The sequence below is a fragment of the Rhinatrema bivittatum genome, chromosome 14 (genome assembly GCF_901001135.1).
Source record: "Rhinatrema bivittatum chromosome 14, aRhiBiv1.1, whole genome shotgun sequence".
Lineage (NCBI taxonomy): Eukaryota > Metazoa > Chordata > Amphibia > Gymnophiona > Rhinatrematidae > Rhinatrema > Rhinatrema bivittatum.
The window spans coordinates 37970406-38114584 of NC_042628.1; the positions used below are offsets into that span (position 1 = coordinate 37970406).

Genomic DNA, 144179 nt, shown 5'->3' on the forward strand with positions numbered 1-144179 from the left:
TCTGACCTTCTCAATCACCCCCCCCTCCATTCATCCGTCTGATCCCCTTTTACATTTCCCAGCTTTCACCCCCCCTTCAGTCCTTTTTGCATCCAGCCAGTTGATTCTTTCAGCCCCAAGCCCTCCTTTTAACCCCCCCAACTGATCCTGTCATCTCCTATTCCCCCCCTCACTCTCATACCCTGTCCCATCTCCTCCTAGCCTCAACCACTCTTCTCTCACATTCCCCCAGCTGATCCCCTCTCACTCAGCGCCTCTCGTCCATTCTCTAATCAATCTTCTTTCATGCCCCTCTTACCCTCCACAGCCAATCTACCCCTTAAACCCCCCCCTACATCCGATTCCCCCCTTTGAAACAGCCCTTTTATTAAGCACGCTGGCTCGCAGGCCCCCCTGCCTTTCACTATTGAGATGGCTGCTCCTGGCGCCTGAAGACGCAGCCAGTTGAAGCACGTGTGACCCCCGCTGAAGGCGACCCCCACTTTGGGAAGCACTACTCTAGAAGCCCAAGCAAGGCAACTCTGCTCTTCTGAGCAGCTGAAATCAAAGGCAGGTCCCATCGCATGGTGGTACACAGTGCCATACAACGCTCATCTCTGTCTCATTGAGCAGCACAAGGATTGCTCATTTAACATCAGCTCCTGAGCTCAATCATTACATGAAGCCTTTAGCTGATCTCATCAAAAGAGTTAAGATTTTATCTATATGTGGATCCTGTCCAACTGTGCAATAAACACAGAGCCTGATGTTTCCAGACCAGTAGTTATATTAAATCAGTGCAGAGATTAAACATTGGATGTCTTTAAATAAACTTGTACTGAATCTGTCAAATACTGAAATACCTTATGAAGGTAAGGAAGGTCCCAGGTAGTGTAGACCAGGGGTTCCCAAACCTGTCCTGGAGGACCCCCAGCCAGTTGGTTTCCAGCACAACTCTCTCATGCATATTTATTGTAGATATTCCTGAAAACCCAACTGGCTGGGGGTCCTCCAGGACAGGTCTAGATCCTCCCACTGTATTAAATGTGTTTACTGTCCCACGCACTATCCAGGTCCAAAGTGTAGGGGGCATGGTGGGGACAACTGACTCTAGGCTGAATATGGAGGCCAATATTAAAGAGATTATAAGGCCTGCCTTTTTCAAAACACCCTCATATTAATCAGTTGTGTAACCTCTTTTGTACACCAGATTTAATAGTATTAGTACTGGTCATCACAAGATTTGATTATTTAATTCTCGGCACTCGTCTCTCCTTAAAAGGTTACAAGTTGCAGATTATTCAGAATGTATCGGCTCTCCTTCGCGCTGGGACTGGACTGAGGGACACCTCCCATATTAAAAGAGTTCCACCGACTACCAGTTTGCTCCCACATTGAAACTGCTTTCAAAGCTATAAAACCAGGGTGAGCCCATTACATCCCACCCCATTCTTGAATGTCAGTCAGCGAGGTACTCCTTACAATTAATGAAGGCTGGGAATATGGCCCTTTCCTCAATTCCATCACTTTGAAATACGATGACAGAAGAACTTAGCCTAATTAAAGATGAAGGGGTTTTAGACAGCAACTAAAACCTTTGCTATTTATCCACCCATATAATTTTAACATCCTTAACTAAGTTTTAGGATTTGGAAATCAAGCAATTTTAGTCTGTTCCAGCTGTCTATGGCTTAGTTTTGCACTTCAGGTTTTTGTTTTATTGCTCCCTGGCTTTAGGATGTGTTTTTTGCTGGTATTCTGGTTATGATTAAATTGTGATGTTTTCATTTGCTTTATTAAGGATTTGTGATGGTTTGTATGTTTTACAATGATATGCTATTTTAATGGTTGTATTATCCTAAATTTGCATGCATTTGCTTTGATTAGTCAAATGTTCATGAAATATATTTTTTTTGTAACCTTTGTTGAAACTCACCACATGGACACATGTGAAAAGATGCAGGCCACATAAATCTTACGCCATGTACAAATGCCAGGAACAACAAAATAGTGTGAATAATACTTTACTAAGGTTACAGTCACAAGACAAGAACAGCTCACATTCGGACACACAACAATCATGTTTCAGGGACAAGTAAGCATCACTAATTCTTCACAGCTGCCATATGAGCTCCGACTGGAGACAACTGGGCTCAGTTTGAGAAAAAATGAAATGTTTCAAGAGAAGGCTTGGACCTGTTCTTCATTCTTCCTCCCCTCCTTGCTTTTGGAGATATGAACCGTAGCAGCAGAGACATTTCTAGTAGACATATTGCACAGTGTGCCCAGGGGAATCGTGACGCCATAAAGATATAAAAATGTTGAAGTTTTCCCCCAGCAAAATGAAGACAACTCCTCTCATCCCAAAAATCAAAACTAAATGCATACATAAGTTAGATGTACTATTTTTGTATTTGTTCAAGTTCTAATTTCCTTTCATTTCCGTGCCAAGATGAGTTTTCACTGATCTGCAAAGTGCTTCGATACACAAGGGCCCAGACTAAATTATGTGTACCACCCCAGAATACACTCATCAAGGTGTTTAGCTGTAGGCGTGAGTTGTTCACATACACGCCAGTAGCAAAGCATGACAGAGGCTACTGGTGGTACTCTCATCAACAGTATGGGACATGTTTCGTATCCAACGCTGTGGATCTGATGCAGGCTATGACTTTATCCGATTGCCCTAAAGTGATTAAGGGCAGCAGATAGGTACATAATCTAACTAAGCCATCGGCCATTTTGTAAAACGTTAACATAGGAAATGTCCTTGCAAGTAAACGTCCAAAATGCAACTTAAGGAATTTTCTCTAAAGCAAAGCCATGGCCTTTCCTCTTCTCCCCCCCCCACCCCCCCCCAAAATGACCAGTGCCTTGAGTTGCGCCAAGGCACTTCTGGGCTGCTCACACCTGCAGATGAACTCAGGACCCTACTGACTACAGCACACAGTTGCCGTGCCGCAGAGGTATACAGCTCACAAGTGGCAGTCATCTTATGTCAACCTTCTTCTCTTGGCCCCCAGTATAACCAGCTTAGTAACACATGGCCACACCATGATTCTTGTGTGTTACCAGTATTGGGACAAACAATAAGTTCATAGTTTCCAACTGAATCCCATATTGCATAGATTTTTATTTATTTTTTTTTAAAAGAGAACTATATGAGGCTTTGGCATGCAGGGATTTTGCAGCTGAGTTCTGCTATGGTGGTTCATATGTGGCTCAAGTGCAACAGTATTCTTGCATAGCACACAATGTGTGTGTGTGTGTGTGTGTGTGTGTGTGTGTGTGTGTGTGTGGGGGGGGGGAATTCTAATCTCTCAATCAATCCTCCTACTGCTCCTGCTATGAACATATTAACTATATGCAGATAAATCAGGCAGAAAAAGCACAAATCAAGTCACATCAAATATTCTCCTACAGGATGATACCAAAAGAACAGAGAAGCTGTAATATGGCCATGGTGGCAGCAAGCTACTGACCGATCAACTGAAGCACATTGCTAATTTAAACTTACGGGCCAGTCTTATTACTTTAAAAGTTCTTTTCTAATGCTTTCAACCTCTTGACAAATCGGTTTTCATTTTGCATAAAGCTAACTGTGGACACAGGTGTATCGGGAGTGGATAATAATCTCTTCTTTGCAGGAGAAAAAAGCAAAGTGGAAGCCACTGGAATGAAAGGTCATGAACTCCAGCTCTAGAGTAAAGAGCTTGCCATAAAGGAGGTCCTTATTAGCTGTGTTCAGAGATGGTGAGGGTTGGGGGTGGTGCAGTTTTTACAAACTCTGTAGACCTTGACCAGGGGATCACAACCTTCCCTTTCTGTAGTCTTTAATGCTCTTGGAAGATACCCACACTGATCTCCTCTCGTCCAGGGCTTTCTGCATTGGATTGGAGGGCTGCATTTAGCATACGGTTAGAGACCTGTGCATTCCGGTTATGGTTGCCGGCATCTTTACTTTGCTCTTTTTCCTTAGGAAGGAATCCAGGAACATTTCTACTGTAAGACTAGGCTGATCCAAAAGGGAAAGTAATGCACCAACCCCACACGAAGTCTGTGAAGATGTCATCGGCTCTCGTGACGTGACTTGGGGGGATGGGAGCTTTGTCCAACAGGTGGACTAAGTGTGATTAAAGAGATGAGGAGCTAAAACCAATCTTAGTCTTTAAATATTGGTGCCCTTTAAGAAGGGAAAGCTTCCACTCGCATCAGAGGGCAGTTAGGGTTAATAGATGCAAGTTGCACTCTAAAAGCACCTTAAATGGTACTGAAAGGCATCTTGCGTAATCTGCTAGGTCACATCTCCCTTGTGCGTAACAGCACACTTAAACGTCCCCCACCTCCCAATCTTCTGGTTTACAGAGAGGTGCTACTGCACTACAGATTCTGACAGTCCTGCCCACAACAGCTCGAGACTGATGGATATCTGGGAACTCCCAGCACCAGATCCATTATCTACATTGGCAGTGCCAGCAGGATGGATTATACTGCATAACTGCTGAAAAACAAAAGCATAAAAAGACATCAATATAAAGCCAAAAGCTATAACTATTTCATTCAATTATATGAATGAAGTGTGCCATTCATCTCTTCCAAAATGTGAACATTGGTCCAGAACCGCTGGGGTGAATTCAGGTTCCCCCCCAGTCTCTTGTCACGGATCCGTTACACATAGCCTCCAGGATTTTCTACTAGAGCCCTTTGCATGTATTGAGCCTCTGGGACCATCTTCCTGCCCTTTGTTGGTGGCTTTCACAGAGAGCTCAAAGGGTGGACTTGGGGCAGTGCACTCCTGCTACCCCGAGTAGCTCAAAGAACTGTGGAATTCAGCCCAAAACTTCCACTCTGTGGTACTGCTCTAGATCAGCGATTCCCAAACCTGTCCTGGAGGAACGCCAGCCCCAGTGAATATGCAGGAGAGAAAATTTGCATGCTATGAAGGTAATACATGCAATCTCCCTTATACATATTCATTGCACGTATCCTGAAAAAAACACGACAGACTGGAGTTCCTCCAGGACAGGTTTGGGAACCACAGATCTAGAGCAGTACCACAGAGTTGCCAGACTCATCCATTCTTCTTTATTGTGGCAACTGCAGTCTAGCTCCTGAAGAAAAAAAAATTTAAAGCATTGCTGCTTTTTGTTACAAACACAAATTAGTGAGGACAGGTCCTAAAATCCTAAAATGCACAGCTGCATCTCTCTACTGCTCCCTTCTCCCACCTCAGGTCCAACAAAAGGCATAAAATATTTCCGAGGATGACAAATTAAACCCTTTTGGACCAGAATTTCACTGACTGGCAACCCGTGGCCATCCCAGTTCTTCTCCTTCCCTAGCCCCACGCACGGATAATAAAAGCACAATGCACTGCCAAGAAAAAGCGAGATGAGCTGGAAGGTGATGGAGGGGAGAGAGAAGTAGGGAGCTGTAATCTGGATAGGTGAGCAGGAAGTCGAAAAGGCCAGAGGAGGCCTTGTCGCTTTGAAGAGATTCCCAGTTCAGCCATTTGTTTGCCAGGACCCGGAGTTAGCAGATATTAACGATTTCACAGAGCGTGCCCTGCTTGGGATCTGATAGCAGCATCACAAACCTTTCCCCCCCCTCCCTCATTCAGTTCCCCTTTTTAAAATGTCATTCTTGAGGAAATGCTTTATAAGCTCTCTACTTCGCCGCTTCCACCTTCACAAACCTCAGCAGATCAAAGCACTGCGCCACACACTCACGCATACAAAATATATGGAAACTGTGTTAGCCGGAACGTGGGCCCAGGCAGCTATGGCTATATTTAATAAAAAAAAAAAAAACCAAACCCCAACTCAAAACACGGTTACAGAAGCAGCAAAGCAAAGCTTGCTCAGAGGAAGAAGGCTGGACGTGGCCACAAAGCAAGCAACTTAGTATTTTGAAAAAAAACCCCACAAAAACCCCTTTAGATCGTGTTTCTTTACAGCATCAGAACTAAGTTACTTAAAAGCTCTGCTTAGCAAACCAGGATCCCGGAGTCCTCATTTCTAGGCAGGATCAGGACTGCTCTGCGTAATCCTGCGATCTATGAAATTCTGCCCCTTCCTTTCAGAGGTGCTGCGAGGTGATGCCGCGGGACAGAAATGCTGGTTTAGGCGGGCTCAAGCAAGAGCCTAACTAAGACTATACATCTGCTGCCTTCGCCCAGAGACCACTGCCGCCACACAAAAAATCCATCAATGCACAGAAGCCAACCCCACCAGGAGCATAGGGGCAAAGCGCGCAAGACTTTATCCTTCAGCAAGGGGCACCGGCGAGGAAGCGGCCGGCTCAAAGTCCCCCTCGTCCATACGTTCTTTCTAACCAAAAGAGGAGGGGGGGTTGGCTCAGCTAAAGTTAAACTTCTTACCACCGGATCCTAATGAGGCTGTGCTCAGTAAGTTCAGAACCATAGTGACAATTTCTCATTTCCATATTTAGGAAGAAAAATGGAAGGAACACTACTTAAAAAAAACAAAAACCAAACAAAAAAACCAAAAACAAACAAAAAAAACCCACAACAACTTTTAGTGCAATAAAACAAACATGCCCATGAGGAAAGAAGCTGAACTCCTCCTCTTCTTCACAGAGCAAGGCTTCTGATACCAGGCATCAGGCAGGAAAACTAACACTGGAGCGGAGCCTGCCTTAGCCCCTTCTTCATGGGAGGAGAGCGCACAGGGGGATGGATCCAGCTGAGCACACACTAGCACCTCAGGTTCCCCCAAGGGCGAAACACCGAGAGAAAAAAAAAAGCTTCACATTGTGCTCTTGTAAGCCTTAGAACTGTACCACACAATTCCTCTGGAGCTGAAAGCCTTCCTCCTTTCAGGTTTTGCAGGCAAAGAGCAAGGCTTTATTTTAAGGGGATGCTGGTGTGTTTTATTCTTTTCTGTTCTTCTTAACAGCATATTTAGCCCTGCAGCTCGGGAACCAAGTTGCAGGAAGATTTGTGCCAGCCTGGGCTGCAAGGGCCTTCAGTCACCTAATACTACTACGGTGTTGCTAGGCAAAAAAAAAAAAAAAGTCTCTTATTAGCACCTTGCTTTGCTTTTAGCTGTCCACTCAAAAGACTCGTGATATGCTGCAGGTTTTACAGCGCCTGCTTGGTCAGTCACAGACCAGGAGAGAAAAAGATCCGTGGGAGCCCCAACCGTGACGCCTGCGCCCCGTTTCAAGCCACTCCACACCTCAGCGGCTACATCTGCAGATGTAGCCGCTGAGGCGTGGAGTGGCTTATTATTTACAGAAGGCGTGGAGTAGCTGTTATTTACAGAAAGACAATATTCAGAACATTATAAACCCCGTCTCCCTCCTTCCCCCCCCCAAAAAAAATCCTACGGTAACTTGGAAATCGAAAGCAGAATGATCTGATAATTCTCATCAGGATGAGCCTTTCCCTAAACCTTGCATGGGAAACAGATTTCATGATAATACAAAAAGTATAGCTTTTCAGAATTGCATGGTCCCAAATCTCTGTGCAGAGACAAACATCACCTTGGGAAGAAAGGGTTAGAGACACCAGGCCGCCATGGCAATCGGATCAAAATTCACATTTCGAAGCAGCCAGTCAGAACCGTCGCAGCGTTCTGACTCTTGCACATGGGTCGAGTTGGGTGCCTCGGAAACCCGGGCGGCACGGAGGGAACAGACAGCCATGAACTCTGTTTGCAGGGGGGGCTCCTCCTCAGAGGCTCATGGCATCCTTGAAGCCCCACACCTCCACGGTGGAGATCTGAAAGGTTTCGGAGCACAGCGGCAGATTATTGAAGGTGTTGCAGTGACTGGTTCTCCCGTAGTTCAGGTCGGCATCAAGGTACAGAGCCTGGCCGTCGCCGCCACCTGTGGCAAGAACAAGGAACCTGCGGTCATTTCATTTTTGCCCTTTGACCTGGCAATTTCCAGCCGATTTAGGACCAGAGCTGGGATTTGCCACTACAAGCCTTCCCTTTGGAGCTACTGGGTTTTTTTTTCAATTATATCCTCTCCCAATATACTTAAGTCTATTCAGAGCAGTGAAAGTCCTGGGCTGGGAGACCATGCTCCATGGGCTTCTTCCAGAACCCTACAACATGGGCCCTGAATCCGGCCACCAGGTGTCTCTGTTTAAGCCATGGCCATGAATCCTCATCCCCATCCCACACAGGGGCTGTGAATGCCGCCACTGCAGCATCTTTAGCTGACCTGGGGAGTGGAAGACTCGGGGACCCAACAGGGGATGTTCTGCATGGCTGTGCATGGCATGGCTACTGAGCCACTGGATCAGTTTATTGCAGTTTATTTTTATCTTCAGTTCTGTCATGAGAGAAAGAGTGCATGTCCCCTACCTAATTTCTCTGAAACAGCTTCAGTTAGGGGTCTCAAACTCTGAGGGTGCCGAAGGCCTTATATGCAGGGATGCGACCTTCCTAGTTTAGACGGATGGGATGCAATGGCAAATAAATGCGTGCATGGGAAGCTATGTGGAGACATATTTATTTATTTATTTAAAAATATTTCTATACCGTCTTTTCAAACTAGTTTGATAAAGACGGTTTACAAGTATCAATTATATATAGAACTAGACCTTTAGAAACTGTTGATTTCTCGCTATCTCGATACCATCTGAACTCACGCCCATGAAAGTATCCACAGTGGGTGCAGTCCTCACCCTGAATCAGTAGCCCGAGATACTGGCACAAAGGAGGAAAGCTCCCACTGGGTACTCTCACAAGCAGAAATGACTCCAGATCATGGGGGTTCGGTTTGAAGGTATTGACTCAAATCACCAAGCTTGCTGGCTCTTGCGAGAAATTATTTATTTGTTACTTTCTATGGAATGAGGATATCCTGGAACAGATACTACTCATTTATCATAACGCAGGACCTGCTTGATGACCGTTCCATAGTACAATGCTTATTTGTTCTTTCCATGCCGGAGCTTCCAGACCAGTTGGGAACGTCCCCAACCCCCTCACTTCCACTGCTGACAGGGGGAGGTGAGGTTGAAGGTACCATGAGTGCCAAAGCTTATCCTTCATTATACCCCAACTCTCCTCCCTCTAAACCCAGTCATCGCAGCCACAGTCTGGAGCTCCCTCCAGAACCTCGTAAGTGCAACTCCAAATCTCACCTACAGGTGTCCCCATCGAGCAACTGCTGACAACTCCTTCCTCTTCTCTGCCCCCACCTCCCAAGTACAATAATTTTAGGTAAAGAGAAGCTGAGCTCAAAGCCAACATCCAGAAAGATTTTCAGGACTTCCTGTGGAGCTGCTGCTACTGCCACCTGACAAATCTCTCCCAGGGAATGGTGGGAAAGTTAAGCAAAGGGTGGAAGCGTTGTAAGGGACCAGTGTTCCCGCAATGGGGACGTGCCCTGTTCCTGGGTCACCTCCCTGCTTTGCCTTCACCATGTCTATCCCTTTGTCTCTGTCCATTCGTATGCATGGATACATGACGGACTGACATCGTGTTGCCAACAGGCATGTAATCCTTCCAACAGAGATGCCTAAGAACTAGCTCAAAATCAAATCAGTTATAATATAAACTAAAATTTAGCATATATTTAGCAAACCTTTACAACTGCGGCTTCCAGGGCTAAGGGGCCTTCTTTAACCTCAGAGTTCGCATCCCTAGTCCTTTGCTCTTCTCACCGGAGGTAACAACGCTACCCAAAACAAGTTGATTTGATTTTCTTTAAACTAATTTTGTTTTTGGCAAGTCAACTTATAACTTTCAGTATACTTTCTAAAAACTAAGCCAAATCAAGCTTTCAAAATAAACTATTTCAAGAAAGAAGGGGGTTGTAATAAAATTCTAGATCAGAAGAGTAAGGTGGGGGTTTTTTTGTGTTTGTTCTTAAATATTTAGTAACATGTTTTAGCACAGGGGCCTGCTGCGATCCTTATGCTGTGTACTGACTTTGGAGGATGGGGCCCAGGGAAAGAGGCTTGGACTCACCTATGATGACGCAGTCGCCGCTGCCTGCCATGAACATAGAAGCCGTTTTGGAAGGCAGGTTGAAGTGTCGGGTAGCCAGGAAAGGAGAGAGACGGTCCGAGGGGTCACTGCTGGACTTCCCGTCACTGGGAAAGGAGGGGCATTGCTGGCAGCTTCAGTGCCGGCCATCCTGGCCAGTTCTGGGTGCTTGATCACAACCCATTCGTAGCGCTCCACTTCTGGCTGCAGCTGTGCAAGAAGAAATCAAGAACGTTGCAAAGTAGGTGGCTAAAAAGCATTCACTGCACACACACAAGAACGAATGCTGCCCTTCTAAACAGGCAGGTTCTCATCTCATTCAACCTGGCAGCAGAACATGAGAACGCAGCACTCGTCTGCTCAATGAGTGTGTTTGATCAAAACAAACCATACACTCCAGAGTTATATATGAAATTAAATCTGTGAAATGTAGAAAAAGGACAAGATTTTTACACTTTACCAATAGCCTTTTTTTTTTACTAAACTATGTTACCGGACTATAATGGCGCTTCCTATAGATAGTATTAACATATATTTTCCAAAGATGTATATATGTGCCTCACTGTAAACCATTGTGATGGTAAACTACTTAACGACAGTATAGAAATGATTTTAAACAAACAAACAAACCAGGCAGGTCACTTTAACCCGACAAATTTATCAAAAGGGAAAATGCAATTGTCCAAGCCTCCAATTATCCAGAATACACAGAAGAATGAAGCCTGCAGCTGGATGGCACAGCCCGTGGATTTAAGCTGATCTCTTCTAGAAGATGAGAAAGCTCTGGCATGTCAGATGTGGATGTTGCTCCCAAGAAAAAAAAAAAAAAGCTGATGGCAAACACACACACACACACACACATACTCTGCAGGAGCAATGACTTCTGACAGAAGAGACCACATGGAAAGGTTGGAGGTAGCAGACAAGTAAATAAAAGCTGTCTCCATTCAGTTTTCCCACTAAGCAGGGGGATCTAAGGCTGCCCGGTACAACCATCAAGAGCACATAACATGGAGAAAGGGATGGAGGGCGCGAGGTCGGTAGTGGGGCAAGGGGGAATAAGAATTACTAACATATAATCCGGAGGGTCTTCTGATCTAACCAAGCAAGGCTGCCCCTTTTCCTTGCCACTGTAATCTCTTACCCTGAACACAAAGCATTCTCCAGTGCCAAAGAAGCTCAGTTTGTTGCCACAGCGCTTGCGTTCACTCCAGTCTGTTGACAGGAAAGCTCCACAGACCTGTAACAGAATTAACCATGGCATTTACCCCATTATCAGTTACTCTATAAAGCTCCCTAATACCACTATATGCTCATTATATCTCCCCTCTGGCCCTTATTTTCTTCTGGATAAAATCAGGAAGTCCTCACATGTTAAGACCTGTGACAACAATGCGGGCAGGCTCAAACAGGCAGATTAGGTGACCCAACTAGGCCTTTTCTGCTATTTTCTTCTGTTTCCATGAGCTCTATAACATAGGGGCCAATATTCAGTGTAATTTGCATGTCTGGCCATACTCGGCTGCTAGCACTTATCTGGGTACCTTTTTATGCAGCCTAAAAAGTTAGCGGGACAAGTCATGAGAAGAGCATTTCTAGGCTGAGTCAGCTACTTGGCTTAACTTAGCCAGATAAATACCAATATACCATGCTATCTGGATAAACTTGGCTAGCTAACACTTGGGATAGCTGGGGATATTCTGTGTCATGGACGTGTTGCTGAATATCCGAGCAGAGTTAGCCAGATACGTTTTATCCGGCTAATTTATTCATTTCCCACGCTGTTGAATATCGGGCTCATAAAGCCTGATTTAAAGGTACCTTAAACAGCTAAATATAGGTTCCTAAAATTATTGCAGGTACCAGGACCACCAAAAACTGAGACACCTCATTTAGGGCCCATTGTTGAAAATCAGAGCTGAGCACCTAAGGTTCATTCTCCTGTCCTGGCCCCACCTACTTTTTAAGCACCTTATGATTTAAGGCCCCTAAATTTAGGAGCTGAGCCCAGGAAAATGTTTAAATTCCAAAGTCTGGGCGCTTAGGGCTTTTGAATATTGGGCTCATAGGTTCTCTTAAACATATACATAACTTTAGCGCAAAATGCAGGCCACTGTCTCTCTTCAGCCAGCCAATGAGCAGTTAGTTCCTTAAAAAGCTGAACAAATAAGTCTGTTTAACAACAACAACAACAAAAAAAAAGCTAACAAGTGTAGTCAAACTACGTTGAGTACAGGGGTAATTTTCAAAATAGTCCAGGTGCAAAATGCATGGTTACTGTGCGCCTATGGAGGTTTCAAAAAGGAAACGTTTGCCCATACTCTGCCTCTAAAAATTGCTGGGTGTGCAAACTTCCCATTTGCACCTGCTTTTTCTGTGCATGAAACACGCAGAGATTTGAAAAAAAATGCTAAAATTTTCCTTCCCTGCCCTAACCCACCTCCCTCAGGAACTACCTGATGTGGCCAGAAACACGTGTTGTGGAACCCCACGCGTAATTTTAGATACTTTAAAGGGTGGGCAGTTTTCTGACAGCTCTTTTATCCAGGTAAATTGGTACTTCGTTAATTTAACAATTCTGTCATCTTATACTCTATGCTCTGAAAGGCCATATAGGGTCAGACCAAAGTCCATCAAGCCCAGCATCCAGACTCAGAGTGGCCAATCTGAGCCACAAGTACCAGGCAGATCCCAAAAATGAAGATAGGCAGGAAGCCCTCGCACTTGAATCACAAATAGTTCCTGAAAACCACAGCTTAAGTCAAAACTGATTTTCCCATAGGAAACAATGTTATATATAGGGATTGGTTCCGGCACCAAGAATGTGACGCCACTTTTACCTAAAAAGATAAAATGTTATTGTTGAACTCTCTGGGCATGCATGTGTGTGTGTCTGTGTAAATATAGTAGGACATGCAAAAGATGGAGGTCCATCTCCGCCATCCCACACAACAATGACCTGCTGACAGCTCTTCCATTCTGAGCTTGGGGGCAAAAGCCAATAAATATTCACCAACCCTCCCAACTCTACTTTGAGGTAGCAGCAGCAAGAGTAGAGAAGGAAAAAAAATAATACCCTGAACCCAAAGTCTAAAGTGGAAAAAAGACCTGAGCTGCCATGGCTCCTCTTTCAAGCTTGCCTGGCTCAGGAGAGGAAGGATCATCTACTCGCTTTCTCTCTAAATAGGTCGGGTGTGGACAATACTGACATCAGTGCCCAGCACCACACTCAGCGTTAGAAGATGAAATGGCTGCTGGAGGTCTGCAGAAAATTCAGCAAAGACATAACTGCAGAATGCCACAAGTCTAGCGACGTTAACTTTGAGGACTTTCTGCATTTCTTGTTGCTAATCCACAGGGATAAGCAATAGCTTTCTCAAGTCTACCTACTTAAGGATGGTTTATGGACTTCTCCGCCAGGAATCTGTCCACAATTTGTTTTAAATCTGCTGGTTGTTAGTGTCATGAAGCGTACCCTTGATTTAGTACCATTTTGAAGACGTATATAGAGGAAAATTAGTTCTTACCTGTCAATTTTCGTTCCTGTAGTACCACGGATCAGTCCAGACCATGGGTTGAGCCTCCTGTCCAGCAGATGGAGACAGACCAAAACTGAAAGGGTATATCAGGACAGAGCCTACCCTGCAGCCCTTCAGTATAACCATTGTCAAAGCAGATAAGAATAAAGATAACCAGTAAAAGATCAAGCAACAAGAGAACTCATAAAACTAAACAATTGCAAACCTTGAATGGACTGTGTATATGAGCGCTCTTGCATATCCATTGTCATCAAAACAGATGCTTCCGGTGCCTTTAAGGATAATCACTAATGAAAAACTTCTAGTAACCTGCAAAAAAAGGCTTCGAGTGGATGGAAGAAAATACAGGGAAGGGCATCTGGACTGATCCATGGTACTACAGGAACAAAAATTAAGTAAGAACTAATTTTCCTTTCCCTGTACATACCCAGATCAGTCCAGACCGTGGGATGTACCAAAGCTTCCCTACAAAGGGTGAGACAGACAGTCCCGCTCAAAGCACCTGCCGACCGAAGGAACCAAATACTGGTGCCTGTACATCAAGGCAGTATTGTCGAGCAAAGGGTTGCAGAGATTTCCACGTAGCAGCCCTGCATATTTCCTGCAGAGAGACTGATTGACTCTCCTCCCAGGAAGTAGCCTGAGAACGCAAGGAATGAGCCTTCAGGCCCTCCGGAACTACTTGGCCTTGGCAGATACAGGCAGACGAGATCGCCTCCTTCAACCACTGAGCGATCATAGTCTTAGAAGCTTGGTTGCCCCTATTTGGACCACTCCACAGGACAAAATGTTGATCAGAGACCCAGAAATCATTGGTAAACTGAAGGTAAAGCAGTAAAATGCGTTTTACATTAAGGCGGCGAAGATCACTCCCAACTGAACCCGCTATATCCTCAGGAGAGAATGCGAGAAGCTCCACAGACTGACATGGAAGGAAGAAATAACCTTCGGCAAGAAAAAAGGTATATAGTCTTGAGAGAAACTCCCGAATCAGAAAACCGCAGAAAAGGCTCCTGACAGGACAATGCTTGAATCTCCAACACCCTTCTGGCAGAGCAGATAGAAACCAGGAAGACTGTCTTGAGCATCAAATCCTTAAGGGTAGCCCGATGGAGAGGTTCGAAAGGTGCCTCACAAAGAGCCCGAAGGACTAAGTTAAGACTCCACAAAGGACAAGTGGACCGGATGGGTGGCTTTAAATGCTTGGCTCCCTTTAGGAAACTGACAACATCCGGGTGAGCCGCTACCGCGTAAACATCAATGTTGCCTAAGAGGGAGCCAAAAGTGGACACGTGGACGCGCAACGAGCTGAAGGAGAAACCCTTGGCCCTTCTGGAGGAAGGAAAGAATCATGGAAACCGGAGCTGAACGAGCTGAGAAACCCAATTCCGCACATTTTCGAAAACTTTCCAAACGCGGACATAAGCCAGTGAAGTACACGGCTTATGTCCGTGAACCACGGTCTGCGGGGACACTAAGCTACGAGGATGACCGGACCACTGTGAAGTTCTATTCTTCTGAGAACCTTTCCCACTAGATGCCAAGGAGGGAAAACGTACAGAAGGACGTCGCAGGGCCAGGGAAGTACTAGTGCATCTACTCCTTCCAAGCAGTGTTCCCTCCAGTGGCTGAAGAACCTGGGAGCCTTGGCACTATTCAGTGTTGCCATCAGGTCCAGGTGAGGAGGACCCCACCTGTTGACAATCAGAACCATCGCTCCGTCTGACAACTCCCACTCGCCCGGATCGAGATGCTAGCGACAAAAAAAAAAAAAAAAATCAAATCAAATCAGCTTGAACATTCTCCTGGCCCCCTATGTGTGAAGCTACTAGGTGCTCCAGGTGGTGCTCCGCCCAGGTGAAGAGCTTGCTGGCTTCCAGGGCCACCAAGCAACTCTTGGTGCCCTCCCTGTCGATTGATATACATCACCGTAGTGGAGTTGTCCGAGAGCACGCACAACGCCTTGCGGCAAATCAGTGGGAGGAAGACAGAGCCAGATGGACCGCCTAGGCCTTCAGGCGATTGATGTGCCAGCGGGATTGTTCTGGGGACCAGTATTCCCTGTGTAGCTCGAGTCTGGCAGACTGCTCCCCACCCAGATAGGCTGGCATCTGTTGTGATTACAATCCACTGTGGAGTCTGAGGAGAGAGTCCTTTCAGAAGGTGCTTTAAGCAATAGTCACCATTGTATGTCGGCAATGGTAGAGTTGCCCGAAACTGCTCAGACACCGGCTTCCATTGGGATAGCAAAGCTTTCTGTAATGGTCGCCTATGCGCAAAAGCCCAGGGGACCAGGTCGATAGTGGAAGCCATGGTCCCGAGAACTTTGAGGTAGTCCCATGCCGTAGGAAGTGGCATCGAAAGGAGATGTCGGACCTGGTCCATCAGCTTGAATGCTCGCGCGTCCGGTAGGAATACCTTGCCGACCCGGGTATCGAAGCGAGCCCCCAGAAATTCCAGGACCTGGGAAGGGTGCAGATTGTTCTTGGGAAAGTTGACTATCCAGCCCAAGGAGGTGAGAAGAGCAAGGACGCGGTCGACTGCCAGCTTGCATAGAGTTTCCGACTTGGCCCGCACGAGCCAATTGTCAGACTGCGGCCGCCGCCGCCACCACCACCACCACCTTGGTAAATGTGTGCGGTGCTGTGGCTAGACCGAAAGGCAGAGCCCTGAACTGAAAATGCTGGCCCCAAGATGTGGAATCGGAGATACTTCTGATGCTCACGTGGATTGGTATGTGTAAGTAAGCCTCCGTCAAGAGAGGCCAGATACTCTCTGGAGCGAACAGCTGCTATTAACGCCCTCAGGGTTTCCATTCGAAAATGGGTCACTGAGGGCTCGGTTGACTCTCCCGAGGTCCAAAATAGGGCGGAAGGAACCATCCTTTTTCGGCACCACGAAGTAGATTGAATACTAGGTGCCTTGTTCGTCCACTGGGACTGGGACTATGGCCCCCAGCCGCTGGAGCTTGGCGAGAGTCTGGCATATGGCAGCTCGCTTCTGGTGTCCGCAAAGAGAGATTATGTACAGATCCGGCAGGTCTCGAGCAAACTCTAAAGCAGGGGTGGGCAAGTCCAGTCCTCGAGGGCTGCAAACCAGTCGGGTTTTCAGGATACCCCTAATGAATATGCATGAAATAGATTTGCATACAACTGAGGCAGTGTGTATGCAAGGTCTCTCATGCATATTCATTAAGGATATCCTGAAAACCCGACTGGATTGCAGCCCTCGAGGACCGGAATTGCCCACCCCTGCTCTAAAGGGTAACCTTTCTCTATTATCTTGAGGACCCACTGGTCAGATGTGATCTTGGCCCATTCCTCGAAAAACAGGGAGAGATGACCACCTAAGCTTGGAACAGAGGAATGGGCCAGCCGAAACTCATTGAGAGGCGGGCTTTGCAGTGGAATGTTGTGGATTACCATCTCGGAAGGCATGACGGCTGCGAAAGGACTGAGATCTGGAGGGAGTCCCTGTAGAGAAAGACCCTCACCCCCAAATATTATACCTTCGCTGGCCCCAGAAGCGGGAACGTGTAGAGAAAAAGGTCCTCGACTGTTGTTTCGGGCGGTCCTCAGGCAGATTATGGACCTTGTTCTCACCCAAGGATTTAATAAGCTGTTCCAGGTCCTCGCCAAAAAGCAACTTACCCTTGAAAGGAAGAGTGCCCAACTGCGACTTGGAAGAGTCCGCCAACCAACTGCGCAGCCAGAGAAGTCGTCTGGCCGACACCATCGCTTTTGCCTGGATGCGGAGTAAGTCGTAAAGAGCATCTGCCCCATACTCTATAGCGCCTTCCAACCTTTTGGCCTGCTCCTCCTCTGCAATTGTTAAGGCTTGCCCGCTGCATGAGACTGTTGCAGATCGTCGCCCGAACTACCAAGGCCAAGACCTCGAAGATGAGAGAGAGAATTTGAGCTTGCAGTCCTGGACATCTTTTAGGGCCATGGCTCCCACCACCGGGATAGTGGTGTGCTTAGTGACCGCTGACACAGAAGAATCCACCTTGGGCATTTTCGGCATTTCCAGGCAATCCTCAGGGAGAGGATAGAGCTTGTCCATAGCCCTCCCCACTCGAAGCCCCGACTCGGGAGCTTCCCATTCCCGGAGAAGCATCAGCTTGTGCATGGGATGGAAAGGAAAAGTGCGCGGAAGAGCCCCGAGTCCCGCCAGGTCCTGGTCCACGGGAACTGGCATCGTGGCCATGAGTGCATCCACTGAAGGACTCTCAATACCCAGCTCCTGGATAATAAAGGGGATGAGTGGCTCCACCTCTTCTCTCTGAAATAAGCGGAGAACTCAAGGATCATCCCCTTCAAGGGGGGGGGGTGTCCCTGACAAATCCCTATCAGGATCCAGGTCTGGAGCCGGTTAATCTGGAGGGGAGGGACCCCAGGGACCACCCGTATCCTAACGGACCCTGTGCATCCGGCACTGCGGGAGCGGGCGGGGAGGTCCTTCTCCTCCTCCTGCAAACTAGCCAAAAAGATTTGTGCATTAATTGCACAAATTCCGATGAAAAACGTGGCCTAGATTTCCCGGGAAGGGAGGGAGGGGGGTCAGTACCCTCATCCGGAGACCGTATGGGGCGAAACATTAAAATCATGTCCCTCTGCCTCCTGCAGCCCCGAAACGGGAGCTGCTGAGATTCCCAAAATGGCTGCCTTCCCGCGGTTTGCCGACCCGGGAACGGCCTGGCCCGGCCATGTGTCGGGAGGACCTACCCCGGGTTGCAGGCTTAATCGTTGCCGAGGAGGGGCCTTCCTCCCCCGGGAGGCACCCCGAACAGAGGCCTTCGCGAGAGAGCCGCAAAACAGGTTCTCCGCAGGCCAGACAAAGATTTGATCACGGCATGAGGCTAGAAGAGCCGCGAGGAAGGGAGAAAAAAAAACTGAGCTGTGCTGCCTTAAAGGAGCGGGTGCAGAAGAATGAACCCTGCTTGTTCTGTTTCTGTAAAAAATCAGCTGCAAAGAGATAGTGCCACACCAACTAAATCTTTTTCTCTGATTTTGTTTTTTTATTTTATTATTTTTAAATTTTATTTTTTTAAATGCAGGGGAATTATCGTCCCTGCTGGCACAGCGGGGGAATGGAGCATCCCAGGAGAGAGCGCAGCTATATAGGTGGAGTGACTGGACCACCAGTATTGCCCCAAAACAAGGTTCACTGGGAAAGGAGCCTAGGCTGCATCACACAAGGGGCAAGCCCCCCTAGGCTCCTCAAGAGCGAGGAGACAGCGCTGTCTCCTGAAAAAAAAAAACAAAAAACAGAGTCCGTCCAAACTTTCACAAACTGTCTTTTTTTTTTTTTACTTTAAGGTAACAAGAATACTTGCTTGATCCCGACAGACAGAGAAAAAGGATCCCCACAGGCTAGGAACCACAGGGTGAGCCTGCCTGCATTTGCTGGAGACAGACAAATACTGAAGGGCTGCAGGGTATGCTCTGTCCTGATACAGGATACCCTTTCAGTTTTGGTCTGTCTCCATCTGCTGGATAGGAGGCTCAACCCACGGTCTGGACTGATCCGGGTACGTATAGGGAACCATCCTCTATTTATGCCTTCTTCTCTATATCATCATAAACTCCTACCATATCCCCTCTTAACTGCCGGTTTGCCAAGCTGTAGAGCCCTAACCTGTTTAGAACTCTGGCACGGCTTACTCTCACTTACCTCACCCGCTGTTGTTCTGATCACCAACAGAGTAGGTTCATGTCCCTCGCAGTGCATATAAAATCTGTAGAAAATAAAAATTTAAAAAACGGTATGGAAATTTTGCTACAACTTGCACACCTCCTGTAATTTTAGCTGTAGCATGCCACACCTGACATATGGGTGCTTTTACCTTTCTAGAAAGGGCCAACATACTGGTGATCAAGTGCACAGGAACGCTGCTAGTAGTGGGACACTCAGCTATTAAAAAATATCCCTCCGTATTTGGTCCTTGAACTGTCAATATATTTTTTTCCCCACTAAGAAAGGTAATGGGTAGGTGCAGAGTTTCTTCCTCCCACAGATTAGGTACAAAACAGAGCTGAAGGAAGCCAGAACACATTGTAGGGTAGGAAAAATAAAAACCCAACTTGCGATTAGGTATATACCATGGAGCAAATCACCCAGTGGGCCCTGCAGACATGGCTTCCTGGCATCTTCTCTCCATTACAGTCTCAAGGAGGCTTCAACAAAACTTTAGAAGGAGAAACTAAGACACTGCACAGCCTAAAGATGCCACTGACTAAGGAGAAATGGGACAGGACAGTCTATTGGAAACATTTCGGAAATTAAGTCACAAAACGTTGTGAACGTTTATGGTTTAGTTTTGAAGGGCTTCCTGGTATGTCTGTGTAGTTTATGGTGCTTCGAATTTAATCGGTTGATGCGTCTGCTGCACTATTTGAGACTATTTTATCGGCTTCTTTGACCAATGATCTCAAAGTGGTGTTGGGAGATTTCAACTCGCATGTTGAAGATTCACTAGCACAAAATGCCTGCGGTTTTATGGACAGTAGGACCACTCAGTTCCCTGACTCCCCACGAGGGACAGACTTTAGAGTTGATTTTTTTCTTCACTCCATGTCGCTCAAAGACGTGAACTGCTGAACATTAGGGATGCACCTGGAGTGAAAGTCTCCTGCTACATTGTATGTTAATCTGTTGAGGCAGGCAACTTTTATCATGCATCAGTTCAAAAGGGTGCTCAGCACTAACCAACTTCGATTTTTTTTTTCCAGAAAACTTTGACCCACCCCTTGTGCCAAGTGTATGCACATGGAATAGGGAGATTGAAAACTAGATATATTTGCGATCTGTAAAATCTTTTCAGGTCGTCCTTCATGGTTTGCAGATGATCTGAGTCTTTAAAAACAGAAAGGACAAACTGGAACACATCTGAACTACAGGGTCTTGAAAAAAAGTCTTCACACACTTGTACATTTTTCACATTCTACTGTCCAAAAAAATACAAAGCAAAATGCATTGAAGTTGTTTAAACTGATCTACACAATGTACTCTACAGTTTCATATACAACAATTCTACAAGTATTTTCAAAATAAGAACACCACAACCTAAAATAAGTCTTGATTGTATAAGTCTTCACATCACCTGTACCCAGTCACAGAGGAGTGGATTCAAATAATCCTGGATGAAGAATCAAGCTGTTCCACTACTGACTTCTGAAACTGACTTCACCATGACAGCAAAGCTCCTCCTGCTGTTACCCAAGCTCATCTCTTTGTCCACGACTGGACCAATTCTACTAATTGGTTGCTATCGTGCCTATATCAGGTTCTCAACTTATGTATGCATTATATGCTTAACAGTATATCTTGGCATTGTACTGCTTATGCCTCTTATTACTAATTTATTCTCATCTTAATTCCTTCATAGATAATTGTACCCTCACTTTACCTACTTACGAGAATAATGTGCATCAATATTTCTACCTAACATCTCCTGCTTATCTAGTTGTACCCTCATCCTTATCTACCCAAAATCTACCTCATTTCTAGGAAACATCTGTATCTATGCATTACTTCACGTTGTATGATTTTTAATTTATGGAATCCACTTTGTGACTAACTAGGGAAAGACAGAATACCAAAATGTCCTCAAATAAATGTGAAGAAAGATCAAAACACAATGATAAACAAGGAACTACTAATAGAACTCCAGAATGATGTTATTCAAAAGGTTCAGATTAGGGGAAGGCTATAAGGAAAATTCAACATTTGAATATCCCTCGGAGCACGCTCAGGTCCATCCTTCCAAAGTGGAAACAATTTGGCACCACTGAGACATTCCTATGGCCAGGCCGTCCCTCCCAAGTCAGTAGCCGTGGGTTAAGGAAACTGCTGCAGGTGATCAGAGGCATGAAATTGCTTTAGAAGAACTACATATAGACTGGGAAACATGTTGACTGTCCAACAACTTCAAGATTATTTCACAAACATGGCCTGTATGAGAGGCTGGCAAGAAGGAAGCCACTGCTGAAGAAAAGCCGTACAATGTGCCGCGTGGCGTTTGAACAGAAAGAGGACACTTACCACATGTGGGAGAAAGTTTTGTGGCCTGATGAGACCAAAGTGGAGCATTAAACACAGCCATCACCCTGCAGCAATGGGAGACGGAGGTTTGTGAAGATCATGGGACAGATGGATGGTGCAAAATATAGGCAGATCCCAGAGGAAAACCAGTCTGCTATAGACCTGGGTTTGGGGAGAAGATTCACCTTTCAGCAGGAAAATGATCCTAAAGCACAAAGCAAATGCAACAATGAAGTGGGCTCAGCAAGAAGAAAGTGAATGTCCTCAAGTGGCCCAGTCAAAACCCAGACCTGAATACAATAGAAAACCTGTGGCACGACTTGAAATCCATAGAAAATCTTCAGCCAACCAGAAAGAGCTACGGCTCTTCTGCCAAGAAGAATGGACAGAAGCTGCACCATTCCACTGAGCATAGTTGGTAGACACTAATCCTAAACAACTCATGGCTGTTGTTGCTCCAAAAGGGGCTTCCACCAAGTGTTACGTCAAGAGATGTGAAAGTTTATGCAAGCAAGACTTTTTCGGTTTTTATTTTTAATCAGGTTTTGGAATATTTCTCTAATTGTTATTTCATGATGAAATTGTAAGGTATATTATGTAGATCTGTGAAACAAACTCCTACTTAATGAATGTTGATTTGTATTTTATTTTTTTTTTTTTAGACAGCAGAATGTGAAAATTGTACAAGGACAGGAAGACTTTAACAAGGCACTGTAAATCTCATTTGGACAGCGATACACACAACTGGAATAGACCGAGCATACTATAAGGAGATTGATACTGCAAATACTGGTAATAGGGAGTAAAGAGCTTTTGAAAATTACTAAGCATCTCATTACTATCACAGGCTCAGAAAATGTAGAGTTCTCCAATGGGCAGTGCCCCCCCCCCAGGCTCCCACCATTGTGCAGCCTTGAAAATGAAATTATCCTACTGCCACAATTTACAATCTGCTGCACAATCAAAATTCCAGAAGCTTCTCCACCTCTTAATCATTTGAAGAAAGCTAGAGCGTGCCTGCCTTTAGTATCTGCTCTCTCTCATATTCTATTCCCACTCTTCCCCTTGCAAACAACCTACAGGGAATACGAAGGGGACAAGACTATGGCTGTCATAAGCAAAGCAGATGGTAGACATGGTTTCATGGAATACAGCCAGCATGGATTTACCCAAGGGAAGTCTTGTCTCACAGATCTACTACTTTTTTTTTTTGAAGGGGTTAATAAACATGTGGATAAAGGTGAGCCCAATAGTTTTAGTGTATGTGGATTTTAGAATCCAAAGTTCTCCATGAGAGATTCCTAAGAAAATTAAAAAAGTCATGAGAAAAGAGGCAATGTCCTTTAGTGGATTGCAAAACTGGTTAAAAGACAGAAAACAGAGCGAGATTAAATGGTCAGTTTTCTCAGTGGAGTGTCTCAGCGATCTGTACTTGGACCAGTGCTTTTTACTATATTTATAAATGATCTGGAAAGGGGGGGGGGGGGGGGGGGGGGGGGGGGGGGGAGGGAACGACAAGCAAGGTGATCAGATTTGCAGATGACAATTATTTAGAGTAGTTAAATCACAGGTGCACTGCGATATTGCAGCAAGACCTTGTGAGACTAGAAGACTGGGCATCCAAATGGCAGATTAAATTTAATGGACAAGTGCACAGTAATACCCATAGGGAAAAGTAACTCACACTAGTTACACGATGTTAGGTTTCATATTAGGAGTTATCACCCAGGAAAAGATCTGAACATCATAGTGAACGATATATTGACATCAGCTCAGTGTCCTGCAGTGGTCAAAAAAAGGAAGTATTTGAATACCCAGTCTCCTGTTCTCACCGGTCGAGAGTACAATGTACAAATCTCATCTTTGTGTACCTGTCATCATTCCAAATGACAAAATCTTCACCGATGTCTACTGTGCTGTTCATACCTCTGACTGTGCATGTAAAACTACCCCCCCAAAACCTCACCCCGAGCTCAGAATGGCCCCTCTTACAGTGGTATAAAAAGTTGACTAATATATATATATATATATATATATATATATATATATATATATATATATATATATATATATATATATATATATATATATGTGTGCCTTCCCCAGGGGCTCTCCCTCTCCCTGCCTGAAACGGGATTTGCGATAAATATCAAAAATCCTAGTTTAGCCAAAATGCACAGCTATCGCAAGCAAAACGCCAGGAAAAAAGGTATAGTTATTTCTGGTGGTAAATCCCGCAATAGCATGGGTTACTTTATCACATGCAAAAGTTAAGCACCCTTCATTTTCAAAAACTCCTCCCATTTAACTAAATTTTTAAAATTTGCATACAGATCTCACGATGAATTAGGGCTCTAACGCCCATGATAAAGCCCTAGCCCAATTTGATAAATGACCCTGTATGATTGTCGAGACCATTAAAGCCTCTAAGTGATTATGATTTTAGATCCGTCATACAAACTGTCGGGCCGATACAGTAAGGGGCGGTAGAAAGAGGTGCGTTAGTGCCCGGCGCACCCGCATTTGCCATACGCATAGTTTGGATCACCTACCGCTCGCTACTGTATTTAAATGGCATGCAAATACAAGCCACATCCATGAAGCGCAATCCATTTTACTGTATAGGCGCTATACAGCGCCTATACAGTATCCTGGGTGCGCTGGTACCTGTCATTTCAAATGATGTTTGAAATGACAGGTACCAGGAAGTGGATGGCTCTCCTACAGTCCCAAACCAAACCAACCTAATCCAAGCCCAGAGAAAGACGAAATTTCACAGTCCCAAACTTTCCCCCAGCCCCCGCTCACCTGCCCTGGCTGCGGCCATGCAAGTCCCCAGCAGCAGCAGTAGAAGTAGAAGGGCGGCGAGAGAGAGCGGATTCAGCAGCCCCGCCGAAGATGAACACGTGCACCCCTGTAGGTCCAATAGGGACGCTCAAGGCAGCGAAGGCGCATGCGCACACGCCGTGACGTCGGAGGTCACGGTGTGTGCGCATGCGCCTTCGCTGCCTTGAGCGTCCCTATTGGACCTACAGGGGTGCACGTATTCATCTTCGCCGGCAGGGCTGCTGAAGCCGCTCTCTCTCGCTGCCCTTCTACTTCTACTGCTGCTGCTGGGGACTTGCGTGGCCGCAGCCAGGGCAGGTGAGCGGGGGCTGGGGGAAAGTTTGGGACTGTGAAATTTCGTCTCTCTCTGCTTGGGCTTGGATTGGGTTGGTTTGGTTTGGGACTGGGCGGCTAAGTGCGAGAAGCATTTTTTTTTCTGTGGATTGGGTTGGTTTGGGACTGGGCGACTTTTGGTGGTAGAATCAGATAATTACATTCTTGTGAATACAGACAGTGCAATGGAAATGTATGGGATCATGCTGAGCCTTAAATACCAAGGTTAAAGCTTTAAATTGAATATGCTGAGCAACCAGTGAACCACACTAACACAAGGGTCAGGGTAGGCGGTAAATTAGTAGGTTAAAGACGCGGCAAGATAGCAGGTTAAAAAGGCGATAGTCGGGGCGCACTTTACTGTATGGGAGGGAATAGCTAATCGGATCGTTTACATACATATACATGCCGCGGGCGGAAAGGGATACTCGTCGAGTTAAAGAAGCGGTAAGGATCGGTAAAAACAGATAGTGAATCGCGGGTTAGACTTACGCGGCGAAATTGTGAATACACAGCGGCCGTGCTTTAATGTATCGGCCTGTGTGTTTCCCACGTTCAACATTATTGTGTGCCTTGCAAATTCTGCAGAATTCAGCTGCTCATCTGATTTCTGGATCTAGCAAGCAAGTTCACATTTCCCCTGTGCTTGGAGAATGGCCCTGGCTGCTGATTGAGGAGATGATCCAGTTTAATACATGAAATGCTGCTAGTTGACTCTCATGGATAAATCGGATGCTGCATGTCCAAAATTCTTCACAGTCATTGTAGTCATCCTAAAGACATCTTTTGGATATTCCTTCTGTCCAGGTAGTCCAGCTAGCTGAGCCAGGATAGTGGATGTTCTCTGTTGGCCCGATGCTACAGAATTCTTTAACCGTGGCTTTATGGATGGCAGATTGCATAAACTTAAGAAGTTATTCCAACACGCATTCAATGACTAAAGATTCTGCTTGAACTTGGCCCTTGATCAGATAGGAAATTTGATGTTCTGGTTTGTGTTTGTTTAAAGCTATTTCATCTGTTTTATTTTATGAATATAAATTATTGTAAACTGCCTAGATAGGCAGCCTATAAATCTTGGAAACAAAGATAAGCTCATATAATCAGAAAGATAAGGACTTACTCAAGAAAATATAAAAAGGATGATTGCACTATTTCAATTCAAAAACAAAAAAAGTGTAATTTTACAGTTAAAAGTTTGTAACTTACATATCTTGATAAATTGATTTTTGTAGTTGGCAAATTTTGTATATGGTTTAAATGTTGTTTGAAAACGTAACTGAGTCAATAAAAAAAGTTGTTTGCACACAGTCAGATGTTTGAGTCTTTATGCAAACATTATGCAAAGTTTGCCATATAACTGCCACAGAAGCTTGAAAATTCTGCCACAGAAACCGGGGACTGTCAAAGAGCAATTGCTAAGTTTACCTCTTTTTCCCCCCAAATAAAATTCAGCTCCAAAATGTCAGTGCTTATTGAATCAGTGAGTTAGGGAATAAGGTGACAATTCCTCAGGAGGAGGTTGCAGGGAAACAGCAGCTCATTAGTCTGACTCCCCCCTTTGAAATCACCTTTATGGACCTAATCTGAACACACATCAAGGGAAAAATGTTAAAAGATCTTATCTGACAAATTTTATACCATGGATTTTATAACCAGGCCCTTTGAATGCTTTAACCTTCATCCTACCAACATATTTTATATCACAATCTTACCAACTGGGGTCCAAATGGACCCCATGCAGTTTTGTTGATTGACCTTGAAAATCATGGTCATTGAAGATGCCTTATTATTTATTTCAATATGGAAAACACAAAAAGAAAGTTGTGACCAATTTTTCTTAATATTATTAACACGACTTAAGAGAAATCTGTTCATTTCTTATTCACAAATTATAAACGAAATGAATAAAATAGACTTAGACATGAAATTTTGCATTGCATTTTGAAGACAAAATAGAATAAAAAAAACAGTGTTGTTCAGTGTTTGTGAAGGTTTCTAAACTCCCTGCTAGGAATCTACTGTAGGTTTAGATGCATTCGTCACAACAGGCTTTCCGTGTACTGTGCTCATGACAGACAGGTTTTCTGCAAGAACTGCAGATCGGACAAACTCTCTTATCAACCTCAATCATTGAAAATGCAAAGAATCAGTAGTTAGCCACTTTTAAACTTGCTTAACCGAAGTCGCAAATTCTGGACCCCAGTTGGAAGGATGAAGGTTAAAGGCAGTTAAGGGGTTGACTAGCAATTTGGCTTGCCCAGATTGCCAATGTCTCAGTCAGAAGGTTACCTATATGACCTCTTTTAAAGAAGCCTTCATTGCACCCTGGTGTTCAATGTGCCCTTCTTGAGCAGGATTAGAGTACATCATATTGAAACTTAGAAGGTTTTTTTTGTTTTACAAGACTTTAGACTCTGGCCACTTCAGCTTTTGGGCTGGTTTGGGCACTAATACTTTTGTTGCTCTATTTGACGATTTATCATACCCTTGAGACCATGGAGAACTTTTCATCCCGATTCTGCTCGATTTCACTGCAGCTTTCGATTTAAATCAACCATCAGATTCTGCCAGAGAGCCTCGCAGAATCGGGGACCAAAGGGGTTAGTTCTCAGGAAGCAGAGCTAGGCATTTTTCCTTCCACCGCGTTTCCACCGATGTGTGGAGCTCCCCAGGGCTCCCTTCAGTCCTCAAGACTTTTCAGCATCCTTTTGAGGCCTCTAGAGGACCTGATAAGGCCATTCAGTTTGGACTTCCACAGGTATGTGGATATCATCCAGTTTGTGTCACACTGGACAATCCTGAAAAACTGGAGGCCTTAATTATAGGCATAGGATTACCATAGTCATCTTTAAAAGGAGGTTGCAGTTAGTCCAGAACATAGCAGTGCTAGTTCAAGCAGGAGCATTATCACACCCCTCCCTCTAGAAGCTGCATTGGCTTCCAGTAGGACACAGTTTAAGGTCCACTTTATCTTAAGGAATATTTAATTCAGTGTTTTCCAACTCATTCCCTTGGATTGGGGGATGCAGCATTACTGGGTAAGAGAGTAAGAACTGTAGCTGCTCTGTCCTGTGCTCTCATGTTCTAGACTGATCTTCAGGAACGGCTTACAAAGAAATCAAGAATGATACTGGAATACCTTCCATTCCACAGGCTCTTGTAGCCAAGCCTTTGGGCCAAGGCAATAAGAGCTCTCTATTTTTTTCCAGTTAATTGTGACCATTGAGCTATACTGAAGGTTGCACGTATTTTGCTCCACTAGCTTGATTTGCTAAGTAATTCTTAATCGGGGCTGGTAGGAATGGGTTTTGTTTTTCTCCACACCTTCGATACCTCCCAATTACTCGGGAAATTTCTTTTCTTTTGAGATATTTTATCGGGGATCCAGAATGACTTCATCTGCTTATGGACGCCTATTATTCTCTAAATTTGCTTATGATCTGTAAGCATTTGAGGCTTGGATCTGGACAGCTATTATTTATACTGCAGGCCTGTTACAATATATGCAATTGTATAGGATTTCTGACTTTTGCTTTTGTTAAAGGAATTTTGTTTCAATTCATAGATTTCTGCACAGAGTTTCTGGATTATAGTTTGATTTCTATGTTATACCTTTACCTCAAGCACACTTACAGTAAGGCGTGAAATAAAGGATGGTTTTAAAATCTCGTTACTTTTCACATGCCATCTCTCACAGGCAGGATCCATGAGCTCTTAATCAAGTCCAAATGGTTTCTCTAGTGGGTGAATCAATAAATTGCATCCATTAGCAGTGTTCACAGCCCTTGGGTGGGGAGGGTGTCATGCTCATCACTCAAGGGTGACACCTAGTGGCCAGACTCAGGGACAGGGGTTGCAGGTTGTGCATGGGCTCTGGCCCAGGACGGTCACTGCAAGGACCGGACTAAGTAGCTTGGCAGGGGAGAGGACAATTAAAATATGGGAAAAAACACAAATCCACAGGCAGCAGTGAATGAAGTCTCCTGGTGCCAGATCCCAGCTCTGGGTCTAACCGAGCTGGAAGTACAGAGGAGGAGGAAGAAGAAATGGGATGAGAGTGAAATGGGTAGAGATTCAGGAGTAACCTAAGGAAATATTTCTGCACGGAAAGGAGGGTGGATGCATGGAAGCGCCTCCTGGTGGAGACTCGGACAGTATCGGAATTCAAGAGAGCATGGGATAAGCGCAGAGGATGACGATATGGATGGCAGAGCGGAGGCGCCGTGTGATTTTTTTCTGCTGTCATGTTCTGTGTTTGAAAACGACGACAGATTAAAAAATTTAAAAAAGCATCCGCTATTTATCTTGTGGAAAATCTGGCGAATATTCTATTATTCAAAGGGCACAAGTGCTCATTCAAAGGGATGCCCGCCTTTAAAAAGAGGTAGTTTTAATGTTTCACAGAAGCAATTCTTATGCAGCTGGATATTGTACAATATTACTTTCTAAATAAATTGTTTGGGTTTTTTTAAGTTAAGAAGATAAGAGGTGCCATGCCGAGTCAGATCAAATGGGGTTTCCCTAAGTCTACTTGGCTAATAGTAGTTTATGAACTTTTCCCCCAAAACTTGTCCAAACTTCTCTTAAACCAGCTACACTAGTTGTCTTGATCACATCCCTCTGGCAACAAATGCTGCAGCTTGACTGTGCATCAGGTGAAAAAACCAAAACAAAAAACCTTCTTCCAATTGTTTTAAATCTTCTACTGGCTAGTTTCATGGAGCAGCCCCTAGTGCTGGTACTATCTGAAAGGGTAAATTGTTCCTTATTGACCTGTCCCACCCAACTCACAATTTTATAAACCTTTATTCCAGAGCTTTTAGACAGCGGATCTTCTGTGCAGCAAGCAGCTGGGAAGTCATCCGGGGGTACTTTCCCAGTGCTGTGCCTATCTAGCAGTGCTCCTGAAATAAGAGGTAGTAATGAATGGAGGAGGAAGAGGCTATGGAAAGGGGGGGGGAGGGCAGAAACACGAGAGGATGGGGGTGGGAAGAAGGTGGTCACGTCACATCAGCATCAATAAAGACTTCAGCTTGGTTTCTGAAGAAGGGAGCAATGCTTTTATGTCGACCGTATGCCGGACGCTGCACTGATGCAGGAAACCACCTGATGGATGCTACAGAAGACGCAGAGGACCTCAGAAAAAAGGGACTCATGGGCTGACAAGCAGAGGCTAAATCGAAATGCTATTCCACAATATTAAAGGGCTTAATTTGTTCAATCGCTTTAAAGGTGTTCTACCGGATGATCAAACTTGAAGATATAATGAATCTGGTTGCCTGACTCCCAAATGCCAGCAAACATTAAAACCCATGATTTGGTTCAGATGCTTAACAGTCCTGTCCCAATCAGCACGGACCATTTCTTTCTAGTTTTGAAAGCGGTTTCACCTGCTCAGGCTACTGCCATGCTCCAAGTTAGTGTAAAGCAGCTGGGGCTGGCAGAGGGCGAAGCGCTCCGGGATCCAGGACCAGATGTCCCTCATCTCTTTCACGCTAACAATCTCGGACTTGAAGTTCTCCGCATGAACTGCCAGGTGCACATTCTGCCTGCGAGAGAGACAGTAGACAAAAACAGGAAGGAATATTACACCGGTAACTGGAGGGCGCACTTAGGGCTGAGAATGAACGAAGATGATCGGCATGGATCAATTGGAAGTCTTCAGAACTTCCTTTTATTATAGATGACATACAAATGAACCAATAAGATAATTGAAAGAGGCTTTCAAATTAAATCCAGCTACAGTCAACCAATTCCCATTAGGCATGGCATTTTGGAAGTAAATCCTCTTCCAGTTGCCAAAGGTTAGTGCTTTGCTCTAAACGCTTAACATAAAAGCTCAGCCCTGTTAAAAACACTCTTAGCTTGCTACTGGATTAATCATGCAATTAAAAGAAAGGCCTAGATGATCTGTTAAACTCACATCGGAAGGCTGCATGTGCTTTGATGCCTGTTCCACTGGTCATTTATTTCCCTCTTTAAACAGTGTTTAATGATCAAATCAAACCTGGCAAAAAAATGCCGACACACTGGTCCACCAGCAACTCAGCTAGCGCAGGACGGAACGGGCAGCATCTCCAGCTTCTGCGTGGCCGTGCATGAGCAAGGATCAGCGAGTGTGTCAGGAGGAGGAATTATTATACACTGGTGTCCACCGGGCCATGAGGGATCAACACTGTCGGCTGTGATTCTACCAAGACATCATGGCAAGCGCTCTCCAACGTGAGCTTAACATACCCCCCCCCCCCCCCCCCCCACTTCATTCGTCAGACTGGGGAAGACAGGCCCCAGTTTCAGAGCAGCCCCTCAGAACATTACCAGCATGGCTGCACCCAGAGAAGCAGCAGCAGTTGGACCTTTTTTTTTTTTTTTTTTTTTTAATTAAATTATAGAGTAACTTGTATTAACATTTCATGTCTTTTGCAAATCTTCCACTATTGCTATTGGGATGCTTATTTAAAAAAAAAATGTGTATCCTGATCTACCCTCCATTCTAGGCAGGTAACAAACCATGCGTGCAAAATAAAGCACCGCATTATTAAGAACTTATTTTAAACTCATCCTGTGTGTGCATGGTGTTTGTCGCAGTAAAAGAAACTCCCAACCCTCCCTATGTAAAACCATCAATGTCTAACTTAAAAAATGAAATTAATATACAGGAATGTGGTTAAAAAAAAAAACCAAAAACCCCAAACCCTCCACAGATCTATCAAGCTAAAATATAAGTGAATACAACTTTTAATTTAAAAAGTTGCTTCCTTCCCAATAGTAAGCCCACCTCTGCCCTGTGGTAGCATGGGGGTTCCCCTCCCCCCCAACAGGCTCTGGAAGGAGCTCAAATGCCACCTGCAAAGCAGCAAAAAGGTTCTCAGCAGGTGCAAAGCCCCAGAGAACAGAGGGTCACAGCACCTGTAGAACGACAGATACAGGGCCTGCCCCCTGCCTCAGCCGCAGCGCTCCATGCTAACCCCAGGGGAAACTCGAGTTCACTTCCCAAGGATGGCTGCTGCTTCTTGCGCCAATCAGGGCTGGGGACGCTCTAGGGGCAGCGTTCAAAGCTCCTGGGAGCCTTAACCGTGACACGGTGATGACCCTTAGGGGGCAGCCTCGGGACACACGGGTAGAGAGTTCAATGAGGAGTTGTGATCTGTAGACCCGGGCCGAGGGCTGGGCTAGATGGGTCGGAGTAAGCGTGCTAAATATGGGAAAACCCGGCGGGTAGTTGTAAATAAAGGCTCAAGGGGCCGTAGCATGAGAGAAGCCACTTCTAGTTGGGTTGGAAGCTTAAAGGAGCAGGACGACCCCGACAGGCCAAAACCTTCTTCCCTCTACCAACCAACCCCTACCTTAGATAAACCTATAGGTTATAAAGGGTCATTTGGGGGATGGGCTTTTTACAACTGGGTATAAAGAGAACATAACACCACATATCAAAATGTGCCTCCCCGTACAGATGTGGTGTACACCTCTGTTCATTGACGGCGAATGTTTTCTTGAAAAAGATCAGTTTTAGAAGGACCGATTGGTGTCCTAAGAGACTAACTTATGTTTTATTGCTTACATAAACAGATGGGAAATCAGTGTTTTTCCCCCCCTAATATCATAGACTGCATGAGACAAGTTAGCCTGGTCTGTAAAATATCCCTGGAACCCCAAGGAGGTAACTGTTTTATAAGGGGGGGAGGACGGGGAACGTTAGAAATTTCAAAAGGTTACAAATTAAAAATAAAAAAAATTGTCAAAACTAGCCAAGTATATTTACTGGATATTACTGGTTGTATCTGTGCTAGCCATTCCTAAGCTGCTAATTCCCTCGGTATTGCTATTTAATTAGTAACTGCTGAACATTGTATATGCTGCGGGAGGTGAAAGGGGGTGGGTGCGTGCGTGTGAGGCGTGGCATTTCCGAAGGGACCTACCTCTGCCAGGCACGTACCAGAGGCAATGGAATGGGATGAATGGCACAGCCACCAGCATTACTGCTACTGTCCCAGCACAGGCAAGGACCGGGACATGCATTCTGCAGCCAAGCATGGGATGAGGCCACAGGGAAGCAGGCAAAATGCAAAAACAGCTACTTAAATCCTTCCAAACCTACCTTTTGGGAGAAGAAGATGCCCTGAAAACAGGAAGGAAGTGGAAGACATGGAATTGACAGAAGACCAGCGCAAAGGAGAGAATAAAAAACAAGAGAGAAGGAAAGGATATCAGTGATTTCCTACATCTCCAGATAAAGTGCAGACAGGCAGACATGCACAAGGTGAGCTCTGATCCAAGGTCTCTCTCTGCAGCACCCTCCCTATTGAGCTTCTTTCCTCTCTTGTGGCGGTTTCCTGGATTCTTTTAGGGCTACAGGAAGAGGGTGGGGTTTGAAGAGAAGCCCTGACAAAGTGTCAAATAGCAAACAAAATCCTTACCCAAGGAAATGAGAGTATACTTTGCAAAACAACTCCGAGAAAGGATGGCCTTCTCAACCCCCGTGAGCCTCGGAGACCCCCTTAACATTAATCTGCGCAGAGCAGGTGGGATAAGGAGAGAAGGTGTACACACATGAGCATCAGGCAAGGAAGGTCCACTCGTAGAAACATCCAGGGCCTGAGTCACCAAGACAGAAAATGGGGGGGGGGGAAGCGTCTTAGCGAAGCAGGGCCTAAGTCTGCTTTATCGCCAAGCCCAAGCCACACCCACATTACCAAGTGTGTGGTACAGCAGCCCCTGCAGAGGTAGGGAAGCACTGAAATCCCCGCCAGTCTCGTCCAAATGGACCGGCTCCCTCTCCACATGAGCGCAGGAGAAGGGAACCGCTGGCATGCAGGCAGACAGCTCGGTCACTTATTTTGGCTGTGGAACGTGGCTGCCGGAGCTCCTCCACCGCATGCTCTCGCCATCTCACTCAGAGGCTGGGAGGAATCAAAGGAGGCAACTCAAAAAGGGGGGGGGGGGGGGGGGGGGAGAGGGGGAGGAGGTGCTGTGTGCAATAACAGGCCGATGCAATATCCATGCAGGGAAGTGGGCACTCTGGATTGAGTGCCCATCCACCTCTCCCGGGCGTGCGATGCGGTAGGCTAATGAGACGACGCAGGAAATTGTGCGCCCCCAGCACCTCCTTCGCATCGGGCACCCAGGAGAACTGAGCATCTGTTTTTCTAATCTCGCCGCCGTCTAGACTCCCCCCCCCCCCCCATGTTGCTGCTTTCTGTGTTTCCTCCAACTTAATAAAATCGCCACAATATTAAGTCGGAGGAACCAGAGAAAAGGCAGTACTTTCTGCTTTTCTGTTCAACTTTTGGGGGATCCTCAAGACCTAACACCAGCTCCAGGGCTGGCATTCATTTTTGAGGGTTAAAATGTGTGCATTGGGCGCACGGTTAATTTATTTAGTTTACATTGAGGGTACTAGCTAATAGCCTCATCAATAAGGCATTTACATTTTTTGAGCACCAGAATGAAGAGCAGGTGCCCACGAGACTGCTCCTGCCCACCCCAGAACCCGCCTATCACCTCCCAGGACCGCAGGGGCAGAACCGGTGGCACTTGCGCCGGCTGGTGCGCACACGGGTGTGCCCGAAGTGGAGCCTGCTGATGCTTTTCTACCTTGCTACTCTACTCTAACACAAGGGGGGAGGGGGGGGGGGAATGGAGGAGAAATCCCTCACCATTGGAAAAATAAGCCAAGGATTACATGTAAACCTCAGGAGAGCCACCAAAAACAAAACGACCAGTAACCTAATCCACCCCACGAGGAACAATAACTCCTCAGCAGCTCACTCTACCTAATGTTCATACTGCTTCTGCTGAACGCACAGTCTTTTTAAAAAAATAAATCCCTCTCATAAATGATTTACTTGAAGACATAAACCCCACCATTTTCTGCATTGCCGAAACCTGGCTGAATAAAGACAACACACTCTTAAATCAAATTGTACAGTCCAAATATATGTCTTTCACTTCCCTCATCTGAAACGGAAAGGTGGGGGATTGCTAATTATTAGTAAAAAAAAAAACGGCTCAAACATTTCATACAAAATAGAAATTAACCCTCCCTATGAAGTGGCAATACTTAAATCTCAACAAATAAACATTGGAATGGTCTACTGGCCCCCCGGAACACTTCAAAAAGACTGCTCACCACTAATTGAAGTATTCACTTGAGTGTTTCCTTCACCTGAGTCCACCCTCGTAGTAGGTGTCTAATCTACATGTTGATAGAGCAACCAAATCAACTGCCTGTGAAACCTTCTTAGAAACGATGGAAGCAATGGGATGGCCACAATTCGTAACCAAATCCACACAAAGCAGGTCACATTCTAGATCTCATAATTGCCAATCATAACTGTATGCTAAATACCTCTCACATTATACTTGCCTTGGTCTGATCACCAACTACTAAAAGCAGACATAACCTTCCTCAACCAAACTAAACAAAAACACAAACAATAACCATTCATCTTCTGGAAAAAGATGAAGCCAGATCTACTTGCCGAATCATTCAAAAAAAAAAAAAAAAAAAAAAAAAAAAAAAAGCTTAATGATTTTAACCATGTCAATGCCTCCGCTTCATTTGAAGCATGGGATATCATGGTTAAATATATAGCCAATGAACTAGGCCCAATACAAACAAAAACAAACCAACTTGATCACCACACTTCTAAGCAAAAAGAAACCATGGTACAATGAGGAATTAAGACACTCTAAACAAATCACTGAGAAAATCCAAGAAACACTGACGGAAAAACCCAATTTCAGAATCACTTGGAAAATACAGGACTACAGAATCAAAGCAGCAAAAAAAGAATGCTATGCCAAACAGATTCATATGATAGTTTTTAACTCTAAATTACTCAATGTCGTTAAAAACCTAATCAAGGATCCATCTTCCTCTATCTCAAGCAACAACCACTCAAAGAATGCCTAAACGAATATGCCAACCATTTGGTACAAAAATAGCTAGAATAAAATCTCAATTCTCTACCTGCTCAACCATAGAAGATAAAGAAAAATACGAACCAGCAAATGGACCGCTTTCGACTGAGTATCTAACTAACAAATCACTCGAATCATCATTAAATAAAACCTGAAGTCACCCACTTGACCCCATTCTAGCTAACTCCTTTAAACTAATAAACAGCACAATCACATCCTTAAAATCAATCACTCTCGGAAGGCGTAGTCCCTGAAATGGCAAAAACAAGCAGTGATAAAACCTATTCTAAAAAATACTAGCTGTTCTGACAGTTGGGAAAATTATAGACCAATATCCAACCTGCCTTTTCTCTCAAATTCTCAAGAAAGCAGTACTATCACAACTAGAAGACTATCTAGATGACCAGCACATTCTACATCCAAACCAATTTGGGTTCAGAAAAAAACCCCATCTCTACATGTATCCTTAACAGACCCCATATTACGGGGATTTAACAATTATGAATCCCATTTCCTGGTACTACTTTATTTATTTATTTTTAATTTTTATATACCGGAATTCCTGTATACAATACAAATCAATCCGGTTTACATGAAACGATAAGTTGCCCTGGTCTGGGGGGTCAGACCGGGGCTTTTTACAAGGAACATTGAACAGTAACAATAAACCATAAAACGTTTTCGTATTTTAAAAACAATTAGCGGGTTAAACTTTTTACAAGGAGCATTGAAGAGTGACAATAAACCATTAAATGTTTTCGTATTTTAAAGACAATTAGCGGGTTAAACATTGCAAATTAACTGGTGAACAAAGATATTCCAAGTTCTGTGATTTGACTAGGTTAAACCATGAGCATAATAATTGCAGGATGATAGCAATAAACTAAATACTATTTCTCTTGGGAGTACAAAGGAATAATAATAAATATACAAATATATAGTATAGGTAATAATAATAATATTAGGTAATATTAATATTAATAATATTACCTAATAATATTAGGTAATACTTGACCTAATAGCAACTTTTGACACAGTTGACTATACCCTGCTATGCCAGCAGTTGAGAAAAATCAGAATTGATGGCAATGTAATGAAGTGGTTTTCCTCATTCCTGTCAAAAAGGTTATTCCAAGTCAGACTGGGCAACCACTTGTCCGAACCTTCCCAGGGTTCAGCTCTCTCGGCAACTATTCAACATCTATATGCTTCCTCTATGTAAACTTCTAACCGATCTAAGAATCACCTACCTAAAAGCCGGAGACATTCAATTCTATATTCCATGCACTAAATCTATTGAAAATGCAAAATTAACTCTAGCAACACATGAAGGCTATACAACAAACTATCCAAACTTAAAACTCTAAACATTATTAAAACTGAAAACATTCTATTGAGAAGAAATCTACCTACAGGGACTCCTCAAACATTTGACATGGGTAACTTCAGCATTAAATCCTCTGACCAAGTACGGGACTTAGATATAAAGACTGATGAAAACGCACGTAAATAAATTAATCAAATCAGGATATGCCAAACTGTGCTTACCACATAGAATGAAACCATTGCTGACTCATGCAGACTTTCGCACAGTCCTGCAGACCCTCATCTCCTCAGACTCAGACTACTGTAACTCATTTCTACATGGAGTTCCCAATTGTCTTCTAAAAAAAAAAACCTACAACTATTACAAAATGCTGCAGCTAGACTAACTGGTTCAAGGAAATTTGATCACATATCACTGATAGCTCTGTTCAAGACTGCATCAACTACAAAGTCCTAACATTAATACACTCCACCATCCATTCTAACAACTCTGGTTTGGTTGATGTAGCTCTACAATCATATAGCCAGAGAGATCATTAAGATCTCAAAATAAAAGGACTACTAGTTGTGCCATCATTACAGAATACTCACCTAACAAAAATAAGAGACCACACGTTCTCAATAGCTGGCCCAATGCTATGGAACTCTCTACCCAAGTATCTAAGGCTGACCCCAGAAACAAAAGAATTCAAACATGACCTAAAAACATAGTTATTACAAAATGCATAACACCTGAACACAGAGTATGCACCCTCAAGGACAATGTCATTAAGAACCTATCCTCTGATCTAAATACCTTTTCCCCAAGTACATGTGTATGATGTTTGACCTCATTAAATCAATGTATGTCATGTTGTAAAGTGCTGTGGTCTTTATTTGGAATGACAGTATATAAAATGGCTAAATAAATAAATATTAGCTATGCGCTGGTTTGGATGCATGTTTTGGACGTGCTGATCCCCTTATCGCATCAGAGGTTATGGATGCGTGTTCAAAACACGTGTCCAGCCGCGGTTAATCTGTACCTAGCCTGAGCACACTGTATTGCATCGGCCTGTAAGTGCATTGCACAAAGTGGGGCCAGCTATCCATGTCCTGCATGCTGCCCCTTTAATTCCCAAACTCCAGGGCTCCTATTGCAACTAGGAAGGAAAAGCAGGTGTAGAATATGCATATTCTCAGAAAAAAGAGCTTCTGCGTGTTGAAGAGCCATTGTTAATGTCCCTCTGCTATGGGATGCTGAGAACTCAAGTCTAGGTGCAGGTCTGGATCTGAACATCAGACAGACAGAGTTGACTTTTCTGTGACACTCCTGATCAGGAATGATGGCACTAAGGCCAGTGCTTCTATTAGGCAAACTAGGTGTCACCCAGAGTGCCAAAATTTGGAGGGCAGCAAAGTCCCAGAGGGAACAAGGCCCAGAGGGGTAATGTGCCAGAACCAAATACCAAAGAAGGGTGCGCTAGGCCGGAGCCACTGCGCTATGCTGGGGCTGCTGCTAATATGTAAATTGGGAACGGAGAGGGTACATGACCAAAAGGCTCACCTATGGTACACTGGCCCCAGATAGCACATCGGTTAGGAAACAAAAAAAAAAAAACACTGCTCTACGCTGCTGTCTCTGCCCTCCATGAAACAAATAGCTTTGTGAACATTGACTCTGTGAAGGCAGTCAATCACTATCACCCAAAGGAACAACAGAAGTTATTTGACATGGAGAGGAGGACAATTTAGGAGATATTCAAAACAGAACAGCAAAATGCAGAAAAAACAAGAAGAAATCAAAAGTAGCTCAAATAGAGGAAAAAAATAAAGTATACTTTGTTGAGATATTCTCTCTCGAAAGCTTATCCTTGTACAAGTTGGCACCATCACGGCAGGTGAAGATCCTGTTTAATAAATACTGTAAAATATGCACAGAAAAGACAAGACAAACATCGGGTAATCTCACAAAAAGCACTGGGAGATTTCGGGTGTGTAGCATTCTAACCTGAAATTGGATCCTTGTACATTTTGATACCTTTCATTGGTCCAATGTGAGATGCAGGCTAGGCACAAACGTGGCACCGTGCTACCAGCAGCCTCCCCTTGGTCAGACTGTAACCAGTGCATGCTGGTCGGCAGAGGGGAGGGAAAGGGAAAAGGGGCTGGCTGGAACGCTGGTGGAGGGGGAGGGGGGGGGGGTTCACCATTTTCTCACTCGGCCATCCTACCTTTGTAATGTGTTGTACAAGGTGATGTCTTAGAAATTAGTTTACAGCTTAAGGAAGCAGTGGGGAAGGGGGTGTAATACTTAAGTCAAGGGATGTATGTAAGGGGTGCCAGTTTAAAAGGAGCAGCTTGACTGGAAAGCTGCTACCCTGGGGAAAGGCAGGCCCCCCCTCCCCCCCCTCTCCTGAAAAGCAGAACGAGCAGCTGCTGGGGGTCCTGCCATTTCCAATCTGCCCAGCTAACAATGGGCAGAGTCCTGGAAAAAGCGACATGGTGCAAGTTGGATATAGTTGTGCCGGGGTAGGGCAGGGGCCCAGATGGCGGCCTAGCTGGTCCCTTAGCAGCAGAGCCTGGAGACCGTCCAGCTGATCCAACTGCAGGCATGCGTCACTGGAAACCACGTGGACGTGGGGGCTGGGGAGGCTGTATGACTCTGATATGCACAATATGAGTCATTGTTAAATTGCTCAATAAATGCAGCCCGGGTTTTTCCCACAAAAAACTCTGATCCTGGCTAGGTTTGTTTTTTTTTTTTTGTTTCTGGTATGGAGGTTATCAGAAGAGGGAATCTGCCAGGAACGTTGTTACTGCCTACATCAGGTTACTCCAAATGCGTCATCGTGTAGGAGCTTTCAAGATCAGAGGTCCCCTTTTTCAGATAGGCAGGACAACAAAATGCAATTATGGTTAGGAACGCAGGCTGCTTCAATTTTATCTGCTGCTTGGAAGAAAGGCTTCCATTTCCGCACAGATTCCTGACCCATGTAAAGAGCATATCAATCAGTATTCAGCCTATGGCCTTGTTTTATATGCTGAAAATAAGATATTGCAGTTAGCCTGGAGAACACTCAAAACTAGTTTCATATGCTCGGGAGGTTAAAAATCAGACTCTTTGAATTATCAAGAACTGCATATATACATAAGCCTTTTGTTTCCAGCATTTATCTTTGGAACTCTTAGTGTAACAACTTTAAAGCCATTACATAAAGCAGTTTTGGATACCTTTATGTTTCTGCTGAAGACCTACAAGTAGCCCGCATAAGCACGAGATTGACATGACAGCAATAGCCTTACCTCTTCTGTTTTACGGTGATGCCTTTCTGCTGAAGGGCCTTCTCATTGGCCAGCTGTAGAAGCTGGATCTCCTTCCGAGAGAGCAGACGAATGGCAAATGCTTTCTCCAGCAGCTTTTCTGGGGTCACCGACTTGGCAATGTCCCTTACAAATGCCTGAATATCCCGCTTCACATTGTCCGACTCCAAGGGCTGCCTGGCTCTCACCTTGTGGAAGAATTTGAGGAGGGCGAGCGCGACTCGGTACAGCACCTTGTAGCCCTCCACCAGGAATACATCGAACACCCGAGCTATGTAAGTCAGGGGCAGCTCGCCGAAAAGCCATCGCTGCCAGTCTGAGTACACTTCCAATACATCCTCCGACACAGCCACCAAGAGCTTGTGTGCACCCTGGCAGTACTTATTTACCAAGTCGCCAAAGGTCATGCATGAGGATTCAAAAGCCAGGAAAGTCTGATCAATCAGCCGCTTGCTTTGGTCATTGCAGGCAAGGATGCGACAAACCTTCTCAAAGCACTCTGCCTCATCAGGACTGTAGTGGAGGAGGAATGCCACCACAGAGGGCAAGGCGGGGCAGAAGGATATGTCAGGAAATTGATTTGCAATGCACAGGAGAATCTTTCTGACTGACACAATGCCCTCTGCATTCAGGCAGTAACTGGGGTTGGCCTGTCATCCACAAACTCAGGAAGTGGAATGGCACCAACAGCATGCTTGCTGACTATCTTCCCTACAATGTCCTGGTAGACGTTGGCATCAGGTGTGACTGTACGACATGGGATGTCCTTAATCAGCTTCTGGTAAACTTTGGCCCTCAAAGTGTGGCTTTTGGCCCAGTAACCCTGGCGAGCCAGCTGCTTTAACTCGTTGAATTCAGAACAGGATAATTCCTTATGGCTGCTATTGAGGACGGCACTGTCCATTTTATCCCAGTCCACGAAACGGCCATATTCTGTGTCATCCATGGCTGTGAACGTGGTTTACCACGGTTCAGAAAAAAAGATAAATATAGATATCCGTCTGGTTTTTATGAGGGTGTCATTTTTTTTCCTGGAAAAAAAAACCAAACATGTGTAAGGCATAAAACATGTCTTTAGCTCTTTATCAGCTACTATCTTTAAGCCTCTCTTCCCAGTCAGTTGCCTCAGTGACAAAACAAGTGGAAAGCAAATCTTGCCAGAGACCAAACTACCTCAGCACCACTCTTCAGTCACAAGTCACTTTAGTGGCAGCTTCATAACCTCCCTCCCTGGAACAGAGACAAAAGAATATCACCTCTACGACACCCCCTCCCCTGTGTTTTGGGAGACTAAAACCCAAGCTTCCTGGGCCTGGTGAAACAGCCCAGCCAGGTACGCTCATAAAGGGCAGACTTCTTTAAATGCACTGCAACCATTTGCTTTCTTCAGATAGAGAATTCTATTTGATTTTGCAGTTTTCGACCAACCACAAAATGAGAATTTATTATATTTTACAGTATTATAGAGCAAGTTTTATTTACCTATGAGATTCTCCATAGCAGGCCATAATGAGTGGGGGGACCCGGCTCTCAGAGCTCAGTAAAAGGTTTTACTGAGCATGTGTGAGAATTCCCATGCATGCACACTCTCTCATGAGCCTAAGCCTTTTCCAGAGCTCAAGCTCTAGCAAGGTAGTTGTCAAGATCCTACATCCACATTACAACCTATAAAAGTGAGGCTGCTAATGCTATTGTTTGCTCCCTTTTTCAGTGATGAATCAAGAGCCATGAATTGATGACAGATTATCTTCTTGAAGGAATGAATGATTGACCATGTTTCGTGGAAATCTCTCTGCTTCAGGGGAAGCATGTCAGATATGTATATTGCACTGAAATAAAAAAAAATACGAAAAATGCTCAAGTGTACATATGGCTTAGATACTTTTTTGCACTGATCTCCTGGATATGAAATTACTTAATTATTAATTGATTCACAATGGCCATAAATTAGTATTTGTTTCTTTGGACATTTAATATTTATTAATACTATCCACTGCAGGAGACACTTTTAAACATAGAAACATAGAAATAATGGCAGAAAAGGACCAAATAGTCCATCCAGTAGGCCCATCAAGTTTATAGTAGCATCTGCTGCGCCATGCAAGTTACCCCCACGCTTATCAGTTTCCTAGACAGTCAACTCCGTTACCTCTTACTGTTGAAGCAGAGAACAATATTGGAGTTGCATCAAAAGTATCAGGCTTATTGATGAAGGCTATTACCAGCCAAATCAGCAAGTTACCCCCATAATTATTTCCCTAGACCGTAAACATCTGGATCCTTGTTGGTTGCTGTGTGAATCCAATTCCCTTTTTCTCCTACCATTGAAGCAGAAAGCAATGATGGAGTTGCATGAACAGTATGAAGGCGTATTGGTTAAGGGTAGTAACCGCAGCACCAGCAAGTTACCCCATGCACTCTTTTCTTCATTTCAATCCTCTAGCCTTTAGGGATCCACAGTGTTTATCCCATGCCCCTTTGAAATCTCACTATTTTTGTCTTCACCATGTCACCAGAAGGGTATTCCAGGCATTCACCACCCTCTCCATGAAATATTTCCTGACTGATTCTGAGTCATCCTCCCTGGAGTTTCATTTTGTGATCCCTAGTTCTACAGATTTCTTTCCAATGGAAAAGGTTTGTTGATTGTGCATCATTAAAACCTTTCAGGTATCTGAAGGTCTGTATCATATCTCCCCTGCACTTCCTCTCTTCCAGGGTATACATATTTAGGTACTTTAACCTCTCCTCATAAGTCATTTGAGGGAGACCCCCCACCATTTTGGACACTTCTCTGGACCACCTCCATCCTGTCTCTATCCTTTTTGAGAGAAGAGTCTCCAGAACTGAACACAGTACTCCAGGTGCAGCCTCACTAAGAACCTGTACAAGGGGATTGTCACCTCCTTTTTCTTACTGGTTATTCCTCTATGCAGCCCAGCATTCTTCTGGCCTTAGCTATCGCCTTGTTACATTGCTTCACTGTCTTCAGATCATTAGATACTATCACCCCAAGGTCCCTCTCTTGGCCCATGCACAACAGCCTTTCACCCCCCCCCCCCCACCTCCCCTTATAGCTCTTTTGGATTACTGCACCCCAGATGCACGACTCTGCACTTTTTGGAACCGAATCCCAGCTGCTATATTTGCGACCACTGTTCAAGCTTCTTTAAATCATGTTTCAATCTCTCTACTTCAGATCTTAGTATCATCCGCAAACAGACAAACTTTACTTCTATCTTATTCCTTCCACAAAGTTGCTCACAAAGATACTGAACAGAACCAATCCCAACACATATCCTTGTGGCATTCCACTTAACACTGTTCTCTCTTCTCAGTAGGTTCCATTTACCATTACACTGTTGAAGAGAGAACAATATTGGAGTTGCATCAAAAGTATCAGGCTTATTGATGAAAGCTATTACCAGCTGAATCAGCAAGTTACCCCCATAATTGTTTCCTTACACCGTAAACGTCTGGGTCCTTGTTAGTTGCTGTGTGAATCCAATTCCCTTTTTCTCCTACCGTTGAAGCAGAAAGCAATAATGGAGTTACATGAACAGTATGAAGGCGTATTGGTTAAGGTAGTAACCGTGGCACCGCTGTCTGTCAACCAGTTTGTAATCTATGCCACCACCTTGGTGCTCATTCCCAAGCTTCCTCATTTTATTTACAAGCCTCCTATGTGGGGCCATATCAAAAGCTTTGATAAAAATCCAAGTCAATGACATTGAGCGCTCTCTTGATCCAATTCTTTAGTCACTAAATATAAAACACAAAAAAACCCAAAAAAAAAAAACCCAATCAGGATTTGTCTGATAGTACCTTCTCCTGGTAAATCCATGCTACCTTGGGTTCAGCAATCCTCCTGACTGTAGATAGCTCACTATCCTCTCCTTCAGCAGAGCCTCTATTAAATTTTCCTACCACCAAGGTAAGGCTAACCAGCCTATAGTTTTTAGCCTCCTCTTGTGAAATGGGACCACCACCGCTCTTCTCCATTCCTAGTTCCAAGGATCTATTGAATAGGTCATGCAGTGGACCCGCCAGCAAATCTCTGAGCTCCCTCAGTATCCTGGGATGAACCTCATCTGGCCCCATGGCCTTGCCCACTTTCCGTTTTCCTAGCTCTTCCCATACATTCTCTTCTGTAAACAGAATTTCATTTACCCCCCGTCTCCATCTTCGGTCTTGTCAATCAGCAACAGTCCTTCTCCAGGGTCTTCTTTAATGAACACCAAACTGAAGTATTTGTTTAATATTTCTGCCATTTCCTCATCTCTCTCCACACAGTGCTCCTTATCACTTTCCAGTTTCATTACATCACTTCAGGCTTCCCTTCTTTCTCTGATATATCTGAAAAATGTTTTATCTCCTCTTTACTTTTCACAATTCTTTCTGCTTGACCTTTTTGCTTTCCCAATTTGTCTACTTCAGTTTTAACAGATTCTTGTGGGTTTTTTTGGATCCTTTATACTTCTTGAATGCTGTTCTTTTTGCCTTAAATTTTCTGCCACCTCTTTTGAGAACCAGATTGGTTTCTTTTAGGTGGTCTTTACTTTCCTAACAGATTTGTTGCCTTTGTAATAGCTCATTTTAATTTGGCCCGCTGTTGTTCCACCTCACCCATTTTCTACCAGTCTTCCAGCTCTTCCTCCAGGTACATCCCATTTTGAAAAAGTCCATATTTGTGAAATTCAGAACTCGGGTCTTTGTAGGACTTCTCTGTATCCTATTCATGACATCAAGCCATACCCATCTGATGATCATTAGTGCTCAGGTGAGCCCCTACCCGAACATCAGAGACATTATCCCCATTAGTAAGCACTAGATTGGAGGATCACACCCTCCCTCGTGGTACGCAGATCTCTCATGCATTTTCATTGTAGATATCCTGAAAACCAGATGTGTTTGTAGCACTTAAAGAGTAGGCAACTCTCATGCTCAAGGGCCACAAACAGGTCTAGTTTTCAGGATGTGTATCCATTCTGATGCATAGATTCTTTAAGAACCTCCAAATGAGGATGTAACAAATCCTGATGTGTCTTTCGGTGGCCTGAAAACTTGAGACGAGGACAGGAGTTGCCTATCCCCGTTTTAGGTCAAATTTTCAGGCCACCAGAAGACATATCAGGATTTGCTACATCCTCATTTGGGGGTCCTTAAAGAATCTATGCATCAGAATGAATGCATATGCTGAAAACCAGACTTACTTGTGGCTCCTGTAGACCAAAATTGCCTTCCCCTACTTTAGATCAAGATTTCAGGCCATCAGAAGATTATGATGTCAGGAGTCTGTTACATCCTTGTTTGCAGATCCTTAAGGAGTCTGTGCACTGGAATGGATACAAAGTCTGTTGGAGGTTGAAGAAACCAAAGTAGTACAAGGATATCTGCTCTCGGGTCTTGTTTCTGACACAGAGAGCGTCTTTGCCAGCTTATCCAAGAAACACAAGTAGCTGACTTCAAGATGAAAGGCACGCCGAGCCAAGTCTGGTAGGGTATATGAAGGAATTCCTTCTCCTCCAACCATTGGAGTATGCTGAGCCATGATCCTGATGATGACAGTGACTGAGGAAGGGGAAACATCTAGCAGGAACTCAGAATAAACTGAGCCACTTTTTCTTCATCATGAAGGTACTCCTGTGGTGGAGATCAATCTACCACTTTGGAAGAGTGGGGTGGACTCACTTCCATTGCTGGAAGCCACTGGGGTGAAGCATGCAACACTGAAGGTTTTTGAGTAGCCCTACTATGTGGGAAAATTTCCTTTATCTTGGACAGGAAAAGCTCTAAACTTCCTCTATGGTTTTCACAACTTAAGAAGGCAAAGAAATTCTTCACCAGCTCAGACAGCTTGGCTACCACAGGCTGAAGGACCCTCTGCACAGGAGAAGACACATCCTCTTCAGAAACCCAGATTGGTGCAACCTCATTAAGGGTTGCTGATACCTGTGGCACTGAGCAGGAACTTGGGGCCACATGGCAGCTACAATTACGTAGATACCTCTCATTTGCCAGCACCAGACCTGTTTGGAGACGCTTGTGAAATGTCCTTCCGTGGAATTGCATGTTTATGCAAACAAGTGCTTTCCTCTGACTAGAGCACAGTCTTGGGGGGCACTCCACATTGAAGAGACGGTCAGCAGCCTGTCTAAGCCAGATCTGGGCATATCAGATGTCTCTGTGCCACGGGGGATCTTCTGCACCATGGGTAACTGCATCTGTGCCAAGAAGGCAAGCTCCCGCCTCAGAATCAAGGACAAAACTTTACTGAGCTCCAAGATCTAGGTCTGACATGGCTCTGGATGATGGCATCCATGCCTGTCAACTTATTCTAAAGAGAAACGCCTATGAAAATATCCTTTGGAGGGTTGGGTCGGTGGCTTGGCTGGCCCATGTGGAAAGTCCCCGGTTTGATACCAGAGTCGAGTTTTCCACTCCCTGGGTTGACTGGGTCTGAGGATACTGCAGAGGCAGCGTTCATGGCCCCTGTGGAAGAAGAGTTGTGGCCTGATTTAAGAGCCCAGGATTGCATGTTCAGGAAGCAGCGCTGGTTCATAGGCCCCAGCCCAGCACTGACCAGACTTGGCACTTTGGAGGGATATAAAATAGGGGCAAAATGCCTGGGTGGCTGCAAATGAAGAGTCACGAGGCCAGATCCCAGCCCTGGTTCCAAATGAGCTGGAGAAAACTGCCCAGTTCAAAAAAAAAAAAATTCTTCACTCACATTTCTAGTCCACCCCCCTCAAAGGCTCAAAGCAGGAGTATATAACAAAATATGAATTTGGCAGACATCACAACAAACCAAATATGAACAATTATAACAAATATATATAAACTCTAATCACCGCATCTTTACAGATTAGCCAATAGAGTTATTAAGCATCATGAAATACAAATTTTGCTTAGAGATAATACAATTTTGCTGCCTTCTGCATGTACCAGAGTTGAATCACTATGAACAATGAATTTTTAGGACAAAATACTCCCCCCCCTTTGTGGGTATTGAGGTCCATATTCAAAAGTCTTTGTCCAGGTAAGTTGGGAGTTAGCAGGACAAACCATGTTTTGTTTTTAAAAGTTTCCTCTGCTGAATGCCTCTAACAGAGTATATTCAGAGGCGTTCCAGGGCAGTGTTCAGTTAGCTGGATCATTCTGATTTTCAGTCTTACCTGGTTAACTTAGCCATATAACTTTACGACTGCTCTCAGGCAGTCCTAAAATTAGCAGGTTAAGCTTATTTGGCTAACTTTAGTATAGATAAATTCAGTGGTGCACTCACACTGCTGAATATCCCATCCACGTTAGCTGGATAGATTTATCTAGCTGTTTGGCCACCTAGCAGCTCAGTATAGACTTCATAGTGTTACTGAAGATCAACTACATATATCCTTCTCACCTCAAAGACATACAAAAAAAACTCAAGCCCTGAATAGCTTTACTCATATGCTAAAATAAAACAAAACAAAACAAAAAACCACAAAACACACAACTAACTCCCAATGCAGTAAGCTAATGGTCTGCTAATGCATTGGAAATTAATGTGCACTAAGCTGAAAATATAGGAACGATTTGCTTAGTGCACATAACACGATTTCTGCCCAGAAACCATTCATTATGCACATAATCAGGATTTGTGCGCAAAGTATTTTTTCTGTGCATAAACCCCTAGTACAGGTTCAGCTCCATAGACTAAAAACTTTCCCCAGAAACTTTACTCTCTCAGTCCAGGAGTTATAAATTCCAGCATTTTAGAAAACACACCTCCCTGCACTAGAGGTAAACAGGGAATACCTTGATTAAGATGGAGCTGCATGTAGGAGCGCTAATCTGTGTGCACAATCTTGCATTGCTGTGCACATTTTGTTTTTGTTAGCCAGCTCTTAAATTTGGGAGTAAAAACATGCACATAACTGATGGTAAATGTGCACACAGCCCGGGCGTACCTTACTGCATCAGGGCCTGGTTACCTGGCCCCAGCTGTAACCTCGCTATTACTCCAAGTTACTGCTGAGCTTACCAAAGCAGCAAGATCACCGCTGCAGCCTTCTGATAAATTTCAGCAGGGGGTTAGAGAGCAGTCTGGTTCCATGCCCCAAACCAAAGACCTCCAGGCTATCACAAAAATTGCTATAGATGTTTAAAAAAAAAAAAAAAAAAATGATATCCATCCCCCTTCTAGGGTGACATAAGCTTCACAGATAGTGGTTTTTTTTGTTTTTTTAAAAAAATGGTCATCCTGAGTCGCAAAGCTCATGAGCCTCTAAAGATGTTCCGATTTCCCCATAACAATGTGTGTGTGTGTGTGTGTGTGTGTGTGTGTGTGTGTGGGGGGGGGGGGGGGTGGTCGTACAAGGTTTCAAATTAAGACTACATGTATTCGTTTTCTTTTTTGTTACTATATTGAACACATTTTCAATGAGATATGTAGTAAGGGATGAGCAAACTTTTCGAACCGTGACCCCTTCCATTATCAGGGGCCCATTGTGCATTCAGCTGCTAAGGCAGCGAAAATCTGGACTAAGGCACACCTTCCCCATGGCTCCTCAGCAGAGACCTTCAATCTTCATGACTTGACGAACAGAATGCTTCGGCAAGGCCTAGAACTCGGCACCCCTGGACTCCCACGTTCAAGCTCCGTCTGCACCAGAGGCCAGCCTACTAATGCAGCCCCCTACTCTTCTACCTGTTCTATAGTCAGATCCTTGATCCTGCTATTATAAAGTACTACCAGCCCCTAAAGGATAACTCAGTCTTCTTCCTGCCTCATAACTCTCTTCTACAATCCAATCCATTTTTCAACATGATCTGTACAAATGCACTACTTTTGTGCTCTTTGTTCCGAAGTCTAGGAAAACCGGGAGGAGTAGGCCTACTGGGATCTCTGGGCAAGGCTCTTAATTTTATGGGGGAAGGGTGTTTAACAGGATGAGATTTTAAAAACTTAGATGGACTGGTGGCTTACTCCTCCCTAGTGAGAGAGTGAGGCATTTCAGGCTACGGTTCTAAATTACTATGCAAGAACCGTATTTAAATTTAAACATTAGGGATTATTTTAGATTGAGTCACTGCTGTATTTTATTACTGTATTGTATTTTCTTATTCAGCTATGAAAGATTTACTGCTGTGAACTGCTTCAGATAAAACTTATCTGAGGCGGAATACAATTATATCATAACAAGCAGGTGCAGGACAAGGCATGGAGGGGCACATAGGTTGCTATGCCACGGAGAGGTGGCTCTCGTACTGACCTGTGTCTATGGAGAATCAGGGCGAGGGGGAGATCGCAGAATAGAATGGAATCAAAACTAAAACATTTCAACAACAGTCCCACTTCTAAATCACCAGAGGAGCAGTAGCAGGAGGCAGACATGAAACCCAGCCTGTCTATTTAACAGTGCAGGGTATTAATCACCGTGCATTTAATTATACAGCTAAATTAAAGAGAAGTTAAAACAAGGAAGTGTTCCTTCACAGCAAATGCATGGAACAGCCTCCCAGTGGAGGAGACGCAGCAAAAAAAAAAAAAAAAAAAAAAACATCCTGGAAATTAAATACATTTGGGAAAGGAATGGTAAAAGCAGTGTCAAGTGAGTCCCGAGGTTCTGCAGTGGGTCTGGAAAATGGACAGTGCCGACGGGCCTGGAGACACACGGAAACCAACAGCCCATCTGGGCTGAAAACCCCACACGATAAGGACCTTGAAGCCTTACTTCCGATTAACTGCTGGTGATCTTAAAAAAAAAATAAAAAAATCCTAACACATTGTTACAACAAATAGATCTGATTTTTACATGTCGGACTCCGATTCAAGGTCTGTAACAGCAAGGGGAAGGAGAGGGTTTCTTTGGTGATTTACTCTGATCCTAGGATACAGCAACTGTTTTTAGATTCTCACGCTATGAGTCAGTCAGAAAACATTAGCAACTTAAACTCTACTTCCTTTTTAGCAGTGCACCACTCTACACATTTTGCTCTGAAGATCCTATGCTCTTGCCCTCGTACTCTACATAACATGGTGGCAGACTGCCTAGGATATGATTAACAACAATTTAGTTATCAGGACAGGGACAGAGAGAACTGCGCTGGCCCCGCTGTTTTCAGGAGAGGTCTGATGCAGGATTCCTGGCAATCCTTACAGAACCCTGCAGGGACCAACCCCGGGGCTTAATACATTCCTCGCTTTCTGGGATGCTTGTAAAGCTGCAGGGAGTTCGAACACAAAATTATTCCCCTTCTCCCACACAATCCCCCCTCATTTTTTTTAAACTGCTTTATTCTCGTAGAGCCTTTTGTTTTTAGATAGGTTTTGCTAGAGTGAGCACGCCGATTATGCAGGACGACACATCCTGACGTGCACGTCAGTGGGCAGCTGAACATGTGCACAAGACCATTACTCTACTGCTGTGCGTGGCGCATAGAAGCCAGCGCAGGAGGAGGCCATTGCACTGTTCCTGCCACTCCAACTTCACGGCACCTTTAGAGGAATTTGCGTCTTGACTTCCCATCAGTGCTCTCCATATCGGGGGGGGAAAAAAAAAAAAAAAAAAAAAAAATCGGATGGGGAGAGGTGAGGAGGGTGGCCCAGAGAGGCAGGTGAAGCTGACATGCAATGCACCATTTTATTTCTTTTAAAAGGAGGTTCTATGTACCAGTTGACAGAATAATAAATTAGAAAAAAAAAAAAAAAAAGTGTCCCACGAGCAGGCTGCGTTATGCTACTCAATTAGAACTTTATTCGCAGCTTCTAGTCTGCAAGTTAAAAAGGTGAAAAATCGCCCCTCTGCTAAAACTGAATTCTGAAAATTGCTCCCGCTCACTGTACTGAACAGGTCAAGTTTAAAGCACACCAGAGTTAGAAGAAAGACTTTTTTATACAAGTATGTCGGTATCCTAAGAGTTTTATTTTACTGGCGTTTGCCAATTGTTTGTATTGGTTTTAATTTGTGCACGGAAGAATAATTGAGGGGGTGAAACGGATGGAGTGTTTCCAGCTCAAACATTTTTTGTGGTCCCTAGGAATTAACACTTTTTCCAGTCCTGGTGAGGTCTCTCAACCAGAAAAACTGAATAAAAAGCTAAAGAAAAGTAGGTGAATAAGGTAATGAGTAAACTAAGTGACATTTAAAACATTAAAGCAGCGACAGCACTGGGAACGCTTACCAGCTTCCAGGGCTGCAAGGATGTCGTGTCCGTGACAATCCCCCGAACACTGCTCTTTATATGCCTGGCACGATATCTGCAGCCACCGTTACCCCAGGATCAAGTGCAACGTGGAAAGGCCTCGAACAGAAGACATGAATCGGAGCCTGCAGTCAGATGAACACCACGTTTGGTGGCTCTCTCGAGTCCCGCTATAGTTTCTGATTAAATCCGGTGTTAATAAATTAAATAAAAAGCTCTGAAACCAGTGGGGAAAAAAAACCCAGAAAAGTCAGCTCACTCACCACATCAGAGTACAACCTTCTAAATTAAAAACTTAATGCTTCTTGAGAAACGTGCAATTTGACAGGCCCGGAAAAAGATTTTGACATGGACAAAATCTTCAAGGAAGGACAAAATTCCAGCAGTATCGTTTTACCCTAGTACCCAGACATCTTCAAACTACTGAAATCGCATCTGTAGTATGTAACCTACCTGAAGCCCATCCTAACTGTTCCCTGGCCATGGGCAGCAGGTAGTGCAGGCCCCTTTCACCTGTGCATGGCAGCGTGGGGGATGCGTAACCTGCCATTCAAACAAACCACACAGAGGTGGATCTGTATTAGCTTGTGGGCGGCCACGCTGCTGTTGCACAAATCCTCTTACAGTGCATGCGCTGGATGTCCAGCGCTACCTTCCAGGAACTTACTTCAGTCTTGGAGGGAGAGCGGGTAGTATAAGCACAACTGTTTGCAAAAAAACAGTACAATCTATCAACACACAATACCAGGAAAAGTTAAAAGTAGGATTACACTCACAGAAGGGGAGGTGCCCACAGGCAGGAGACTTGGAGAAAGGAAAGCAAAAGATCGGTAGCCTCCCTTAAACTTTAATAACTGACCTAAAGGGGACTGGGACCCCACATTTATACAGCATAAGGTGAAAAAAAAAATGCAGACTGATCACAGGGCTAACCCACAGGGCAGTAATTCCCCTTATCTCGTGTAAACACCTTGTCTAGGAGGCTCTGGAGATCCTCTACAACTGGATTAGGAGGAGGAGTGCTTTGCAAGCAGCTGGAGAGGAGAGGGGAGGGAAGAGAGAAGTTTATCAAGAGAGCAGAGTGGCTCCACTTTAGAATGAATAATTCCTAAAAGTTTTTCTTTTATACAGGTTGCCATGAGGCACTTTGTATGTATAGAAGAATTACAAGGTCTAGAATATCTGGTTAAGACCATTGATTTTACCATTCAAACCGAAGGAATGGCTTCCAACTGAACAATTAGCTGCCGGCTAAATTCACTTGGTATGGGGGGGGGAGGGGGCCCCGGTGCTTCCATCAGGTAAACTTGGCAGTCACCAAGATTTTGGGGGTGGCAAAACCCTGCCAGCGCAAGTCTGAAGGGTGATGTGCCAATACTGCCAAAGGGAGCACAATACCGGAGCTGCCACCAATAGATAAATTGGAGGGGGGTGCATGACTGTAGTTTCGCCTAGGGTACCAAATACTTTTGCATCCAGGCCCACTTGGTTTCAAGTTCTATTCCCAGATTATTGGGATCTCACTACTACTGCTTGAGGCTTCACTAGCAAACATATATAGAGAGAGATGTTGCTTAAAATCTTCAGTGCTTGAAAATCCTATCTAGTACAAAAATCACATAACTCCCATTGCTTCCTATGGAAGCGATTTTGACAAAAAAAAAAAAAAAAAAAAAATTTAAAACCAAAACAAACCACATTGGCCTGGATTTATCAAAATGCGGTAAGTACCGCATGCGATTGCAAAAGGGGCGTGGTTTATGCCAAAATTCAGTTTATCGCAATTTGTGCTAATTACCTATGTGAAGAGCTAAGTTAGTGCACATTGTGATAACATTATCTGAATTTGCGATAGGTGTCAGACCTGTTGTATTTCCTGCATATGACCACTGGGTGGACCATTTTTGTGAGAGCGAGAGAGAGACTGGCCATAATGTCATCCCCATAGGTAGGTATTTGTATCCCTATGGTAGGCCCACCTAGTAACTCGAGGTGGGATTTAGGTATGAGTGTAGGGGGTTAGGAGCCACTTTGACATTCTATGTGACACGTCCGAACAGAACAGTGGTCTCTTGTGAAGATTTGATGACCTTCGGAGTGAGGAAACTCACTCCAAGATGAGATTTGTGCAGTGTTCTCTCAACCTAGCTTGATGGACTCTCTACCTGGGTAACATCAAGCTAGATGAGACCATCTAGCTTGATGTTATCTAGCTTGATGTTACCCAGGTAGAGAGTCCATCAAGCTAGGTTGAGAGAACACTGCACAAATCTCATCTTGGAGTGAGTTTCCTCACTCCGGTCATCAAATCTTCACAAGAGACCACTGTTCTGTTCGGACGTGTCACATAGAATGTCAAAGTGGCCCCTAACCCCCTACACTCATACCTAAACCCCACCTCGAGTTACTAGGTGGGCCTACCATAGGGATTCAAATACCTACCTATGGGGATGACAATATGGCCAGTCTCTCTCTGATCTTCAATTTTCCTCAAATAGGCCTTACGGGAGACATCACAAAAGGCAATGAAACCTTATCGCACGGTCACGGCAGCTATCGCACAGCCTAACGCAATTCAAAGAGGTGTAGTTAAAAATCAGCATTATGGCTGTGCGATAGCTCTTCACAGACAGGCTAACTCAGCCCACTCTCCGCCCCTAACCCCTATTTTCTGAATTTGCATCACACCATTCGATATGGTGCTATCGCATGCGTTAAACACATTTTCGCATGCGGTAAGGGCCTATCACATGCGTTAACGGGGGTTTCCGCATGCGATAACGCCTTATCGCATTTTGATAAATGACCCCCATTGTTAGGTAAAAAAAGGAAGAATAAAGGAAAGCTAACAGCAACCTACTTTTCTTTAACTCTCAACACCTGAAAAATAAATGCGTTGCTACCTTCTCCCTATCTTTAAACACTGGGTAAAAGTTCCCCAATCCCCACTAGGGAGTTTGCTTTACAGGATTTCTTGGGGGATGTTTTTTTATTCAATTCGCTTACATCTGCACAGGGTCGCTGGTGGCAGCGATGCCAACTTCCTGACAATTAAAAAAAAAATTTAACACCAAACCAAACCACATTGTTAGGTAAAAAAATAAAGAATAAAGGAAAGCTAACTGCAACCTACTTTTCTTTTACTCTCAACACCTGAAAAATGTGTTGCTACCTTCTCCCTATCTTTAAACTCTGCTGATTTAGATTCAATTCTGAACCACCTCAATCTCCATAAAAATAAAATTGGGGGGGGGGGGGGGGGGGGGGGGGGGGGAGAGAAGTGTTAGAAATCAGGGTTTGTCAGAACTGAAAGGGAATCTCCGACCCCTCCCAGAAACCGGTCAAGCCGCAGGTAGCCACCAGGGGGGCTCAAAAGGCAGCTAAGGCTGAAATGTTTCTTGCAGGTACACAGCACAAAATATTAGTACTGTACACCCTCTAATGAATAAAATAACTTTAAAAAATTCAGCAAAATATTGTTTTGCCTTGATTAGGGGCTTCTTTCCAGCTGCCTGTGAGGCCCCTTCCCCTCCAGGGCTACCAGGGAGGGCTGCTGGAGCTCCCCGAGGGGCTCTGCAGGCACCTGGAGCCCTGCCAGCTAGGAACAATGCTCCTCTCAGCTCGTGCCAAGCCCATAACCAGACACAAAATAAAACAAAAAACTCGAGTTTCACTTAGTTTTCTCCTTTGGAGGGTGCATAATTCTACACCAGCAAATACTTGAATTTCTGTCAGCTAGGAAGGAAAGTTTAAATAATTGCTAATCATTTTGTACCTGGGTCCCCAATCTCATTGTAAGCGAAGAAATATTACATCCTTCAATGAAAAGGCTGGCGAGCAGGGAAGATAAGACAAAAGTAAACCTTAGTAATCTCGGGATCTAAAGCAAAGAGTCTGGCAGTCTGGTTTCATACTTAATCTTCTTGCTCTCTGCTCTCTTGCAAAAAGTTAAAAACTTGCCAGAATCAACACCTAGCAAGCTGATTTAGTTCTGTAAGAAAGGAGATATAATCAAGCCCAATAAACTAAAAACGCAGGCCATGGGCAGGGTCCTTCAGTTTTATTTTTCCCCTGGTCAGAATTTATTACAAGAAAATGGAAGAAAATCAGTGGAAAAAAATGGATATTTTTCTGGGTAATTATCACAGTTTACTTTGGCAGACAAACCAGGACAGTAAAAAAAAAAAAGAAAAGAAAAGAAATTAAGCCAATTAGGAGCCTAGAACAGAGATTCCCACAAGGCAGCCACATTATTTTTAAAATAGACAGGGCTAAAAAAAAAATAAATTAATAATAATTTTTGGGAATGATCTCTTTCCCCAGCATCTCCTCTCAATCCTTCCACTCTTCCCAGCATTTCTCTTCTCTCCTTGCCCCTCACCTCCCCTTTTCATCCCCCTCCTCCCAGGAGGAGCCCCTTTCAGTAAGGGCTCCCCTGGCAGTTTTGGGATTCCCGACAGCACAGCTCCAGGGGGTTACCCCAGCTTTCCCCGTCTGCTGCTGGATCTGGTCTCCCCTTCCTGTGGCGTGGGCGTGCAGCTTGCATGGACATATTGCTCCTGCACTATTTTTATTATATTGCACTGGCTGCCAGCTTGCATGGGCATATTGCTCCTGCACTATTTTTATTATATTGCACTGGCTGCCAGCTTGCATGGGCATATTGCTCCTGCACTATTTTGCTGGATGATTGATCTGGGCCCAGTTCCTGTGTATGCCTGACTGCCAAGTCTTCTAGGAGAGGAGAAGCTGGAAAGCTTTGGGGGCCTGCAGTGGTATTTTAATTTAGGGTGAAAGTCAGTTTGGAATTTAAAAATCGGTGAAAACTGGTTTCAACTGAAAACGAAAGGATCCTAGCCATGGGAGCCGGGTTGTAACCAGTAGCATACCACTCCCCAGAAACAAAAAGCGGATCAGTATCAGGTAGCGAGGCCACGCAAACTAGGTGGTCAGACATTCAAGGCAACAGCTTCGCTAGTCTTGGTAGCTGTCTAGATTATTACAAAGCATTGGTGGGAGAGGGGTGTCTGATTCAGTATGGGATCTTACACGCTCATCTACCACAGACAGTAGAGAGCCAATGAGGAAGAAATAAACACCGATTTGAATAAGAAGCGATACCCTATAAGTGGTCGCACAACTTCTACTGGCTAGCAGCTGGGATATCTCCCTAGCAGTGTGGACAGGAATAACAGTTGACTTTTTCCTGCCTTCAGCTATTGTTATTATGCAACATCTCTAAATCATTGAATATCGGAGGGAAAGCTACAGAGAAGCTCGCTCTAAGGGCTTTCTAACCGATTTGGGGATATGACAATCACAATAGGTAAATCAGTCTTAAAATGACTTCCAAACTCTTGATGCAGATTTTATTGTAACATAAGGGGGAGAAAGAAGAGATGGCATGTGACGCGGAGGAAGCTCTTCCACCAGCTCTGGTAGGCAAAGTGCACAGCATCAGACGAGTTAATCTGCTGAAAAGGAGCTCTCTCATCAACGCTAGAAAATTTAAAAAACATTTTTCCAGTATAAATTTTCCTCTTAAAAAACACAGACAACTTGGCTTGACTTCAGGTCTTCCCCCAAACATTTCACTGGGTTACCAGAGAAACAGATATGGCCTTTCTGGTTCTAACAAACTCCCAAGGTGCAATACTCCCAAGACGCATTCTGTTAACATCCCAGATCATGCCACATCCCACTGATACCACGTTCCACCTGAAACCCGGAGGGCAGCCATTTCACTTACCAACGTTTAGTGGCTGGCTCTGTGAAATACACACAGAGACTACTCCCAAGCTGTGCGACTCTTCCCTGCTGCCGCCACTGGGCGACAATTCACCTAATGTTTTAGTGAACTATTTATAGAGACTTTAATTACTGTGACTGGCCACAAAACAAAAAAAATATAAATAATTCTGGGCAGACTTGACTTTCAGGTCTCCTGGGAGCAGTGGAACACGACTCAAAATGTTTATTTTTAATACATTTACTGCCCTCCTGATTAACACATGTTTGTGTGATTGCTGCAAAAATACAGGAGCAAGAAGGGTCACTTTTACCACCTGCCTAAATGTACACCCAATGGTCCTGTACCTTCTCATCTGGATCACAGCTTTTACTCCCTATCTCTTACCCCTCCTACCTATACCAGATACCTGGGCACCTTTACATTTCAAAAATGCAAGCAGGGGTTAAAAAAAAACCAAACAAAAACCCCACAACCACACACACAACACCTTTTTTCTGGACAGTTTCCATACAGTAATACACAATGAGCTCTGTTAACTCAGGAAACTTGTTTGATTGCAAAAGGAAGCGTTTGAACACACACACAAACCAGTCGCTCTGAGCACCTCTCTCTGGACAATCTTCTAAATTTCAATTCAATAGATTTCAGTAACGGGATTAAATGCAGATCAATTTCCAACTGAACAGCTTGAGGCGCTGTGTAATGATGACACTGGCTTCCGATTTCCTTTTCACAGGCTTTGAAGAAGCAGGAGCACTAATCTGATTCTTCCCACAGTGGGAAGGTTCGGTGCTCTCTGCAACCTCTGTTACGTCTTATGGTGCTATCCAACAGGCACGTGCATACTTACAGGCCGATACAGAAAGACGCACGGGAGAGCCGGCGAGCGCCCACGCCACTCTTCTGGGTGTAAATTAGGGCCCGCGGTAAAAGGCGGCGCTAGGGACACTAGCCCGACAGTGATGAGCAGAAGCAACATTTTTATTTTGGTTCATCCATGCATTTCATAGGTCACCTACCTTAAAAAAATTTATTCCATCTGTTTTTCGTTTTAATTTGAAGTCAATGGGGGAAGCAATCCTTAGGCCCTATTGACATCACTGTAAAATGGCTTGAGGCTGGGTCCTAGGTCCCAGCACCATGGCCCAGGCCTTCTGACATATTGGATTGCTGATTTATGCCGCCATCTGCTGGAAGGACACACCCCAGGACGCCACTGCAGTGCCTCTGAGGTAAGGCTGTTGAATCTTGGCGCTTCCATTGGGTCTGGGCTTCAGTGATGGAATCCTGGCTCCAGTGCCAGGCCTAGGCCTCAGCGATGGGACCTAGATAAGGCCTGGTTCCACCAGGGCTCCCTCCCCCCCCCCCCCCTTTTTTTTTTTTTTTTTTTTAAATGAACAAAAACAGAAATACTCAAACGTTTTTGGAGGCTAACTTCAGTTCATTTCATTCAGAATAAAATAAAATAGGCCTCATTTGTTGCATTTTACATAGTAATTGATAGTTTACTATCATTTAAGAGTCAAAAACATCTCAAGGGTAGCTTTCTATAAGATCCATTTAGTGAGGCTATTGTGTAATTATTTAACACCTATGGATTTCAGGCTAGTGGTCCAGGCCTTAGTTTTATGTGCAATGGACTACTGTAATGCATTAAATGTGTGGTTACCAAAGTATTTAATAAAAGCATTACAGCCAATTCAGTCTGTGGCAGTTAGGGTTATGATAGGGAATAGACGTGAAACTTTCTATGAAACTACTATATTGGCTACCAATAGCCCAAAGGGTTCAGTTTAAAATGTATACCATTTTGCATAAAGCTGAGGAAGATAATAATATTTGCCTATGTACCAAAGAGATCATTGTGATCACATGCTCAGAAATTACTTTATGTTCCCACTGTGAAAGATTTTAGACAGGCATGTACTAGAGGGAAAGCTTTCTCAATTAATTAATGGACCAGACATGTGGAACAAGCTTCCCTTGGAACTGTGTGTGGAAAACGACGAGGCTTTCAGGCAGAAATTAACATTTTCCTGCAGGTTTATCTTGACTGACCTACAGTAGTAAGTGATTAGGGTATTATGATTTAGCTGTTTTGTATTTTAATTGTACATTAATGTTTTTGATGTTTTAATTTTGTATGTATATTGTTACCTGTGCTGAACTATGGAGAATTTGTGGGTTATAAATTTAAAAGTAAATTTTAAATGAATGCACATCATTAACTTCTATATTTATAATGCAAAAACTATGCCCTCCCTTTAGTCATATGGTCCTAAAAGCTTAGATTTCCACCCGATTTGCATTCAGAACATAATCTGTAATTTTCATTTTAAGGGCATGCTAAGTAATTTTAGCACAATATTAAATCCACCCCCCTACTACATTTAGAATTGTACTGTAGTTCCTAGTGTCACTGTTTGTCTGAAGAGTGGAAATACCCATACTGTAGGGGCAACTATTTGTTTATAATTCTATAAAATAAGAATGGTTATTTTATATTTATGTAGCACTAATGAATGTCAACTAAATTAATTGTAAGAGAATATGATACTGAAGTAGAAATGTGAAGTTTTGTATTTTTTTTTTTTTAATATTATCCTTTCCAGTGATAAACTGCTAACACTTCAGAAAGACCTTTAATTATGCTAAATGTACAGGGAATTCCAAGAGTGCTTGAAGTGTCTATTGATTCACTAGAAAGAATGGGGATGACACACAAGGCAGATTTCTTGCACAAAGCCAGATTACCTTTTTCACCATGTGGCAGCGGAACTGAACGGTAAGTGACCTTGCATGACCTTTAAGCCTGACTCAAGAGTACGGAGAGGCCATTTATTACTGCAAAGCTCAAACACTGGGGAAACCCGAGGAATGAACTGATTTCACATGCAATAAACAAAACATTTCAACAGAAGATATTCCATTGATATACAATTTATCCAAATGACAGGAACTTAGTGAATTTTAGTCCTTGTGAAAACAGTAGTGTCAGGTGCAAGGCATGCCCACAATCCCAATCCATACCCATCCTCAGCGTTACTATTCTAATAGCAAGACTACATCCTGTGCTTACAAGAAGGCATGGGGGTAAATGCACAGAGCAGCAGTTATGACCCTAACAGCAGTGGTATAACTGCCTCGGGCTTCCAAGGCTGCAATGGAGCAACCTGCATGGAACGACCTTCATTAAATCCCAAACTTAATGAGCATGGAAGGGGGTGTTTTAAACAATGGCTTTAATAGCCTTGGGAGGGTGTGGATTATTAGAAAAAAAAACAAAAAACCGATAACATGACATGGAAGGGGATCAGAATGTTTATTTTAGAGTTGGTCTCATAAGAAAAAAAAAAAGAAGAAGATAGGAAGGTCTGAAATGGCCTATACTGGGGCTTTTGCAGCACCAAGCTTTGCAGATTAGATCTGGGATCACTATCAGGTGTTTGAGGAGTCAAGACTGGATTAAATGGGGAGCTGAGGGTTAAGATTCAAGTTTAGTGACAGAACTGTTTTGAGAGCGTGCTGCAAACAGGAACGGACGTATCTAATAATGTAGTAAATGGCAGCAGAACAAATTGGCCCATCTGGTCTACCCACCTCAATTCTTCCGCCTTGGATAGAGGAGCAGGGAAAATGCCTCTACTTAATCCATCACCAGCTGCTGACCGCACCATCGGTCTTTTACATGAATTTTCAATCCCTTTCCTACCACTGCCCTTATATCCAGCCCAAGAATTTCCAGAATCATTTTAAATTATCCGGCATACATGGGGTATATATAGTCCATGCCTCTTAAATGAATATATGTTGCCATTATTCGAGAGCCCCCTGCTTCCTGCTCCACACAGTAGCCCCTAAAGGGAAGAGGAAGTAAGGGGGTGATACTGGAGTGGACAGAGTACAAAAAGCAGAACAAAGCCCTCCTCCTATGTGCCAGTTAAGCTTTCTGGTTGATGGAGGGCCAAATAATGGGGCACCTCAGCCCTGCCCTGTGGCCATCCCACTCTTCAATTTAATAAGACACGTGTGTGTGCTGAACTTCAGTGTACCTTTTTTTTTTTTTTTTATTACTCACAAGAAGATGTGTTGATAAATTTAAGATAAAACTTAAAAAAAAAAAGGGTTTGAAATAGAGGTTTAATTAAGATGTTAATCATTTCAATCAACAAATATTTAAATTAAGTGTATAGGACAAAATGCAGACAATATTGATTTTTTACATCTATTTTGTTTTTACAGATATTATGAAAGCAGTCTATTAAATGAAGTGTTATTCTGTTACATGTGCTGATATATTTTGAAATATAGTATGGTATAAAGTAGATTTTGGAAAATGTGTGTGGGGTTTCTATGTTTTTTGGGATTTTTAATTGGGTGGGTGTCCCCTGAAGAAGACAACTGTTCATCGAAACTAGGCTCCTAGTTGGGTTTTGGCATTATTGTGGGTTTTTTTTTAAATTTATGTGTTATGGTCTTTATTGTTATATGTATTTATAGTGGAATTTGTAAATGTAAATTAGAAATTTTTCAAAAGTACACCATTGTTTGTATTGTGGATAGACATGTTAATTGTGACTTTTTTTTTTGGTAATTAAAGGTTTTTATTAAAAATAAAGAACAGGTCTTGTAAACCATACAAGGTACAAACAAAACAACATATCATGTCCTAATACTCTGAATTTGCACAAATGTAAGCTGCCACAACATATGATCAGCAACAGGAAACAGAATAACATTCTGCATAAGAAAGGTATACAACCTGACACTATACCATTGCTTAGGTTTTGATATACATAATCCCCCCCACCCCCCAAGCCTCAAGAAAACGTTACTTATAAGGAGGTAGTCCGATTATGCCACCGTAAAGAACTGAAGGTCACACAAGAGTAAGAATATAATATAAAGAATGGGTCACTACTAACCCTGGGAACCAGGGGTAATGCAAACATGCCACCGTCGATAAGGGCGCCAAATCGAGAAACCTTTTTATGCTTAAAGGCTGTAATTTTTGATAATAAAAAAAATGTTGTGCACTCTTTGTTGGACGTCTGTTTTTGTAGGGACATTGGGGGATTTCCACATACGGGCAATTTCGCAACGACTAGCAGTGAGAATAGAATGAGCCAGTCTATTGTGATCCTCTGAAAGCCCTGGCAACTTTACGCCCAATAACGCCTGCACTGCAGTGGGTGAGGGCAACCCCGGGAACAAATCACTCATCCAATGGAAGATGTCACGCCAGAGCGTCTGCAGTTTAGGACAATCCCACCACATATGGTAATAACTACCCACTAGCGAACAAGACCGCCAACAGTGATCTGGATAGTGAGGTGCAAATTTGTGTAGTTGAGAGGGAGTCATATGCCACCGGTAGAGTACCTTGTATGAGTTCTCAATAAGCGAGGCTGCAATGTAACCTCTTCCCATAGTTTGAAAGATAGATTTCCAGACCGGGGGGGTCCAGGTTACCTGAAGATCATGTTCCCATAATAGTTGAAATTTATAATTGGGTGTTGTCTGGGGCAATAGCATTTGATATATCTGTAATGGTGACATTCTTCCTTCATCCCTTCCCTGGCCCTACAGTCTGACTGCTCTCTCCTTTCGACTTTAAAAAAGCCCTGACCTCAATGTCTGTCTGTTAACTAGATTGCAAGAGCCACAGAGAAGTGGTGGTCTCTTCTGTGTCTGTGTGGTGCTGCACATACCTTGTAGTGTAAATGCTCAGCAGTAGGACCTTACACAGAATGCCTATGTTAATCAGATTTTGCCCTAAAGTAAAGAAAGAGAGAGAGTACACACCATGGAGGCAAATGTAATCAAATAGGTGCTAAAGTCCATGCAGATTTTCATTTACTCATGAAGTTAAAAAAAAAAAAAAAAAAAAGTTAAACCAAGAGCTGTATCATTAAAAAGTAATAATCCTGGCTAAACCTAAGCGCAAAAAAAAAAAAAAAAAAAAAAAAGGCATAATGATGGTTGGAGTTCTCAGGTCAGCAGTCAGCACTTTGCTTCTGGGGAGGGAATTATTAGAAAGGGAAGGGTGAATAAAAAACGGAAAATGTCATAATGCCCTGTATCATTCCATGGTGAGAACGCACTGTGTACAATTCTGGTTGCCTCATTTAAAAAAAAAAAAAAAAATATATAGTTGCGATGGAGAAGGTACAGAGAAGGGCGATCAAAATGATAAAGGGAATGGAACAGCTCCCCTATAGGAAAGGCTGAAGAGGTTAGGGCTGTTCAGCTTGGAGAAGGGACGGCTGAGGGGGGATATGATAGAGATCTTTAAGATCATGAAAGGTCTAGAACGGGTAAATGTGAATCGGTTACTCGCTCTTTCAGATAATAGAAGGACTAGGGTAGTGATGGCCAATCTTTTGAGCTCAGTGTCAAAATTCATAAAATAAACGAGTATAACTCGGGTGGTGTGTCACTTGCTCTAACAACAAAAAGTTATAATTTTAATATATGTACTGTATTTATTAATAAAACAAAAACATAATAATTCTTTACCTTACCTGCTTAGTGACTTTTTTGTTGCTGAATTTCATTGGCTAAATCTTCAATTAAAACACTCTCTCCCCCTCCACCCCCCACACACAAACTCTTTCTCCCCTGGATTTTCTCATGCACACTCATGCTCTCACACTCACTGGTTCCCTCACATGTACACAAACACACAACACCCAGGCAAGCTCCCAGTCACTCTCACACACACAGACCCCCAGGCAGACTCCCATTCATACACATGCACACACTAAAGGCAGACTCCCCTCTCTTTTGCCAGCAACCTCAGAACCTCTCTCATTCCTCTGCTGCCACTGTCACTGATGCCGCATGGCTATTGGGGAGGTGCTGATTGCTGCTACTGACACTGAAGCCCATCCTGCTGCCTCCTCTGTGCAGGCCCTGTGGGCTTCCACTTTCTCCATGCTGATCTCGTACACTGTGAGATCTGCATAGAGAAAGTGCTATTCTTGCACATTCCCAAAGATTACATGTGCCAATCACTAAAAAGTAATTTATTTATTTTTTTTACCTTTGCTGTCTGATCTTAGTTTTCTAATTGGTTGGTCACAGGCTTTTTTTCCACCTTCCCTTTCTTATTTTCTTTTTGCCAATTCCTTTTATATTGTCTTTTTTTCTGTTTCTTTTCTCTCCATCTTCTTCCCTCAAACACACAGTCAGGTTCTCATTCTCACATGCATTTCTCTCTCTCACACACACAGTCTCTCACTTCCACATGCTGTCTTACTCAAGCACAGGCTCTCACTGTCACATGGTGTCTTACACACACACACACACACACACACACAGGCTCTCACATGCTGTCTCTGCAAACATTCAGGTCCTCACTCTCACACACAATCTCTCAACTCATCTCATACACGCACACACACACACCCTCTACAGACCCTCAGCCTCTCTCTCATCTCTGGGCCTCCTCTTCACAGGTCGCCGCAGGATGGGCTCTGCTGCGGCCCTAATCTCGGGCCGCGGCGGCCCTGCTACAGGGTCTATTCCTCTTCTCTGGCCACTGCGACTTGGGATTCGCAGTGGCCCGTAAGTGCAAGTGCTGCTTCTCCTCCTTCCTGCCCTCACAGCTCCGGCAACATTTACTTCGGGGGCCGCACAGGCAGGAAGGAAGAGGAGCATCAGTGCATTTAAATGCGATCTTTTTCTTCGGGCCGTGGTGACGTGAGCCTCACCACAGCCCTGCCTATTGCTGCACCGCATGAGCCTCCCTGTGCATTGGGGGGGGGGGGGGGAGAATACTAAAAAACTAATTTTAAAGGGTCGGCGTAGCCGATAAAAAAAAAATAAATTTCCCAATAGTCCACGAAACGCTGTGCATGTCAGCCAAAACGTCTCGGCGTGTTACCTCTGACACACGTGTCATAGGTTAGCCATCACTTGACTAGGGGGTGCTCCATGAAGTTAGCAAGTAGCACATTTAAAACTAATATGAGAAAGTTCTTTTTCACTCAACTCTCTGGAATACTTTGTCAGGGGATGTTAGTGCAGCTGGGTTTAAAAAAAGGATTGGATAAATTCATGGAGGGAAGTCCATTACCTGCTATTAATCAAGTTGACTTAGAAATTAGCCACTGCTATTATTAGCAACGGTAACATGGAACAGGCTTAGTTTTGGGTACTTGCCAGTTTCTTATGGCCTGGATTGGCCACTGTTGGAAACAGGATGCTGGGTTTGATGGACCCTTGGTCTGACCCAGTATGGACTTGTTTGTATGATCCCCACATGAACTTCTCCTGGTGGGATCTGCGTTTGTATGCACTGAGCTTAGCAAAGATTTGAAAACACTTTTTCTCTGCATAAAAACCATACTAAATAGCAGGGCAGAGTTTGTATGGAAAAATGCATGCTAACCTCAGCGTTGCTTTATTACATTGGCCCCTGTGTATAAATGAATCAGATGTTATAATATCACTAAATATTAAGAGGTGAATTTTCAAAACATTTACACGTATAAAAGCATATACGTGCATAAGTAGCACGTACTCGTGTACACACTATTTTAAAACATCAGAAGTACGTGAGTATTTTCTGTCTTGCATGCATATTTTTGCATAAAATAAAAAATAAAAAAAAAAAAAAAAAAAAAAAAGAGGGGGCAGTCTAGCAGCGTTCCAGGACGGAACCAAGAGCTGTGTGTGCGAGCTGCTATTTACTGAGAGAGACTTCTACCCATATATTTGCCAACTTATTAGTGTAATTGTACACCTGCTAATTATCTTGTACAACTGAGATCAGACTCATCCATTGTTTTCTAGTGGCTGGATGGGAGGTCTGAGTGAACTAGAGGGAGTTTAGAGCAAAGTAAGAGGGTCTTTATGACCTGGGGGAAGGACTGGGTGAACTGGTGGATGTTTTGGCAAACTGGTGACTTCAAATTATGCACATTATATTTTAAAATATAACTAACCTCGTCATGTAAAAACATTTTACACGAGCAAGTTGCAATTGTCTTCACATATAAAATATTCACACGTTTTTAGAATAGGCAGTGAAAGTACACGTTTCCAATGCGTTGCAGGTATTAATGCACAAATCGACACACATGCATGTGTTTTTTGGGTTAGACATACGCATATACTTCTTATACACAGGTTATAAAATACTGTGTGAAGTTGTTTGAAAGTTACCCTCTTAACTCTTCACAAAACCCTCCAAGAATGGTGAAAATTATTTACCACCTGATAATTTCCTTTCTTCGAAGTAAGGCGTGCCAGTCCACACCGGTTGGCTGTGTACACCAACCAGCAGGTGGAGACTGAAAACAAAGCTCTGCTCAGGTGCCAGGCAGCCAGTACTTCTCCGAAACTGGCAAACTGGACCCTAGCCACTAAACATTAACAATATCGCATTCTACAAAAACACTATTCAACTTAACCTTGTGGATTATTTTTTTTTTAATTTTTTTCTTAACAATGGAAACACTGGACTCAGCTCTGCTAACAGTAGTCCCTTAGGACAATCAGAGTATCTTAGAAGAAGAACGGAACTCAATTTGTGGGAGTCCAGCTGCATGAAAGATCCTAGAACCTCATTTCTTTCTGGACAAGAATCTAGCAACACAGAAGAAAGCCGGCCACCTCAATGATGCCTCGGACGGGAAGGTGGACTGGCTTGCCTTACATCGAGGAAAGGAAATTATCAGGTAAGAAGTAACTTCACCTTTCTTTTCATGCAGGCAAACCAGTCCACACCAGGGGGATGAACCAAAGCTACTCCCCCAGAGGGCAGGAGGCTGCCTGAGACCCAAGCAGCATTGCCCTAGCAAAGGCAGAATCCTCCTGCGGTTTCACAGTAATACCTGGCAAACATAAGCAAAGAAGACCACGTCGCCACTCTACAAATCTGATGGAGAAAGCGAAAGCAATTCTGCCCAGGAAACTGCCTGAGCTCAGGTGGATTGCGCTCTGACTTGTCTTGGAAGAGGCTTCCCAGAATCCACAGAGGCTGCTGACACTACTTCCTTAACCCAACGAACCACTGTGCCCCGAGAAGCTGCCTCCCTCTTCTTCTGCCCCCGGTGAAGAACAAAAAGCCTATCCGATTTCCGAAACTCATTTGTAACCTCCAGATAAACGCAATAAGTGCCACTGCATGTCCAACAGCCGCAGTTTCTCGTATTCCTGACCATCCATATCTTTATGCAAGGATGGTATCACAGACTAGTTGAAGTAAAACTCCGAAACTACCTTTGGAAGAAAGGAAGGTACCGTCTGAATCTGCACCTTATCCGGGATGATAATCCAAAAAGGATCTCTGCACGACCAGGCGTGCAATTCCGCTTTGCAGAACAAATAGCAACCAGAAACACCATCTTCAGAGTCAGTAACCGCAAGGAAATACCCTAGAGAGGACGAAAGGTCAAACTTGCCAGAAAAGGAGAGAACATATTCAAATCCCACAAGGGTACCAGGAAATGCAAGGGAGGTCTAAGGTCTTTTACTCCCCTCAAGAACCTAGATACGTCTGGGTGAGAAGCGTGGGACTCCCCTGAATGCAGCTCCACTAACATGCTAGTGCAGCCTCCTGCACCTTTAGCGTGTTCAAGGCTAACTCCTTACCTCAGACCTTCTTGTAAAAGATTTCAAGATTAAGAGTGGGCAAAGATGCGCGATTCTGACACCAATGCTCAAACACCCGCCAAACGTGAATACACGCCAAAGAGGTGGAAGCTTGCATGCTCTCAAAAGCGTTTCAACCACTGCCGCAGAGTAACCTCGTTTTAAAGAGCCCAGAGCCGATACCAGTTCTTTTGAATGCGAGACTCCGGGAGAAACACTTTGCCTTGCACAGTGTCAAAGCGAATGCCCAGATAGTCCAGGACCTGAGATGGCTGCAGGTTGCTCTTAGCTAAGTTCACTATCCAACCCTGGTGCCGCAATAACCAACGGCTTGGCTCCAATTAGCCAAATCTTCCCAAGTACGGATGATCCACAATGCCCTCCTTTCTGAGGGCGGTGGCCACAACTACCATCACCTTGGAAAAAGTCCTGGGTGCTGTGGCCAAACCAAAGGGCGGTGCTTGGAATGGGTAGTGCCAACCTAACACTGCAAAGCGCAGATATCGCCAATGATGCTTGTGAATTAGAACACGAAGGTAAGCTTCAGATAGGACCAGAGAAGTGAGAAATTCTCCCTTCTTTACCACCATGCCCTTAACATTTCCATCCAAAAATGGGTAACCCGGAGAGCCTGATTAACCCCTTTGAGATCCAGAATAGGTTGAAACAAGCCTTCTTTCTTGGGAGCCACAAAAGTAAATGGAATAGCACCCTGTGCTCTCTTGAGCCTTTGGAACTAGAATCACTGCCTTTAGGGCAAGCAACCGTTGAAGCGTGCACTGGACTGCTAAACTTCTTTTCTACGGAGTTGCAGGGGGGAAAACCATAAAAAAGTGTCAGAGGATGGATAAGTTCCAAAGCTTATCTATTGCATAACAATTCCACCACCTGGAGGAGCAGCCTAGTGGTTCGAGCAGTGGGCTATGACCCATGAAAACCAGGGTTCAAATCTCACTGTTGCTCCTTGTAACCTTGGGCAAGTCACTTTACTCTCCATTGCCAAAAAGCAGAATATTAAAAAAAAAAAAAATAAATAAATTCTAAATAAGTCTCTGGCACTGGAGGATGGATCCCCAAAACTTCACTGGGAGGCTGGCTTCCTTGGCCGAAAGGACTGAGATCTCCCAACTGTCTGAGACCTCTAACTGCTCGAACCTCTGGAGGATGAGACCAGATAAGAACAAGGTCCATCTAATTTGCCCGATTTCATGCCCAGTATTGAAATCAAATAGTAAAAAAAAAAAAAAAAAAAAAAGGTAGTTGCTCGCTAATCATAGAATTTTCTATAATCCCCAATTTCTTGCTTTATTTCCCAGTGATGAATTCTAAGCTCAGAAGAGCTACATAATTTAACATTAGGGAGAAAAAAGAAATTTAGAATTTGTGAAGTGTGCCAAACTGACAACATTAAAATGAAAAAAAGTATCCTTCGGTTTTCTTTTAAACAGAAGATCAGTGCATCTAGTGGTAGTAAATCCATCCCTTACATGCCTCGAGTACGTCTAGGTGCAAGACGATATACCCATTCCACTTCTGATTTGTGTGCACAGACCGCCAGTGCATGCACCAATTAGTTCAGTTTGTGATGATCGTTTTACTAATGCAGTTACCTCTCCATTGGGAATCTATGTCATAAAATCCTCTCCTCCACTGGCAGCAAATGGTTACACTGTAATGATGCTCGCGTGGTTTGATATCAGTGTCCTGCACTGCCACTTTAAGGTTAGCACAGAGCTGTGGTAGACATGAGTATTAGTTAATCCTTAACCTATTGGGCTGTTCCCTACTTTGAGCCAGAATACAGAAGAGACTTCAGATAATGTCATGAACACAGTTACACAGAAGAAGATAATTATGCCCAGCAGGTTCAAGGGCATTTGGCATGAAATATACAGATCCAATAGCCACCTGCAAAAAGAAAGATACTTCTTCCAACACACTAACAAGCTACATGACTAACTTAAGGAAGGACAGTATGTTCTTGAACAAGGGAAAAACGGTCTCCCACATATGCCTGCAAAGACATCTCTTCTCTATCTCCTGAAGGAGATAACCAGCAACTGGAACAGCTCAGCCAAGCATGGATCAAAGAATCTCTACTGCTAAGTAAAACTTGAGGGGGAAAAAAAAAAACCACAAAAACCACAAACAAACCTCAGCTTGGGACACAGCACAGCCTATGAACAAAAAAAAAAAAGAGTCTACAATAATGTGTGTGCTGAAAATACCGCAGAGTACAGAAACAGAGTGGGCATCGTCAGCAGCACTACCAACAGCAACCAACTACTGACCAGATACTGGCATCCTGCTTCTGGCCAAAGAGGGGAACAGACTGGCTTGTGTGAGAAAGAGACTTCCATTCATTTAGGCAGCTAGGCATAGAAAGCCATCTGTGTGGCGCTGGCGTGCCTTAGCTCTAATTTATGCTTGGTTATCCTGGCTAGAATAAAAATAAATATCGTACTTCTGGTGGTTCTGTCTGTGTCTGTCTTTCACCACACATACTTCCTGGGAGTCATGTTAATGGTTTTACCACTACCAAGGATACCCGGTTTCCAGTTTCATATCTGTTGGAGACCGATTTCTGGGGGGGGGGGGGGGGGGGGGGGGAAATCACAAAAAGTGTGATGGGAAGGATAATTGCCCAATAATACAGTGACAGCCTTGCAACAAAAGGGTTCCATTTCAAAAGCTAAATCTGAGGACTGGAGAAATTCTCTCTCAGGGGTTTAAAGAAACAAAATCATAAAGACTAATTTCACAGACAGACATGAGATTGTGTATTACTAGCCATTGCAACACTGGTTACTATCAATTGTAGTAGAAACACATGAACCGTTAACACATGAATCGTTCCCGGCAAACAACGGAACCTACACATTGGAGGATGATGTAAATTACGCTCACTTGAGAACTATATCCTTTTGTAGCAATCTAGCAGAATAATGGCTCATAAACACTACCTATTGAGGTGTACATATTACATTTTGTAAGCTGACAAAAATACTAACATAGCTTAGAAGCCAAGCCAAATCAAGTGTGCAAGATATTCTCTCTCTCAGTCACCTTCTGACACTGAACTCTGTCACCAATCACCAAGGAGCACCCAGCAGCACCATTTGGTCTACACTAACCACCACCATCACATGAGCAGCAGACTAGGAGTCATCTTGGCAGGGGAGATGGTACAGGACCTCAGCTAGTATAAACTTGTTTTTACTTACCTTTCTTCACCCAAAGAGAGTCCCATCCATTAGTTACGTGTTTGTTCCTTGCTGCTCTGTATAATCATTACTACCTGAATTCTGGTTAGAATTATGAGCCATTTTGCATTAAAACTCAATCCATAGTGTCATGAAATATTCACTTCACATAATATTTATATACATTTATATTCCACTTATAGCAAAAAACATGCCAAGCGAATTACAGAATGAACAAAAAAAAACCTCACTTAAAACAATGTAAAAATATAAAATACACAATTAACAGAAAAATAAAATATAATACAATATAAAATCCACAAGCCAACATTTGCACCTTTACCAAAATCAGGATTAAGGACTGGTGTGGGCTGTTGAATTAAACTTCAGCTTCTTTTGAAGATAAAGATCATCTATAGCCTGTACTAAGAAAAGAAGGATACTTCAAAATTCAGGATCCCTTACAGAAAAGGCATGGAGTACATATCTCAGTTAACTGGGTTACCTTAATGGAGGGAACCTCAAGTAGAGATTTATTTAGAAATTGCAGGCTACAAATGGGCTCATAACAAGTAATTGTACTGGTAAGATAAGAAGGTCCATTACATTTTTTTTTTTTTTACTACACTTGGCAGCCCTGTAATTGAGACGATGCATTTTAGCAGATTTAGTGACAAAGATTTATTAACGGGTGCTCAACACTTGTCCTCCCGCGATGAATTCTGTATCGGCCCGATAGTAAGTGACAGCAGAAAAAAAGAGTTAAGTGGCCCATCCAGTCTGCCCAGCAAGTTGTTTTTTTTTTTAATTTTAAGGGCAGTAACTGCTGCACCATGCATGTTACCCCTTTTCTTTATAGCCATCCTTTAGCCATTAGGGATCCTCTGTGTTTATCCCGCACCCTTTAGAACTGCATTCTTCTTCTTGTCCTCACCACCTCTTCCAGGAGGCCATTCCATGCATCCACCACCCTTTCCATGAAGAAATATTTCCTGAGGTTGTTCCTGACTCTACGCCCTTGGCACTTCGTATTTTGAACCTTGCTCTACAGCTCTCTTTACACTGGAAGATATTTTATTCTCTCTCATTTATTTAAATTGCTTATATGTGCACTTTACGCTCTCTAGTTTTTGAGCTGACTAGGCTGAAGCACTCCTCTGAGAACCCATGTTCTTCCCGACTGTTTAATTGATAGCTCATAACATAAATCAAATCTGTCGTTTATAACACAACTTAGACAATAAAATTACACCTTTTCACTATGCCCGCAGAGCGTACAAAAGTCTCTCAAATCGTAAATACTCCGCTGCATTATCTTTAGACGAAACTGAAAATTCTGAAACTGCAAACTGAATATTTGAATCTCATATGTATAGAGTACCATACAGCAAATTATATACAGAAACAGTGCATCCATGTTTTTTGTTTTGTTTTTTTTTAAAGCACTTACAATCCATTTGGGAGCCTGAAACACTGAAGAAGAAAGGTGACTTGAATTCACGTTTACTCTATCACCAGACCATTCAGAGTCAGGAAACTTGATTAGCTTTTTTTCTCTGGTCTCTCTCCCCAGACAGCTGTGTGTAATGACGTTGTGACTCAGGGCCTCCTGTATTGGGTCTTTCCTGCAGGTAAGGATATGCCGAGGAGGGAGGTCTCGAACCTTCCTACAGAGGAACCAACAGCTCCCAAATCAATTCATAGCTGGCGAGTTTCGCACAGTGGAGATAATGCTGGGTACTCCCTCTTTATGGTCTGGTCAGGGCTGGTTCAAGATAGGGCTTCTCGGGAGCTCCCCCTCAAAAAAACGACAGCCATTGCAGTTTTGGCCTTGTTGTGGTTTTATCCTCTCTAATATTTGTCTTGTGCGGTGGTCCTGGTATTTTAGGGATCTTATTGGAGGGCTTACTAGAAGCTCCTCCTCCCCACCCAAGACCAGTTCTGGTTGGGGGCCACTTCAGAGGCCTAAGCAATCTGCTCAGAGAGCTCTCTCTCTTCCCGAGGAAGAATCACAGAACAACGGCTTTGTCTGGGATAGTCCCCTCCTTATTGCAGGCTGCTGTGTTCTGGGCGTGCTCCTGAACAGCAACACTTGGGAGTTTTCTGTACTGGGTGGTCAAACTGTCCCCTTGGTGTAGGCCTTAAGAGGCAATGATATTCGGCTAGTTTGCTCAGTCACAGGTTTTGGAGCTCCATATCTTCCTTGAAAAGAGGTCAGGGGTATAATAGTAGTATTTTTCAGGTCTCCCAGTAAAGGCAATGAGTTGTGTTCTTGGGGTCCCCAAAGAGAAAGCAGACCTTTTCTTAGGCAGCTGCCCCACACAGATACCCGAAGTGTTCCCTTTTATCCCTTCCAGGGATTTACTACTAGATATTTCTCAGACGGATTATCCTGGATTTCTCACTAGCAGCTACCAGGCTCTCCCCCCTTGTGCTAGCTGTCGGTCAAGTAGTAAAGGCTTTACTCTACATGGAGGGAATCTTGCTCTTCCTTCATTCAGGACTGAGGAAATCCCTAGATTATGCAGGTATGGAAATCCTATGCTGACTGATGATCATCTCGAATAGCAATCCCTTCCCACTTTCTGGAGTATAGGGAAGCCCTCATGCCTCTGAAGAAGAGACCTTATGGCTTTAAACATATTGGACTCACGGCCTCACTCCCAAGTTTCCAGTTCTCCTGTTTCCACATCTGAAGGTCCTAAGCTCCAGGGCAATGCACCTGAATGTAGACCCACATGCATCTCACGCCATTCACTCTCCTCTCAGTGTGATATTCAGTAGCCCTGGGCCACAAGACTATTTTTCTCTTTCTAGGTAGGTTATAAGGCACATTAGCAGGTGTTTTTTCACAGTTGCCTTCTACTCTCTTTCATGGTATGTTTGTGGCATATGTATTAGCCTTATACGATGAGGGGGGAGTTATGATCCAATGCAGAACTCACCCAAGGAAGTTGCGGTGATCAAAGACTTTCAGTCTGATATGTGCTATTAGGATTTCTCAACCTATGTTGTTGCCCACTCTGAAAGCAGCTGGCCTAATTGTCAGCTTAGTGTAGGGATTCTCCTTCCTGGGTTAATAACCATGAAGTTTTATGGCTGTATCAGGTTTTGGTTGTGGTGACGATTTGGAAATAAAAAACAAACTACTGCCTTTAGTTGTCTTAGCTTTTGCAAAGAATACTGAAGAGCTGAGGGCAGCACCAGGCCTTTATAGCTCAGCTTTGAGCTTTATTCTGTCTGCATCTACTGGCAGAAGACATGACCCACTTGTCTGAACTGGTCTGGCAGGACTAAAGGAAAGGAAATTAACATAAAAGACAGGGCTTCCCAAATTTGTACAGGGACCCGACAGCCAGTTGGGTTTTCAGGATATCCACAATGAATATGCATGAGATACATTTGCATATCATGGAGACTCAGTGTACGCAAATTTGTCTTATGCATATTCGTTGTGGATATCCTGAAAATCTGACTGGGCTATGGGGTCCTCAGGACAAGTTTGGGAAGCCCTGACATAAGAACTTCCTATACTGGATCAGAGAGAGGTTCCATCAAGCCCAGAATCCTCTTTCCAACAGTGACCATCCCAGGTCTCAAGTACTTGGCAAGATCCCAAACAGTAAATAGATCCCATACTGCTATCGCACAGAGATAAGTAGTGGCTATTCCTTAAGTCTTCTTGGTTAATGACATCCTCCGGCAATGAGTGCCACAGCTTAATAGTGTGTTGAGTGAAAATAAAATTTACTACGATTTGTTCTGAATGTTCTGTTACTAGCTTCATGGATTGTTCCCTAATCTTTGTACTTTTGAAAGAGTAAATAACTGATTTACCTGTTCTATTCCACGCGTGACTTTATAGACCTCTTTCATATCAACTCTCAGATTTCTTCTCCAAGCTGAACAGACCAAACCTCTTTAGCCTTTCTTCTTACAGGAACCGTTCCATCCCCTTTACCATTTTGGTAACTTTTCTATACCTTCTCTGTACCTTTTTCGAGATGTAGCAACCAGAACTGCACACAGAACTCCAGGTATGATCTTCACCATGGAGCAATACAGAGCAATTATAACAGAATTGCTTTATTCTCCATTCCTTTCCCAATAATTCCTAATATTGTTTGCTGTTTTTTTCACTGCCACACACTGAGCTGAGGATTTCAAAAGTATTGCCCACTATGATGCCCAGGTCTTTTTCATGGGCGGTAACTCCTAACATTGGGTAACTACAGTGTGGGTTACTTTCCCCATCTGCATTACTTTGCACTTCTCCACATTTAAATGTCCAATCTTCCAGCCTTGCAATGCTCTCCTGCAATTTTTCACAATCAATTTTAGCAATCAGTCTGCCTGTAATCACACCTCAAATGTTAAAACAACCAAAACAGGAAAACAACGTTTAAAATTCACCGTTATCACCAGTATTTTCACAACAATCACCCAGTAACTACTAACAATGCAGGCTGTTTACAGTGTCAATACTCAAATCCTCCCATGCACACACATAAACCTCCCGGACAGAACCATCTCGCCTTCCACCTCCAGACATCTCCTCCCAAGTAGTAGACTTTGGTTTAGAAACCATTGTTGAGGCTCCTGTTTATGAGATCAAACGGATCAGACACAAATTATATAGGAAGCATTTAAAAGAACTACAACATATTACATACATACATTATATATATATATATATATATATATATATAACTTTTCTCCTGAACAGATTCTCAAAGGGCTCGATACAGAAGCGCAGAAGGACACTTCTGAAACAGTGAGAGGGAAGGAAGCAAGGTTTGTCCCAAGTTACACTGTGTTAAGTTGGCGCAGCAAACGTATAAGGCCTTGTATAAACCAGCGCGCCTCACACTTTTTTATAATCACGGCACACTTTCATGTTTACTCGATCCTTGGCATACTAAGTCACATTCCATCTGATCTTTTCACCATTGTTACCAACTCTCCCTCCCCCATGAACCCAGCTCTCCCTGCATGATTCTGCCACCTGCCCGGTCTTCTCCACCTTACCATGCACAATCCTCTCCTCAACCACCCATCCTTTCTGTAGCTCTTTTCAGCTGCCGACAACCTTCATACCCACCACACTCATAGGTTTCTCTTCCCTCCCCCCACCCAACACTGGTATGTTTTTCTCCCCCCCCCCAGTACATTTCTCTTGCCAGGAGAGCAGCAGTACTAACTCGCATCTGCCTTCTCCAGTGTCTGAAGGTGCAGTGCCAGCAGGACTGCTCGTCCCCCTTCTGCGTGCTGAGGAGGAAGAGGGCCTAGCCAGAGCCGCCACCATCGAGGCACTGCGTGCCATGGACCATCAGTTGATAAGCACTGGGATCAGATATCATCAGTAGCCCATGTTAGAGGTAAGGTTAGAAGACAAAAGACTAGTTTCTAATTCCACAAGCTAGGCAAAGCCGATGGGCCAATCTGCTGCCATGCACTAGGTTACTTTCCCACAACCAGTCCTGCTTGTGGAGCAACGAGGAGATTAGGTGCATCAGCAGTAGGATTTTATGAGCAAAAAGCTGAATCTCAAGTTAGCCATAAAAAGAGCAACTACCTCCCTTACTCCCCCAGAAATGGTTAGAGAAGTTTTACTCTAAAAATTGAGAGGCCTTAAAAAAATAGCCCACTCTGGTCATCAGTGCAGAGGGTTTTTTGGCACCTACAAACCAGATATACTGCCTCTTCACCCATCCTTATGTCTGTTTCCAACCCAACAGCAAGGGGTGAGATCCTGGCCTAGTTTCAGAGCCGGCGTGCACTCCCAGTCCCTGCAGCGGCACCGCTGTCTCCTCCCACGTGGGTTTCCTTCCTTCTGAAATAGGAAACCTGGACTGCCATGGGGACACGATCTCCACCCTGCCACTATATAATAGCAGCAGCTGGGCCCAGGATCTCCCCTGACCAGACATCGCCTGCTTCAGGATGATGTCATTTATCATAGGGATTTATTTACCTGCCTTTTTGAATACAAAAAATTTCATTCAAAGCATTTTATAGCAAATTAGAATAGCAGCATATCAACAGCAGACTGCTGCAGCTTTACCAAAAAAAAAAAAAAAAAAAAAGAAGAAAGGAGGTGCATCATGGCTTAGAAAAATAGCAAAAATCAATTTATAACATTGGCCAAAAAATAAAAAAAAAGCAGCATTGCTTAGGATTAACTTTATCTAAATCATAAAACACTGTACCTGAGTGTGAACTCATCCCGAACCTTACCAAGTGAAGTGTGAGCCAAGTCCAGAAAAAAAAACAAACCCCCCAAATATACAATAATGACTAAAGTCTAATCTGCAGCACATCAGACATACTGGAGACTAACCTGAAAAATAAATCAGCGTGATTGGAGCAGCATGTTTAGGGCATCACTTTAGCATGTGCGCTCTACATCGACAGGCTGATACCATAAGGTCCGTGGGAAAACGGGCGCTCAGCCACTTCTCCAGGGTGCGCCATACTGTTTGTAAATGAGGGGGGGGGGGGGGTGTCACGCTAAAAAGGAGGCGGTAGGGGGCAATAGAGCGCCCCTAGCGTCTCCTTAGCGGCGGATGCCCGGGAGAGGTCGGCTGTCTGCGGGTTAGGAAAGTGGACGCTCGTAAAATTGAGCGTCTGATTTCCTGACTGACCCGTTGGCACAAATTATTATTCATTTTTTTTTTAACCTTTTGGTTCCTCAGACTTAAATACCGCTAAGAGATTAAGTTGGAGGGTGTACAGAAAAAGCAGTCTTTTCTGAGCATTAAATGTGTGGCTCGGCCGCACATTTTTTTTTTCAGTAACCCGGGGCAAATGACTGCCTCATCAACATGCGTTTGCTAAACCCCTTACTGTATAAAAAGATAGTGGACGTGCGTCAAAGACACGCGTCCAACTGCGGGTAAAACAGTGCGCTCAGCTGGGTGCCCTTTCCGGTATCGGCCCGAACTGAATAATCACATCAGCAGAGGAGCCCGGTGGCTTTTGTCCGGTTGCTGAAGCAGCAGTGCAGCCCTTCTGGGAGGGCGGGCGCCGCTCTCACGAAGGATCTGCTGCTGGCGTCCTCTCTCTTTTGACGACGGAACTGATATTTGGGATCAGAGTCATCCGGACTGCACGTCTAACGATAAGGCCCCGTCTCCTCTTAGGGCTTTGAGCATCACTGCCAGAGTTCTGGGTTCTGTTCCGCACGGAACCGGTAAGCAGCGCGTGATGTGGCCGCGTGGTTTGCATCCTGTCAGTTCTGTGTTTCTCCGGGGATTTGTAGAGGGACTCGCCCTTTTAGGTCCTTGTACTGTGTGTGCTGCAATAATCCAGCCATGTGGTTACTGGGGCATGAACAACCGTCAAGCAGCTGTTTCTTGTCGATGAATGAGCAGGGCCTTCGCGGCCGAAAATGGCAGCTCTTCCCTGATGCCTGCATTTGCAGCAGCCTGGCGACTTCTGGGTTCACCGAGACTGCACGGCTTTTGCCCTGTGCCTTTAACAGCCGCTCATAGGCTCCGAATGGGATTGGCAAGTCAGGAACTTATTTCTTTAAAATTCTTTTATTCCAGAACCAGTCGTTCCGGGCGGGTTTTGCACCAGAGAACCTCCATTCTGTTTGGCTTTTCTCTGTTCTTGGATGGCTGGAAGACACTTGCTTAGCTTGATAGTGGTCGGTGGGTCAGGACGCATTGGTAGCACAAGCTGCAGCCTTTTATGTCAGGAGTTTGGCTCAGCTGTGCAGGTGGTTTGAGGCATAGGCTGAAAAGCGCTGGTGACAGCATGTCAGAGATGGGACAGGGATAAACATCAGACGAGTGATTTTTTTTTTTTTTTTGGCAGAGACTTTGGTAGTCCAAATATATTTTTTAAGCCCTGAACGTTGCCTTCTTTTCCTCTCACTTATTCCCAATGACAACTTCCACAAATCCCGTTCAGTAATGAATCCATAATTGCCAATCCTCATCAAGCATATAGAACCATCTTTTTCTCCCAAGCAAGTCTCTAATGGCCTGATTTACTAAGCTTTCACTCTCAAAGAGAGCGAGAAAACATTTTACTAAAAATCGGGTCCAAAGTCTTTTTTTGTGACGTTATGCTCTGGCCGCTGCATTCCATGCCATCTTTGTGTCTTTTGGTGCTTCAGTCAGGGCCTATTTTGATCCACATTTCAGGTTTTCCCCCTCCACCCTTCTTGCCATAGAACTCACATCTCGTCTAGAGGCCTGTGCCTTGCCTACCTTCATGTTCCCTAGATTTTACCACCTGCCTCGGTATTGCCACAGTCCCTTTAAAATCTTTTCCCACCTGTCCCCCTTCTACCTCTGCAAACCCTTAGCTTCCTACCTGGGAACTTTTGAGTTCCGATGACCCTGAGATTGTCATGGATTAGTGGGGGTGGGAAGGGAGCATTGCACACAAAACTCTCACTCCTGTCCCACACACCTGCTCTCTGCACTCTCCTCTCATTCTAACACACTCACATGCTCCCTTCCTCCCCCCCTCAGCAGGCAGCAGCCTTTTTCTTCATGCTGGCACAGCCTCTAGGACTCCTTTTTTTCTGGCTGTGCCAGCCGACGCTACTACAGCTCCTTGAGCCAGACTGGGGATAACTCTTAAGCCTCCTTCCGTCACCTAGATGGACCAGCGACTGCACCTCCATCTTCCTGCTCATGCAGGCCCTCTCTGCCAAAATCACAAGCAATGTTTCTAATTGCCAAACAGATCAGCAGGCTTCACATGTAGAGGAGCTCTCTATTGCCTCCTCAGATCATGTACTTCTCCCCAGAAAATAGGAGTGGGAAAATATTTTATAAAAAGCTTGAAATGCCAACTAAAAGTGTTAGAACAAGGGTAATTTTCTTCACTTGCTTGCTTTTTTATGATTTTTTTTTTTTTTAATTTAAGGTTTTTTTTTTCTCCCCAGGTACTACTTCCCAAACCTCATCATCCCCTCCAGTTGCTCTCCATCTCCTGCCCCTGGCAACCATCACAAATGTTTCCATTCTGGTCGCTACCAGCCACCACCTCTTTCCAGTCTGGGCCTCATCAGCTACCGTAACTCTCCCAGCTGTCCCAGTTCCCTCTCCTGGCTTGAGTTTTCAAGCTCTGCCAGACAATTCCAAGATTTGGGCAGAGTTGAGGCTGGATAGGCCCCCCTCATCTATAAGTTCAATCACTTTCCTTTGCACACTTTTTTTTTTTTAAATTCACCTCTCCTTCTGAAGCTTCATTTTTCTTCCTTTTCATATTGTTATGGAGATTATTAGCCTTTGTGTCATGTGCTCTCTTATTGCATTCTTTGACCTAAGTTGTGTTATGGTGCCTGAAAAAAAAGAACACTGTTTGCTTGCCTTTTTTTTTTTTTTAAACCAACCTGGCAGTTTCACCTGCTCCTTTGGGATTTCAGATAAATCAAACCATTTAATTAATTTAATTAAGTATTTAATTTGTATATTGTTTAACCATTTCTATTCTTTCCTCTCTCCTCCTTCTTACTCCAAGTTCGGCTACCCTTGTTAAATGTAACTGCATCTTCGGTCACCATAGTTCTAGTTTGATGTATATACTGCACTCCCGTTTTATGTAAGCCAGCAAGATATGTTTTCATGATTGCCGGTATATAAAAACCTTAAATAAATAAATAAACCAGGGCTAGGATCCAATGCCATGACCCTTCAATTCAAAAACTACCCATAGTTTTTTCTTTTTGGCCTATTTTATATCACCTCCCAAATTATTTTAGTCTATTCACTGTAGCAAGTCTTTTGCTGGGGCCATGTACCAAGGAACCCTGCAATCACAGGCCCTTAAATCTGCCACTAGCTGTGGTCACTACACTTTGAGTCCATCCTAGTTTCTCCAAATACTAGCTTCATGGTATTCCCAGTGCCAGTCTACCTGGGGAATGACAGACCTGAGCAAGGAATCAAACTTGGCAAGCTCTCTGAGCTGGCCTCGTTTGCCTGCTATTTCTTGAGGGGACTGAATTATCTTGGATGAAAACAGAAAAAGCAATAGTAGTTTAGAGCTATAAATAACATTGTTTAGAAATGCCAAAAACGTTAGATATACAAATTTAAACCCCGAGAGATTTACATGTGTGATACAATTATTTCTGATTGGTTGAGAATTCCGTTCTCATATATACTGTTATAAGACATCTAATGGAATTACAACACAAGCTACTTTACCGCAAGTGAATACAAACCGACAGCATTCCACATCAGTGACTACAATTACACAAGTTCCTATACCACGCGTTACTTACTATTCCTTCCTTCCGAACAAACCCTAAATGATTTGATGCACTTACACAGCTGATTAACTTACCAGCAGCAGAAGGTGTTCTCTCCGCTGTAATACTCTGGTATTTTCTCCTCTTCTCCTGGTTGTTCTCTCACCTGGAAATGAGGACTGTTGATGCTGCAAAGAGAATCCCCTTTAGCTGAAGTCTTGTTTTTTTGCCGCGAGCTAATCGGCCCAACCATTTATTTGTGGCAGCTTTTAGCTGCAGCGGCGTTGGAAACGGGGCGTGCGCTGCTGCTGGCTCGATGTTTCTGAGCATGTGTGGGCTCACTTTGATGACATCATTGAGTATCGGCGGCCATTTTAGTAGTTTTTCTTTCGGCAATTGCAGCGTATTTGACTAAAAATCAATTAAAACGTTGAGTGACTCAGGCGGGAAAGGTCTAAAATTTCTAAAAGTTTAGCGATTCGAGAGGGCAGGCAATCCTCTTCCAAATTATATTCTTTTTTGGGACTTCACGTTGCATTTATATCAGTCGGAATCCCCGTTTGAAAAAGCTGCTTTGAAATTAATCGGTCTTAAATCTTTCCTACATAGACTCGGTTCAAAGTCAGATTTAACCAAAATTATATTGTTCTCAGTTAAGAGCTGATGCCCTCGGGTTGAGAGTCAGGGAAAGTATTTGTAATCGTTATGAGACACTTTTAAAAAAATAAATACAAAAAAATTATTTCAAGAGCAGCATGTGTTTTTCTGTGAAGACAGGAAAATGACAGTTTGAAAGAGGTTTTATTTTTAATCAGACTTTTCTATGATTAATTGGGCGAATTTAGTATTATGATATTATCTATGTGTAGACCTAAGAAAGTTTTAAATCTTTTCTGGAAAATAAGTTATTTTAGGACACATATTTCTTTTAAAATTGATACAATTTATTTCTGAACTAGTTTTAGTACGTTTTCTGACCGAAAGAGAGTGGTTAGCAGAATCATTTTAGCAAACCTGAAACATATTTGCCTTTTTAAAATATGAACAATGAATAAAAGTGCCATTGTGAGCGAACGCACTGAAGGCTGAGAACTGAATACATCTGATTGGCTAGCGGCAAATGTCACTCAAACGATGTCAACAGTGCCAAAAAATATCCCTCTAGTAAGTGTAAACAGAATATTAAAATTAATAGAGCATGGAGGAGCCAATTAAAACAGTAAACCACTTTTTGAGGGATATAAAAAAGGTTGCACAAACAGCTAGACTTCTGAGGTAGTTTTTATTTGCCATAAATAAAAATGATCATACCTGGGAACTTTTGATTTCCGGTCATACTGAGATTGTTGCAGATTAGCACTCTCATACTCTCTTTCACACATGCGTGTTCATTCTCACACATCCAGAAACATACTCTAGTACCTTTCATTCACCCACAGACTCATATACATGCATACTCATTCAATTCTCCCCTTCTTCCACGCACACACACACCTCAGTAAAAGCAAACCAAACTCCCTCCATTGCCAAACACTTTGTGACATTACAAACAAACAAACAAACAAAAAGACACCTAGAACCTTGCTATACTACTCCAACACTAAATCACAGGACTCCAACAGCAGCAACCTTATCTATGAAAAGGCAGCAGTGCAAATATTATACCAGGCCACAGATCAAAATGAATGCACCACCTACTTGGGAAATAGAGTAAGCCGTACTGCTACAAATCCCTAAAGAGAAGCTACACGCTAACATAATTACTGCACCTCAGACAGGGTAATATATGTTTGTATTTTGTTCGCTCTTCAATATTCCACTGTTCAATTGGGTTTCTTGGGCTTTCCATTTCAGTCTTGTGTGCATGTTTCTGTTTCTAATTTGTAGTCCCTTATTCTGTATTAGGTAAGGGTCTGTCTGTGATGCCTATGTGTGACAGAGGTGCAGTATTTTGACCTACGTGTAATTTCTCTGTAAGAATTTGTAGCAGTCTGGCTTGTTCTGTTTGCCCAATAGATGCTGTATTAGTGTTCCAGTGCCAGATGTGTCACAAACAGGCTCTCACAGGCATGCGCGTGGGAGAGAGAGCCTGTGTGTGTGAGAGAGAGGAGTGTGTGTGAGAGCACTGTCATGTACAGAATATGAGAGAGGGAGTGTGTGAAAGGATGAATGTGTTAGTATGTGTGTGTGTGAATGAGAAAATCTCCTACCTCCCCCAATCTATGATAATCTCAGGGGAGTGGAAATCAAAAGGTCCCAGGTGTGGAGAGCAGGAGATTTTTAAAAATTCTTATTAGTTTTAATTATTGGATGTAATTTGATGTTTGTATTTTATTGTTTTTTTTTGGGGGGGGGGGGGGAATATTAGAACATTTTTAAATTATTGGATATTTTATTCATCAGGTGTTTTGAAATATTTTATTGATGTTTGAATGTTTGGGAAATATTAGAACAAATTTATGCAAGTTTTTAAAAATTATTGGATATTCATCGGCTGTGTTGACATTTATTCTTTTTATTATCATAGTTTTAATATTATGAATGATTTTTATTGCTTGATGTTTTGCACAGAATAATAATACAGTTGGTCTTCTGATTTCCAGTACAGATGTTAGCTCGTTTCTATTTTGTATTTGGGAGGGTTTGTCTGTATTTTAAAGGTCCAGTTCTTGTGTAACTTGAATTCTTACTGTGAAAATGATGGTGCTTATCACTGGCTTTTACGACATTATGGTCCTCTCTTCCTCATTTCTATTTTAAACAAAAGTTTGCTCTTTATTAATTTCACTTGCATGCAGAAAGTGTTTTTGAATGTTCTTGCAGAAAATATTTTTTCATTCACATATTTTATTGTAACTGCTGTTAGTAGATTAGGTGATTATTTTAAGGGATTATCTAATGATCACTCTAAGGATTGGATTGCTGTGAGCATAAAATTGATAGACTTTTTGCATCAAAGAAAGTAGTGCTCACAAGGTAATGTAGGAAGGGTGGACTGTGTTCTAGGACACCTGGCAGCAGCAAAATTTCTGGTGCACCACCAAGGTCAGCAGACACCCAACACCTCTGGCTGAAATGATTGCTATCCCACCGCATCTCCAAACTTGGGCCAGCTGTCAGCAAAGTGAAACTCCTCAGTCCAACCCTTTAAATCGCCATATAAGACTTGAAAAAAGAAAAATATCTACTCTGAGTTTGTTATATTTCATTTCGTTTATTACAATTTACACACCCATCATCCATAGTACCTGGGCAAGATACAATAAAAATAAACAAATTAAAGGGACAATACACCTACAGGTCGGTTTTAAAAGCATTGCTTGTGCAACAATGCCCACATATGTGGGCCACACACAAGCAATGCGGATTTTAAAAAGCCACAAAATACGCACATGCGAAAGGAATAAGGGGGTGGAAAAGGGGAGGGGCATGGGTGTTCCAGAGTAGGGCCAAGACGTACGTGTGTAACGCCGAATTTTAAAACTGAAAACCGCAGCGAGCGTACGCTAGATATCTGCGTCACTTTACTGCTGCTTCTGACGAGGAGCAAGTCTGTACATCTTGAGTTTTAGGGCTAATAGAACAAGGTTAGGAGTCCGAGTCAACTGGGGGGGGGGCATGTAGGATGAAGGCTAGAGAGGTCTGAAAGACCTCGCTATTAACTCAACAAACTGGTAGACTAATGGCAAAACCGGGAATGTACCCAGAAAGCAAACTGGAAGACGGTCTGTCAAAGCCAGTAGGCAAACAGCAAAACAACAGACCTGTCACCTTAGGTCCAGGGATACTTTATTCGTTGTAACAGCTTCAAATATGAGAGTACCCAACTCTGGCCAAGTTTCGCCCAATTAGGGCTGCATCAGGGGCTGAGCTGATGCATAGTGTAACATATATCTTGTTATTGCAAGTTAGTTGTTGACTTACGGACTTAAAGAAAACAACCCTCGCATGGGAGGAGTAGATTGCTGAACGGCGTATTGGACATACAGCAGCGTATCCCTCTGAGCATGTTTTAATATTCACTGAAATATGTGCGTAAAAGCCGACAAGGTCCTATGGAAGACACACACACGCTAGCTGTACTTGAGTAACCTTTTAAAATTAGAAGCATACTTACGCACAGTTGGTGCATTTTAAGACATACGCGTGCAAGTGCGCACACAAATAAAAATTCCTGGGTATCCTCGCTCACATGCCGATACACGTGCGTATGGGCACACACGCGCTCACTTTAAAATCGACCTCATAACATAAAAAATTAAATACAGATAAGGTCTTACAATAACACCAAATAAGAACATTTCTTAAAAGCCTCATGACCACATTTTCTGTCAGGAAGTCTAAACAGCTGTATAGGAACTAAGCCAAACATGTCCTTAAATAGTGTTGCGCCTGCTGCCTGTGGAGTCCCGCGGGTGGCTTCACTCAACCAATGCCATGCTACCGCGGCCGAGGCAGTCCCAGGTTCCCTCTTAGTGGCTGGGAGCCACCACTGCTGCTGCCCCTTATCTTCACGGCCCTAAGCCGCCAGCTTCGCTGTTGACGCCGCTGACATCCTGTTCCTGCCGATGTCCTCTTAGGAGTGCGCGCCTCTCTTCTTAATTTTAAGGGCTCGCGGTGGGAAAGGCCCTGTGGCCCTTGTTGTTGACATTATCACCCTGGGACTACTTAAGGCTGGTCCCTGCCTTCAGCTCTTGCCTTGGCAATAGGTCAACTCTCTCCGTTACTGAGTTCCTGAGATCCTCGCTTTCTCCTGCCTTCTCTTCGGACTGATCTTGCCTTGACTCCAAATTGGACTTCAACTGTTTGCTTCTTGCCTCCTGCTTCGACCTTTGCCTGGACTTGACCTTGAGCTTCACTGCCTGCCCCTGACCTTGCTCTCTTCTCCGAACCCCTGGCTGTTCCTCCAACGACCCTTCGGCATGCTGCCCACAACGTTCCGACTTCCTGGACTCCCACCTCCGCAGAGGCCCCAGCACCCAAGGGTTCAACCTAAGGGGAATGTGGGCTGGTATTGGTGAAGCTCCAGCAGGGCCTCTGCCTCCACCAGCCTCGCCTACCGACAGTGGGGACCTGTGGGGGCTCCTCCTTACAGGTAGCATCAACTCCCCCTTAGTCCAGGAATCCACTAGCACAACAAATATTAATTTTAAAACGAGCATACGTCAGTTTGACCATTTATCCACCTCTCCACTGACCCTTTCTAAGAATATGCATCACTACTGTTCTTTTCAGTGATATAAGAAGCTAGTCCTAATCAAACGAGTTAATAATAGAAGATAATCCTGGCACCACTTCCTCATTCAACAGTTTAATCAATTTGGAGGGAAGAGGATCAATAGGATACAAGTGACAGAATGTATTATCTGTTGTAATCTTCTAATCTCCAACTCAGTAACCTGTTTATGATACAGTTAGAACTGTTGAAACAAGGTTCTCCATGTCCTCCTGATCACTTGATGTGGTCTAAGGGAATCTTCCAATCTGAACTAAAAACTGTCCCTTTCAGTTCTGCTTTCCCAGGAAGGAGAGAAAAAAAGCAAAATCCTCTCCTCCAACAATGATGATTAAAGAATATTTTTGTTCTTGTTGACACTTTGACACACAGGTCTGGTGCTTTAATGAATAAACTGACTATCACACAAATAAAACACAGAATCAAACTCAAAGAAGTAAAAAAGAAAAACTTTTGCATGTGGCATCAGGCATCAAACTAGGACAGTCCAGAATAAAAAGCTTTGTTTGTTGCAGTGTTGTGGGATTAACGATGCCTAATCGAAGCAACAATTCTTAGTTATGGATAACCAACCTCAAATATTATTTCAATTGAGTAAGTAATTTACAGGTCAAAAAAGGCATTAACAGTTCTTAAGGCATTCACAGTTGTGCTATGAACATTTTGCTAGGTTTTTTTTTGGAAAAAAATAAATAAATAAGAGATATGGATGATGTGCAATATGTAAACGAGACTAATAGAGTTCAGCTAAAGTTAATTTTTAACAACTGGAGCCTATGTTGTTAAAAACATAGGAGATGCAGCAGATAAAGACCAGTAGGCCCATCCAGTCTGCCCAGTTTTTTCTGCTCTGCATTGCTAAAGATATATTAGCTGCCAGCTGTAAAAGTTTGACCGTTTGTAGGATATCTCTGCTTATCTAAGTCACTTTTTGCCATTTTCATCTGTGGTTCCCCTACCATCTCAGGCAGATGAGAATATAGGTTCCCATACTTAATCCAACACCCAGTCCCTGCCACCTCCCATAATCTAAACATATACCAAACTAATGAGGCAGTTGCCCTAACATCCAGCTGCTTACATCCTTATGGCCTTGCTGGACAGGATCTGAGCACCATCAACCTGCTAGCAGTGCTGAATTTGGACACAAACTAGGTAGGAGCTTCTGAACACAAAAAAACAAGTGTAGGACTTTCAAGTTATATATATATTTTTTGGGGCTAGTACTATGAGGCTTCTTCAACTTGACATACAGTAGGGCCTTAGCTTGTCTTAATCTGACCCTGCCTGCTGGCATTGACCAGCTTGGTTTCTGGGGAGTTGTAGCCTGCTGGTTCCCATTGTCTGCAGTGTTGCTAGCTTGTGCTTCCTTCATCCGTGCCTTGATTTTTCCAGATCACCTCTCCCCTTGCATCTGCTCTTAAGGGCATGAAAGGTGTGTTGTTTGCAGAACGGGTACCTCCTACTCTGTCCCTGACCTCGCTATCTGTCCCACACACACTTGAATTCTCTCATGAATTTGGTTGCCGCTAACTCTGCTGATAATCTAGTCCAGGCATCTACCACCTTTTCCATAAAGAAGTATTTTCTCAAGTTTCCGTGCAGCTTCTAATCAGGACCTCTTGTTCTTGAATTGTTTTTTTTTGTATGGGAAATGCCGTCTTGTTCTTCATGACACCCTAATAAATATTCTAACATTTCTTAGTTCTTTCCCCGTTTGTTAGATTTGTATTGTATCATTTTAGTAGCCGTTCTTTGAACTGCTTCCATCCTTTCAATGCCCTCCAGAACTGAATAAAATACTTAAAGTGGGGTATTACCTCCTTTTTTTCTGTTACTGCCAATTGTGGAAGCAAGCCTACTGTTGCCATAGATGGCTAATATATTGTAGAAATTTGAACATAAATTCAAGCTTAACAGGAGAGAGCTGCTAATAGTTTCAGGCAGAATTCTAGAATTAATCAAATCAATGATCTTTCAGCTCATTTTTTGAGATTTTGTTTGTATTGAAATACAAGTGGTTTGTTATATAACATACATTTATACATATGTATTTTAAGCCTGCCACAGAATATCATTATCTATTTATTTATTTAGGCATTTTATATACTGTTGTTCCAAATGAAGATCCCAACGGTTTACAACATCATCATATTCTTGGTCAATAATCACATACTGTGTGTTAACATTCACATTCTAAGTTAACACCATAATAAATGCATGTTCTGGTTCATATTCATACATATTCTAGGATATCACGATCGTAAGGTGTTAATCTAGTTCATCTTCATCCATTTTTAGTCAACCCAATGGTTAATTCTACTAACAATATACTTTACATCGTTCATTACTTATTGCACTCTCGACTGATATTATTTCTGGTACTGATGTTGAAGTTATCAGCATATTGGGTTTTTTGTACATTAAATCGTATGCATTCTAAAGAACCATGTTTTCAGTTCACGCTTGAAACTCTTTTTTTCCGTTATCTGACGTGTTGACTCTGGAAGAGAGTTCCACAACTTGAGGCCTGCTATGGAGAACATTCGGTCTCTTATTTGAGTTGGGTGTTTGCTGCAAGTAGAAAGCACCATTAGAAGTCCTTTGTTTTGTGATCTTAGGGCTCGCTGTGGTGTGTAATGTTGAAGTGTCACTCCTAATAAGCATGGGTTAATATTGTTGATGTTGAAAATTTGAGTTAGTACTTTATAACGAATTCTGGATTGTACAGGAAGCCAGTGTAGTGCTATCAGTGAGGAAGTGATGTGGTCAAATTTCCTTGTCCTTAGTAAGAGCCTGGCAGATGCATTTTGAAGTAACTGCAGTGGTTTTAGAAGACCTGAGGATAGGCCTAGTAATAGGGAGTTGCAGTAGTCCAAGTTTGATAATATTAGTGTTTGTAAGATAGTGTGGAAGTCTTGTATTGGTTTCAGTCGATGTAATATTCTCAACTTGGAGTATCCTGTTTTGATTAATTTGTTTATGTGCTTTTTCATAGTGAAGTTCTCATTGATCTGAATCCTAGGTCTCATACTTGATCTGATGGAGTAATATTAATAATTCCTAGGTTCAAGGTTGGCGGTTTGGTTATCATATTATCTCTCCTTAACCACACAATTTTGGGGGCTTTTTTGGTTTAAAGTTAGTTTTAGTTGAGAAAGCTTTTGTAGTATGACCATTAATCAAAAGATTTTGGGGTAGATATTAATAAAGTACGCCCGTGCGTACTTTTGTTCACGCACCAGGCGCGAACAAGAGTGCGCCGGATTTTAATAGATACGCGCATAGCCTTGCGTATCCTTTAAAACCCAGGGTCGGCGCACGCAAGGCTGTGCAAAATCAGCAGCCTGCGCACACCTACCCCTTTGAAAATCTGCCCCTTTGGTTTTTTGCCTTCTTTTGTGTCCTGATTCTTATCTTTACCTTCGGTGGAACCATTTTCTGCCGGGAAGAAAGTTTTGCATTTCCTAATACTTGTAGTTGAAGGGTGCTGTTATGGAAGAGGAAGGAGTTATTGGGACTTATGACACTTACATTCCTGTGACTTGCTAAACAAAAGAGAAGGTTTACATTTATACCAAGGATAGGCAACTCTAGTTCTTCGACACAGTGGATCATAAAATTCTTATCTCCTGTCTAGAATCCATTGGACTAGCTGGCAAAACTCTTAGTTGGTTTACATCCTTCCTCAATAACAGACACTTCAAAGTTTCTCACAACAATAGTTCATCGAACCCCATCCCCCTCGAAACAGGTGTGCCACAAGGACCATCTTATTCAACATCTACCTTACCCCTCTATGCCATCTCTTATCAAGACTTGACATAACGTATTACATGTATGCCGATGATATACAATTCCTCATTCCAATTTCCTCCTCGATAGAAGATGCTATGTTTAAAGCAGCCTCACACCTGGACGCAATCAGAAACATGCTAATTCATCTTATTTATTTATTTATTTATTTATTTATTTCCGATATTTATATACCGGCATTCGAGACAGCAGTCACATCATGCTGGTTCACATAGAACATGGGTGCATAGTAAACATAGTAAACATAGTAAACATAACTATAACGATGGTGCTGAAAAGGCAGTTACATATAACAGGGTGATAAGAACTTGGCTGAGAAGGAAGAGAAAGGACAGGTTATCTTAAATTATGTCTAAATACGAGCAAAACCGAATGTATCCTAATTGCCAAAAAAAATCCTGGACATAAAACAATTCCACCCTTCCACTTTGACAAGACCCTCGTCCATCTTAAAGAGCGCGTTAAAGACCTGGGATTTTGGTTAGACATTGACCTAAACTACAAAAAACACATCGCTACAAAAATAAAAGAAGGCTTTTACAAACTTCAAATATTAAAACATCTAAAACCACTGCTTCACCCCCATGATTTCAAAACCGTCCTACAAGCCCTCATATTTTCCAGTTTGGATTACTGCAACTCCCTTTTGATCGGCCTTCCAAAATCTTCTTTGAGACCCTTGCAGCTCCTTCAGAACGCTGCAGCCAGAGTACTAACAGGTAAAAGAAAAGCTGATCACATTACACCTGTTCTCAACCAATTACAGTGGCTCCCTATTGAAAAAAGAGTAGAATTCAAAGTTCTCTCTATACTCCACAAAGCAATATACAAAGCCGATTACTCCGCCTTTGATGACATCATTCACTTACATTGCTTTCAATGAACAACAAGAACTACTAGTAAAATTCAACTAGTGATTCCCTCACTTCCACAGGCCAAATTATCCTCCACCAGAAACAGAGCCCTTTCCATTATTGGCCCAAAACTATGGAATTCGTTACCTCATTTCCTCACCAATCAAGAAAACTTAAAATCCTTCAAAAAAGACCTAAAATCCTGGCTACTCAGCCAATCTTTTAAAGACAGCACTCAATGACTTTAAAGTACATTAACATAGCCTGCTATCTTAAAGTATTAACATAGCCTGCTATCTTTCAATATCCCCCTTGATCAATCTCCCTGTTTCATGATACAGATGCCCTCTTTTTTCGATGTTCCCAGATATCTCTGTTCACCTATTCAGGGTTTCTACCCTGTGTTATCTTGTTATATTCATTCTCCTTGCTATGTCATTTCTCATCATTGTTAATTTTTAAAATTTTTAAAATTTCAAACATCGTTCAATGTAACATGTTGTTTTTGTATGTAAACCGGAGTGAAGGCAACTCTGCTATACCTCGGTATATAAAAAATGCTAAATAAAATAAATAAATAAATGCGGCAAGCCATAACAGTTTTCAGGATATCCACACTGAAAATGCATAAGATGCATTTGCATGCAGTGGAGGCAATGAATGCAAATGCATCTCATACATATTCATTGTGGATGTCTTGCAAACCTGTTAAGATTTTGGCACTCAAGGACCTGAGTTGCCTACTCCTGACCTCTATGGTTTCCCGCCAGACAGAGGCCTCTGTTTTCCTCAGCTAGAAGCAAAACTTTCTTTCTTTCCTCACAATTTCCAAAATGTTATACTGTTTGTGCCTGAAGACAGATATAAGCACAACACGACAGAATACAAGACCGAGACAACACCCAGAAACGATTAATAAGAAAAAACTGAACTGGGAGCAGAGCCTCTCACTTGAGAGCTAAGATTTAATGCAAAAAAATGTAGTCATGCAGTTGGCTGCAAAAAAACCAAGAAAGAGGTACAGTTTAAGGCAGGGGTGACCAACTCCAGTTCTTAAGAACCACAAACAGGCCAGGTTTTAGGGATCTCCACAACAAATACGCATGAGAGAAGGCGTTTGACAAAGGTCCCCATGAGAGGCTTCTAAGAAAACTAAAAAGTCATGGGATAGGAGGCAATGTCCTTTAGTGGATTGCAAACTGGTTAAAAGAAAGGAAACAAGCATAGGATTAAATGGTCTGTTTTCTCAGTGGAGAGAGGTAAACAGTGGAGTGCCTCAGGGATCTGTACTTGGACCAGTGCTTTTTAATATAATTATAAATGATCTGGAAAGGGGAATGACAAGTGAAGTGATCAAAGTTGTAGATGACACAAAATTATTCAGAGTAGCTAAATCACAAGTGTATAGAGATACATTGTAGGAAGACGTTATGAGACTGGAAGATTGGGTGTCCAAATGGCAGATGAAATTTAATATAGATAAGTGCAAGGTGATACATATAGGGAAAAATAACCCATGCTGTAGTTAGATGGTAGGTTTCATGTTAGGAGTTACCACTCAGGAAAATGATCTGGGCATCTTAGTTAATATTACATTTAAATCATTAGCTCAGTGTGCTGTGGCAGTTAAAAAAGCAAACAAAATGTTAGGAAGGGAATGGTGAATGTTCTAACTGTATTTATTTATATTCTACTTTTCCAGCACTTCAAAGCAGATTATATTCAGGTACTGTAGGTATTTCCCTATCCCCAGAGGGCTTATAATGTAAATTCGTACCTGAGGCAATGGAGGGTAAAGTGACTTGCCAAGGTCACAAGGATCTGCAGTGAGACTTGAATGCTGGATTCCTCAGGTTGTAGTTTGCTGCTCTAACCAGCAGTCTTCTCCTCCACTCCTCATGCCTCTGTATTGCTCCATGGTGAGACCGCATCTTGTTATGTGAATGGTTAGTCCACCCCTGGATGCATGTTTGTAAGGGGCAGAAAAGGGCACCCCCTTATGCTATCCTCTAGGGCTGATGAGCACCCAAGATCCCTCATCCATGCCTCACCACAAGACTTTGTAATAATCTAAATAACTACCAGTCCTAGCATGGCTGTTGCCCAAGCATTTGGCCTCTTAACTTCCCTGGGAAGCCTGCCAGAGCGGGCTATGCGAGTGCTTGCGTTTCTGCTAGGACTTCTAGCTTTTGATGTTCTTGCACCCTGCCAGTCAGACCCGGCTGCTAGTCAGTTCCGTCACTGCAGCCTGCCAGACAGGTTTTCTGATATTTCATATTACAAGTTGGCATGTACGCTTTCATAGAAATCAGAGGATGATTTTCAAATAGAGAGGTGGGGATCTGCCTCATCTCTATGTGCTGTTCAAAAATGGACTGTCTAGCTGTGGCATCTTTTAATGGGTAGAACACCTTGGGTAATTTGGCACTACCCTGTAATGGGTAAAATATCAAGGTGTAACAGTGGCATCTTTTAACTGATACAAAGCCATGGGACAAATGGGAAGAAGATCATGGGGTAACAGTTTGTACTGGGAGACAGAAGGGATGACTAGAGTTTGGATTTATTTTTTAATGGGGCACCTGAAAAAAGAGGCGTTAGTAGATTAATATAACGGTGAAACAGGAGACAATGGTTGACTATCTTGAGAATCCTTATTTAACTTATTTTTATTCAGAATTTTCTATAATAGAATATTTTCAAGTGCAGTCACAAAATGTTCTGTACAATATGAATGTTTTTTGTGAATTGTTACATTTCACTATCCAATAGAATCCAAAACCCTCAGGAAGACAAGAAGAGAGAGTTTTCCTATGACTATGTAGGTGGAGGAAGTACATCCTTTGAGTTTTACTGTGTAATTGTCAGGTTTTAAGCCTGGTTTATTTCAACCGCAGAGTTAACAAGTAACAGGTAGACAGTTGCTTAGAGAAGGTGGGTCCAGTTGCAAGCACAGACCCCCAGCAGGACATGGGAGCAAGAATAATCCTTGGCCTCTGAGATACAGAGCTGGGCTAGGCCAGTGTGGAATAGCAAGGAGCCCTGTTGCAGTAAGTCTACTCCAAATCAGTATACTAAGGGGTAGATTTTCAAAGGGTTGCACGCGTAAGATATGCGCGCAACCCCCAAAAACCTCCCCCCTGCCTCCCCCTGTGTGCGCCGAGCCTATCTTGCATAGGCTCAGCGGCGCACGCAAGCTCCGGGACTCACGTATGTCCCGGGGCTTGCAAAAAGGGGCGGAGCGTAAGTGGTCTGGGGGATGGGGCGTGGCCTGAGCCTCCAGGCGCAGCGGCCATTTGCCGCTCTGCCGATTTGCCACATGATATTTTACCCATTTGCTGCTGTGCCCAGGATCAGGGGCCGGCCGTTGGCCGGCGCTTGTAACTTCTTCAACAAAGGTAAGGGGGGGTTCTAGGTAGGGCTGGGGGGCGGGTTAGGTAGGGGAAGGTGTGTTTATTTATTTATTTTATTTAAAAGTATTTATATACCGCTTTTTAAAATAAAATTTTATCAAAACGGTTTACAACAGGTTAAAATAAAGTAAAAATAAAATAAAATATAACTAAAATAAACATAAAATACATAAATTTAGCTAAGTAGCTAGATAATTGCTAGCTAAAAAAAATTATTAATTAAAAAATAATAATAATGGTAACATGCCTTGGGTAAACAGAAATAGGGAAGGTAAAAGGGATGAAGGGGGGGGGGGGGGGGTGGCAACTTATTGGATTAAAATATCCTAGGAAGAAAGCAGATGGGATGATAGAGGAGAAGTTGAGGTAATATGTGTCTGATGGGTGAGTTTTGGGGAGATGAGAGCTTCATCTTTGATCGGGGAAATGCTTAGTAGGAGTATTAAATGCTTGTTGAAAAAAGAATGTTTTTAAGGCTTTTTTGAAATGATAAGGATTTGATATTAAACGGAGAGGGTTGGGTAAAGAGTTCCAGAGGGATGGTCCTGCTACTGAAAAAGCTCTTTTCCTGGTAATGTCTAATCTAGCCTGTCGTGGTGATGGAATGTCTAAGAGATTTTGAGTAAGTGATCTTAAGTGTCGGGTGGGTTTGTAAATGCGGAGTAAGGTGCAAAGCCAGGTGGAGGAAGAGTTATACATTAAGCTGTGAATAATTGAGAGTACTTTGTATTTTATCCTGTATTTATGGGTAACCAGTGAAGAGAATGTAAAATAGGTGTAATGTGATTGCGAATGGAGGTACCGGATAATAAGCGAGCTGCACTATTTTGAACTAATTGTAGTGGGTGAATTGATGAATCAGATGGGAGGGGTGGAAGGAAAGTTCCCTCCGAGGCCGCTCCGATTTCGGAGCGGCCTCGGAGGGAACGGAGGCAGGCTACGTGGCTCGGCGTGCGCAAGTTGCCGACCCTGCGCGGGCATGTTATAAAATCGGGCATAGATTTGTTTGCGCCGGGCATAGATTTGTTCTCCCCCCACAGTAGGCCCTTTTATATTTAGTGTCTGTGGGCTCCAAAATCATAAAGTTGGGCCTGTACCTGAAAAGCGCTGCTATTTGAGGCTTGTGTGATCACATTTGGGGTACCAGACCACAGTTTCGTAAGCCCTGGTTTAATACTAAACATGCAGATGTCTTATGAGTGATGGCAACTGGGATTCAAGGTAGCATTTAAGCGTACGTGTTCAATAGGACTCCTAACTGTTAAAGAGCAAGGTACCTGTGTTCGCTGTATTTGAATATCAGGTCGTTATGTGGCTAAAATCACACGTGTACCCTTTCGCATTTTAAAACGATGGTGGAAGTTAGCAGCATTGATGGCATGTCTGTAAGATGCATACTTTTGTGGAACTTAAATGTACATGCAAGGTTTTCAAATATGCCTCTGTAATATGCATGCTTTGAACCTTCGTGCATGCTTTTAGGTGACTAAAAATCCTCTTACCCATGTATAGCTGAGGTAAGTGGGTTCATTTTATTATCACTCATAAAAGGCGTCAGGTCTTTGAAAAGTAGGATGCATATAATGATAATTTTTTCTCAGGTAAATGGCGCCCTCTAGGGGAAAAGTAAGATACCTCCTACATGGTCATTGTGATCAATTTTAAGGCTGTACATAGGGTATTCACGGCTCCATGTTAAATATGAACGTGTAGCTCCAACCCTTAGGAACAGCAGGAGTACCCGCCCAGAAATGTAATGGCAATAAGAGCAGGAGAGGATTTTTGACATGGAGCTATAGGGTCACCCATGTTCTCGTTTTTCTTTAGATTTTATTTTTTCCTTTATCAGGTAAGCTGTGGTGATACTTTGTGCTCTTTATTTCTCCTCCTACAGGCCGAAGCAATATCACCCTGCATAAAACGGGCGCTCTCCTAACGGAAACGGACGCTCAATACGAGTGTCCGTTTTCTCCCACTACTGACACAATATACACCCTGGACCGTGTACATTGGGCGCCCAGAAATTTTTTTTTTTGTTTGCAACTTTTTTTTTTTTTTACATGATGTATTTATTTATTTTATTTAATTCTTTTTAATATACCGATGCTCAAGACCAGGTCTTATCGTACCGGTTTACAATAAATTAGGGGGTAAACCAGTTAACACTGAAAGCGAAAGTTACATTGCAACAGGGAGTGTGGAACAAGGCTGTTAGAAAAAAAGGGATAGATTAACAATTTCTAACTGGAGAGCAGTGCATGTAAGCAGAGAGAAATTGCTTACATGGTGAGAATTATATACAATTTACACAGTGGAGTCGATTAGGCAAGTTATATGAGAGCGCAGTTAGCAGAGAAACAGTTCCTTTGTGCGGCGGAAAGAGGACACAACCGTGGGGTGTTGGTCCGTATGGGTAGCCATAAGGCTTCTTCAAGGTTATGCTTGGGCGAACAGCCATGTTTTTAATTTTTTTCTGAATGTGATATGACAATGTTCCTGGTGGAGATCCGGCGGGAGAGAATTCCAGTGATGCGGACCGGCAGTTGATGATTCTGCTTTCTGTGTTTCCTTCTACTCAGTATTGTGACAGAAAGCAGGATTTTTTGTTTTTTTCCAATGAGCGCGGCAATGGGCGCATTGGTCGAGTGGGAAATGTTTTGAATCGCGGGGATTACCTAATAGCCTCATCTACATGTTACTTTACAGGAAGAGCTGTCCCTGTTCTTTTATAGGCTGCACTATGAGGAATTAAATATCAGTAGGGAAGCAGAGGGTGATACCCCCCAGAGAGACTGGGAGAGAGGATGGGATGATGGGGAGGTGTATAGAGAAAACTGCATGGTTTTAATGGCTAGAAAACTGCTTTGGGAAAGTGGTGGGAGAGTGGAAGGGGACCCAGAACACAAAAGTATAGGACAAATCATACATTGCCAGTGGTCCTACCACTCGGTCTTCTTCCTAAATACAGTTCTCAGACATGGTTAATTCTGTTTAAGCTTTTAGGCTGTTCAAATGAGTTAAAGTTCATTTCAGAAATCTCTCATAGCAAAGTGATGGCCTTCAGCATAAAGAGGTTCTTTTCCTTTGGATCTGTTAAGAGAGTAACCTTGGTTCAAACCTTTCTGTGCTACACTTTGACTGAGCAGCAGAGGGCGCTGCTACTCTGCAGAAAATTGCAACTGAGAGTAGTAATCCCTGCCCTCCAAGTCAATGTTTGAAATAATGAAGAATGTGAGCCTGCAGGTCATGTCCAGTGCTATCTCTGGAAAACTGAAATATATGGGCCGCGATCTAAAACCCAAACAAGAAACCAGATCAATAGCATTGTCTGGCTGTTTCAGTGCAAAGCTGCAAGGAAGCCTTGTTTTTTTTAATAGATTAAAAAAAAATAAAAAATCATGTATGCCTTACCCCCATCTGTCTCTCCCTCCCTCCCTGCAGGTGTGTCTCTCCTCCATCCATATCTCCCCACCCTCCTTTCTTTCTCTGCACATGTGCTTCACCCCTGTCATTCTCTCGCAGTCTGTCCCTCTATCCTTCTCTCTTTAGGTGTGCCTTCTCCCGCCCTGTCTCTTATTTTGTCTCTGCAGGTGTGTTCCTCCTCCATCACAGGCCTGGATTTGTCAATAGGCGGCAAAAATCTGGGGGGTGGGGTGCAGCAGGCTGGCTGAAGATTTGCTGCCTTTCAGCTGTGCTGAATCTCACTCAGCAGAGAACATCACTCCGTTTCCTGATCCAGCCCTGCCCCTCCGGAGGGAAGGGAACAAGCCTTCAGCAGACAGAGCAAAGGGGGGATCATTTGGGGAGATTAGGAGAGGCAGAGAAGAGATAATTGGAGGTGGGAAGAGAGGCTGTAGGATGAGGGGGGAATCACATCAAAATAAAATGGACCCTATTTGTAGCCAATTCTCCATGGATAGCTTTTACTTCTGAGGTTCAGGGCTCCCTATGCGAGGAAGCATAGCTTCAAGCCCCTTTGCATTACCCAATGTACACACCCCTTTTCCTGTCCCTGCAAACAGCAGTGATAATCTCCACAGTTTATAGCAGCGATAATCCAGGGCCGGTGCTAGGCTTTTTGCTGCCTTGTACGAACAATGATTGTGCTGCCCCCACCATCTCCCCACCCGATTCTGTGTTCTAACACTTAAGTTTAAGCATTTTTCCAATAACCAAACATACAATAGAAAGGGAAGGAGGCAGTGCAGGATATTTCCCTGTACAACTCACCACACCAAAAAAAAAAAAATTCAAATTCTGGTGTCGTCTAAGTAACAGTAACAGAAATGCCCTCCACTACCAGGCACATTGACATTGTGAAATAATACAAAATCCTGCAAAAAGACAACAAACGCTCAAGACGTACGCAGCCAACCTCAAACCTACCATATCATAGCAATACCAAGTCGCAGGATTCACACGGCAACAGCTCTACCTATGGAAGAGCAGCACTGCAAAAATGACACCGGGATCTACAAAACAGTGCACCTCTTGTTGGGAAAACACAATGCACAAGACTGCGACAGATCCCTGCACACATCAGCTCACCTCGACCACGCCTGCAGAACACAGAGAGGCCATCACCAAATACAGAACAGTTCACCACAAATGACATTTTACAAATGTTATCTGCTCACAGCCAAACAGGCAGCCTCCAGCACATTCAGTGCATAATCAATATTTTAAAATCAAAGCACAATGTAATCATTCCCTTTAAGTAATAATTCATTTTTTGTATTGTATTTGATTTACTACTCAAAGATGCAGAATTCCCCCAGGAGTACTGTAAACTTACATCAGGCATAGGCCACCCAGGCACGTGCCTTGGGCACCAAATTCTGAAGGTACCTACAAACCGGGACTCCCTCTATGGCTGTCTGATTTTTGGGGACAAAATCTTCCATCCCTGGTTCTCCGCCTATGGGCGCCATCATTTTAAATCTGCCCCTGCTTGAAACACCACACAGCTCCCAACATTTCTTCTCCCCAGGCTCAAACTCATGAAAATATATAGAAACATAGAAATGACGGCAGAAAAGGACCAAAGGTCCAGCCAGTCTGCCCAACAAGCTCATGGTAGTTTCTGTACCCCCACACGTATCAGTTTCTCAGACCGTCAAAGCCAGGGCCCCTTGCTGGTTGCTGTTTGAGTCCAATATCTCCATTACCTCTTGCTGTGAAGCAGAGAGCAATGTTGTAGTTGCATCAAGAGTTACAGGCTTATTGGTTAAGGGTAGTAACCGCCGCATCAGTAAGTTACCCCTACGCTTATTTGCTTTCCCAGAATGCAAAATTCAATGTACTTGTTGGTTGCTGTCTGAATATAATTCCCCTTTTCCTCTTTTCTCTCTGCCGTTGAAGCAGAGAGCAATGATAGAGTTGCATCAACAGTATGAAGGCTTATTGGTTAAAGGGTAGTAACCGCCGCATCAGCAAGTTACCTCTACGCTTATTTGCTTTCCCAGAATGCAAAATTCAATGTACTTGTTGGTTGCTGTCTGAATATAATTCCCCTTTTCCTCTTTTCCCTCTGCCATTGAAGCAGAGAGCAATGATAGAGTTGCATCAACAGTATGAAGGCTTATTGGTTAAAGGGTAGTAACCGCCACATCAGGAAGTTACCCCCATGCACTCTTTTCTTCATTTCCATCCTCTAGCATTTAGGGATCCACAGTGTTTATCCCATACCCCTTGGAAATCTTTCAGTGTTTTTGTCTTCACCTCCTCCTCCGGAAGGGCATTCCAGGCACCCACCACCCTCTCCATGAAGAAATATTTTCTGATGGCTCTGAGTCGTCGTCCCTGGAGTTTCATTTAGTGACCCCTAGTTCTACAGATTTCTTTCCAATGGAAAATGTTTGTTGATCGTGCATCATTAAAACCTTTCAGGTCTCTGAAGGTCTGTATCATATCTCCCCTGCACCTCCTCTCCTCCAGGGTATACATGTTTAGGTCCTTCAGTCTCTGCTCATAAGTCAATTGATGGAGACCCCCCCACCATTTTGGTCGCCCTTCTCTGGACCGCCTCCATCCTGTCTCTGTCCCTTTTGAGATACAGACTCCAGAACTGAACACAGTACTCCAGGTGCAACCTCACCAAGGACCTGTACAAGGGGATTATCACCTCCTTTTTCTTACTGGTTATTCCTCTATGCAGCCCAGAATTCTTCTGGCCTTAGGTTTCACCTTGTCGCATTGCTTTGCCGTCTTCAGATCGCTAGACACTATCATCCCAAGGTCCCTCTCACTCTACCCCCCCCCCCTTTTCAACTCCCAGCTTACTCCCCCCTTTCCCAGGCTCTACCCCTCTCTCAGCTAAATACCCAGTTTGCTCCCTGCCCCCTCCCTCCCTTTGCTCAATGCCCTACCCATTTTTTCCTGCCCCCTCCCCTCCCCTCAATACCCTGCCCAGTTTTCTCTGACCCTCCTCCCCCAGCTTAATTATTTGTCCAGTTTGCTCCATGCCCCCTCCCCCAGCTCAATGCCCTGCCCAGTTTGCTCCCTGCCCCTTGCCCCCACCCCCAGCTCAATGCTCTGCCAGTTTGCTCCCTGCCCCATGCCCCCTCCCCTAGCTCAATGCCCTGCCCAGTTTGCTCTCTGCCCCCTCCCTCAGCTCGATGCTCTGTTTCAGGTTACCTTTTCCAGCTCCAAACAGGCTGACACCTCTGCCCAAGGCAAAATCGCTCCTGTGCTGCCTTCCTCCTCCTTGCCACTTGCTGAGACCCCCCAGTCCCATGCAGTCTGACAGGACACCCAGTGCAGCTTTCTTCTGACTGACTCCTCCCCACCTCGAAGCTTCTGTTGCCGCTCCTCCTGCCTTGTTTCCGGCCAGCCTCTGCGCAGAGAAGTTGTACCTCCTACCCTCCCCTGTTGGGGCAGCCCCTGCCAGTTCTAGCCAAAGGCTACCTGTGAGGTCAGTGGGTCAGGTGGGCCGGCCCTTGGTGAAGAGCAGCAGGAAAGAGCTGAAATTAAAAAAAAAAAAGTGGCAGTCGCTGTCGAGTTCCGCACCTCAGTGCCTTCTCTTGCTGCTGGCCCTGCTGCAGCTCAGATAAGCAAATTTTTAAAATTGTCTGCAAGGATTTATTTACTTCTTTTTTTTTTCTATACCGTCATTCCAAATGAAGACCACAACGGTTCACAAAATAAAATATACATTAATACACAAATAAAATCAATACAGTGAACAAAACATTCCAAAATAATTTTAACAAAATAAAATAACATTAAAAATCATGTTGGGATCATGGATGTGAATATATTCCTCACCGGCGAAATCTCTACTCCTCAGGGTCTTCCTAGGTGAAAGATACCTCTTTGTCCCAATGATTTGGAAACTGACTTCCTGGTACCAAGGGCACTCAGTCCCAAAATGAACAAAAATAGACTAACTCACAAGGAGAAAAAAACAACTCAAAGAAAAACTCCTCTGCATTGGGTCACTGACTGATCTATCCACGAGGTGAGACAGAGAGCAGCGGGTTTTCCCTGCCCCTCAGTCTAACCTTACAAATCCTCTGTGAAGGGGTATCAAGGGTCTCACAGATAAGATTTCCAAAAAGTGGATCAAAAAGCACAGCACAGCAAAAATGGGTCAGATGGTTGACCCAAGGAGGGCAGCTCAGGAGAATACAACAAAATCCAACTAGAAATCCACAACAGAAGAGCATAGGAGTGTACAGTGTTCCCAGGCACTCTCCAGTGGGAGATGGTGTGCCAAGAAGTGTATGTTTGGCCAGGTTCTTTGGTCTAATCTTCCATCTTGGAAAAGGTGGCTGAGGCTCAAGGTTGGAGCTCAGGCTTTCCATGAGGGAGATTTCGGGGGGGTGTGTGTGTGTGTGTGTTCAATGACATGAAGAATGTTGAAAGGGGAGTTAATCACATGCTCTTGTATATCCCTCAATAAGTGCCTTAAGGTGCAGCAAATTTTCATTGCTGAGCCCGGGCACTCTCGTGCACTGACAGGCCTGGTAGTGCCCCCCACCCCTTATATGGGTTTCCATTGTACCAGGGGAGCCCGTGCGAGAGACCCGGGGGGGGGGGGGGGCAGGGTTGCCGCAGGGCCTGTCAGCATGCGAGAGCTCCCCAGGTCCCGTGCCGAATGTTCTGCGCGGAGCTGCTCCTGCGCCAGGGCGGAAGCGGACTCTGAGGTGAGGGAAGGATCTGGGTTTCCCATACTTCCAAAGACCTCTGGGGGAAAGCGGACCCCTGCCCCTCCCCCCCCCCCCTCATTGACTATGCGTGCCCTTTTTTCAAATCCATTCCTGCTTGCTAGAGAGTGACTGGTGAAAAGAAAATCCCTTGGTGTGTGAAGATTCGCGTTCACTGAGATTTTTGGACTATGTATCTATATTCGTTTCTGCGTGGATTGTACTGTGCTGACTTGTATCAATCATCTGGATTTTCTATATGCATTAAATTAATCAGTAAAAGGATATTTTTTTGGAACAACCAAAGGCTTGACCAGCTTGACCAAAGGCTCTCCGATGCCCAAGGCTTTGAGAGAGTTACCTTCCTCCCCAACATGGGGTGTCTTTTTCTTCCACTGATCCCAAATGTGCCTCAAGGTTCCAGTAGTCAGTGGAGCAGGGGCTACACAAACACACAACACACACACACGTGCACAGAATGGGTAATTCTACTAACTATAAAATATAGCAGCAGACACTTGCAGAAGTACTAAGCGAACAACCATTTTTAAATTATCCAAACCTTTTTTTTTTCTCAGCAGCTCTGTGTAATCTCTGTACCCCGTGGAACTTACCAGGGTGTTGCTCTCACAGCTGCTTCCTGATAGGTCCAGTCAAGGGTGAGAGGTTCGAGTGACTGCATTTCCCCTGGAAGAAAGCTTTGAAAATGTACCCTGTGAATGGACAGTGCTATATTTTAACACTGGGCACCTGCAGGTAGCATTTGCACTGAACCAGCCTTTTTGAGTTGGTTGCATTGATCTACCTGCTGCAATTTAGTGTCTTGTTTACAGTACAGACCTTTCTCAGGATGACTGCCACATTTACAAGGGAAACATGTAACACAGCACTAAGATAAACTTCAATCAATATCTTGCTGCAGCAGAGGGCAGGGCACAGTCATCCTGTTTTTGATTATGTCCATATTCAGACACAGTCCAGATAGCAAAGTTAGTCCGATAAACTTACCGGTATCTGGCTAACTTTGGAGGCATATTCAATAGTGCAGCTGTTGAATATAGCTGGCTATCTTACAGTTAGCTGGCTAACTATACTTTAGGACTGCTCTATGTCCCGACCAGACTTAGCCAGCTAAGTCATCCAGCTAATTCTGAATATTGGAGTTAGCTGATTAGCTTAGCTGGCTAACCCAATGCCTCCCATTTATGCCCCTGATTTATCTGGCTAAATTCTAGCCACCTAACTTATTAGCTGGCTAGAATTTAGCCGGATATGTGTTCAAATATTCATTTAGTTGGTTAACTTCTCAGCAAGCTATATGCTTTTGAATATGGACCTCAATATAAACATAAATTTTATAGTTATTGGAAGAAGTCAGTCAGGCTACTTATCAGGATAGTTACATAGGAAGGTAATACATTTATTCTAGTGATAAAGGTTGAGGAAAGCACCAGGTGTACAGATAATTCAACTATAAACACAATTTTCAGGCCATTTTAATAAAATCTATATACTAGAGAGGAGAAAAATGTAGGTAATTGGGATTGCTTCTTTGAGGGGTTTGTCCTTCTATAAATATCACAGGATGCTTTGGATAAATTGAACTCTGACATTAGGGTAGAAGAGATTAACACCACAATAAGGAGTCTTAAGAGCTCTAAAGTACCTGGTCTGGATGGTTTTATATCAGAATTCTATAAATTTGCTTTGGACTGACTAAGGAGATAATAGAATTAAGAGGGAAGGTATGGGTAAAAATATAAAACATAAATGTATGAAGTACTATTGATCAGTGTTTCCCAACCAGTGTGCCATGGCACTCTGGCGTGCCATCAGACCTAATCAGGTGTATGACAGAAAGGTTACCACTGCCTGATGCTCAGATGTAGCCCAATACTTGGGCTCTGCTCTCCATACCTCACAGCAACAAAAGTCACCAGCAATGGCTCTTAAACATGTAGGAACTCCTTTTTAAGAACATGTGTAATCATGCATGCCTCTTCTTCCTAGCTACAGCATGAGCTATGGTGTATGGTAATTAATGGGCAACATGCAGGGCATGGATAGCCAGACCCCACTTTATTTGGCACCTGCACCTCCTCATCTTCCTCATCCTCACCTTCCTCCTCTGATTCCTTCCAGTCCCTGTCTTGTCCTCAGGGTGAGTGAGACAGGGGACCGGGCACTGAGCACTGGATGTGACTCATTCTGAGTGTTGGGAGTAGCAGCAGTGGAGGAGCTCTGTCAGTCACATGTAGCAATCAAGGTAACTAAGCAAGCCGGCTGCCCACACCACACTGACTTCTCTCTTCTCCTGGACCATCATAATGAGTTCACCTTTGTCGCTGTCCTCTCTCTCCCTTTATCGTAAAATCTAGAAGAGAGACCAGTGGGACCTTTCATGCTTCCCTAGCTCTTCTTTCCTGCTTTCGCCATGGAGAGAACTCATGTGAGGAAAGGAAGAGCTAGGGAAGCACTAGAATTCCCATTGGTCTGTCTTCTAGCTGCACATGGGGGCGCGCTCGCGCATGTTTTAAAGTTTTCCTGCCTGTGTAGTGACCCTTTGGGATCTCCACTAGATGGGTCTAGCCTAGGACATGGGTTGGGAGAGGAGCTCACGCCTGTCATAACGGCAGGTGGGGAAAGAGAACAGAGTGGCATTTCTTTTTAGCTTTTGAATTAGCTCATGTTTGCTCCCCGGACTTTATGTGTATGCCCCATGGCCACTGACATAAGAAGAGGGGAGAGGCATGTACCCTTTCCAGTACACAGCCTGTCTGCTGGGATTTGCTTCATTTTTTTTTTAGTAAATGATTTATTCTTTGGAATGTCTTTTTTGGAGTTTCCCTGAGAGGACGGGGTGGGGAGAGAAGACCCGCCGTTCCCATCTCATAACCTGTGGAGGGAGAATGATGACTGGCCACAAGAGAGAACCCTGGCTCGGTATTGTTTGGAGAAGATTTTTTCTGCCCTTTTGAGTTGGGAGGAAATCTTCTTGTCACTCAATTTGCGCAGTAGTTGGGAAAAGAAGAAAAGCTGACCCTTTTCCTTGCTGAAAGACCTTTGGTCCTGAAAGCTCTACTGTTGGCATTTTTTTGGCAGGAGATCCTGAAACAAGAAGTTTTGTGTCCATCTGGAGACCCCCACCAGAATCCACTCAGGGAGAGAGGACAAAGACCTTTCTTTTAAATTTTAGACCCGGAAGTGCACTGGAACCTCAGGTACTACTGGGGAAGGGATCCCACCATGCTTAAGATACCCCCAACCCATCATGGATAGATTTCATTCTAAGCCTGGGCGGGTAGGAATCTCTCTTGAACCCAGTACTGCAGGACACAGATTAAAGAGCAGTTTGAAAATAAGTTTTGGAGTATGTTTGGAAGATTGACAGCATTAATTAGAATCCCCATAACTCTGACTGCCCAGTGATATCGTGAACCTTTCACAACTCACGCAATGTAATGTTGATATCGTGGCTAGGACGACTTTATTTGGCATTAACACCTCTCAGCTGAATGAATCCTTTTCTCTGAAAGAGCCTGCAGCAAGGGCATGTAATTCAGCCAAATCAGTATCCTGGTGGTGCACAACCACTGAGACAGAGTTGTATTATCGCTCTAAAACCCTTTGTGTGTATTTTTATTTTTAATGTAATATCAAATTAATAAAAATAAAGTTGCAGCCAAATGACTTGAAGCAGGAACTCTGTGGGCAGGCATCTGCATGGCGAGGCCTGCATCCCCCCCGTATTTCTAAGGCATCTGCAGTGCCTCAGTCAGGTTGCTTATGTAATCCCTCTTCTGTTAGTGTCTGAGAATGCAGGGGGGGTCACTCTCAATCCCGAGGCTAAGTCCCTGCGCCCAGTCACATAATCCGTGCAGCCCCAGGGCAAGGAGTCTCCGATAGCGGGGGAGAGGATAACCTCCAGGGTCCAAGGTATAGGGGGGAACTGCTTCTCTGGGTATACTTGTTGCTAGCTATATAAAGGTTCAGAATAAACAGAGCTGGACACTCTGGCAGTGTGTTCCAAACCCAAGGTTTACCTCCGATCTTCCAAACATATTCCAAAACTTATTTTCAAACTGCTCTTTTATCTGTGTCCTTCAGTACTGGGTCCAAGAGAGATTCCTACCCGCCAAGGCTTAGAATGAAATCTATCCATGATGGCTTGGGGGTATCTTAAGCACGGTGGGATCCCTTCCCCAGTAGTGCCTGAGGTTCCAGCGCACTTCCGGGTCTAAAATTTAAAAAAAAAAAGTCTTTGTCCTCTCTCCCTGAGTGGATTCTGTTGGGGGTCTCCAGATGACGGCCCCCTTGCCAGATCAAGGGAATAGCTCTGATCCTTTTTTTTGTGGTCACAAACAATTTTTCTTTTTTTACCTATGGAGTTAAATTGGTTGAATTTTGTACATAAGAACATGCCATACTGGGTCAGATCAAGGGTCCATCAAGCCCAGCATCCTGTTTCCAATAGTGGCCAATCCAGGCTACAAGAACCTGGCAAGTACCCAAACACTAAGTAGATCCCATGCTACTGATACCAGTAATAGCAGTGGCTATCCCCTAAGTCAACTTGATTAATAGCAGTTAATGGACTTCTCCTCCAAGAACTTATACAAACCTTTTTTAAATCCAACTGCACTAACCACATTCTCTGCAACAAATTCCAGAGCTTAATTGTGTGTTGAGTGAAAAAGAATTTTCTCTGATTAGTTTTAAATGTGCTACTTGCTAACTTCATGGAGTGGTCCCTAGTCCTATTATACAAAAGAGTAAATAACCAATTCATATTTGCCCATTCTAGACCTCTCATGATTTTAAAGACCTCTATCATATTCCCCCTCAATTGTCTCTTCTCCAAGCTGAACAGCTCTAAATTCTTTAGCCTTTCCTCATAAGGAAGCTGTTACATCCACTTTATCATTTTGGTCACCCTTCTCTGTACCTTCTCCACTGCAACTATATCTTTTTTGAGATGCGATGACCAGAATTGTACACAGTATTCAAGGTGCAGTCTCACTATGGGGCAATACAGAGGGATTATGACATTTTCTATTTTATTCACCATTCCCTTTCTAATAATTTCTAACATTCTGTTTGCTTTTTTGACTGCTGCAGCACACTGAGCCAATGATTTCAATGTATTATCCACTATGATGCCAGATTTTTTCCTGGGTGGTCGCTACTAATATGGAACCTAACATTGTGTAACTACAGCATGGGTTATTTTTCCCTATATGCAACACCTTGCATTTATCCACATTACATTTCATCTGCCACTTGGATGCCCAATCTTCCAGTCTTGCAAGGTCCTCCTGCAATTTATCACAATCCACATGCGATTTAACTACTCTGAATAAGTTTGTATCATCTACAAATTTGAATAGCTCACTCATTGTATTCCTTTCTACATCATTTATAAATATATTGAAAAGCTCTGGTCCTGAGGCACTCCACTGTTTACCTTTTTCCACTGAGAAAATTGACCATTTAATCCTACTCTCTCTGTTTCCTGTCTTTTAACCAGTTTGTAGTCCATGAAAGGACATCACCTCCTATCCCATGACTTTTTAGTTTTCTTAGAAGCCTCTCATGAGGGACTTTGTCAAACGCCTTCTGAAAATCCAAATACACCACATCTACCGGTTTACCTTTATCCACATGTTTATTAACCCCTTCAAAAAAATGAAGCAGATTTGTAGATTTTGATTCAATTTCATCTGAATAAGTGTAAATGAATAATTGATGCAAAACATCGACTGTGGGAATTTTTAAAGCCATTTGCCTGGGTAAGTAACGTTTTTAACCATGTAAATCAACTGTCTTTAAATTGCACTCGCTCAACGTGGCTAAAAGTTTGTGTGTACTTTTAGCCACATTGAGAGGAGGTGATCCTGGCAGCATGCTTAGGTCAGGAGGGGAAAAGTGCCCACACAGACTGCTTTTTGAAATCTTCGCACACATTTTTCCAGCAGAACTCTGTCTGCAGAAAAAACCTTTGAGAACTGGTGTAAGGCCCGCGAGAAAAAAAAAAAGTACACACAGTCTTTGTCCCAATGAGGACGGTATGAAAACTGCCCCCTTACAGAAGGATGAACTATCAGGTTTTTAGTTCAAGTTTATAACTCCTGGAATTTGACTCTGCAACCCACATGAAAGAGAGGGGTGACAAGTCCCTTCTCATGTTCTGATGCTATTGTCACTCAGAACAAAACTACTTGACTTCCTTTTTTTTCCCAGTACCTAGCTCATAAATCTCTACTTGAAAAGATAGGGAGAATGTCAGCTCTCACCAAGCTGCCATCGCAGAATAAGTTACACAAAGCAGTATGATCGTTGGCTAGCCAGGAATGAAATCACATTCTTAGTACTGCTGCATGCACGAGAAAGTAGGGAAGGCAAGGTTGATGTTACCATGCACTTAGGGACAAACGGCATAGCTAGAAATGAAGCTGGTGTAGTACAGAGGGAGTCCAAGAAATCAGGGAGGCTGCGGCAGGCAAGGACAGTGGCAAATGGGAAGGCGGAAGCCAGGCTACATCACACCAGAATCTTCAACGCATATCTGAAGAACTGCGTAAGGATGAGGGGACTTGGAAACCTCGGGGGTAGATTTTCAAAAGCCAATTAGACATATAACGGGAAAGTTATCTGTCTAAATGGTGAAGCCGCATATTTTTAATGCCTAATCCGGCTAAATTCCTAGCCGGATAACAAATTTAGCTTGGTAAGTTGGGGATTTTCTTGGGGCAGGAGGTAGGCGTTCCAGGGGGAGCGGAGTTAGTCGGGTAAGTTAAATGGTTAATTCCAGACATGCCATGGGGCAGGTCTAAAGTTAGCTGGATACTACATATCCGGCTAGCTCTAACTTATTTGGGTATATTCAATGGCCAGTGAGGTTGATATGCAAAGGGGTTTGGCTGGCTAAGTTCGGGACTTAACCCGACAAACCCCAAGTTTTCATTTTCCTGGGCTACTGAATGGCTAAGTTTTAATCATTACCCAGTTAAAAAGCACCTAGAGACGGCGTCAGAGACATTCTCGGGGGCGAGCTGATATTGAGCGCTACTTGGCTAAACTCACCCCGGTCAGCCTGGTCGCTGTGAATGCTGTCCTGAGCTAACTGTCTCCGAGTATATTCAGTGGGAGACTCGCCCGATTAAGCTCCGCTGATTGTCCTGGCTAAATTTTCCATTCCTCCCATGGCCGCTCAGCAATGACTGCAGAGGATTCCCGGTTGCAAAACAACGTGAAGGGGAAGCCAGAGGTCAACTAGGAAATAAAAAGGACAGATTAGATGGGCCTTGCGGTCCTTATTTGCCGTCACATTGTTTGTGTGTAAGCGCCTTAATGCTGGTTTCTGAGGACAACACAGAACGTAGCTAATGTTCACAGTTTCAGATTTGCAAAGCTCCTCTCGCTCCGAGTCTATGGATTTTGAAACTGAATAAGGATAAAATTGTTAGTCTTATTCTCCAACTAATTAAAAGCAGAAGGGCAATGTAGAAACACGCCTCGACATCCAGCATCCTGGCTCACACCACCTCTCCCAAATGGGCATTTTGCACAAAGCTGCTTTCTTGACACGAATAGGGAAAAAAAAAATCCCTTTGTACAAATTGCCAACATGAAGTGGTTTTGAGCCCAGGTGTGGCTGTGAAGGCTTCTTTCTATTTTGTCCTTTCACATTTAATTACTGATCGTGAGAAAGTCAGCACTCATTAAAGTGAGCCAACTAATTAAACTTGGAAGGACAAAGTAGAATCAAGCATTCATATTTTCTGCCTGGCTATGTCATGTGTCAGTGGCGGAGCAATCATCACTTGGGCCTTGGTACAAGTTTTCAGTTTTGGGTCCCCCAATACAAACACACCCCTCTCTCCTCTTCCCCTTTCAGTGTCCTTAGTCTTCTCCCCACAGTGTTCTCCCCTCCTGCTCCAATTCTCCCATCCCCCATCCCACCCAGTACTCCCACCTTTCTCCCCAGCTCCACCCGCTGTTTGCATGCCTCTCCCCCACCCAGTACTTTCATTCCTTTCCTACCTCCTGCTTTCACTCTTGTCTGCCCCCACCCTCTTCTTACCTTGTTGCAGACCTGAAAGGACCCCTGCCGAGCACAAGGCTCCATTCTCCCACCTCCTGCTTATTGTGAACTGATTGTCATCGGTATTTATAAAAATCAATATGTATGCCAAACACCCTGCCCTCCTTCTATGTCTCATGATCAAGTTTTGTAATAATCCCAAGACTACCAAGGTTAGAGAGGCTTGCAAAAAAAAAAATCTGGCCTCCCCTGCTCATTGACGTTTGGGATTCAGTCTCCAAGCAGGCCACCCAAGCTTTTTTGAAAGCCATTGGTTGTTGTACCACTGCTGTTTAAAGGTTATAACCTCTGCTCTGTGCCAGTTACACCCCTGTGCTGAGATCTTATTCCCAAAAGGTTTTATCCACCCTGAAGCTGGTAGAACACTAAGAGGAACTGTGTGTGCTGAATGTCTGGTCTCAAGTCATTGTTTGGTGGTTAAGGACGGCTAACAGTATAGTACATCTTCATAACCTTATCTGCCTCTTATCTCATGTGCCGTCACCGGAAATGGCTATAGGGCCCTGGTGCCCTGCACTTCCTCTCTAAACCATTTTCTGAGATCCAAGCTTTTCTGATGTCTGATCCAATTCCAAAGAATTACTTTACTGTACAGGGACAATATAGGACTTTAAATGCTGCTAGAATGATGTTGCAGTGATGGCACTTGGCACAGTATAGTGGGTTCCTTAAATTGGGATTTGCCTTTCTAAAAGCTGGAAAATTATTATAATCTAGAATCCCATACACATGATAATATATACCAATGGTTTAAGGAGAAGGGAAAATCCAGGTAGTTTTGGAGGTGGGCAAGAGAGCAGTCTGGTTTGTATAGTGATCTGCTGTTTGAATTCACATGTTTTTACAAGACCTGTGGATCTGCCTTCTGCTTGGAGGGATAAGAGAGCAGATTGGCCTTTGAAGAGATCTGCTGTTTAAATTCAAATTTTGTATTGGATCCAAAGTGGAACAAGTTAGCTAGTGAAGAGAGACTATCTCGGTGCTTTTGACACAGCTAACATTTTCTAACTATCTTTCTGGAGGGGTCATGTTTAAGGACTCTGTAAATCGTGCATCCAATCTGAGCAACAACCTTCTGATGGGCTCAGTAAATATAATCCATTTATAGGGTGAGACTGAACCCCAATGTAATCATGGTTATCTGGGATGTAGATGAAAATCCTAGAATTCTGCAGGGATGGAACAGTTGTAATTGGTTACTAGAATTCCCTGATTGGATTAAACAACACTGCTGAAGGCCACCTATTCAACCATTGGTCAGACATGGCTGTGTTGTAGAGGCTGAGGCAGATACTGTTGAGTTGGTGGACCCTTGAGCCGGCTAGAACTAATGATGGCACACCGTGAGAAGGCCCACAGTGGAAGTTGTAGCCGGGAGGCGGTTCAAGTCAGGAGACCTGCCGAATCTTCACCACTGGAAGCCCGAGATCCCTCCGGGAGGAGCCCTTGAGGATCCGAGTCACTTGGATAAGTGCGGTCTCCTGAGGCGAGTACCTGAAGAGTAGTCCAGAAGTTACGAAGCAGAGGAGAAGCTGGAACCAGGAGACCAACTGGAACTTCACCACTGGAAGCCCGAGGTTCCCCCAGGAGGAGCCCATGAGGACCCGAGCCGCTTGGACTTAGGTGAGGTCTCCTGGATGGAGCAGTTCGGAAGATATCAGGCAACAGATGAGCAGGACGAAGAACTAGCCAGGAGTCGGGGCAGGCAGCAGACAGCAGAGACTGAACGAACCAGAGTCGAGACAGGCAGCAAGTGGGATACCAGAGGACGGACCAAGTCAGGAGCCAGGAGACGAGCCGAAGTCAGGAGCCAGGAGACGTCAAGGAAGGGCTGAAGAAGGAACAAGACAGGAACAGGCAAGAACAGCAACCAGCAAAACTCCTAAGAGCTAACCTTGTTGCAAGGCGAGGTATGCAGGGAGCAGCTGGGTTTAAATACCCAGCTGGGTCTGACGTCATCCCAGGGGCCGGACTACGATTTCCCGCCACGGCCCCTTTAAAACCCGAACCCCTGCACATGCGCGCGCCTAAGGGGCGGGGTTTGAATCAGGAAGTCGGCGGCGTCTCCCTCTTGGAGACACCGCTGCAGAGAGGCCGTCTGGGGCCTGGGAGCTGCCGGGGAGCACCACGACTCGGCTGGCGCCGGCAGCCGAGAAGGTAAGGGACCCTTGAGGTCCAGGTTTACAACAGATACTGTTTCTAAAATATAAGACTGATACATCTGACTGTATTTAAATCAGTCTTTTGCTTTTTTTTCTTTGGTGGTACATTGAATCAGCAAATGCAAGTTTTGATTTACTGTAAAAATGAGTTTGTTGTAGAGATTGGACTGTGTTCTGTCCCGTTGTTGTACACGATCTCCCTGAAATGGAGCAAGAATCTAGGAAACTGCCAGCCACTTTATGGAGCTTCAATAATTATTTGGTGAGTGCCGCATTGTTCCTTATACCGTGTTCCTTATACCAGGAGGTCAAGAAAATCTTTATTGTTAAGGTTGATGTGAGTTATTAGGGACTTCTAGTAGGCTTGAAACCTGCATTAAAGAAAAACCATATTACACAGGCATCACATATTCATGCTTATTGTCTGACAGCCTACCGTGGCCAGTAAATCAGCTACCACCCTCAGCCTATACTTTAAACTTTTGGTGTGCTTTGTGGTTTCTTCTAAAGCTTCATCTTTATTTACTTATTTAAAAGGATTTATTATCTGCACTCAGGCATAGGATGTTTGAGGCAGATTGCAATAATAAAACACTCATCAAGCCAGATAAAATGATGAGTGTGAGTGTATGTCTACAGAGTAGGTCCCACCTGTGAAAGTGATTGAGAGAGAGAGGGTATGAATGAGGAGGTTCATATGGGGATAACGGGTTGAGGTCATTGTCCAAGTAGGTAAAATGCTTTTCAACAGACAGGTGTTCTGTTGTACTGCAGTCATTCTGAGACTCGCTTTTTAAAAAACAGTGAGAAATGGCTCCAAACAGGACTTCTCCCACCCCCCCGAAATGATTTTTCCCCAATTCCATTCCAGTAGAATCTGAGGGAGTAAAAGGAACGGAGCGCCATGGTCTAGTTCCTATGTTTTTCCAAGACAGAAAAAGAAAAATTACATTTTCCTCTGTAGGAAATAATAGAAGTTGTGGTGGAAAAGGAAAGTTACCCAGATTTATTCCTGCTGTCTGCTGGAGTTATTTCTATTCTGGGTAGACCAATAAAATATCAAGTAGACCGATGAAAGTAGCTAGGAGAGTGAATTGCCAAGTATGGGGGAGAGAAGAGGTAAAGTAGTCAAATGGAGGCTCCTGCGTTAGATTTAAAGGGCCTTGCAAAAAGAAAAAGAGGCTAGGACCATCTAATGGAGGCCTAGGGAGTCCCATTTAAAAAAAAAAAAAAAGATATTTAGAAGAACTGGGGCATGTGACTGGGGCAAGGTCAAGTTGGCGCCATTTTGAAAACTGGCACTGACTGGGCCTGGGGCATGGACCCCAATGTTGGATCCTTTTTTGTTTTTTGGAGGTTAGGGGGTGCGGGAGAGGGTTTTGGGTGGGGGGGGGTTCCTCCACTAGACCCCAATGCGGTTTTCTAACACTTGGGGGATGGGGGGAGAGAAACGAGGATTCTATATGCCAATGATTATTTTATTTCATGGGAGGGCGTTGGGAGGAAGGGGGGCCCTGCTGGCACATTATAGTATTGAAAGGTGGAGTGGGGGATAGATTTTTAAGGTTTTTTTGACAGGCTTGGGGGGGGGCCATTGCCATGTGAAAGGCTATTTTCGATTTTTAACTTGGCATGGCAGGGCTGCCTCAAGTGGTGGCCTCAGGGTGAAGATGGAGGTCAGCTTTGACCCCGTACACCTTTTTCGATTTTGAATGGGCTTTTTTTTTGACATGGCCCTTTAAATCTAATGTGGGAGCCTCAGGACCCACTTTAGGGTCATGAAGCTCCTGCGATAGCTTATTGTTTCCTCAGGAGGTGTAGGTAAATTAACGTGGTTGACAACTTTCTAAGTTGGCTGCATTAATTTATTTACATTATACTGCCTATTCATGAGCTGCCTTGCATGGTTGACAACTTTCTAACGGGGTCATTTATCAAATTGCACCCATGATAACGCCATAATGCTGACGATAAATAACGCATTACGAGATGTGTATGCAAATTTTTCTGAACTGGGCAGAGTTAGGGAAGAGTAAATTGAAATGAGGGTGGTTAGCCTTGCATGCGATAGTGTAACGTACGCTATCGTGAGTTTTAATGCCAGAAATAACTATACTTTTCTTGGCATTATGCCTGTGTTAGCTATGCATTACTGCTGAAACAGGATTTGCGATAAATATTGGAAGGAAGGAGAGAGAGAGAGCTTCTAGGGAGGCACACATAATAGTCAACTTTTTATACCACTGTATGAGGGCCATTCTGAACTCGAGGTGAGGTTTTGCTTGGCACAGTAGGCATCAGTGAAGATTTTATGTGGTTTGTAGTGAAGACAGGTACACAAAGATGAGATCTGTACATTGTACTCTCGACCTAGCTTGATAACAGCTAGGTAGAGAGTGCATTAAGCTAGGGCGAGAGTGCATTGTAAAAATCTCAGCTTTGTGTACCTGTCATCACTCCAAATTACATTAAATGTTCACTGATGCCTACTGTGTTGTTCGCACCTCTGACTGTGCATGTAAATCTGTCCCCCAAAACCAAGGCCACCACCAAAACCTCATGCTGAGTTACTAGTTGCCCCTCTTACAGTGGTATAAATAGTTTACTTATATAAGAGCCTTATAAATTGTCTCTCTCTCTCTAGCAGCCCAAAATGTGAGAAAGGCCTGTCTGGGCACTGCTCAGCTCACGATATGAAAATATCTCAGGTGCGCTAAATGTAACGTGTATTATGGTAAAATAGCGCATATTGTGGTATCTCGAAAATTACCCTAACCACACCCCTTTTTTTTATTGTGGACGTTATTCTTGCGAAATTTATAGTAAAATGATAAATCTAGGTCTGTTAGCCGTGTTAATTTATTTACATCATACTGCGCATTCATGATCTGCTTTGCATGGATTTGCAATATTCATGCATGCAAATCCCATGCAAAGCAGCTAATTGTAATAGGGAAGGGAATCTGAACAGGGCTATGCAAAATATCTCATGTATTGGGTGATAAACAGCATATATTATGCAATATACAGTGTTTAAGGTGCATTTGAGTCATACAGTGGCTTGATGCGTCTTCTAGTAAGATTGTAAATCCTCTGGTGATAGGGAAATATCTACAGTATTTGCATGCAATTTGCTTTGAAGTGCCAAAAAAGATTGTAAGTTGTCTCTAAAAATCTTTTTTTTTTTTCAGTCCTTCCAAATATCTTTTTTAGAGTGTAGGGACTTCCTAGGTCTTCACTAGCTGGTCCTAGCCTAAGTTCTTGGATAGGAAGATAGGAGACGAGTGTACCATTCTTAACAGTATCGCCTCTGAGGCTTGCTGGAATGGTTAGCTCCTAATTGCATAAGGGTAGGCAGATATAGAGATTGATGTGGCATTTTGGTTTGGCTTTTGAAGGAGTAGGAGCTGTTCTTTTGGTGTCCTCTGTCTCTGTTTTTAGTCCCCACAGTCAAAGATATTGGAATAGGAATAATCCTTGGGGCAAAATGGCGACATAATTGAGATCATGACTTTCTGCTGCTCTGGTTTTCTGCGTTTTTCGCTCTTACCTTTTTTCCTGGACGAATGCCTCCCAAGCATTCCTTCCAGACCCCCTCTTTCTTTGGGTCAGCAAGTTATTACCACGTTTGCGACTTCCCTAGCAGGTACACAGGGAGCTGTGGATCCTGATGTACTGCGCAGTGAGGGAGAGCTGCGCATCCCTGCAAATGAAGTGTTCCTGATCTGCAAGCTCCTCCAGTACAGAGAGGCTCCGCAGCAAGCGGCTCCACGGCGCACACTGATGACGTGCTAGGCTTGACCGTGGTGGAGGGGTCGTTTGTCTGCTCTGTACTGCCCCTACATGATTCACCTTCATCATTGGAGAGCAACGGTGGGGGAGATGTGAGTATTCCTCATTTCCCTTCTGTGGCCGGCTCACTGGACTTGGAGCCAGTGGTGAGGCTGCCTTCGGCTGGTTTGCTCTGGGAAGTCCAGACAATTGCAAGCGGTGAGGCTTTTAATATTCCTTCATGGCTGGAGGTGGTGACGCTGGAAGCCATTTGGGACCTGGTTGCTGGATTCGGGAAGTCCCTGAATTCTCTTATTTCTAAGATGGACCTTGTTTCTTCAAGTTGCCAGAAAAAATCTTTTGAGCTACAGGAACAAATAACAGTGAATAATTCAAAGATTTGTAGATTTCAGAGAATTCTATCAAACGTTTGCAAGAATTCAAGGTTACCACTGTAAAAGACCGGAATGCCCTTTCTAGATGCATTGAACATATAGAGAACATGAGACACTTAAACCTGCGTCTTTTGAATTTCCCAAAAGGTTTAGGGGGAAATATCTTATCTGACTTTAAAGAGGTATTTCCAGGATGTTTTAGGTTTTACACCTGAGTCAATCCTGTCTGTGAATACTTGTCATTTTCTTTTTAGAAAGAACTCCAGTCTTCTGCAAAATATTGATGTTCAATCTCGTAATTTGACTGATTTCCTTGAACATTCCTCATTGGAAGTTTTTGCTCAATCTATTCCCTTGGTTCCTTTATGTCATCTGCTGATTTGAATAATGTTATGTGTAATTACTTTAGAAAGTTTTCATCTCTTTTGTTATGGTCAATCCAGTAAGGATCTTTCTTTTCTAATTTTGTTCAAGCTACTCAATTTAGAAAGAAAGGCTACTTAGCTTAAAGGCAGGAAATTGTATCTTTAGGTTTTTCTTTCATATTACGTTATCCTTGTAAGTGCGCTATTAAGCGCAGTAATGAATGCTTAATTTTTTTCCTGCCCGAACAACTGAAAACCTTTTTGGAGTCCTGAAGACTTGTAACTTCTCCTTTAGTGCTCACTAATTAAATACAGGGCATATTATATTTTTCCGAAGTTATATAACTATGATATGGCTGTTTCTATTTGTTTATCTATTCTCTTGTGTTTTTTTTTATTCTCTCTTGGTGTCTTTGTCCCCTTTCTTTAATTTGTACTGCTTGGTTTGGAGGACAGCAATATATATATATTTGTTTTACTTCTTTTTTTTTATTTCTTTTAATACATAAGTATTATGTATTTCATTAATGCTGGAATCCATATATTTCTGTGACAAAGGTATGTCTTTGTTTTTGAAAATGAAAACTTATAAATAAAATTAAAAAAAATAAGATATTGGAAAAGGGGAGAAGAATTTCTCTGTTCAGTACACAACCTGTTTGGAAGGACTGGTCTCAGGTTTTGGAGCAAGTGAATTATTTTTGCCTAGAAGTTCATTTTTGGACTTTTTGGGGTGTTTTTTTTTGGTGAATCTTTGGTTCTGGCTCAGGGAAAGGAGGAGATCAGGGGTAGAGCTATAGCCCTCACAACCTGGGAGAGGGATAGTGCTGACTCGCCACAAGAGGGTCTGAGTTGTTGGCGTTTGAGAAGAGTTTTTGCCTTTTGAGTTGGGAGGAAGTTTTTGCTGCTACTTTTCCTGCCTAGTGGTTGGAGAAAGGAGAAGAAGATGACCTTTTCCTGTCTACAGGAACTTTGCTGTTTTGAAAGGAGATCAGCTCCACATCAGAGCTGGGAGTGTCCAGTGTGAGCAAACCTAGAGCTAACATAGGAAATTAACTTCTTTATTTCTTTCAATCGACAGGAAAGATTAAAGTTGATGCAGATATAAGAACAAATCCAGGACTAAATGAATTGAATATTGAAAACTCTCTTCTATGCCTCTCCTCTAATGTAGTATTTAATATTCAGTGCAGAAAATGTGACAAAGCATGCTATATTGGTGAGATCCTTAGAGAGAAAATGAGCTAAATCCATCGCAAAAAGTAATCTAATCTAATCTACTAACAGCAGTTTCAATTAAATATGTGAATGAAAAAAATATTTTTCTGCAAGAACAATCAAAACCATGTAAATAAAACTAATAAAAAGCAATCCTCTGTTTAAAATAGAAATGAGGAAGAGAGGACTGTAAAGCTGGAAAAGCCAGTGATGATAAGTACCTATAATTGTCACAGCAAGAATTCAAGTTACACAAGAACTGGACCTTTAACATACAGACAAACCCTCCTCAAATACAAAATAGAAATGTGCCAACAAGTGTACTGGAAATCAGAAGACCAACTGTATTATTATTCTGTGCAAAACATCAAGCAATAAAAATCATTCATAATATTAAAACCATGCTAATAAAAAGAATAAACGTCAACAAAGCCCAGGAACATTCAATAACTAAAAAAATATTGTATAAATTTGTTCTAATATTTCCCAAACATCAATAAAATATTTCAAAACATCTGATGAATGCCTTTTATGATTCCTTATCAGGTCATCTTTTCTTCAATCTGGTCTGACCTGAGGAAGAGAGTATTAACTCCCAAAAGCAAGTCACTAAATGTATCGTTAGTCCAATAAAAAGGTGTCACCTTATATATGTATATTTTATTTTTTTTTTGCCTTTATTTGTTAATCTTTGTTTCTGTCCCTGCAGAACAGGTATGGTTCATCCAGGTAAGAGTAGGGATCAGCACTGCAGTAGTTTGGGAAGAACCGACTGAGTTCCTCTGTCATAACAATCCATTTGTTGAGCAGTACATGAACAGCTTCACGACTAAAATTAATTAGAGACTAAGGCCAGGATTCATCATTCCGTGTGGAATGATGAACCCTGCGCTACAGGGGGACGGCGGGTGAAGTAGGGGGCGGTCGGGAGATAGCCTGCAGCCGGCCGCACCACGGCGGTGCGGTTTCACCGGCTGCAGGCTATCGCGGGCATAGCACCACCGTAAAAGGTGGTACTATTCCCCGCGCTGCTGCTGGTGATAATGTTCGAAACATTATCGCCAGCAGCGGTGCCCATCCAATTTCCATAATTCCCTCCCTAACTCCGCCCTGACTCCTTCCCTCCCCCTAATTTAAATCTTACTGCCTCGATAAGGGCCTATTGTGGCTTGGAAAATAACTCCCCAAGGGGGCCCTTTTCTAAGCGGATCGCACGCGAAAAGTCCCTTATCGTGAGCGATACCAAGATTGGGGCGGAGTCGGGGCGGCATCAGCCCCGGAAGAGGAGGAGTCGGGGCAGCACCGGGGCTGATGCCGCGAAGATTTTGCCGACAGCGAAAGGTACGCTTCTTTTTCACTGCCAGTTTTGCGCCAAATAACTACATCTTTTATGGTGTAGTTTATTTGGCGCTACGCCAGCACCGATTGCATTGCAGAGGTGTGATAGCTGCCGGCTATCGCAGGACCGCAGCCCCGTTTCACCCTCCCGCCCGTTACCGCCAAATTCACTATGCCTTGCGGCATTAGAAAATCCAGCCCTGAGTTCTTTAATCTCAGGAAAAGGTGGCCTCTGCAAGGTAGCATCGGGTGAATTGACTAGAACAGGGAAGCTCTGGATTACATGTACATGTAGGCTGATCTAGCTTTTTACTCTAAAAGATAGCTGTTCTTCCACTTCTGTGTTGGGATCCTTGCTGGAGCAATGAGGGGGAAGCTGGGAATGAAAAAATATGAAGCCAGATGTCTTCTCACTTTCTAGACAATGTGATCATTCTGGTGCAGTACTGATTAAGGTTTATGGGCAAGTAATCAGACATTTATTTTTATTGTGGATTTTACTCATAAATGCAAAATGAGAGAACCCCATAAATAAATCTGACTTAGAGTGAAAATTCCCACCTCACACAGGAGTTTATTATCTATCAAAGTGCAATTGTGTTAACGTGCATATTAGCAGAACAGCTAATCCATGATTCAGTAAAAGGAATAAAACACATTAAAAACACTGCTAAGACATGATTTAAATTTGTATTATAATGCACATAGTTAACAAAAACATTTAACAGTAACTGTAGAAGTGTAGTTAAGTTTTTGCATTAATGGCTGCATTAACATGCACAAACATAGTAATGCAAAACATGGCACATTTAAATGAGTTGGTTAGCATTATTTTGTATATTAATCAGCTCATTTAAATTTTAATACAAAGATCTGCATTAATTGAAAAACATGTTACTGTTAATGCTGCTTTAATGTGCATTCAGCATTAATGCAGGCATCTAATGTATATTAACACTTTTAGTAAATAGACCCCAAAGAGAACTGACACAAAAACTTAGTAGATGATGGCAGAAAAAGACAATTTGGCACAACCAATGTGCTAAGCTTTCTCTGTCCATACTGCAAGGATGCTGCATATCCCAGCTGCCATATATAGTGTGCTTACTAGTAAGACATCATTCCTTATCCAGGACAGTTTTTGTTAACTTCATCCTTTGTACGATAACATCTTGGGAATCAATACTCAAGATCCCCCATTTAGTATACACCCAGCACCCGTATCTTTCCATGTTTAGCCACAAACCTTTCGAATAATTTAAATAACTATGAGTACTAGTATGGCTGTTGTCCAAACATCCAGCCTCCTTAGTTTCTAGCATAGCCTGCCAGACTGATCCATTGATGTGGCTTCCTGTGTTTAGCATTTGCAGCCTTTGAGATAGATCCAGGTGCTAGTTTAATTCTGTCATCACAGCCTGGATGTGTGTCCTATGCTTAGCTCCCTAAACAAGTTATGATACCTCACAATTTCCCTGTTTTCTTCTTGACATCCTGTCTCCATGCCCATTTCATTCCTCCATATTCTTCTTGGGATGATATCTGACCAGATGATCCTAGCTTGGGGGGAATAAAGCTGTTATCCAGACCTTCCCTGTGAGCACAACATATAGGCCAATCAACTAGATGAATCAGAATGAGATAAGGAGGTGGTGCAATTCTCCCCCTGAACATTACACTTGGTGTCTGTCAATCTTATCTCATTCCAGGTAGTCTCATTCAGTGCAGATGTACCTTTTTTTTTTGGTGCTAATGCTCTCTCCATCTCCTCTCTACAGCTTGCTTTTTTGGTCCAAATAATGTAGGAGTGGCTGCAATTCCAAACTAACATCTTCTGGTCCACTTTGTCCTGCTGAGGTTCAGCTTCCTGCTCTCATTTGGTACCTCCCCACCCCCACCAACTTGCTACACACATCTGGTTCTGGAGAGTTAAAATTTGCTGGTACTCACCTGAATAAACCCCTCACCCCTCACCCCCAGTAGCCTGTGCTTTCACTATCTTGGTATCGCTTCATTTTTTTTCAACTAAGGATCCTCTGTGTTTGTACTACACCTTTGTGAATTCCATTAATGTTTTAGCCTTTGCCATCTGCTCCAGGAGGGCACTCGATGCATCTATACACCCTTTCCATGAAAAAAATATTTCCTGACATTTCTCTTGAATCTTGACATTTTGACCTGTTTTTTTGTTCTAGAATTTTAGTTTCACTGGAAAGTTTTTTACTTCTTCTGCCTTTATTAATACCTTTCAAGTCTTTGAATGTTTCTATCACATCTCCTTTTTGTCACCTCTCCTTTAGAGTATGCATATTTATTTAATCATTCAAAATTGTAACCCATTTTTCAGTAATTCTCAAGAAGGTTTACAGTTTAAAACACAAGTAGTATTTATATACATAACAATGAAGACTCAACAAAAACACCTCAACATATAAGCAGCATATCCATGCATTAATACAGTAAAACTAAATCACAAATATAGGAGATCAGATTCATAATTTTGTGATCGGGCTCTAGCCCACTAAAAATAGGACCAAATTCAGGCAATAATCACCTTTCTGACTTTTGAAGCTCTAGAAATCGTTAACGCATTCTAGCAGATGATAATTGCCATGATTTCAAGTTGTGTCTAAATTCCTTCACATTATTTGGCAGAAAAATAATTGCTGGAAGCTTATTCCAAATAAAGCAGGGCTTTACACGAAAATGTCAACTCAGACAACCACGCTAGCTTCATGCTCTTTAATGACGGTGTACGCAACAATCCTTCATTTTCAGAAAGATGGTTCCAATTTGGCTTGTAGCATACAAGCTTCTGCCTCTCAGTATTTAGAGCCCTATCCTTCTATCATTTTAAAAGCTATTTAGGTCCAAATCAGAACTTAAAATCAATGCACAGAGTAGAATAATAACATTTGTTTATCCTGTGGAAAATGACCTTGTCCAAAATTAATATAATCCTGAGCCTGCTTGAGTTTCAATTTTTCATCCCTAAATCAGGCTGCATCATTTTCCATTTTGTTTCATTTGCTTAACATATGATTTCTTTTACATATCTGTCTTATTAATTTTATTACGAATGACATCTTATTGTGAGTCAGTTATGGACAGCTGTATGTGTTTCTTGTTTGTTTGTTTAGTATTGTTTTAATCTATATTTCATGTTTTTGGCATGTGGCTGCGGCAGCAGCTGGGACAATTCCGCTGAGGCCATCGGCGCAGAATGTAACCAGCTAACCAGGTTTTTGGCAGACTAGCAAGCAGCACCCACACCAGCTGAAACATCGTCTGCAGCAGTCACAACAGAGGCTGTTTGTTTACCCTGAGCTCCTACCACATCACCGAAAAAGCAAGAGAGGGAGTTCCAGATTGTGGTTTCTGGGAAATAAATCACTGCGTTACATGCCTTACATGACTTCAGCAGACCAAAGAATTATATTAGTGAGATTTCTTCTAAAATAAATGCTGGCTTCTGAATGTTTTTTTTTTATTATCATAAACACGTGGCTAAAAGATGTGCTGAAAAAATGTATTGGCTTTTTTTTTTTTAAATATATTTTTGGAAGCATAAGGTAAGCTAATACAAATACATACATCAAACATTATTACATATTTCCAATCTTACAAGTTCATCGCATGTTGACTATCTCTGGTAAATTTTCAGTAGGGTATCTAACTAGTAACGTACACATGCACTTGTTAGTTCACACAAACCCAGCTGATTTTCAAAGAGAATGTACCCATCCACATGGTATTGGAACACTGGCTTGTTACAAATATATTACATTAGGTATGTGCAGAGTCAAAAATTGGTTTTGGTTCATTCATTCAGTCTGTAGGACTCAGTCATTCATTTGGTTTGTTTCATGCAAAACAGTTTTATTTGTTTTACTCATTCATTCGTTTGTCATTATAGTCAATGGGGGAAGCAATGCAGCCTATTATGAGCTTCCAAATTGGGATTTTCTAATAACTTCTAATATAACTGGAGGGTAGGCATCATCAGAATGGGATATACATGCCAATGCATCAAGACTATGTCAACGTGGCACCAAAAGTGGCATGAAGAACCCATGGACCCACAATGGGGCAAAATGGTACCAACAATAGCACTAGTTCTCCAAGGCACCATGAGAGGAGCAAAGCAGCAGCAGGCATGGCCAGAAAATCCCAAGGCTCCAAAAGTGGATCAAAGGGCACCAACAACAGTGGCATGAACTTCAGAAGGATGTACAAGAGGGATAAAGTGGCACCAAGTGTGGCATGAACAGCTTAAGGCACCATGAAGGGAAACAAAGCACCAAAAGAGACAGAAACCCCCTAGGCAGAAATAGAGGGTCAAAGCAACTTAAAGTGTGGCATAAAGACCCCAAAACATCATGAAAGGCACAAAGAAGCCACCCGGAGTGGCAAGAATACCCCAAGGCTTCAAATGAGGGGCTAGAGCATCTTCCAAATTGGTAGAAAGCTCTAGGAGAAGCCAGAGGAAATTTGTAGAAGAGGCCTCATGTAATTTCTGTATGGCATCATTAGGTGAGAGAGCTGGCTGTTCAGGCTTTCAATTGGTCTTCACTGGAGGCTATGATGCTATTGACTAAAGGCAACAAATGATATTTAGCCACTAGCTGCTTAATATCTTGAGATTCAAGGAATCCAGGACATGATTTTTCTTTTGAATCACGTTTTGCAAATATTGCCTCCGTTACCTCAAAAGCAGTAATCATGAAGGAGCACGGTCCTAGTTCTGGGTGCTGAACCTCTGCAGCCCTTGCCTTTTGCTGTGTTATAATGCATTGAAGGCTAAATATTGGATGAGGTAATTAATCATAAGAAATATAAGGGAATGGAGTTTGAAGAAAATGTCCAAGAGGGCATGAAACCATTAAAGATAACTGGGTGGATAAGGTTTGTGTAAAGTATTGGATGGCCAGGGCTAGACTAAGAATCAGGAAGTACCATTGGGTAAGGGTATTTGGAAAGAAGCTCAAAGACAGCCAGAGCAGAGAAGGAAGCAACCTAAGATATAATGACTGGCTTGGAGAGGCAGCAACAGCAGTGGCGCTGGCAATTAAAAACAGAAATAATAAAGGCAGAGCAACACAACAAGACAAGGAGATGAAAACCCTCCAAGGTATACCTCGAAGGCTGAGGCAGAAGAAAGAATGTCATTAAAAGCCTAAGACAACAGGAGGGGCAAGGCAGTACCAGGTGGCATGATGTCCCTGAGGAGTGGTGCAGCAGGGTGCAAAGCAATGGATGCATGGGCAAGACCAAGAGTAGGCAAGTACTATAGGGGAAGGGGATTTGGAAAGAACCAACAAGTTAGGTGGAGCAGCAAAGGAAGCACCAATAATGACTTCCTCTCTGGGTCCCCTCCAAAGGACTTTGTGGCATGGTATGGGGAGCCCCGCTAGGGACTTTCTTCAGCATGCAAAGGTTGATTCACCTGGCAGCTTATCCAGGGTCCTGAGCACAGCTGTGGGACTAGTCCCTTCTCCTGGCAATTGGGGCAAGGAGAGGGTCAGTGCCTGGCATGCACATGTTCCTCAAGCTTTTATGATTGCTCTATCTTCACAGCATGGGACCACTTTGCTCCCCAACTTGAAAGAGGCCTAGGATGCCCCACTTTTTCATTTTCAAAGACCCTCCCCTCCAACAGAGGGTGGGCCGCTGTCTAGTGCATGGCAACCTGCAGCAGTATTGGGTAACTGTCTCAGTCAGAGGCATGCTACCTGGTTGATCCTACCAGTACCATATGCTTCTGTCAAAGAATAAAGATTGAGTCATGCACATGTTAAGTATATACAGCCAGTACTATGAAACTGTGAATGCCTCATTAAATCAGTTATGGTTCCATCCGTTACTTGGATAACTGTGGTAATTGTAGAACTAATACATGCTGATGAGTGCTGACCCCCAAGACATAGTGCAGGGAAGAGCAAACATCACAAGGCATAAACTGCATTCAATTGAAAACAGCACAAAGTTGTCAAAACCCTCAAGGCATAGAGTATTGTCAATCACAAATAGCACAGAGGCCTTATAACCCCTAAGGCATAGTGAATGGTAAATCACAAATACCACAAAAGTGTCAAAACCCCCAAGGCATATACTTCAACCAATCACAAACAACAGAAAGGTGTCAAAACTCTCAAGGCATAGAATGGAATGAATTGCAAACAACACAAATGTGTCAATGTTCCCAAGGCATGGAATGTAGAAAATCACAAACAGCACAAAGGCCTAGATAACAAGACAAAAAAAAAACAGAAAAGAGGGGTGGGGTGGGAAAAGAAACTTGTTTTTTTCATATTTTTATTTTCGTGACAAAAACCCCCAGTATAATAATGAAAGAAGAAGGGTGGGAGAAATAGGTTGGGATCCAAACTGTAAACATGGAGACACTATAACTCTCAAGGTGGTACATCAGAGGCATGGCAAGTAGACCTAGTGGCAGCAAGGCTTCCAAGCTAGTATATCTAGGGCATGCCAGGTAGGCATAGTAGCAGAAAAACCTCTAAAGTGATATATTTGGGGCATGGCGGCTAGACATAGTGGCAGCAAGATCCCCCCCCAAAGGGGGGAACATCTGGGACATGACAGGTAAGCAGATTGGCAGCAGCGACCAAGCATAAGGGTACAGGTGGGCTGTGCTGTACACCCAGGCAATGGATAGCCTCATACCTTGCCTAATATGCTAACAGCCTTTTTTAAATTTTATTTTAATTTACTTTTCATTTTCAAAAGGATATTACACAGCTTGTATCTACCATATGATTAATAAGAAACACAAAATATCTAATATACTTACACATACATTCTGTGAAAACCTTGGCAATACAATTATAAGAAATTATAGAGTTTGGAGGATAAGAAATAAGAGCAGATACACAAAGAAATTTAATAATAACATTTGTGTCAAAACCATATTTAACTATTTTCCCAAATTTATTTCTAAGGAGAATCTAGGATTAGGATTCAAGGTATGAACGAAGTTGATCAGGTTGATTAAACACGTACCTCATATTTTGAAATATAATTATGCAATGGCATGGAAATCGTAAAAGAAATTTGGCCCCCCATTGAATAACCTTATGTCTCATAGATAAAAACTCCTTTCTTCTTAACTGTGTATCACGGGAAATATCAGGAAAGATCCTGATTAACTGGCCATGAAATTTGGAATTTTGATATTTGAAATAAAGTCTAGGAGCCGAATCTCTCTCAGATATAAATGCAAATTGCACAATTAATGTAGCTTGTGTCTTTATTTCCATATCAGAAGACTTTTCTAAATGTTGGCACCCACTTTTCTAGATGTTGGCACCCATAAGAATCACAGACATTTCTCCCCCACTTTTGGGGGAAAAAGTACGTCTTACGGAGCAAAAAATATGGTAGGTAGAATTTTAGTGGGTGCCATCATTTTGAATCAGATGCTTAATATGAGGTATCCTACATTATTTCTGCTTCTCAAAGAGAAGCTGCCTCCCCTTCATACTTTGATAGAAATGCCTTGCTATTTTCCTTCACCTCTCTATCATGTCTTTGGGCCCCAACCCCAGGACATCCCTCACTGCCAGGTGTAGCAAGTGTTCAAAGCAATGGATTGCCCAAAAGTTCCCATCTTCTATTGCCCGTATCATATTTTTTCCACTGTATGTCATAAAGAAACCTGTTTGATTACTCCTGCCTCTCTGGTCTAGCTAGTAGCTACCAACCCTCCAGCAGTTTTGTTAAGGCTGTTAGAATATTAGGCAAGGTATGAGGCTATCCATTGCCTGGGTGTACAGCACAGCCCACCTGTACCCGTATGCTTGGTCCCTGCTAGAGGTGCTGCTTACCTCTGCCTAAGCTAGGTCCCACCAGTAAGTTGTCAGGGGAAAGTAATCATGCATAGCATTTGTGCTGGTCCAGGTACATAGAAACATAGAAATGACGGCAGAAGAAGACCAAACGGCCCATCCAGTCTGCCCAGCAAGTTTCGTACTTTTTTTTTTCTCATACTTATCTGTTACTCTTGGCTTTTAGTAACCTTTTGGTTCTATTTCCCTTCCACCCCCACCATTAATGTAGAGAGCAGTGTTGGAACTGCATCTAAGTGAAATATCTAGCTTAATTAGTTAGGAGTAGTAACCGCCGCAATAAGCAAGCTATACCCATGCTTATTTGTTTACCCAGACTAAATAATTCAGTTCTTGTTGGTTGTTGTCTGTATATAGATCCACGTTTCTTCATTCCCCCTGCTGTTGAAGCAGAGAGTTATGCTGGATATGCATTGAAAGTGAAGTATCAGACTTTCTCCCCTGCCATTGAAGCAGAGAGTTATGCTGAATATGCATTGAAAGTGAAGTATCAGACTTTCTTCCCTGCCGTTGAAGCAGAGAGCTATGCTGGATATGTGTGAAGTATCAGTCTTTCTCCCCTGCCGTAGAAGCAGAGAGTTATGCTGGATATGCATTGAAAGTGAAGTATGAGACTTTCTCCCCTACCGTTGAAGCAGAGAGCTATGCTGGATATGCGTGATGTATCAGTCTTCCTTCCCAGCCGTTGAAGCAGAGAGCTATGCTGGATATGCATTGAAAGTGAAGTATCAGGCATATTTGGTTTGGTATAGTAACCGCCGTAACAAGCAAGCTACATTCCAGGCATCCACCACCATCCTCTCCATGAAGAAATACTTCCTGACATTGGTTCTGAGTCTTCCTCCCTGGAGCTTCAAATTGTGACCCCTGGTTCTGCTGATTTTTTTCAAATGGAAAGGTTTGTCGTTGTCTTTGGATCATTAAAACCTTTAAAGTACCACTGGTGAAATGCATGCTACTCCCCTCTGCCTTAGCCAATTGCACCTGTATGAGACTAAGGCACTGGTTGTACAGAGTGGGGATGACCTGCCTACTAAATGTAGTCCTGGAGGATATTTTGTAATTGGGGGTTAACACATGCAGCAGATGCTTAAAGCCTATGTTCTCCACTACCTGTAGAGGCTGGTCAACCAGAATAATCATTTCCCTGATGACTTCATTACTACTTTTGATGCTGCCTGCCTATTGCTCCAGAACTGTGATATCGAACGCCATACTCTATAGTGGATTGCCACTGCAGATACATGGAATGACAGGGGGCTACTGGCCTGCCACTTGACTGGTAGAAGAGGACATGGGACCAGCTTGGGGAAACGTCTTCTCCTTTTCATTCCCTTTCTCTGGCTTTGCGTGGCAGACTAGTATTTCCTCCCTCCCCTGAGGCTAATGCTAGCAGATAATGCATACTAGCATTTGTCAGAAGTCCCAGTATCTTCCCTCAACTGATGGTCTTACTGCAGTAAATACACTGAACAAAATACGGATCCCCCAACACTTTAAAGTGATTCCAAATCAGGGTTGTCTTGCATGATCTCTTCTATGCATCCTTGGGGATAATACTGACACTGGAGTTGAGGATGAAGGTGGATAGTGAGGCAAGGAGCCAGGGAAATCACTCACGTTCTCTGCCTACATTTCTTGCTCTTCCTGGGGGTTGCTCTCAAGATCATCAGTATCATCTATCTCCCCTATCATTCACTGGAGGTTAAGATGCTACTGACTAAATCTTCCAAATTTTCTCTGGCTACTAACTCTTTAATTTCTGATTCAGAGAATCCCAGACAAGATTATTCCTCAAAATCAATCAGTAGTTGAAAATACTGCCTCCATTGCCTGAGAAGCAGTAACCATAGAGGAGCTATTGCACTTCTGCTGCTCCTGTCCATGCACTTGCCCTGCTAATGTCAGCCTTGGATGGTAGCACATGCTCTTCAAATTTCAAATTCTTCTGGCTTCAGCTGACATCCATTGCAGGGATTCTGTGGCTAAAAACATCTCTTTTCAGTTTTTGGACAGGAATGCCTTTTTTTCTCACTGCTACTATGAGGCTGAACTGGCTCTGCATCAAATCCTCTGCCATTTCTTTGCAGTGGTATCATGGAATTTGAAGTGTCTACTGGGGTTTTTGATATCACAAAGGAATTTATTGGTACTGTACCATCATTAACAGCACCACTCTAATGTGTACAAAAATGTCTGTCTCACACAGACACATATATACACAGCATATGTGTGTGTACTGCTGATTGACTACTTTTTCATACACAAAAAAAACGTTCGAAACAGAACCAAGAAGGCTGGCAGCCTGGCAATGATCTTCTTTACTTCAATTTGTCTGCTAACTTCACTGCACTGCACTAGCTATGCCAGACAGAAACAAAACATAACTGGCCCAGAAATTAGCAGTCAAGGCATTTCTCTTTGTGTGCTTTATTTACAGTGCAAATAAACCAACAGTATTGCACACTCACAATTCCAACTCAGTAATACAAACTCAAATAGGTCAGCTATCTTGCAGGGGCTGCCATTTCCTTTTTACTCATGGTCACTCCACAAGCTATTCTTTCCTAAAGCCTGGAACCTGCCTTTGATCTCTTCTCAACCTGCATTATATCCCCAGGGCAGAGGAGACAGCTTATACCCAGAATTCCCTGTCTTAAGGTGGACTGGATCCAACTGGCTAACCCTTGTTGTTAAGGTATTCCAGGATCCCTGGTTATATACCCTGTCACATACTGCTTCAATCTCTAGTCCACTCCTACCCTGCTCCTAGTAAACACAGAAAGCAGTGCCACTACCTCTGTCTTTCTTCTATTACAGTAGAGCCCAGACCGCTGACTGGTGACTGCAACAGAGAAGATCAGAAAAAGCCCTTTACCATTACCAAAGCCTACGATTTAAAAGCTTTTTTTTCAACTCTGAGAGAGCTTGTTAAAGAGATGCTTCTCCATATATTGCCAGAGAGAAAACAGAGTTTCTTGCACATGCTCAGACTTTTCAGTGAAAGAACCTCAGCATCACTTGATCCAGATGGCAGCTATAGGCTAGTTAATAAGATGCTTCATTGTGATTTGTTCTCCATCTGGTCTTCTCACCAACTTGTCCTGCCTTGGCTCCCAGCAGGCTGTAATGTTGCACAGACAAGAGTTGGTTGCTATAATTACCATTTGATTATTTGCTCAGTACAACCATACACTTGAATGGTCCATAGACTTGAATGGGAAACATACATGAGATGGAAATTTTAATTTAAATTCATGAGAACCCTCCTTTCTTTTCAGGGTTCCACAAATGAAACAAAAATTGACTCATTTGTTGCATTTTACCCATTTGTTTCAAACAAATGCACATCCTTAACTTAGTTTTAAATAATGACATAAAATACACGATAAAAAATATACTTGTTATGAAAACTTGTACATATTTTCTGGTGGCTAAAAATCCACTTATTCAGTTTAACCCTAATTTTAATCACCTAAAAGGTATCTAAACTTTTAAAACTGTATCCTTCTATATTGTGCTTTAGCATCTTTGCCTTAGGAATGGGGCAGTCCATACATGTGTGAGTGGGAGGTGGCAAGGGCTGACTAAAAACGGAAATGGCCTATAACACTTTCTGTTCCCCTAAAAGCTGTCTACATTTATTTATTTATATTTAAACTGTTTATTTTAATTTTCCAGACATGTGAAAGATACACCCATTCTGTCCTCTCCCATTAGCACTACAGTACAGCAGATATCCAGTATTGTTCAAAAATTCAAAATTTAACAAGCAGTTTAATACCATGTCGAGTCCTTTCCGCTATGTTATATTCATCGCTGAAGTCCTGAAATGATTTCATCTGGGTATTCTCCTCTTCCTAAAGTTGCCCCAGAAACTTCAACCCAGATTTCCACCACTCAGTCGCCTCCCTGTATAGCACAGTGGACATCAATTGAGCATTAAGTCGTACAGGCATAATTCCTGACAAGGATTGTATAGTGAGACCTAGTGATTTACACATGGTCTTAGCTGTCTACATTTGTGTTGAGACACTTTGATGGAACAATGTAGGGTAAGGTTGCCAGCAATCCCACATCATAAAGGATAAGCTCATCTAATTCCGATTTTACCTAATTGCATCCATGTGCTTATTTCCTTAAGAAAAGCAGCAAGCAATAGAGTAAAACCAGGCCTGGCCTGACGTAGAATTGTTGGCAGCACTAGTATAGAGAAAGAACATGAATGGTTAAGTATTGAAAACAATTTTTTTTTCACTTCAGGAATATATAATTCTTCTTGGACCAAGCCTGAGATCCATTGGTAGAGCAGTGAGTAAGAGAAGGCAAAAATGTAATGAATATTGTGTCTACAGCGTTTTCCTTTCATATGGGAGGGTATTTTTTCTCGCCCATCTCTCTTCTCGCCTTTCTCCTTCTTTCTTCTTTCATGGTGTCTGAAAGTCATCATCTCCTTGGATTCTGATGATCTTAGATTCATCTATTAAGAAGGTATTTAGCTTAGCTGAGTCCAAAAGGAATTGGAATGCCAAAATCAAATAAGTGGACTGAGAAGGCAGAAAGAAACTCTCACCCAAAATGTCATGAGGCATGTGGCACCTTATAGACTAACCAATTAATTGAGGCATGAGCCCTCTGAAGATCTCATCCAAAACAAAAGTCTCCATGGAGCTGAAAGTTAAGACTTAGAAAAATAAAAGCACATCTTAAGCCATGCTGCCTCCTTGAAAGCAAAAAGGATCCACAAGAGCAAAATGGTGATCTCTCTAGAAAAACACTGGGGACACTATCATTGCCAGCTGCCACATGGGGGAGCTGCAAGCATAGTAAACACCATGTCTTCCCCCTTATACCAAAATGGTATATTCCTGTCCAGTATTAGTAGGGGCCTAACAGGATCCCTATGTATGCTAAATAACACATATACTTTTGATCTCCATTTGTTTATGATGGCCCACTAGGCCTCACCATAGGCATAGAATATGAACATTTCTAGCAGGAGGTATGCTAGTAGTAGAATTGTTTGTGTGATTGTCATGGTCCATCCCCTACAGGGTGGGTCTATCTCCGTAAGCTATACAGGCAACTCTCCGAGTCACTGGGAGGAGTCAACGACCAGCAAGCAAAGGAGAGGCAGCAAGGGCTGTGGCTTTTCAGGCTGTAGGAGGAGGAAGGGCACTTTGCTATTCTTCTTTCCTGAGGGAGTGGATTGCTCTCACAATCATTTTGAGTCAGGGGTGATTTTCTAATAAAAAAAGGTACTGGGGTTATGGGGGATGGGTGCAAGGTTTGTTATTCTTCTCACTTCCCACCCTGTCCCCACCATCCCAGCTTCTAGGGCTGTAATTGGCCTGTCGTCTTCCCCTACTACAGAGCTCCAAAATGACAGACAGCCAAAGAGATTTCAAGATGGTGACCCGGCTTTGCACAAAAACATCAAAGATCAGAATGGGTTCCAGGACACAGCCTGCTGCCAGAAGTGCTCTGGAAGGCATCGTCCATGGAATAGGGAAGGCTTGCCTGAAAGAGGTAAGGCATTAATCAGTATTTCTATTGTTCAGTGGGAGAAGTCTGTCTAAGCTTCAGCCAGGTTGCTAAATGAAATGAGGCCTATTGGAAATAAGAAGCAGTCCTAGTTTCCTGAAATTTTGCTCAGGCCGTATTTCTGAATTTATGAACTATTGACATTTCTACAAACTGACTCCTTTGTTTGTATCACTTACATTTAATTATTTTTTAATTCAGTAAATTCTCTTTTTTTATTTTGGTTTGTGGACTGCATATTGAGAGACTGAGAACTGATCCCCTTGGACCTAGGAGCAGTGTCCTAACCTCCATGACTGAAGAATCCTGATTCTAGGACTACAACGAGTTGGTTAGTGCTCTGCTCTGGCTCTTTGTCTGCTTCAGGGAGGACCCTAAAGATAGGGAGTTACATACATGTAAATATAATGAGCCCATGTTACTTCTGTAAATAAATGGCCAATATTCTGCTCAAACTGGAAAAATGCCGCAAGGTTTTTAGAACAGTTTGTCATGCCAAATGTGAATTAATTTCAGAGTACCAGGCTCAGTTTACAATCAGCAAAACTGCACCTGTGCGCTATGTGAAACTGTTCCAGTGAATTGTACATTGTCGCATTTCCGTTCTTCTCTGTGCTCTCTCCCTCTCCCCTTCCTCAGCTTGTGTTAGGTGTCATTCCCGTAAGTTAGATTTCTGTGGCAAGACGCCTGCTGCCAAATAAACAGCATTGAGTTCCTGGGGAAGTTGAAACATGTTTTGCCAAAGATCAGAGATCAGTGTTATAAAGCTGACAGTCATATGCAGGATATAAAAAGGATAGACTGAGATGATGTACAGTAGGACAGGAGCTTCCTCACCCTACTCGATAACCAGTGCATCACCTGGGGACCATCTGCTGATGGCTGGGATAAATCTTTCTACCACCAGTGTTATAAAAGTGACCTTTTAAGAATAACTAGGTTACTGGTTACTAGAAAAAATATACGTAGGCACAGTTACCAGTTACTCAAAATGACAAACAGCTAGTTATGGTTATAATTAATTTTTTATTTGCTTTGGATCCATTTGACACTCAGGGCAGGGCGATTCTATCTTAGCTACAAATGTACAAATACTAATAAAAAATAATCCTGATCTGGATGAAACTGGCTTATTCATAGACTGGTTTTGTAATTATGAACAATTTTAAAAATAAGTTTAAAGAAGGGCGGACGCATTGATCACTGGCAAGTGCGGTGCCCTGCCATGCAGAGGACCTGGGTTTTATTCCAGAATGTGGTTTCTGCTCCCTGTGCCAGCAGTGACCAAGAATACTGCAGAAGTGTAAACATCTCCTAGGGAGAGGGAGTTTCTTCTGTTGCTCAACAGTGACACCTAGAGGTAGATATTCAAAAGCCATGATATTTGGCGACTTATTCAGCTAAATTCTAGCAAGATAGCTCTTTATCTGGCTAGAATTTAGCAGGATATGTCGGGAGACTTCCTGGGCTGGTAGTAGGCGTTCCGGGGAGGAGTTTCGTTAGTCGGTAAACCTAACCGGCTAACTCTGGCCGCGCTGTAAGGAGATATACGTATCCGGCTAACTTTTAAGATAGCTGGGTATATTCAGCGCTGCTCCCGCATTGCTGAATTCCCGGTTAAGTTAGCCGCTCAGAAGCTGAATATAGACTCCCTAGTGGCCAGACCTAGGGTTCACATTAGACCGTTTCTGGAAGGAGCCACAGCATATGGCCCCTGGCCAAGGAGTCCACATTTTATTCTAGCCAATGTAGAAAGTGTCTCTTCAAGATGAAGAACAGAGGCCACTGGTAAAGAAACATGGAAGGAGACTGGGGCTGTTGCTACAGTAGCTAAGGTGAGTTGGGAGAAAAAATCCCAGGGTAGTTGCAAATGAAGGCTCATGGCACCATAGCATGAAAGAGGTTAGTTCTGATCAAGCTGAAAGCCCAAAGGAGTAGGAGAAAACCGCTGGGCTAAAAGAAAAATTAAATACTGTTTGAAAGGTGATTGAATTATGAATGTTTATGTAAGATGCATGAATGGTCGGTAGCTAAGGTTGAAGCCTTGACAGTTGGCCCCTAAGTTGCAAGCTTGTGCTAAATTCAGCTCTTTAGTATGTACGTTACCCTTGTGCCCAAAACAAGCAAAAAAAAGAAAAGAAAAATACAATCACTTGTCTTTCAATGTGCTCTCATTTCTGGAAAAATCAGATCATAAGTTACATTTGTTGGCATAGTTAGTTACATATTTATTTCCCCAGACAGAAAAAATAATCAGTTATGTTAGTAATATCGGCAGCCAGGGCATACACTTCTCCCAGCATCCGCTCTTTTACAAACGTTAATACAGTACAATAAATACACCGACACTAAATGGGATCAAATAGGCCGCAGCTTTATTAACATGACAACCAGATGCCCGAGTGCAACAGAAGCAAGAAATAGCTAGCCCACAGTGAACATCCGCCACCGACCAGCAGGATGAACGCCACCAGGCCACCAGACCTGTCAGTTATCGGCATTGCAAAATAGCTGCTCCCACGACCCCTGCCACGGTCCAGCGGGGAGCCGCACGTGGGACAACTGCACCCAGTTGTCCCACCAAAGAGCCAGACCTGACCACCTTCAGCACCAGACTGAACCCCAACCGGCTCGGGCAACCCACCCACCCCCTGCTGCCACAGCCGAAACAAAACCTCAAAATCACCAAAAAACCAGAATAAATATAAGGGCGGGTGGGTGGGATGCAGCGGCAGCCACGGCGGCGGGCAAGTGAGCTTCGCACCGCCCAATTCCTCACCTTATCCTACAAGCCCTGCACCCTGGGAACCAATCTACTTCTAGGCCCGAGTGGTTTAAATTTAATCCACAACGGTCCCTAGCCATCAGACTGGAAATTCCAGTCAACCAATCCACCCCCCAGCCTGCTCGCGAAGTGAGCCTGGCACCGATATTTACTATGGGCAAGCAGGTACAAGACCTGCCTGCCACTAAAAAACGTTTTTGCTATTTTTATTTAATTATATCACTACATTTTGCAATATAAATTACAGTCTTAGCATCATTCACTGTAAATGCATGTCTATCTATATCTATCTATATACTGTATTTCTATATCTATCTATCTATCTATAGATCTACATAGATCGATATATGGAAAATCTAATGTATTCTCCCAAAATTGGAGCTCTCTGGACAGGACCAAGCACAATGATATAAGGTTCCAGGTTCCTTTTAACACTTGACACACAGTGCTGCATGAGAGAGGCCTGTTTCATGAGCTCGCTCAGGGCACAAGAATATCTGATTCATCAGCTTAAGATTCACCTCCCTTAAACTCTCATTCCCCGTGATGTGTTGCATTCTCTTCTGAAACGCTTCCATTCTGAGGCCCTGTATCCCTTCAGGTTGCAAGAGATTGAGCTGATGCCTTGCTGGGTTTATTTGTTATTAGAAATGTGTCACTATCAGAGACAGAAACAAGGATGTGTTCGCCTGTCCGTTTTGTAGTCATCTAGTACAGTGAACTGCAATAAGCTCTGGTTCTCGGAGAAAAGCTTTAACATGCAGAAGCCTATTTACTAAGCGGCACTAACTGAACATAGAAATAAAACACAGAATGTGCAATTTCTGCTCATTATTTCCTGGCCCATAAACCTGGCACAGCATGGCTATGGTAATGAACTGCAGCTCATTACCATGCTAATTGAATAACGTGGCTTATGTTAAACTTTGCAAGCCACGTTATTCACTGAAAGTTAGCTGCCCCTCAAGGTGTGTAGTTAATTTTCCCCTGGGAGTATCAGAATGCTAAGGCATATTCTGATGTTTCAGGGATCAAAGTTTAAAGGCCATGCCTCATCAGAATGTTCTAAAAAATCTCTGGGAGTCTAGAGAAACCCCCTCTCCCAACCCCCTCTCATACCTCGTTAAAAAAAATGAAAATTAGTAAGAAGCCCCCTCTGGTCCTGCCCCCTCCTCTAGAAAACAATTGCCTCCCGACCCTCCCTGGAGTCCCTTCTCCCACCTCTCGGACATCCCTCAAAGCTTATTTGAAATCGTGGTGGCCTAGTGGGGACAGGAGTAACTCCCACTTGCTCATGCCCAGCTGGCACCATTTATCAAACTAGTGCCAGCTGCCCTCAGGTGCTCCTTTGCCTCTCCCCCCATGTGACAGCACCTGGGGATGAGCTGTTTTGAAAAATGGCACCAGCGGAGAAGGAATGAGTGGGGGTTACTTCTGCCCCACTAGACCGGTGCTTCTCAACCCAGTCGTCGGGACACACCTAGCTAGTCAGATTTTCAGGATATCCACAATAAATATAAATAAGAGAGATCTGCATACAGTGAAAGCAGTGCATGCAGCTCTGTCTCATGCAGATTCATTGTGGATATCCTGAAAACCTGACTGGTTAGATTGTCCCGAGGACTGGGTTGAGAAGTGGATTGGTGATGGGAGGCATCTTTTCCAAGGGGATGGAGCTTCTTAACTAGAGTGGGACATAATGAGGCTCCTTATTAATTTTTCTTTTTTTTTTTTAATGGATCTAAGTATGGGAGGGACGATTGGAAAGGGGGTTCCACTAGACCCCCCCCCCAGGGACTTTTGGAACACTTTGGTGGGGGGATTTTCAGGAACTATGCAGCCCCAGGATGGGGGGGGGGGGGGTGTTGTTGCTATGGCTTGGAATGCTATCATGGGATTCACTAAACTAGGCATAGGCAACTCCATTCCTGGACTGTCACAAACCGGTCTGGTTTTCAGTACATCCACAATGAATATGCATGAGATATATTTGCATACAGTGGAGGGGCAGTGCATGCAGATATACCTCATGTAGACTCATGACCTGCTTGCAACACTCCATGACCAGAGTTGCCTACCCCTGCATTAAACTGTGGTACTTTGTACTGCAGTTTGAAAAATCCTGCAGTAGTTTTCCCTGTGGCAAACATACCACACTTTAGTAAACAGACCATGTAAGAATGCATACAAATTTCTATTATTTATAGTAAAGCACTTTTTTACTTCCTGAAAAGAGTGTACCATCTGTAACTAGTTTCTGTCCACCACTTGACTTCAGCTGTAGCCTAGAAAACTACCTTCTAGGGATGTGAGCGGATTTAATCTACATAGACTTGATCTGTTTTTCTGTCTGTAATGCAGACAGCCTGGATACTCAGCATAAAAACCGAGGCATAGTCTATACGGGATCCTAAGATCCATAACTTGCCTCCATCAAGGAGAGGATATCCTAAGATCCATAAACATACTTGCCTTTGCCTCCATGCACAAAGAATAGGAAGGGAAACAAAGCAAGTTAACAATGCTTTCAGCTTTTACGGTTAAAGTATCAAATGAAAATGACTGGTGGCTCAGAGGCTGTGCAGTATATAATGCCCCTTGTTTTGATTCCAAGTTGACTCTTTTGCTCCTCAGGTTGGCTGGGGATGCTGCAGAGGCAGCATTCCCAGTGCCTGGAGGGAAGGTAATCAAGGTGATGGGTTTCAGGGCTCATGATCGCAAGATTCAGAAGGGCAGCCTGGTGCATGGCCCAATGACTGGACTAAGTATGCTGAGGAGAGAGGGTATAGAGTAGGGGAAATATTCTCAGGTAGTTGCAAATGAAGGCTCATCGTGCCAGGATCCCAGCCTGCCTGACAGACTCACAATACAGAGAGTACAGGTTCCAAACATGAGGCAGAATATTGCATTTTCAAAGGAATTCCAACGGGAAGGACATCAATAGATGTTAACTCTGCCTGATGTGATTTAATAGTCCAGCATTAGACCGTGCTGTTCATACTCTTTAAGAATTCATTGACAATGGAACTGATGTAACCCCCATGGTGCTCATACACAGATAACTTGCCCCATGGCTTGATAGGTGGCATTAACCTCCTTGGAGCCTCCAAAATGTTCTACAGGGAGCTGGGTTCCTCTAAAGTTGCAGAAAGGCGAGATATTCCTTGTTCGAGAGCCTCCAGTGAGTGACCTCTAATATATATATATATATATATCAGCGAAGTAAATGCATAAATAAATAAATACAACCTACTAGGGGCTGCTTGAGTTCCATGCAATTGGTAACCATGGGTTACACTGACAGGACTTATTTTTGGGCACTTCTATTAACTGTGCTTGAAATTGCTGCTCTGTTATTCTCAGCGTTGCTTTTTAGTTGGCAGGAGTGGGGGAAGGATACACAGTTGTTTCTTATTTTTTTCAACTTTCTCTCCTACCGCAGCCCTTAAAGCGGTGAACAATAAAAATACATTACATTCAAAAAATATAGAAACCCAACCTAAAAATGAGGTCTCATACTACACCCAGTCCTGCTAAAAAAAAATAAAATAAAAAAATTCCCAACCACCATTCCATGCCACCCTACCCCCTTCTCCATCATCAACCTACTTGATAGTCCTATCTTTGCTAAAAATCAAAACGTATAATTTCTGCTGATCAATGCATAGTTTCACTTCCCATAACTAACATACCTCCTGGTTCAATGAAGTTAAGTAAATGTTTGCTCAAAGAGCCAGGCCTTCAGCTTTTCTTAATCTCAAGTAATTACTCCACTCGCGAAGGTCCTGTGGCACCAAATTCCATATTTTTTGCAACAGAGCAGGCAAAAGCAATCTGTCGACTACAAGTTAATCTTGCTACTTGCAGAGCAAATGAGACAGAAAGATGACAGTTTCAGAGGTTTTCTTGTGAGCGTATGATCGGAGATTGTACAGCTTTCACTTCAGTTTCCCAGATGCATGGTTCATTTTAAAGCCGCAGTATTCATATTCACCTGTTCTATGGATATATTCTGCATTCAGTTGATCTTATGCCCCAGTCTCCTTCTTTAATACAAAATTGTTTTTTCCAGCCTAGTTGAACTTTCCCCAAGTGCCACTCACTACCATATATTATGGGGGGAGGGAGGGTTTGGAGGGGGTGGGCTAAGATTGAGGTGCCATGGTCCTTCATTCATGTCCAGCAGGGTATTTTGATTAAGGTCCCTTCCCCCTCTTATCTAGCCCAGCCAGTTGCAGCCTCAACTCTCCCTTAATGGTGCCAGTCAGTTAGTGTGATTTTTTGTCCTGATTAATTGCAATGTCTTACATTTGTAAATTAATGCAATGCATTAATGCAAAGCAGTTATAAAAATATTATAACAAATACAATCCTAGTACAATTAAACAAAACCTTCAAAGCTGAAAGATTTTCTTGTTGTGACTTCCGGCTGCGGGTGGCCGTGACCGAAGCCCCCTACCTAGAGCCGCGGCGTCGGGGCCGCTGCCGCCACCACGGCAGCGTCGGGGATGCTCGTGGGAATCCGCCTCCTCCCGTCCCTCGCTCCTCGGCGCGGGTTCCTGCGGGGATTGCTGGCAAGGGAGGCGCCCCCAGGCCTCCCCTCGTGGTGCCAGGCCGCTCTACAGGCGTCCCCGGGAACAAGATGGCCGCCCTGCTCTTAGGTGCGAGGCCGCGCCTCCTCAGAAGAATTAAAGGGACCTCGTCCTCTAAATTTCCTTCACCTGCTCCTGATGGGCCAGGCACAGGGAAGTATATAAGGAGACTTCCTCCAGCCACTCCTTGGCTTGGCAACGAGTCTGCTCGCTTCGGCGAGTCTCCTGGTGCCTTGGGTTCCTGGTTCCTGCTTCCTGCTTCTTCTTGAACGATTCTTCGGTGTGTGACTTCGGACTGGCAAGCGGCGACTCTCTGGTACTCGACTTCGGACTTCTTCAACAGACTGTCCATCTTCAGGGGCTCACCTAAGTCACAGCAGCCCGGGTCCCTACGGGCTCCTCCCGGGGTGGGGGGGGGGGGGCGCGGGTTTCCAGTGATGAAGATCCAACTGGCCCTTGCACCGACTTCACACCTCTTCAACCTCTCAAAGGTCCACCTAAGTCCCAGCGGCCTGGGTCCCTACGGGCTCCTCCCGGGGGGACCGCGGGCTTCCAGCGGCGAAGATCCGGCCTGCTCCTATTTCGACTCCGCCTTGCCACCCGACGAGGGACCCGAGGAGCCATCTCCTCAGGTCGTACCAACTCCCCATCGGTCCAAGGGTTCACATCTCTCCTGGTCATAACATTTCTTAATAGAGATGGTCATAAAATCAAGTCTAAACCTATATTAAAGCAGCATCCTAAATCATTAATGGCCTAGAGAAAACCAGCATCCTAACAGGTAAATTTTAAAAGGAGCGTGCAGGCGCCGATAAACAAGTGAGCAAAGATATGCTTAATTTTATATTGTGTGTGCAATTTCATGTGTTTCATTTAAAATATCCCTGCTGGGCAGCCTTTACATGTGTACTCACACAAGTAAGGAGAGAGAGAGAGAGAGAGACCCTTGTGCCCTAGGCAAACCAATTTAACACTGCTCCCCCCAAAACCCACCCTGAGTTAAAAGTGCCCCTCTCACAGTTGAAGATATATAGAGTATCAGATTATCTCTCACCCTCTTTCTCTCTTGGATTCAATGTGTATGGGGCCATTTTTGCATGAGCAACGTTTTTAAAATCTACCTGTAAATCATTAATGGCCAATAATAAAACCTTATTAAAGTTATAACAACAAAAAAGAAAAAAAAACGAATAACTTTCTTGATGAGGCAATCATAAAACTGGTCTGGTCTGGACACTAAGTGGTCAATATTCAAAAGAAACTGTCTATGTAAGTTATTTATTTGTATTTATTTATCGAGTTTTACATACCGTCATTCGGTTTCGCCATCATAACAGTTTACAAAAAATACAAAGGTTATAAGGTTAAGGAGGGTAACAAGGATTTCAAAAGGTTCAAAAGATTGTTAACATAGGGATATCATAAACAGGTTAGTTTCTGTTCAGTTTTTTTTCACGTTTCTATTCTTTGTTAAAATCCATACTTATCCGGCTAACTTACATGGGATATTCAACAGCACGGCTATGCTGCTGAACATCCCCATATTTGGTACTACTTAGCCAGATAAGATATATCCAGCTAAGTTAAACCTCCTCTATGGCAGATCTAACTTATCCGATTAACTTAACTAGATAAGTCTGAATATCGGCACTTATCCAACGAACTGGGTCATTCATCAAATCGCGATAGGGCCTTATCGGGTCGCGTTTTGAATATGTAAAATTTAAATTAAAATAAAAAAGGGAGCAGTTTGGGTGGGGCTAGGAATAATGAGGGGCCGGTAGCGCTGCGGTCAATAATGTTTCGCACATTATCGCTGGTTGTAGTGCCAGAAATATCTACACCTATTTCATTATCCGGCTAAGTAGCACTGAATAAAGGGCTCCAAATGGCTTCCTTAACATTTAACAGTACTTGTGGACCTACAGGTCCCATATAAATTGTAAACATCGCCCCTATATGACATTTTCAGAATGGAAGAACAAGGAATGAGCAGTGCTTCACTATATACTGTACATTTCCCCTCTCTAAGTATCTGATAGACTAAGAAGCTCTTTTTACAAACAAAAGAGTGACTTGAAATACTTACATTTCAAGAGTATCTGTGAATACTTTCATACACTGTCAAGAAAGAGCAACATATGTATGATTTCTGGAAACCATTAAACATTTGTTTTGTTGCAGTCATAATATCAGAGTTAGAGACCTCCTTGTTTTTTTTTTTATGTGGGGTTATGGGACTCATTCACTCTGATAAAAAAAAACTCCAACTCTTTCAGGCTGGGGACCTGAGGTTGGATTACAGCAGAGGCTGCACAGGGACTTCTGCAGGGCGTACTCAGAAATGGAGTTGAGTTCCACAAATTAAACTAGGTCATAGCAGAGGCAAGAACTGGTTCAGAACACTATTTCCCCTTTTTTGTTGCACCACATTTGGTGGTGAAATTCACAAGCATTGCAAACCACCCCCCCTTCCTTTTTTTTTTTTTTTTTTATAGCCCTCGGCATTACAATATTTTCAATTGATTCCCATGTTTTGCCAGGCCTGGAATTCTCCACCGATGAACCTGAACCTTGAACTGGAAAGATTACAAGGTTATAAAATAAGGAACATGCACAGGCATTGATTTAATCTTCTTTCTTACTATGCAATGATGCAGTTGTGAGAGATGCCATTTATGCAGAACAGACGGTGGAACAGATGTTCCAGCGTAGCTTAAGGTGCACCCTTCTCCACTAGCTGGAGATTCTCAGAGATTATTTATTACAAGTGAAGGAGTGATTTACTGCCAGAAGTTTCACTCGAGTGAACCAGATTGCAAGGAAATATATCTTCACGGAATGTTCACTATATTAGGAGATTCTCTGTAGCAGAATTCAATGCAACAAAGAGAAAAGTGTTTCATTATGCTTAGATGCACTATGGTTTGTTTTTTTTTTTCAATGGCTTTATTAATGTCAAATGACATCAAGCAACCGAGCCTGGAGTATGCCAGAGTTTAGGAACAAATGCCTCTCTGTGGAAAGTCTCACCTTTCAAAGCAGTGAATCCCAAAATGTGTTCAGAGGGGCGGCAGCCCCTAGGCACTCTCCTTGGGGTTCTGTAACAGAGATAAAATTGATATATTAGCAGCGTCCCTGGCACAGATGTTGCTTTGACAACACTCTCAAAACTGGATAGCTCTGTGCAGACTGTGCAATGAATAAGAGTTATTCTGTGATGTTATGTTAAGCCTGGGGTCCAAATCCCCAGGACTCTCAGTCTAGACAATGGGGATCGAGGTTTTAGCCCCTTTTTTGAATGAGGTACCTATTTGTAATGTTCAAAGGTGCTACAATTTACCCTTTTCTTCACTAGAGGTACCTTTCCT

The 144179-nt window shown here is 43.3% G+C and overlaps 1 protein-coding gene across 1 annotated transcript; it reads right to left on the reverse strand.

Annotated features, from left to right (window-relative positions):
• Window positions 1–1987: 1987 nt before the first annotated feature.
• TBC1D24 (TBC1 domain family member 24) lies at window positions 1988–81419 on the reverse strand. Its single transcript, XM_029576860.1, is given in 10 exon segments — window positions 1988–7830; window positions 9930–10068; window positions 10071–10157; window positions 11092–11187; window positions 19160–19223; window positions 30082–30240; window positions 32790–32810; window positions 40226–40889; window positions 40892–41274; window positions 81299–81419. Coding segments are annotated over 9 exon segments (1683 nt in total). The 5' UTR covers window positions 41190–41274; window positions 81299–81419; the 3' UTR covers window positions 1988–7675.
• Window positions 81420–144179: the final 62760 nt, after the last annotated feature.